The 144,179-nt window shown below is 37.9% G+C and overlaps 1 protein-coding gene across 1 annotated transcript; it reads left to right on the top strand.

The window, feature by feature from the left end:
* The first annotated feature begins 34,478 nt into the window (after positions 1-34,478).
* Positions 34,479-36,152, top strand: LOC133805171 (transcription initiation factor TFIID subunit 5-like). Its single transcript, XM_062243277.1, has 5 exons — positions 34,479-34,719; positions 35,204-35,262; positions 35,365-35,438; positions 35,667-35,731; positions 36,042-36,152. The coding sequence occupies exons 1-4, from the start codon at positions 34,541-34,543 to the stop codon at positions 35,715-35,717; spliced, it is 363 nt and encodes a 120-aa protein (XP_062099261.1). The 5' UTR covers positions 34,479-34,540; the 3' UTR covers positions 35,718-35,731; positions 36,042-36,152.
* Positions 36,153-144,179: the final 108,027 nt, after the last annotated feature.

Genomic DNA, 144,179 nt, shown 5'->3' with positions numbered 1-144,179 from the left:
CAGCACCATAGGAGGGTCTCAACCTAATGACTTGCACTCATCATGCTCGACGCCGCTCCTAGCCCCTTTCCATATTCGACTTTCTGTCATTCTCCGCCTTCACCATTCCTGACCTTCGTCGTTCACTCACAAATATGCATCGCATAGCACAATATCAACAGATATATCAACTGAATATATACATTAGGTCCATGCCCTGCAACACAATCATTAGGGCTACGCCCTACAATACAAACAATAGGGCCATGCCCTGCTTTACGGGTACAACAATTTTCTTACTTGTGTCCCAAGCTATTTGAGCACCGCAATCCCGAGCACACTCCTCTAACCCGAGCCTCGTTGAAAACCTAGTCACAACATATTCATAATAGCCATCCATCAAGTTCTAATCCAATAAATAACTTCGAAATATAATTCTAGCCTCCGAGACCTTGGATTCTACCAAACTTGGTAGTAAAATCCTTCTCGAGCCTTAATAATTGAGTTCCCGAGCTAAAACCCCTCAAACAGCCTATATTTCACATTTGAGTCGTGACCTAGTCCCTTAAGGGACACGGCGCGCTCAAGTCAGAGGCAAAAACACCTCTCTGCTAGGGGACATGGGCCGTGGTGCTCCAAACCTTGAGTTGCGACGCACCTAGCGAATCAGAGGCCTTCCACTCTCTTCCAACACATGGGCCACGACGCCTGAAGAACAGGGCCGTGGCTCGAGCCTCTAAACCCATATTTCCCATGCATTTTTACGAGCTAACCTCCCTGAAACTTACTAATTCCGAGCCTTAATCCTAGAATTCCGCCTAGGATTCATACCCAAACAACATAACTAGTTTTAACATCCAGAAATCCAACAGAAAGCCTCATCATAGCCTAAATTCAATCACCCAAGTTCCAATTCCCAAAACTCTAACAAAACAAAGAAAGTTAAATAGAAACATGCTTTAATCCCTTACCTCTGTGTTAGCTTCGGCCTGAGCTAAATTCCAGTTGCCACAAACTTTAATTCTCCCCAAGCTCAGCAAACCTCTAGCTTCAAATTCCGAGGCTTGATTTCTCCAAAATTTCACAGCTTCCCAAAGTATAAGGGAGGGAGAGAGAGTTGAATGAGAGAGAGAGTCTTCCTTCTATTCCTTCTAACCCCTCCTAGAATCCCAACTGCCTAAACTTAAGCCTATCCCTTAGCCATAAAATCTAAAATACCCCTTAAGTCTATCTTAATCCTCAAGTGCCACTAAGGGAAGTTTCTTCATTTTCCATGTCTCGCTAATTCCTCGAGTGTTCTTGTAAATCCACGTTTAATCCCGACATGTCCAAATAATTACTAAACTACTACCCATTACTCGATAATTCTCGAACACACATTACATTCCCAAAATACCCCTGGGCTCCTCCCGAGTCGGGTATTCGACCCCATTGTGACTTCCTAGCTAAACTGCTCCCTAGGACCGTCTTGGATCGTGCATCACAAGTATATCACCACTCACTCGTGGTATCAATCACAATATACACAAATATTGCATTTATACCCTCAACAGGCTAAAATTACAAATATGTCCCTAATAGCCAAATGGGTCCCACATGCATATTTAATTCACCTAAATATTCATTTCTAATCACATACTCATCAATCTCATATATTAACGTAATTAAATCAATTATTGCCCTTCAGACACGCTACTCAAGGCATTATTAACAAATTTGAGATGTTACATAATTCTACCTAGTTCAGTGTGTCCTTGATTGAATTGTTAATATAACTTATGCTTGATAAAAATACCAATTGGATATTGAGCCATTAAGGTTTCCAAAAAAAAATTCTAGGCTCGGGATTTATCTTTTTGACATTGATATATGTTATTGTGTGACCTATTTTAAGAGACACTATTGCGTATCAAAAGTAATTACACCTCCCCTTTTTACTTTTTGCTCATGAGTATATCCTAGCTAACCAATGATGGGAAGAAGGGTACATTCTTAATGTCCTCCTAATCCATTGAATTGTGTGTCACCCTTTGCAGCCACTTTGAACTCTTTCTTTCTCATTTTCTTCATAAATTTGACCATTGATAAGAAAAAAGGAGGGGCATAGTCAAGTGAAATGACCTTAATCTTTGGGTAAGGGGTAGTGAGTGGTATTGGTTCTAGATGGGAGTCATTTTCATGTATATGCTAGGCAACAATTCATATATTAAAATTTGTTTTTAAGTGCTGTCAACATGACATTTCATCATTAGATTATGTCTATCCTTTTATACTTATCTTCCTAATAAGTTCATTTATCATATCTTTTTTCTTTGTTGTTATTTATTTTTATTTATAGGGTGGGTGTTGTTGTGTTGTTTTTCTTTCTATATTTTCTTTAATGAAGTTTATTTTCTCTTTACTTATCAACGATTTAGTTAAATATATATGTATTTTTTTCTTCATTTTTAATAGATTTTTGTTTTCTGTAGTTTTGTTGGTATGAAGTGTCCCTTTGAATACTGAATTTCGAGAAGTACGTGGGCAAAACTATCTTTGTTGGTAGTGTAATTTTGGACTTCTTGGTAGTGTAATTTGGTACATTATTTCAATTCGAAGCTCAAATCATACACCACAGATTTAATTTTCTCTTTCCACTACTTTAGTAGTAGGATAGAAATATAGGACATATATATACCAAGAGTTGGAGTTTTGTATAACCTCAACCTATAAATTTCTTTAATGAAATTCATATGATGTTTTGATATAATTCCACTAGAGTTGGTTGTCTCACATAAAAAATTATGTTTGATTTTTTTTTACAAATGCTTATTTTATACTTAAAAGTTTATTTTTTTTCTTGCCAAAATTCTATATGGGAAACAAAGGAGATCAATAAAATACTTTAGCTTTCAAGGGGGTAAAATTGATCCTTACAAGGCTTTTAAGGTATTTATGTTTAGTTGCTTTTAAGTGATTATTTTGGGTCTTTAAGATTTTCATGCTAAGTTGCTTTTAAGGTGTTTATGTGTCTTTGTGCGCTGCGACTCATATTAAACAAGCCACGATGTTGTAATGCCCAGATGTTTAAAGAGTCGTGGTTTATATTTTAAATGATTATGACTTATATTTTATATGGTCGTGATTTACATTTCAAGTCTTGTGGTTTAACTTTTAAGCTTTTTGGTTTAAATTTTAAAAAGTCGTGGTTTAAATTTTAAACTGTGTGGATTAGATTTGAAATGATCGTGATTTATATTTTATAGAGTAAATGACGGCTAAAATACTCAATGTTTTCAAAATGTTGCACTTTTATACCCAATCTTTTTTTTTGCGGTAAATATACTCAATGTTTACAAAATGTTGCACTTTTATACCCAATTTTTTTTTGCGGTAAATATATTCAATGTTTTAAAAATATTGCACTTTTATACTTATTTTTTATTACTTTGATAAATAATAAGAAAATGAAGGAAGAATATAGGATTTTAATTATTTTTTAAATTTTAAATTATTTTCTCTTTCTTATTCTTTCTCAAAATAACTATTTAAAATTAAATAATAGTAAATATTTTATTAAAATTAATAAAAATGACTTAAAATAATTAAAAACTTGTATATTTTCATCATTTTAAAATATAAGTTTTTTAAAAAAAATAAAAGAAAAATATAGGTTTTAATTATTTTGATTAATTTTACTAATCTTATTTTTTTATTATTTTAAAAGTGAAGATAATTTAAAATTTTAAAAATAACTAAAATCCTATATTTTCCCTTCAATTTCTTATTATTTCTCAAAATAATTTAAAAATAGGTATAAAAGTGCAACATTTTAAAAACATTAGGTAAATTTACCGCAAAAAAAAAAAGTTTGGGTATAAAACTGTAGCATTTTGAAGACATTGAGTATATATACTGCCAAAAAAAAAGATTGAGCGTAAAAGTGCAATATTTTGAAAATATTGAGTACTTTAGCTGCCATTTACTCTATTTTATATGGTCATGGTTTAGATTTTAGACATAATGTTTAACTTTTAAGCCTTGTGGTTTAAATTTTAAAGAGTTGTAGTTTAAATTTTAAGCTTTGTGGCTTAAATTTTAAAGATTTTTACTTTAAATTCTAAGCCTTGTGGTTTAAATTTTAAAGAAACGTAGTTTAAATTTTAATGAGACATGATTTAAATTTTAAAAGGACATGGTTTAGATTTTAAAGGATCTTGATTTATATTTTATATGGTAGTGATTTAGATTTTAAGTCCAGTAGTTTCACTTTTAAGCCTAGTGATTTAAATTTTAAAGAGTCGTGGTTTAAATTTTAATCCTTATGATTTAAATTTTAAAGAGTCATAGTTTAAATTTTAAGTCTTGCGGTTTAAATTTTAAAGACTAGTGATTTAAATTTTAAAGAGTCGTGGTTTACATTTTAAATGATCATGGTTTATATTTTATATATATGGTCGTGGTTTACATTTTTAAGCTTAATGGTTTAACTTTTAAGTCTTGTGGTTTAAATTTTAAAGAGACGTAGTTTAAATTTTAAAGAAACGTATTTTAAATTTTAAGCTTCGTGGTGTAAATTTTAAGCTTTGTGGTTTAAATATGAAACACTAGTGGTTTAAATTTTAAAGAGTCGTTGTTTAGATTTTAAACCTTATGCTTTATAGTTTAAAGAGTCGTGTTTTAGATATTAAGCCTAGCAGTTTTCATTTTAAGCTTTGTGGTTTACATTTTGAAGAGTTGTGGTTTAGATTTTAAGCCTTGAGGTTGAACTTTTAAGGGTCGTCGTTTAAATTTTATGTCTTGATGTTTATATTTTAAATGATTGTGGTTTACATTTTAAGCTTTGTGGTTCAAAGTTTAGAGTCGTGATTTATATTTTAAGTATTGATTTGTACCTTTTAAAGAATAATTTTTCATAGATTGAATACAATCCTATATATAACAGCATAAACGTTTTAGTTTTGCAAAAGCAACTTTTGTTTCTATGAGTTATTTCAACAAACATTTAGAAGGCATATAAAAAAAAGTACTATTTGAGCTTAGTATGAGTTGTTATGAGCCTAGAATTCTTTTTTTAGACATTTCAACAAACAATTAGAATGCATTTCCAATTTAACTATAATTTGACACATATAATACATACTACAACATAGAACCATGTGCTCAAATACGAGTAGTTTGGGAAGTCTCATGATAATAATGTGTAAAGTTTAACTAAATATATATAGTGTAACACCCCAAAATCTCTAATGTGGTTTAATGGTTGGATTAGTAGGCCGGGAGGGCCATAATTGATTTATTATGCCATTAAATGATTACGTGCATGTTTATGTGAATTATATTATAATATGATGTTAAATGCATGCATGTGGGTCCACATTTAATTATAGGGGCATCTTGGTAATTTGGCCCGTTGAGGGCGCAATTGTATATTTGTATGCATGTTGGTGAACTATTGTTAAGGCCACATTATAGTGTGGACTTGTTCGAGCCATTCGGCATGAGACGATCTTTGAGTGCAAGTTAGCGGTTTGGTCATAACAAGATTAAGTTCGGGGCTCGGGGTGAGTCTCGTGGTAATTTGGTGATTAGAGCGTTGCCGGGAATTAAAGGGTAATGGGATATGAATTATTGGTATTTGAGAATTTTGGGAATAATGGGAATTGGAGGGTGTTAATTATGATTAATGAAATAGGCGGGAAATGACGGTTTTACCCTTGGAAGCCTTTAAGAGACTTTAAATGACCTAGGGGCAAAAATGTCTTTTCACCTTAAGTTATATTTAAGCCATTGGAGGCTGTAGAAGCTTGCCAAAAACAGAGTATCAAAACTTCCTCCCGTACATCATTTTCTTCTCCTTTTTCCTTTGGATTTTTGAGCTTCTTTTGAGGATTCAAGCTAGGGAAGTGGGTCTTGAGGGCTTAGGATTGTGTTCCACCATTGAAGAGGATCCTAATTGAGGTAAGTTTCTAGCCATTAAAACCTTAGCTTTGCTCTGTTTTTGTTTTGGAATTCAGCTTGGATTTTTAGGTTGGTTAAAGGGAATTGATGGGAGTTTTATGCTAGGGTTACTTGGGTTATGATGCCTACGACATGTGTAGATGGTTTTTGGGCTCATTTGGCACATAAAATGAGGTTTGGAAGCTTTTGGTTCAGGTAGGAAATGGTGGTGTCGAAGGGGAGAAGAACCAGGGCAACTATTCTAGACTTTGGACCATTAATAACTACTATACACAAACACTAATCTTAGGGAAACATTCATATGAAATAACCATAACTTTATTAAAAAAAACTGTAAAGCAAAGGTGAAATACATAAAAATTTGGTTAGGATATGAGATCCCATTGTTTGAAAATAAAATAGAACATAACTTAAATCTTAAAATTTGTTACAAAACAAATTGCGGAAAATACATATAAAGCATAATTTTAAAAGACTTAAACGTCTTCATCCTCGAATCGTTCGCGCAGTCCACTGATTTCCATTCTCCTTCAATACACATTCCCAAACTGCCAAGAACCTTCCTGCCGCCATACTATTTTCCTGCACATATAAAACATGAAGGAATCAGCCTAATGCCCAGCAAGGAAAATCTACTACAAGCATGAAAACAAAATCATACACATAAACTATATATCACATATATCTTAATTCTAACCCATGTACATGGTGACTATTGGGGTTTGCTAACTAAGCAACTATAAGTCTCAGACTACAATGAGGTTTGCTAGTTAAACAACTATAAGCCCCAAAAACATAAAAGTGTTGGGGTTTGCTATATAGCAACTATAAGCCCCAAAACATAAAAGTGATAGGGTTTGCTATATAACAACTATAAGCCCTACACCTACATATATCATAACACATAAAGTCATACTATAGCATAATCATAACATTTTTATATAAACATAGCACATATCACATAAGAACTATCCTATTTTCCTTACCAAAATACCGGGATGGTGAGAACAAGGTCGGGATTTTGGAACACTGCTAAAAACCATTAATAGAGAGGTGAGTATTCTAAAAGAAAAGAGATGAAAAGAATGAACTAAACCACTGGGAAGATACTTACCACAAGAACCTCAAGTTCAAAGAACTTAGATGCCTAACCAGAAATAAAGAATACCGAGTTAGGAATTGAGTAGAGAAAAACTATAAGAACTTAATGAAACAATACAGAATGGAACTAAAAATAGGGATACCTTTGAAATTGCTATAACCGAACTACACCACAAAACCGAAATACACTATAAACTTTACTTCCCAAGTGTTTGATAAGCTTATAACGATAAATCTTATAACCCCAACCCAAGTGTTTAACACTCTAAAGTAATCCTAGCAGCTTGTAGACTCTGAACTCAGCTTGATGAATGAAGAAATGGTTGCGTACTAGGTCTTATTTATAGAGTTCAAGAATGAAAAGATCTTCATTTAGCTTGAATAAAATAATGGCTTTTTAATTGAAAAACATTTGAATAATCGTTCAGCAGAGGCTGAAGACTCGGCCAAAAAGATTTTGGACTTATCAAGAGGTTAAGGATTAAAATGAGCTCGGTTTCAAAATTATTCAAAAATCATGCACTACAGCCGATATATCGCCATGCTAGGGGATATATCACCTGGGATGATATTCTTGAGGCTCATCGAAGTTGTCGTGCGAAATTATGTGTTTTTCGTATCCCCGTGTGGCGATATATCGCCCCCTAGAGCTGCGATATATCGACATACGCTGAAATATTATACATGTAATTACACTTTTTCAGCCTAATTTGAATTGAGTAAACAACCTTGACTAAGTCCTTTAACAATTTCAAAGCTGCTGGCAGACTCTATGATTTTCAAATATTACTCTTAATAAACTTATTCCTTAAAAATACTTAATTTCTCATTAAACATACACATGACAAGTGTTAATAACTTATTGGGTCTTTCTAAACCTTATAGTATAATAATTATCATCTTCCTAATCAGTCATATTAATCAAACCTTAGGTTATAATTAATATTCTTAAACTATAGGTTAAACTTATAAAATCTACAAGTGTTGCTACGAGTGTCCAACTAAGTCCCGGCTTGAACCAAAATCCACAGTAATAAACCTACTATAACTACTACTAGCTATTACTATTACTACTACTATCTAACTAGCTAAGTAAAGTTCTTGGACTCTACAATTCTTCCCTACTAAAAAGAATTTCGTCCTCGAAATTTACTTACCAAATAATTCTGGATACCAGCCTTGCATGTCCTCCTCCAACTCCCACGTTGCCTCTCGTTCAGAACTATTACTCCATAGGACTTTGACTATCGGAATATTCTTGGATCGTAACTGCTTCACCCCTCTATCTAGGATGCTAATCGGATGTGAAATGGGTCTGACACATACTTGCGTAACATTGAGATGTGGAACACGTTGTGGCTATCTGCTAGGGTTGGCGGTAGGGCTAGTCTATATGCAACTGCTCCCACTTTGTCCAATATCTCAAAAGGACCTATAAATCGAGGACTAAGCTTGCCTTTCTTCCCAAACCGCTTCACACCTTTTATAGGAGATATCTTCAGGAAGACTTGATCTCCGACTTTGAATTCCACATCGCGTCGCTTGGTATCCGTTTAGCTTTTCTGACGGCTTTGAACAGCAAGCATACGCTGTCTAATTAGCGCTACTGCTTCTTGAGCTTTTTCAACAGCTTCGGGACCAAGAAGCTGCCTTTCTCCTACTTCGTCCCAATGTAACGGTGATCGACACCTTCTTCCATAAAGCAACTCATAAGGTGCCATGCCGATTGTTGACTGGTAGCTATTGTTGTAAGAGAACTCTATCAGTGGCAAGTACTTATTCCATGATCCTCTGAAATCAAGTACACAAGCGTGTAGCATACCCTTTAAAATCTGTATCGTACGCTCGGACTGACCATCTGTCTGAGGATGAAAAGCTGTACTATGACTTAACTTAGTACCCATGGCTTGCTGTAAACTTAGTACACATTAGTGACTTACAACATCAGTCACTCATTTGTTTGGGGCTATATGCTCTGGATGATTATCATGATCATCATTTGATATTATATACATGCAGTAATGAGTTTTCTTGCTGGGCTTTGGCTCATGGGTGTTATGTGGTGCAGTTAAAGGGAAAGAAAAGCTCATCCAACCTTGAGTGGAGAGCTTAGGTGGTGATGTGTACATATGCGGTCTCTTGACTACCACAGCCAATGAGTTTCTCGGAGGAACTAGGGGTTAACCCTATTTTTGGCGCTTAGATTGGCGGGTTGTAAATTTACACTGTAATGACCATTTTGGATTGTAAATAACTTGTAAACGCTTTTATGGGCCCATGAACCATTTTATATTTTAAATAAAATATATCCTTTCCTTTTGATTGGTTTTTCACCTTAACCTAGCAATAACACCTAGATGCACGTTTATAACCAAAGAACTTGATTAGCAAGCTAAGCAAAGTTCAAAGTTCACAGTAACTATCTTGGAGTAACCAGGGCATTACAACTTGGTATTAGAGCGTGCCAAGGTTTAGGGTTCCTGTAGACTGGCTGGGCATGTACACTCACCACTGCAGACAAGCTCGACTCATGGTTTGGTAATTATTTATGTGGTTTTATATTTAACTGCTTAAATATAGCATAAATGTTTTACCTATTTACATGAGATACCTTGATAAGGATGTGCCTTGAATACTGCATCATCAGCAAGAACGCGCTTATTAGTACTGATATTGCTATAACATGCTTATTAGTATTGTTCATTGTGAATTATTATTTGATACATGTTAAATTCTAAATGTTATGATCATGTATCCATCTGTATATTTGTATAACTGTGGAATATGGTAATTATCTTCTTGTTCTTGGACCGTGAGATGGCAAGAGGTTTAGTTATCACTGCCTAACTAGCCGTATTGACTATTGCGACAAGGTTTAACTTGATAAGAATGATTCTAAGACAGACAAATTCATCAGCTGGCTAGGGTGATCAAGGCCAGAATAACAATCAGGGTCAAGAGAATGACCAGAATTAGATTCCACAGCCAGTTCCTGAGAACTGGCAGCAATTATTTAATGATCTGCAGACTACAGTATTGAGGCAGGGAGAAGAACTTCGCCTCCTTATACAACAGCAGGTTCCTGCAATAGCCAGTGTACCAGAGGCACCCCCTGTATTGGTGTTAGCAGTTGAGTAGCTGCCTGAGACTGGAAACAAATGGTAGCCTCTTTATGAAAGGTTCATGAAGCAGCAACCTCTAGTTTTTGAAGGTAGTACAGATCCTGCTAAAGCTGAGCAGTGGATCAGCATGGTTACCACCATCCTTGACTTCATGAGGGTGACTAGTAATGAGAGGGTGGCCTGTGCCACATATATGTTTCGAGAGGATGCTCGAATTTGGTGGGAAGTTATATCCCAGACCAGAAACATCAATGCCCTAAGTTGGGAAGAGTTTCGGACTCTGTTCAACGAGAAGTACTACAATGATGCCATCAGGGCAGTAAAAGCTGAGGAATATATCAGGTGACTTTAGGGAAGTTTGTCAGTGACTGAGTATGCCCTGAAGTTTGATCGCTTGACAAAGTTTGCCATGGAGCTGGTACCCACTGACGGGATCAGAAGGTAGAGGTTTCCCCAGGGGCTACAACCTAGACTAGCCTGAGATGTTCATATTACCACTATGGAAGGGGTTACTACCTATGCACAGGTGGTTGAGAAGGCCCTTACAGCTGAGAGTGCAGAGAATAAGAACTAGCGAGACAATGCAGCTAGAAAAGAGTTCCGGAGAAGTGTGTGATTTACTGCGATGCTTCACATCAAGGTTTGGGTTGTGTTTTGATGCAGTCAGGCAAGGTGATTTCTTATGCCTCACGTCAGCTGAAGGAGTATGAACAGAGATATCTTACTCATGATTTAGAGTTGGCGGCTGTGGTCTTTGCATTAAAGGTATGGAGGCATTACCTTTATGGGGAGAAGTGTGAGATCTCCACAGACCACAGGAGCCTGAAATACTCCTTCACGCAGAAAGACCTGAATATGAGACAAAGGCGTTGGCTAGAATTAGTAAAATATTATGATTGTGAGATCGTGTATCATCCAGGAAAGGCCAACGTGGTAGCTGATGCTTTAAGTCGGAAGGGTCCGGGGCATATTTATGGTGCAAGGCTGATAGCCAGAGAGTTAGTAGAGGATATGACCAGAGCTGGTATAGAGTTGCTGGTGGGCCAGTTGGCCAATATTACGCTACAGTCTACACTGTTGGAGAGAAGCAAGGAGGGTCAGTTGCGTGATCCATAGCTAATTAAGATCAGAAAGGATGTTTTGGCTGGAGTATCTAGAGATTACACAATGTCTGATTTGGGCTTGCTGAGATACAAGGATCAAATATGTGTTCCGTTAGACACTGCTTTGAGGCGAGAGATTCTGGATGAATCTCATACTACACCTTATTCTTTGCATCCAGGCACCACGAAGATGTATCAGGATGTGAGATCGTTATATTGGTGGTCGGGGATGAAGAAGGATGTAGTAGAATATGTGGCTAAGTGCTTAACAGTCAACAGGTCAAGGCTGAGCATCAGAGGCCAGCAGGTTTATTACAGCCTCTGGATATTCCAGAGTGGAAATAGGAGGACATCACAATGGATTTCATGGTGGGGTTACCCAGGACTGTTGGTCAGCATGATTCTATTTGGATTATTATGGATCGTTACACCAAGTTAGCTCACTTCTAGCCAGTGAGGACTACATATACAGTTGACCAGCATGCAAATCTCTATGTGAGAAAGATCGTGCAACTCCATGGAGCACCGCGATCGATCGTGTCAAATTGGGACCCCACTTTTACTTCCAAGTTCTGGGGGAGTTTACAGAAGGCCATGGGAATACAGTTGAAGTTCAGTACTGCTTATCATCCTCAGACAGATGGGCAATCTGAGAGGACGATCCAGATATAAGAAGACATGCTGCGAGATGGTGTGCTGGACTTTGGTGGATCCTGGAGTAAGTATCTACCTTTGATAGAGTTTTCCTACAATAATAGTTATCAGTCTACCATTGGGGTTGCACCTTATGAGATGATGTATGGTAGGAAGTGCAGATCTCCCATTCATTGGGATGAGACAGGTGAAATGAGATATTTGGGTCTTGAAGCAGTTCAGAGGACCAGTGGGGCCATTAAGAAGATTAGAGCTCGGATGCTCGCTTCTCAGAGTAGACAAAAAATTTATGCAGATCCCAAGCGCAGGAACGTGGAGTTCCAAGTGGGAGACTATGTTTTCCTTAGAGTCTTGCCATGGAAAGGGGTGAGAGGATTTGGGAAGAAGGGAAAGCTGAGCCCTAGGTTCGTAGGTCCATTTGAGATCCTGGAGAGGATTGGTCAGGTGGCTTATAGATTGGCCTTACCTTCGACATTGTAAGCCGTGCATAACGTGTTTCATGTTTTAGCTCTTCAGAGGTATGTATCTGATGTGACTCATGTTTTGATCTATGAAGATCTGGAGCTTGAGGCAGATCTCTCCTATAAGGAATAACCAGTCCAGATACTTGACAGAAAGGACAAGGTCCTCAGAAATAAGATGATGCCTTTGGTTAAGGTATTGTAGAGGAACAGCAAGGTCGAGGAAGCAACCTGGGAGCAGGAGTCAGATATGCAAAATCAATATCCCGAGCTGTTCAGGTAAATTTTAAGGACGAAAATTCTATAAGGAGGAGATAGTTGTAATGCCCCCGAATCCCTAATGTAGTTTAATGGTTGGATATAATTTATTTATTATGACATTAAATGATTACGTGCATGTTTATGTGAATTATATTATAATATGATGTTAAATGCTTGCATGTGGGTCCACATTTAATTATAGGGGCATTTTGTGTTGGTTTTTATTGATCAAATCAGAGATTATGCGCAGCGGAACAACAATCAAATTGTCAGATTAATCCCATAAGATTTCTAGATCTATTTCTTCACACTCATATATATATTGAATCAAGGACAAGAATAGAAACATTACCTCAGGTCCTTCCTTGTTGCTATCTTTTCGTATGGCTGAATCCTTGAGATCTCACACCAAGATCTTCCAAAATGTTCTCAGTCACCCAAAGAACGAGTGTGGGCTCGCTATACAAATAATAGGCAATAACTATTTATCAGATATTCTCAACACATGAGATTTGATAAAGTTTGGACCTAGGTTTTGTGAAAAACAATGACCTTTGTTTTTGTCACTGATCTTTTTCTCTGAGAGAATCCTAGATATTTTTCTATCCCTGAAAACTTACGTTCTGTGAAAACTGATATCCAATATTTAATAATATCCAATATATTAAAATATTTGTTATTTTAAACAAATTCAAAATAACTGATCATTTATCAGATTTTTGTTTAAATAATAATATTTAAATCAAATCAAAATATCTCATTATTTATTTAATATTTAAATAACTAAAATTGTGGAATCAAGAGACCAAGTCTATCTCTTATGCGTGTAGCACAGTGCCTGTGCACTGTGCCACACGTGTACCACATGCATGTGCAGGCATGTGATTTTTCCCAATTTTATTATTATTTAAATACAAAAAATCCCAAAAATAAATTAATTCAAAATTAATTATATTTTTGTTTAATCAAATAATTAATTAATTCTTAATTTATTAATTACACATAATTAAACAATAATTATGTTTGATACATAGAAAAATATTTTACTTATCACATAAGTCATTTTTGCCCATTTTTGTATTTGCCTTTGACAGTGATTGTTTGAGCCATTCTGGGGACCATGGACCTATAACATTAAGCTCCAATAAATTGAAACTAAATAATTAAACTCTTTAATTATAATAGTTAATTTATTAATTCTGATATTACTCCACTATAAATTCAGAACTGCACTCTTTATGTTATAGATATACTTTTACAGAAATCTTTTTCTTAAGTCGTCCATTGATATAACCACATTTCAATAGTTCAACCCTCTAATTAATTAGTTCATAAATTAGAATGGAAGAATTACCATTTAACCTTTCTAATTTACTTCTTATTCCTTAAGTACCATTAATTCACTAGTGAATAATTAATCTATAATCTAATTATAGATTTGAGCTCAAAATCATTCAGTTCCAGAATTAACCCTTAAGGGAACTAATATACGATCCGTTAGGAAAGATTAGATTCCGTATTGTTGATACATGTTCCCAGCCATCCATGATATTAAATCTCCAAATCAAAAGTCATTAGCCTCATTGTTTGAAGAGACCTTAACGAGTGAATCAAAAGATTTAATAAATATGAACAGGAGTTCATGAACACTCAGGATTTAGGTTGATCTATAAATGATCATCAGTTATGATATGAATTACAAGTCTTTATTGTTAAATGGTTTTTGGATAAAGACTTTAATTCATATCGGTCCATGTCATATATAATCATATTATATAAAGCACCTTTACCGAGATGTCTTTCCACATCAATAATCTGAATCTAGATTATTTGTATCATTATGATACTCAGTAAACCGTACTTACAACTCCAATTAAAGAATTCCATAACTTTAATTTGTTGTTGTTGACTAATTTTATTCATTCATGTGATCTTAATTCTCTCGTACTAATACAAGATCACACCCTCAATAATGAATATGGAATTTTTATGATATTTACAAAATTATTCAAACAATAATTTAACAATCTAAATATGACAATAATAATAAACCATTGTATTTATTTATTCACAGAAAAAACAAATGTCTTTACATGCTTTTAGGACACACTCCTAACATTTTGGTCATTTGGCCCGTTGAGGGCGCAATTGTATATTTGTATGCATGTTGGTGAACTATTGTTAAGGCCACATTATAGTGTGGACTTGTTCGAGCCATTCGGCATGAGACGATCTTTGAGTGCAAGTTAGCGGTTTGGTCATAACGGGATTAAGTTCGGGGCTCGGGGTGAGTCTCGGGGTAATTTGGTGATTAGAGCGTTGCCGGGAATTAAAGGGTAACGGGATATGAATTATTGGTATTTGAGAATTTTGGGAATAATGGGAATTGGAGGGTGTTAATTATGATTAATGAAATAGGCGAGAAATGACGGTTTTACCCTTGGAAGCCTTTAAGAGACTTTAAATGACCTAGGGGCAAAAAGGTCTTTTCACCTTAAGTTATATTTAAGCCATTGAAGGCTGTAGAAGCTTTCACAAAACAGAGTATCAAAACTTCCTCCCGTACATCGTTTTCTTCTCCTTTTTCCTTTGGATTTTTGAGCTTCTTTTGAGGATTCAAGCTAGGGAAGTGGATCTTGAGGGCTTAGGATTGTGTTCCACCATTGAAGAGGATCCTAAACTAAGCTTGAGGTAAGTTTCTAGCCATTAAAACTCTAGCTTTGCTCTGTTTTTGTTTTGGAATTCAGCTTGGATTTTTAGGTTGGTTAAAGGGAATTGATGGGAGTTTTTGGCTAGGGTTACTTGGGTTATGATGCCTACGACATGTGTAGATGTTTTTTGGGTTCATTTGGCACTTAAAATGAGGTTTGGAAGCTTTTGGTTCAGGTTGGAAATGGTGGTGTCGAAGGGGAGAAGAACCAGGACAATTTTTCCTGGTTATAGCGCTACAGCGCCCATCAGTGGGCGCTACAATGCTAGCCTGAGGGTTTGCCAATCTGCCAAAAGCACTGGGGTGCTAGGGGGTAGCACTACAACGCTACCATGCTTTTCCAGAATCTTGTTTTGGGATTTTTTTAAGGGTTTTTGGCTCGGGGTTTCAATTCCTAAGGCTCGGGATTGAATCTACTCACTGTTTGGGTACAATTTGGGGTCCTAGGGGTTAGGTTTAGGTCAAGACCCTTTTATTGTTGATTTTCATTAGTGGAAGTTATAATTGCTTATGATTAGGTAACCTCTAAGGAATCAAAAGGTTGATCGTTCTCAAGGGTCGTTCTTTTACTATTTCTCGCTCGAACCCGAGGTAAGAAAACTGCACCCCATATGTGACATGCATGATTATTATTGAGGCATGTTGAGTGTTTAAATGTGGACATTGATTGCATATCAAATGCTTAGCAAATCTTGCTTACTTGTGAACGTCACTGACTTATTAGTCATAACAGGCAATAGTGTCAGAACTGACTGTAAAGCTGTGACTTACTAGTCAAGTTCGACAGTAGTACTGAGCACTGGTCATATGTTATTGACCTGTGAGTCAAGAGCGGCATAAGTGTCATGAATGCAGAGCCAAAAAGATTAGATCTAATTGACATTAGCATTGAATGACTCATCATGAGCATTAATGTCGGACCGACCCCAAGTTCGATGAAAACTAAAAGCGCTTGTCTAATTCCATGACTAGTCACTCAGAGCCAGGGCTAGAAGGCCCAGGTAACTGCATCGTCACATGGCTAAGGGTACGGAACCCACACTAGTGACTCCATGGTCACTCATTTGGTTTACATTAGTGACTCACTCATCGATCACTCAATTACCAAGGGTGCGGAATCCACATTAGTGACTTACACCATCAGTCACTCATTTGTTTGGGGCTATAAGCTCTGGATGATTATCATGATTATCATTTGATATTATATACATACAGTAATGAGTTTTCTTGCTGGGCTTTGGCTCATGGGTGCTATGTGGTGCAGGTAAAGGGAAAGAAAAGCTCACCCAACCTTGAGTGGAGAGCTTAGGTGGTGATGTGTACATATGCGGCTGCTTGACCACCACGACCAAGGAGTTTCTTGGAGGAACTAGGGGTTAACCCTATTTTTGCTGCTTAGGTCGGCGGGTTGTAAATTTACACTGTAATGACCGTTTTGGATTGTAAATAACTTGTAAACGCTTTTATGGGCCCATGAATAGTTTTATGTTTTAAATAAAATACATCATTTCCTTTTGATTGGTTTTTCACCTTAACCTATTAATAACACCTAGATGCATGTTTATAACCAAAGAACTCAATTAGTGAGTTAAGCATGGTTCAAAGTTCACAGTAACTGCCTTGGAGTAACCAGGGCGTTACATTTAGTGTCTAATTTTTGTTAACTACTCCTAAAAATGGGTAGTTCTCAACTTTTCCCCATTAAAAAACTAAAGGACGAAATAAGAAATATGTATATTTATGTCTTATGTCACTATTACATATATGTTTAGATAAAAAAAATGTATTAAGCGACAAAATAAATAATTAATAAAAGAAATAAAAAATAAATCTAAACCCATAAATATTTTTTTGTTATAGTTTTTAAAACATAATTGATAGAGTAATTTAAATACTTTAATATGAAGTTTTAAAATATGTGATAAGAATTTATTATAGCTAATTTATTATTTATTATTTATATTTTTAATTTATTTACCTTATTTAGATAACTTTATTATTATTTTATGTTTTTAATCTATTTACCTTATTGGGATGTGAACTTTATCATAAATATTTTCATTAATGATGATGCTAATTGTATTCTGAGTATTATTCTAGAGCCCCTTGAGTCTAAAGATAAATTGATTTGACACTATAACAAAAATGGAGAGTACTTTGTGCGTAGTGGCTACCAAGTTACTATTCGTGAAAGAGAAATGGTAGAAGGTTCAGATATGAGATAAACTAAAAGTTGGTGGAAAAGAGTGTGGAGTTTGAGTGTTCCTCCTAAAACTAAACAGTTTTTATGGAAGCTATGCCACTTGTGTCTTCCCACTAACAATGTTCTCTTTTGAATGATGCTTAGAAGTGACCAAAGTTGCTGGAGGTGTGGGGATTCAATCAAGGTGGAGGATTGGTATCATGCAATTTGGAACTGCCCAAAGAATAAACAGGTTTGGAAGGTGGCGGGGTTCAGCAAGCTCATTAAAAGATGGAATATGGAGGATCCAATTTATTTCCTGTCAAGAATTGCTCTTCAACTTCCCAAAGATATATTTGGCTTCTTAATTGTTTTGGGCTGGCAGTGCTGGAATAATCGTAACAATGCTTTATTCAAGAAATGGAGCTCGGAAGCTACTGCTGTGGTGGAATGGATGTCCAACTTTATTAATGAGTTTGTCTAGGCTCGATCTGCTACTTGCTGCAACAACAATTCTTCTCCTAAGGCGTGGACTCCTCCTATTGAGGGAGAGCTCATGATTAACGTGAATGCTGCAGTGAAGAAGGATCATGGCTGTTGTAGTAGTGGTGTGGTTATGAAAGATAGTTTGGGGAAGGTTATCGCTTCTAGCAGTACTTTCATCAACTGTGCCTATGAACCTCCTGTGGCTGAATTATTGGCCATTAAACAGGGCATTCATCTATTTAAAAGGTTAAAACTAAGTTGTGGTCGTATTGTTTCGGATTGTAGCTTAGCGGTGGGTATGCTTAATAGACCGCTGGAGGAGAGTGGTGATTTGGATTTACTTGTGGCTGGTATTAGGAGGGAAGTTGTGGACCATAGAATTCTTTCTGTTCAGTTTGGTCCCATAACTTCAAATTTTGTTGCTCATTTGATAGCCAAAAATGCTATTCGTTATCAAGCATCTGGCTTTTGGGAAGGAGGTGGTCCTCCTATGATGTCTTTGGCTTTAGTTGAAGATTTGTCTCTTCCTGGTGTTTGAGTTTGGGCTGTTGTTCTTGAATTTCTTCTAAAAAAAATCTATTTAACTTATTTAGATGAATTTAAAACTAATGGTGTTAGAAAACAATAAAAAAAATGTTAAATCTAACCGAAATCAACAATTTTCATTTAACTCATATTTATATATAAATATATAGGGGAATTCTCCTATAGGGGCTTCACTTTATGCCCTACTGGTGGGGCTCTCAGTGTTCTCAAATCGTGAACAATTTTCGGCGCGATTTTTTTTATGACCGTGTATATTGTAGCTATGTAGAGCATCCTGCAAATTTTCAGAAAATTTCGAATAGTTTACAGTACCGAAAACTAGGTTCAAACATGTTGTTGCATGCGTGACTAATTTTTTTTATGTGCGTGAAAAACAACATGTTTGAACCTAGTTTTTGGTATTGTAAACTATTCAGAATTTTCTAAAAATTTGCAGGATGCTCTAAATAGCGACAATATACACGATTATAAAAAAAATCGCACCAAAAATTGTTCACAGGTCAAGAAACACTGAGAGCCCTACCGGTAGGGCTTAAAGTGAAGCCCCTATAGAAGAATTGTCCTAAATATATCGCGCGTGGAAAGCAACATGTTTGAACCTAGTTTTTGGTATTGTAAACTATTCAAAATGTTTTGAAAATTTGCAGGATGCTCTAAATAGCTACAATATATACAGTCATAAAAAAATTGCGCCGAAAATTGTTAAAATTTTATGGCCATGTATATTGTAGCTATTTAGAGCATTCTGCAAATTTTCAGAAAATTCTGAATAGTTTACAGTATTGAAAACTAGGTTCAAATATGTTGCTTCCACGCGCATAAAAAAAATTAGTCACGGGTGCAACAACATGTTTGAACCTAGTTTTTGGTACTGTAAACTATTCGGAATTTTATGAGAATTTGCAGGATGCTCTAAATAGCTACAATATACACGGTCATAAAAAAAATCGCGCCGAAAACTGTTCATGGGTCGAGAACACTGAGAGCCCCACCAGTAGGGCTTAAAGTAAATTCCCTATAGGAAAATTCCCATATATATATAAAATCAATAAAAGAAGCACAAAGTAAGATGTGGAAGAAAGAAAAAATAGGAATCAAGAACATGCAAACCTATATCAAATGACTAATAATGGAGAGAGTCATGTGGATGAAGGAGAGAGCAAGATTCAGAGGAAAATGGTAATGGCAAAATATTAATATAAAAATTAAATGAGTTTTTCCGAACAGTGTAAACAAAATAACCGTACAAAAAGAATGAAACACCATATAAAAGTAGGACTCCGTGTAAATCAATATATTTTTTTTGGTAATGAGGTGGCATGTGTAATTTTTCTTTGATTAATTATCTTTTCATGGCTGCATTTTTAGGTCATATTATATTATCATAATTTAGTATTGAAGATACATGTTGGACATGACTTCATTTTAAGGTTATATAATAGTGTTTTATAATTTTTAGGTTATATTTTGGGCTCAATAGTGGTACATTCCTGACCTATTTTTTGAGGGGGTTATTTTGGTACATGGTAAGCATAGGCTTCTTACAATCGTCAGAGAATATGATTTGAATGAGTTGTTTTTGTGTTGTGTTTGAAAAGTAACTTTGTAGTTGCTTTTTAATTTAGTTAAACAAAAAATTAATTTTAAGAGTCATCAAAATGTATATTTTTTGCAGATGTTTGTGCTAGTCATGGAATACCTCACTAGACTCCTTATTCAAGCATCTCATAAAAAAGATTTCATGTTCCATCCTCATTGTAAAAAGCTGAAGCTGGTTAGTCTTTGTTTTGCAGATGACCTAGTGCTCTTTTGTAAGGGATCTCCCAGATCGGTTCAAATTATCCAAGAGAGTTTCACTTCCTTTAGTCAAGCTTCTGGTCTTTCAGTTAATATGACTAAATCTCATGTTTATTTTGGTGGTATGAAAGAAGAGGATTCGCGGAGCATTTTGGACAGTCTAAAATTTGCTGAAGGAGTGTTTCCCCTAAGATATCTTGGGATCCCTCTCTGCCCTACTAAATGGAAGGCTGGAGACTGTGGTATAATCATTAAAAAGATTAAACTTCGGCTTCACTCGTGGTCCAGCCGTCATCTTTCTTTCACTGGTCGAGCCCATCTTATTCATTCGGTGTTGTTAGGCATTAGATCCTACTGGATGAGCATCTTTCTTCTTCCTCAGAGTGTCACTCGTGAGATAGACCAACTGTACAGAAAGTTTTTATGGGGTTCTAAAGACAACAAAAGCAAAATGCATTTTACTGCTTGGGTCCATGTTTGTTTACCAAAGAGTTTGGGAGGAATTGAGTTTAAGAAAGGGTCCAAATGGAACAAAGTGTTGTTAGCCAAGTATGTTTGGGCTCTTTCCTCCAAGCAAGATCTTCTCTGGGTGAAATGGGTTGATGCTCTCTATCTCAAAGGGCAGAATTATTGGGATTACAATCTCAAGGCTGATGTGAGCTGGTATTGGAGGAAGTTAGTTAATCTGAAATCTTTCTAATCACTTGCTGATCTTAAGGTTGTGGTTACCAACAGGAAGCTCAATCTGAGTTTGTTGTATAATAAGTTGCTGAAACAGGAGAGGGTTAACTTTGCTAATGTTGTTTGGTGTAATCTCTCTATTCCTAAACACATGTTTATTTTATGGCAATCTATCCTCTGTCATTTGCTTACTCGGGAGAAACTTGTTAAATGCCATATTTTTCTTGACTCTACTTTGTGCCCTGTTTGTGAGCTTGAGTTGGAGAGTCATGCCCATTTATTTTTTGACTGTGTCTACTCTCAACAAAGTATGCTCAGGGTCGCTTCTTGGCTAGGAGAAGACATTTGACCTCCCAAATTCAATGACTGGACCTCTTGGATGGATGGGAGACCGAAAGGTCTATTTCAAAAAATTGCAGCAGCAGCTCTTGCGACATTAGTCTATTATATTTGGCTTAATCGTAACTCTTGTATTTTTAGATATTCTACTTTGTCAGTTTCTAGAGTAGATCACTTGATTAAATCTAGCTTGAAGCAATTTGGGAAAAAAGAGAAGGTTGTGTTAGAGATGATATGCCATTTGTAATTTTTTTTGTCGGTTGGTGCTCCTTGTGAGCTTGGTTTGTACTTGTTTTGTTGAGTTTCAATATATTTCCTTTTCATAAAAAAACGTATATTTTTTTTTATAATTCAAAAGTAATTTCTAAGTTTCTTTTTTGCATGGTTAGTAAAAAAAATAATATAATTCACATGTAAATAACATAGGTGATTAAAAAAAGTGTATTATAATTTTTCATTTTAAAGTTATTATAATAAGCTTTATGGTAACTTGTTATACTATATGGTAATTTATTAGTTTCTAAAATAGGGTTGAATGTAATAAAAAATTATTTTACATACCATAATATAACATAAAAAAAGAGTCATGTTTGAAAGGTTACTAATCAGTATATTAAAGTATCCAAAATGTATCTTCAATAATAAGATATCATAATATAACTTAAAAATAAGGATATTTTTGAAAAAGTAACCAATCAGTATTTTAAACAACCAAAATGTAGCTTTTGAAAAACCTTAAAAAAAAAAGGAAGAAAGGGGTCATTTTGTGGGATGTGCACCTAACCTTCATGTTTTTTCCTTCAAAATCAGGTATGGGTCATTTTGACATAAGGTAGTTTCATGTTTTTCCCTTCAAAATCAGGTATGAATAATATGTGAATTTTGTAAATAAAAAAAGTGAAATGATTTTTGTGAATAAAATTTGTTTTATGTATGCTATTGTAAAGATCTTCCAATAAATAAAGATATGGATTAGGGGCCCTTTTAATGTATATTGTAAGTTTGCTTATATTTTCTCTATAAGTTTCTTAATTATATTTATTTAATTATTATTAACTAGAAGAGATTATAATATTTTTGTACCCTATTGTTTGATTCATTACCAACTTACACCTCTCTAGTTTAATTAATAATATAATACTATCATCCGTCTTATAAAATAGTGTAAAAACTTGAACTCAATTTTAATCAAGTTTACTTTCAACATTACTAAAATATTTCTATTTTAATTACATAATATATTAAAAAATTAATAATAATTTTATAAATATTATTTTTCAAATTTTAAAAAATAAAAAATATAAATAATTTATTTAATTAAACACCTGAAATTAAAAAATAAAAATAACTTTCTTTCTTCCTTTCTTTTCATATGAAGCTTTTAATTTATTGAAATAATTATATTTATGCTTCATTGGGTTTCATTTTAAATATTTCATAGTGTAATAAGGAGATTGATTTTAGTATTTTTCATAGAGCTAATGCCTTGATATATGACTTCTAACATATTCCATATATCATAAGCCGATAAGGCTTGTTCTATATTCTTGAATATATTTGTATCTAAACCAAATATTAATACATTCTTAGCCCTATCATTCATAGATAGCATATTCTTGTCCCTATCATCAAAGTCGTCATATAAATGGCATACTTTACAGAAGTTCTTTTAGCGGGCCCTATCTTTGATGTGTACGACCCTCTGAAGCACGCAAGTTACTTGAGGAGATACATGAAGGCCTCTGCAGCAACCATATGGGCAGCCAAAGATAAGCACACAAAGCTCTGACATCAGGGTACTATTGGCCATATATGATGACAGAAACCAACAATTATGCAAAGAAATGTGATAAGTTTCAACGTTTTGCTCTAGTCATTCATCGTCCAGCACAAGAAATTCATTCCATAATTTCCCCATATCCGTTTACAAAATGGGGAATGAACGTCGTAGGTGAACTACCCAAGTAGCTGGCAGGAAACGATATGCAGTGCTAAGCACATACTATTTTACCAAATGGGTGGTTGCAGAAGCTTCTTGTACAGTAAACAAAACTAACACCATGAACTTCATCTGGAAGCACATCATCTGTCAATTCAAAATCTCATGGAAAATAGTAACCGATAATTGCACACCATTCCAAAACACCAAAGTTCAAGAACTATGCGATAAACAGAAAATAAAGATCAGCTTCTCTTATGTTAGCTATCCCCAAATTTCCTAATAAGGCTTAGGGGGCCGGGATGGGAAATTATGGAATTATGTGACTATATGATATTTATGTGTATTATCATGTGATTATGTGAATAATTTTATAATATGACTTGATATGCATGTTTAGGTGTATTAAATATGCACGTGAGCCCATTTCTGTTTAATTGGGCAATTTTCATAATTTGGCCCGTTATGGGTATATTTGACATATATGTGGTATGTGTGTGGTATTACATTATTATATGGTTATGTTTGGGTTACTCGGCACAAGACGATCCTAGGGAGCAAGCTAGTGGGAAAGTCACAACGGGACCAAGATATTGGGGTGAGTCAAGAGGTATATTGGGTATTTAGCACATTACCAAGATATTGGGAAATGGGAATGATTATTTGATGATATATTGGGAGTTAGTGAGATCAGGGGGAAATTCTGGGAATTTTGACTATTTTATCCCGGGGGACGTTTTTGGGTCCTCAAGCATTGGGATTTGCTTGAGGTTACTTAAGTTCGAAGTAACCTATCAGAATTATAAAGGAGCGTTCAGAACATTCTCTTTCTCTTCCGTTCCCTTTTTGACGCCCGTTTGCATTTTCGAAGGAAACTGAAACTTTAGGACTCGGATTCAAGCAAGGATCGAGGCATAACGATTCTAGGGAAGATTAGAAGCTTATTAGCCGGATGATTTAGTTGGGAAACGACTCAATCAGATGTAATCTGAGTTTTCAATTTTAAGTTTTTGAGTTTTAAGCTTTGATTGGATTTTACGTTTTGAGGTTTGAGATTTGGGTTTTGGTGGTTTTGGATAATTGGGATGTTTGGAAACTTTGATTTAAGGATTTGGATATGTTTGGATAGGTTATTGGAGAATTTTAAATGGGAAAAACAGTAGAAAATAGCTGGGCTCGTGGTCAAGTCACGATCTTGTTCTAGGAAGTCGCGACCTGAGTGAACCCAGAACTAGGGAGTCATTCTGGGGGGCGCACCACGACTCAAGGGGGCCCAAGTCGCAGACCACACCCTAAAGCCTAGGCAGAGTCTCTCTATCAGGGAGGCAAGTCGCGTCCCTCAGTGCCAAGTCGCGACCACCCTGTGTAGTTTTTCCCAAATTTGGTTTTTTGTCCTGGGAAATTAACTTTAAAGGCTCGGGATCGATCCTATTCTCTAGTTGGGTTGGATTCGACGTCCCGTAGGCTAGGACTCAGATTGGAAGTATTTATTTACTTGTTTTTTATGGGATTTTATATTATAGTTGTGACTAGGTTGTCACTAGGGGCTTGGAACATGATCGTGCTTGAGCGTCGTTTATTGGTAACCTGTGCTTGGACCAAAGGTAAGAAAACTGCACCCAGTATGTGACGCATGTGATGCATGTGATTATGGCATGGCATGAATGTGAAATATGGAATTGATAAGAGCTTGAGTCTCTGTAAATGTGCAAGATTATGATTACGTTTGGGATCGTTGAGTAAGCATGCTGAATGCCTTATATTTGGATATTTGACATATGATATATGCCTAGTTATGTTGTTTACTTTTGAGTGGCACTGACTCATTATTCAAAAATGACAATGGTGTTTAGTACTGGTCGTGAAGCTCTAAGTTATTAATCATGATCGGCAATAATATTGAGCACTAGTCGTATGGTATTGGTTTATGAGTCAAGAGCAGCATTAGCATGTTTAACGCAGAGCTGAAATGATTAGAACTAATCAACATGAGCATTAAATGCTTGACCGACCCATTGGTCGAAGAAAACTAAAGCACTTGGCTAGTTTAAGGCTAGTTACTCAAAGTTAGGGCTAAAAGGCTCAAGTGATTGGAAAGTCACTTGGCTTAGGGCGCAGGTCCCCAGAGATTGACTCATTAGCTATATATTTAGGGCGCAGGTCCCAAGAGAGACTCATTAGTCATCTATTCAGGGCCTAGGTCCCCCGAGAGACTCATTAGTCATCTATTTAGGGCGCAGGACCCCAGATTGACTTGACATACATCTACACAGGGCGCAGGACCCCATAATCATTTATTTGGACTTGCCTGCATGCATGAATAGGGTTATGACATGTTATTGTCTGCTTATGAGCATATTTGAGTTTTCTTGCTGAGCCTCGACTCACGGGTGCTATTTGGTGCAGGTAATGGTAAAAGGAAGCTGGACCATCCTTGAATTGGATAGCTTAGGTGACGATGTGTACATATGCGGCTGCTCGACTACCACGACCGATGGTTTAAAGAGGAACTAGGGTTAAACCCTATTTTGCCGCTTAGGTCAGTTGGTTGTAAATCTATTATTGTAATTAACCTTTAAAATATATTTTGGGATCCCGATGTATACAGTAAATTTTTTACTGAAACGTTGTATCTTTGACCAAAAAATTTAATCCTAAACCGTCAATCACATTTAGTTACACAATTATGGCCAGATGACTTGGTTAGCAAGTTTAGCACTGTTTAAAATACAGAGCTTAATGGTCCCTGGGTAGTAGGGCGACTTGGTATCAGAGCGAGCCAAGGTTAAGGGTTCCTGTAGACAAGCTGGGCATGTACACTCGCCACTACAGACAAGCTTCACTCAGGGTATGGTAACTATTTATGTGGTTATGTGCTTAATTGCTTAAATAGAATGTAAATGCTTTACCTGGATATCGTATTAGGGATCATGAGATTCTATTAGGGCTTAGCCTTTGACTACTGATATGATTAAATGATTACCTGCTCAGTGAATATATAAATGTGTTATTTGTATGTTGGAGTTGAGAGCATGGTATGTATGTGGGAAGTGCAAGGGTTATGAATGGATGTATAAATGTTGTGGGCGTGTTTTTAGCGCTGCAGTGATTTGTGAATGTGGTGTTGTGTGATTGTTCCCGTGGGGAAGGCTTTTGAATATGCTCATCATGTTTAATGGGTCAAATTATTGATTGCAGATTCAATCAGAGGTTATGTACCCAAGGCAATTAATGAGACCTGGTGGTGGTTATACTGAGGCTGGGAATTACAGCCAGGGCCTAAGTTCTTCACCTGCCCCTCATAATTTACAGTAGGTGTTTACAGATATGCAATTAATATTGTAGAGGCAAGAGGAAAAGAATAGGTGTCAAAAACAACAGCAGGTTCTGTCAGGGAGCACCTCTTCCTTTGCTATGCCAGGAGTGGCACCAGTATTGGCTTAGCCTAGGGTTGAGAAAAGGTGGGAATTTCTTTGTGGAAGATTCCAGGAATATTACGCTCCAGTATTTGAGGGAGGCCTAGATCCATTCAGAGCTGAGAAATGGATGGGCATGATCAGTTCCATCCTCGACAGTATGGGGTTGGTAGGTCACGATAGGGTGATCTGTGCTACATATGTATTGCGGGATGATGCCTGGACAAGGGGGAAAGTAGTGTCCCAGACAAGAGATACAGCTACGATGAACTGGAAAGAATTTAGGCAGCTGTTTGATAAAAGATATTACTGTGATGCAGTCAAGACTGCTAAGATGAAAGAGTTTATGAACCTGGTTAAGAGAAATGCAATAGTAATCGAGTATGTTAACAGATTCGATGGGTTGGCAAGTTTGCTTTTGATATGGTACCCACAAATGTAGCTCGGGAGGAAAGGTTTATCGATTGATTGAATCCCAGGATAGCTCAGGGCATTAAAATCACCCCAGTACATGAAATCTCTACCTATGCCCAGGTGATAGGGAAAGCTCTTCCTGTTGAGAGTACATGAAATGAAATTGAGAAGGAGAGTGTCGGAGAGCCCAGAGCTCAGACAGTGATACCTACGTTTATTGGATCGGGCAAGGAAAAGGATTGGAAAGTTTACCCAGAATGCACTCGGTGTAAGAGGCGTCATGTGGGATAATGCCGAGCAATGGCATGTTTCTTATGTGGGATGGTTAGGCATTTCAAGAGAGATTGCCCAGGGAGAAGGAAGAATTAGCAAAAAGGGGTGGCCGGCTCGACTCCAGCTCGAGTGTTCGCTCCGATGCAGTCAGAGTTAGAGACGAAGACTAAGACTAAAGCTGGTTCCTCAGTAGTGGTAGGTCAACTTCCTAGTTCTGATTTTTGTATTATGCTGACTAGTTTTAGTGCCATGCTGTCTTTGCTTTGTTGCATCTAGAGAGCCATACACTTGATATGTAGGTTACATGGTCATATTGTGATGAGGATGTGATACTTTATTGGTATTTTTAAGAGATGGATTAGGTTATGGTGAGAAGGGACTCATCAGTTAACTTGATAGAGTTGGTTATGACTGACTTCGATATGATCCTGGATATGAATTGGTTAGCCAAGTATGGGGCAACGATAGATTGCAACGAAAGGATGGTGTCTCTTGGGTTTGAGGGTGAGAAACCCTTCTATTTGTTGGCATTGTCCATGGACCCTGTATGCTTTTGAGATTTGTATTTAGAGCTAGGGACCTATTGCAGGAGGATGCATAGTACTCTTAGTTAGTGTGGTGAATACCACTTAGGTCGTGCCAGTGGGACCAGGATAGACTGGACTAGTCTGTGAGCATCTGGAGGTGTTTCCAGGGGATTTTCCAGGGTTACCTTTACACAAAGAGATAAAATTGTGATTAGATTGGTGCCACAGACAGAACCAGATCTAGGACACTATATTGTACGACTTCATCAGAGCTGTAAGAACTTAAGGTTCAGTGTTTGAGTAAGACAATATTCTTCAAGTGGATCTTTGATCTGGTTATTACCAGTTGAAAATCAGGGTCGTGCTTGAGGGTCGTTTATTGGTAACCTGTGCTTGGACCAAAGGTAAGAAAACTGCACCCACTATGTGATGCATGCGATGCTTGTGATTATGGCATGGCATGAATGTGAAATATGGAATTGATCAGAGCTTGAGTCTCTGTAAATGTGCAGGATTATGATTACGTTTGTGATCGTTGAGTAAGCATGACGAATGCCTTATATTTGGATATTTGAGTAAGCCAGGGCTAAAAGGCTCAAGTGACCAGAAAGTCACATGGCTTAGGGAGCAGGTCCCAAGATATAGACTCATTTGTCATCTATTCAAGGTGCAGGTCCACAGAAAGACTCATTACTCATCTATTCAGGGCACAAGTCCCTGGAGAGACTCATTAGTCATCTATTTAGGGCGCAAAACCCCAGATTGACTTGATAGTCGTCTATTTAGGGCGCAGGACCCTAGATTGACTTGACAATCCTCTACACAGGGCGCAGGACCTCATATTCATTTATTTGGACTTGCCTACATGCATGAATATGGTTATTACTGCTAGGCATGCTTATTATGATTTGGTGACATGTTATTGTCTACTTATGAGCATATTTGAGTTTTCTTGCTGAGCCTCAGCTAACGGGTGCTATGTGGTGCAGGTAAAGGTAAAAGAAAGCTGGACCATCCTTGAATTGGAGAGCGTAGGTGACAATGTGTACATATGCGGCTGCTCGACCACCACGGCCAAGGGTTTTAAGAGGAACTAGGGTTAAACCCTATTTTGTCGTTTAGGTCTACTGGTTGTAAATCTTTTATTATAATTAACCTTTAAAATATATTTTGGGATCCCAATGTATATAGTAAACGTTTTAGTGAAATGTTGTATCCTTGACCAAAATTTTTAACCCTAAATTGTCAATCACATTTAGTTACACAATTATGGCCAAATGACTCGGTTAGTGAGTTTAGCACTATTTAAAATGCACAGCATAACGATCCCTGGGTAGTATGGCGTTATAACAAGGTTGTGGAATTTTCTAAACTGAAGTAGAGAGTTATGAGCATTATGGAGTATGTCTGAAAATTTGATCAGTTGTTGAGGTTCGCAAGAGACTTAATCAGCATAGAAGCCAATAAAGTAAGGAGATTTTTGAAGGGACCGTTAGCCAATATTGTGCAGTTCGTTGATACTGGAAAAATAGGCCATGAAACTTACGAAGATGCAGTGGAACGAGCAATTCGCCAAGAATCGTGGGTTGCACAAGAGAAGGAGGAACCCCAAAAAGTTGAGGAGAAAAGCTTAGTTCCATCCAGCCAAGACCAGTTTCAGATAAACCAAAACGGACCTAGGGGAAGGTTTATTCCCCAGTTCAATCAAACCTTCAGATGAGGTAATGGACAAGGAGGTCCAAGAAATAATAATGGAAGCAACAAAAGGAAGCCAAGATCTTCCAATCAAGGGTCAAAATTTAACAAACAACCCCGGTGCCACTACAAGAATTTTGTGTAAATATTACGGTAAGATATTACATATTTTTTAAAGTGCTATTATTGACTTAGCTCTAAAACATACGGAGGCTCTAAAACATACGGAGGGAGGTTTTTGGCGCCATGTGAATTAGTAATGGCGCTTTACTTTTCATTTTTTTTACTCAACACTCTAATTCTCTCTAATCTGAGAAGCCCTAAGCCGCCACCCTCTCCTCCTCTCACTCCTATCCTTTATTCTTCTTTTTCTTCATTTCCTGATTCCCCTCAACCTCTTTTCTTTGGTTCTCTCTCTCTCTTTGCTACCTCAGGGCCTCTCATTTCTACTCACGCCCTCCTGCTTCGAAACCATCCCCACTTCACTCTCTCTTGGAAGAATAGGTGACGGCGCTTGGCGGAGGCGGAGGCAGAGGCGAGGTCACGGGTTCGACGCTGCGTGGGTCTTCTTCTCCTCAGCACACGACGAAGGCGAGATCTGGTATGTTTCCTCTCAACTTATTTTTGTTGCTGTTGGTTGGTTCATGGTAGTCGAAGGCTTAGTATGGGATATTTTAATTTCTTTATTCTCATTCTTACTCTCTCTCTCGACTTTCTTCTCTCAGCGATGTACCTTTTCTCTTCTCAACCCTATCTCCCTCACATCTATCTAACCTCTCAACTCCATCATTTTTCACATTTCTCTCTTGTAGGTGGCTGGCGCGGGAGACTAGACGGAGGTGGTGACGAGGACTCGGAGGTGCAGGAGCTTGAAGATTTCTGTCTCTGATTTCATCATTACAAGTCCGGCAGTGTGCAGGGTCGAGCGTGGGACTGGGCTTGTTGGTGGAGAGTGAGACAGAGGAGGTAGACAATTGGAGTTCAGGTTTCGTCCCTGAAACACCATCAAACACATTTGATAGATTACTAAATGCATAATAATAGGGTACTCTTCCTTGTTGTTACATGTTTCTTAATTACAGTTAGTGAGGAAAACCATTGACATAATTTATGATGAACTATATGTTTAGGCGTTCTCAGTTTTTGTTATTGCCTTTAAGTAACTACTAGTACTAGTCATGGTGTCTTTCCTTTGAACTACACTGATGGTTGAGAAAGAACTTTTTCTTCACATAATAATTATAAAACCATTGTATTGCTAAAAATGAAAGCTTTGGGACTTTATTTATATTTGGGGGAGATTGAAAATTTGAAACTATTTGCTCGGATAGTTATTTCAGAGTGTTTACTACATAATTTGATGTTGGGTATTGGGTTATTAGGATTGGTAACTCTGTTTCTTTCATTGTTAGTTTGGTTGTGATTTAGTTGAGAAGATTATATTTCAAACAATTTGGTCCCGAGTTCTGATGGTGGGAGTTTTGTCTTTTCTTGACTGAATTTGCTTCAGGCATATCTGATATTACTTTAGCCATATCTGTTTCAAGCATTCCTTTTCAAGGTTCTGTTAGGTCTCTCTCTCAGTCCCTTTTCAACGGTATTTCTTTTAGGAGAATAAAAGATTGATTGAATTTCTTAACTTGACATTGCTTTTGGTAGAATGTCATTATCTTCCTTGTGGCTGCTGTATTTGATAATACAGATTGTTGGCTGATGTGAATTTTACTGTATTTAGTAATGTATTCTAATTTATGAAAAAAGAGGGTTGGTTTCATTCACCTGGGTTTTCATGTCTGGTCTGGTTATATCATAAAGGCTATAAATTTGTATGTAATTGTGATATTAACTGTATATCTGGGTCACAGAAAAACGTAATTCATCAATTTTCTGAAAAAATTGATTCTTGTATTGATAATCGCCCTGTTTGTTCTTGTTATGGCTATAGGATGAAGATCTTATCTTTTTCACCCTCGGAACCTCATGAACAGCTGCAAGACAATAATCATGTTGTATATCCAGAGGAGAAGATGAGTTTCTAAATCTTTTGAGATCAAGCATATCTAGAGGAAGCAGCTTTTAGGTATCTTGTTGTATATCATGTACATGCATAGAAAGTTTGGTTTGACTTTAACATAAAAAAGGTTCCATATTGGAAAAGAAAAGGGTTTATTCTGTATAGCAATTAACTTAGAAAAACACACATCCCACGAGCTTGTTAGTGTTTGATTCATTGTTGTGTGCCATTACATATTTGATTGAATGAATTTATCATCATCAAATTGATTTCAATAACTTTGAAGCTAAAATATTTCACTGCTTTATCTTTAGCTTGTCTTTTTCTTAGTGTCTTATCCTTTTAAGAAATCATGTAACTACTTCCTTGTATTTTTTCTTTATATAAATAGTACAAGTGAATACAAGTAGTGTTGTTTCTTTTTAAATCCCTGTTGTTCGTAAATTTTAAGTGCAACTCTCTAATTTTTGGTTCTAGTTTCATGTGATTAGAAATGCCCTCTTATTAGTTTATCTTGTTTTTTAATTTTTGGTTCTAATTCAGTGGTTGAATCGTTTCACACACTTTTATGTTTTCTTTTTCTTGTATAACAGAAATCATATTTGTCTTTTTTTCTTAGGCCCTTTTTCTTGTAGGACCTTTATCGAATTACTTAAGTTTCTCCCTTCACACATCTTACTTAGCCAAAATGTTATAAAATTGGATGAGTTCCTCTGTTTACTGTTCATATATATTCTTTAATAAAGGGGTTGAAAAATGGTTGATGCTGAAATGTAACTAATGGACAACCTTGCTGCAATGTAAAAGGGGTCGTATAAACTTGTTTTATTGTAAGCTTTGTTGCTCTCTCTGATTATAGGGCATTGGCATTTGTGCTTGTGCTGCATCAACTGGTTTTCCAGTTGGTTAAAAACTTTGATTAGAGTCATTAGATTTTTGACATAACCACTGCTGGGACATAAGTTCAATGATGTTATTTTCTATAACCAGGTCAAATAGAACAGGTCCTCTGTTATCCTTGATTGAAAACATGAACATTTTTCAAAAGGTTTTGCTTTTGATATATGTTTGTCTTTGGTTTTGAAAAAAAAGTTCTGTTCATGGGAATAATTTGTTAACAGTTTCCAATATGCTAATTGTGAGATTTTTCTTATGCTAAGGTTAAGGTGGAAACTTTACAGAATCTGTTTCTCACTTGGTAGCTTAACACCTTTCATGTCAGGTGCCCCTTTTGAGATGGAAGAGATTTGCTTTAGTTGCAGCAATGTGCATTCTCGCAGTTCGAGCAGTGATTGTTCAACTAGCTTTTTTTCTTCACATGCAGGTTATGTTATATCTATTCCTCTTGTTGCAAGCCAAGTTGAACTTTGCATGTCTCTTTCTACTCATACTATGCATGATCCAAACATTCTTATTTCTTGTGCCCAAAGCTGATTGTCTTTTAATAAAAATAAGTTTTCATTATGCCATTTATTGTATGGATATAAACTAAAAATAACTAAATCATGCATGACATAGATATTAAGAATGTAAATGAAAAGGAACATGTATCATATAAATAGAAGGGGAAGGAATAATGTTTATTTGGGTATCTGTTTTACCAAATAGTTGCATATTTTAGCCATTTGTTACTATGATCATGTAAATTATAATAGTAATGCGTTTCAGATTTCAATAATTTTTTTTTTTAAATTGAAAAGATTTCAATGATTCCAAGTACTGAAATATGCATTGATTTTCAGACCCATGTCTTTAAAAGGCCAGCTGCCTTCTCAAGGCCTCTCATATTTGCAACTGCATTTATGAGCTTCTTCTCAGTTGTTATAGCATTATTTAAGGTATCAACTTTTGTTTTTTTTCCATGGAACTATGTTGTGTGCTTTCCCTTTCTGCTTGATTAGTACTGTGAATGTTGATTTTTTTATATGTATTTCCTTGATTAGGTATTGGGACACACAATTTTGGCTTCAATACTCTGGACTAATGCCAAGTCGGTTGATTTGAGCAGCAAAGCTGCAATAACATCGTTTTACATGTTCATATGGAAGGTAAATAACTATGGTGCCAAATTTAATTTGTTTGGCGCTCAGTTTAGTTTAACAAAATTGCAAAAATAATATTTTAGATCAGGAACCTATTTTTAGATCAGAAAGTACTTAAAAGGGAAAGAATACCCCATTTTTGTTACTTGAAAACAAAGCAGTTTGATGAATGCATAAAAGAAGGTTCTGAGGTATTGAGTTGTCTTCCTTTTGATTTCTATTATACTATATATCAGTCAACTGTGATTAATAATCAAGACATTTATAATAATAGCACCAAAGCTAGAGGACTGTTTGTTATCTAAAATTGCTTTTGTATTTTCTCATTTTCAATCTATCAGTTCTGATCTTATAATAAAAAAATTGTTTTAGAAAATAATGCTTATAATAAATGTCTTCTGAAGGATGTTTATGCAATTGCCCTGCTAACCATTGGGGGACATTCTTGTTGTTAGGATGCTGTCTCTGATCTTATCAAGGCTCATGAAGTTTCTCCTGATGATGAAACAATTGCAGAGGTCTTGAGGTGTGATTTCTTGTGAATGATCTTCTTGGACTTTGTTATAGCAGATTAACATCAATTGTTCCTTCTTTTTCTTTTTTTAACTAGCATATATTGTTTTAACAGGGATGCTGAGGAAAGATTACTGAAGGAGGGAGGTGCACCAAGAGGTTTGTTAATTTTGTACTTATTTTATTTTCAGTTGATGTTAGTTCATTACTTTGCATGAAGTTCGTATGAAGCTTTATGTTAAACTTTGTAAGTTTTATTTTACTATCCATATCTGTGTAACCTCTGTTTAGACTGTGTTTGTGACTATCTAGTTATAGGATATTTATCTGGCATCCACTCTTGTGATGCTTAATATTAACTCGTGTGTTCAGAAAAGATCAGCAGGAGGAGGAAAGCAGGGCTCATCAGTTAAAAAGCTGAAAAAAGACAAGGTAACGGGAGCAACAGGGAAAGCCACTAGTCCTAAGACAAACATTGTAACTATGGCACCAAGAGTCAAACCAGAGCTTCCTTTGCCTACAATGTATTCTCTCGCTTTCTCCCTCTCTCTCTTATGTAATTTATACATCTTTCTATCTATGTATTTTTGACCTAGGATGTGCCTATTATTAGAAATTCCACATATTTAATTGGGGGTAATGTAGCATAGAATCCATGCAGGGCTTCAAATTATTTTGATGAGTAAATGTTTGGAGAAACTGAGATAAATTAAACATGTGATGTTGACATAATGATGTGGACACTAAAATTACTTTTTGTTACGAAATGATTCTGAAGTTTGAGTGAATGTGACTATTCTCAATAGTTTAAATAGATCTTTTTATGATGGAATATGTTGTTTCCAGTTTTAATTCTCTCTGCCAATCGAAGTCTTTCAGAGGGATTTAGTCTTAGTGTTTGCATACCTATGATGTTTATTCTAGCAGAAAAAGGGAAATCTACCACTGTTTTGTAATGTTAACTTTTGATATAGGTTATTTGATTAATCTTTTATTTTGTTGCTTCAGTTCAGTCGAGGTTGAGCAGTCTATACTTGATCACAGTAGATTTTGTAACAAGAAAACAGGTTGATGATATTTAAACTTCATCATCAAGTTCTGAGGTTTGTGTTTTTCTCCAATTAATTATTCTTTTAGATTGAACATGTCTATACTCGTCACATGCTCAGACATATCTTTCCATGAAAAGAATCTGGACTTGAGGCTGGATCTGTGCACCAAAAGAACTGTAACTACTTTTACTGTAAGTTTTCTTTGTTTAATTACAGATGCCCTATATCTATAGAATTTATAACATTTAAATTCTTTTCTTTCTTTGTTTAAGATATATTTATTGTTAAATCTTATTTGTGTATATCCTAAAACTAAAAAGTAAACAAACGAACAAAATAGATCTAAACTTGTCTAGAAATATTTGGTTTATCACTTCATAATGATGCTGATTTCGGCTAAATTCTTCATGCTATTACAGGATGATGACTTGGAAAGCCTCAAATTTTTGATAAATTCTGCTAGATGTTAGGCACCCAATAAAAGGTAAAAAAAAAAAAAGAATAAATGAAGTTGTGGGTAGTGTAAAAGATTTTCTTGAAGGTGAGTTATATTTTGTGGTTAAAGAGTCTCAGTGGTCTCTTGAATACACCATTAATTTGTTTGTGGGTCTTTGTATTGCTGATGCACACTAGTATGTTGAATAACTAGAATGAATCTTTATTGATACCAAAACCATATTACAAGGGGTTCCAAGACTTATTTTCCTTGGATTATATTTCTTATGAGAATAGTTTCATTTTTGTTAGCATGCAGTTTTATATTTGCTGCTTATCTTTATCTATTTATTTTTCAGAGTGTTTGAACAAGTTCCCTCGAAGGACTAGTACACCATCTAGGGTTCACAGTCAAGCACAACAAGCTGAAGAATAGCTACAACATCAGCAACAGCAGCAGCAACAATAGCATCATCCAAACTATAGTTTGAAGTAAAAAATGTTCAAGATTATAAAACTTTATTATGTTAAGTTTTCAAATTTAAGTTAGAACTAAGATCTCATGAAGTAGACACATTCATGGTTCGAATTAGTTATTGTTTAATGTAATACTTATGGTTTATCAATCTATTGAGAATTACATTTTATGATTAATTTTGATTTTGTTTATCAAAATACAATAATGAAAATCTTTTAATTAAAAAAAACCATACAAGTATACTTATCAAAAAATAATTTAAAATATATTATCCACACTAAAGTAACAATTTTATTACTATATGTTATGATTTAAAAATATATTATAAGCGTAAAAAATCGTTATGGTTTATATAATATAACAAACTAAAAATGTTATCAAAATAATCAAATGTAACAGTTGAAAAATGTTATGAAAAAATACAAGATTAAACTTCAAATTTATAACCAAAAACTCTATCTAAATGTTATTATTTGAATATTATAGCACCTAAATATGTGTTATTGAATAGTTTAAGATAACACCGAACATAACATTCAAAAACTGTTATAGAAAAGACTGGACTTTTAATAACAGGGGCTATGTTAGCATTTTCAGAAGTGCTATCAATAGTCTCGGATAGCAGTTTTTAAGTGTTATGAATACTGTTTTTTCTTGTAGTGTGCAAATTTGAAAATTGGCCTGTTTGCACTAGGTACAACTTATGCTATTTGGGCGAATGCAATGCCAAAGCCTGCTATACTTGTGGTGGCTATGGAAATTATGCCAAAGATCAACTGCAAAGGGTGGAAATGACTAGGAAAAATTAATAACATTTGTGCCTCAAATCTTTATTCTCACCAAAGATGAAAAAGAAGTGGGATCGTCTGAAATGGTGGCATGTAAGATTCATATTGCCCAAACTTCAGTATATGCATTGATGGACACTGGTGCATCACATTCATTTATATCTGCTTATTTTGCGAAAAAGATAGATAAAAGGCCTGAGCCTATGATTGATAAATGTGAAGCGCCCTTACCTTCGGGAGATGATATGCTAGCATATCAATTCGAGCAGAAGGACGCGAATTAACAGTTGACCTGTTAATATTGGATTTTCATGAATACAATGTCATATTCGATATTGATTGGTTAACTAAGTTTGGAGCTATTGTTAACTGCAAGCGTAAGAAGGTGGTATTCACCCCAGCAGGCGAGCAGCCATTCGAGTTTAAAAGCACATCCCTAGAATAGAAGTGGCCAATGCTCTCGACACTAAAGGCGAGAAGGATGCTTGATGATGGATGCATTGGATATCTAAAAAATATCGTGACAAAGAAATGGAGACCAAGCTGCAACCAACTGACGTACCAGTAGTATGCAAATTCCCGGAAGTATTACCTTTATATCTTACAGGGATACCCCCGGATCGAAAAGTGGTGTTTGAAATAGAATAATTCCAGAATGACACCAATCTCAAAAGCACCGTAACAGATGGAACTTGCGGAGCTCAAGGAGTTATAGACACAGTTACAGGAGCTGTTGGATAAGAAGTGCATTAGACGAAGCCGTTCTCCTTGGGGAGCTCCAGTCCTATTTGTGAAAAAGAAGGACGGTTCCATGAGAATGTGCATAGATTACAGGGAGCTGAATAAGGTGATGATCAAGAACTGATATCCTTTACCCCGAATTAATGATTTATTCGATCAATTAGAGGGCGCATCAGTCTTTTTAAAAACTGACTTATGATCTGGTTATCATCAGTTAAATGTGAAAGAGTCAGACATTCCAAAAACAGCTTTTCGCACACGTTACAACCATTACAAGTTCATAATGATGTCTTTTGGACTCACTAATGCACCTACAACATTTATGAACTTAATGAATAGGGTGCTCTATGAATACTTAGATAAGTTTGTTATCGTATTCATAGACGACATCCTTATATATTCAAAGAATAAGGAGGAGAGTGTGTCACACTTAGGAATTGGTTTTACAGTGATTAAAGGAGAAAAAGTTGTATGTCAATTTCTCGAAATGTGAATTTTGGTTGGAGAAATTAAGTTTTCTCAGACACGTGGTGTTAGGAGAGGGAATTTCAATTAACTCGACCAAAATTGAACCCTTAAATGAGTGGAAACCTCCCAAGAACACACATGAAGTTCGAAGTTTCCTAGGGATAGTAGGATATGATAGGCGATTTGTGAAGAATTTTTCCAAAATAGCCATGCCGATGACTGCTCTTACCCACAAGAATGTTAAATTAGAATGGAATGATAAGTGCGAACAAAGCTTTCAAGATCTTAAAAAAGGTTAACAAATGCTCTGGTTTTGACTATCCCTAATGGTATAAAACGATATGCCATTTACATCGATATGTCAGGGCAATGGTTGGGAGCAATATTGATGCAGAATGGCAAGGTCATAGCATATGCTTCCCAACAATTGAAGAATTACACAACACACAATCTGAAGTTACTAGTAGTGGTATTTGCATTGAAGATCTGGAGGCACTACTTGTACGAAATCTAATGCGATATTTATATTGATCATAAGAGCCTTAAGTATTTCTTCACTCAGAAGGAATTAAACATGAGGCAGTGTTGATGGCTGAAATTATTCAATGATTACGAATGTGAAAACCTATACCACCCTGGAAAAAGCAAACAAGGTGGCAGATGCTCTGAGTTGACAACTAATGTTTAACTTATTACTAGTACAAGAAATACCATGAAAGATAATACTCGACATCTCTACTCTAGATTCAGTTATAGTAATTGTCCAGTTAGCAACCCTCTCAGCACAACCAACTATTATGGAGGCTATTTAGGGAGGACAACTTGTTGATCCGTGGTTGCATAGGCTATTTCACGAGGTGAAGAAAGATATGAGGCCTGGATTTCATATTTCGGATGATGGGGCGCTGTGATTTAAGGGTAGAATTTGTGTTCCCGAGGACAGAGAAATCAAGAAACATATTTTCTAAGAGGCTCATAATGCCCCTTATGCTATGCATCCACGTACTACTTAAATGTACCAACACTTAAAGAAGTGTTTTTGGTGGCCGGGAATGAAGAAAGAAATGGTGGGGCTATGTGGTTCACTGCTTAACTTTCCAGCAAACGAGGTCAGAACATCAACAACTGGCTGGGTTACTACAACCCTTGGAGATTCTAGAATGAAAATGGGAGATGATCATTATGGACTTTGTTTCAGGTCTACCAACGACTGCTAAGGGAGAGGATACCATATGGGTTATTGTAGACAAATTGACTAAGTCAATTCATTTCCTGCCTGTCAAGATAACTTATACTGAACATAAGTTAGCGGATATTTATATACTAAAGGTGGTAAGATTCCATGGAGTACCCATCTCTATTATATTCGACAGAGATAGGCGATTTATTTTAGCGTTCTGGGAGAAAATTCAAACCATCCTTATTACTACGTTGAAGTTTAGCACCGCCTTCTATCCCCAAACTGACGGCCAAATCGAACAAACCATTCGAACCCTAGAGGATATGTTGAGAGCTTGTGTGCTCGATTTTCGAAGGTCATGGTATGAAAAGTTGTCGTTAATATAGTTTGCTTATAATAATAGCTCTCACGATTCTATCAAGATGGCTCCATATGAAGCTCTATATGGGAGGAGATGTCGATCACCAATTCATTGGCATGAGGCCGTTCAAAGGAAATTCATTGGGTTAGATGAGGTCGATCAAGCTATTGAGGATATTCAGATGATTTAGCATCGATTACAAACCTTAGTAGATCGACAACATAAATACGTTGATCTATGAAGGAGGCCTTTGGTGTTCGAGGTTGGTGACATGGTACTATTGAAGATAGCACCACTGAAGGGAGTTATGCGATTTGGAAAGAAGGGGAAATTGAGTCCAAGGATTATTGGATCGTTCAAAATCCTAGAAAGAATAGGCGAAATAGGCGAAGTGGCTTACAGGTTAGGTCTTCCACCTACGTTGTCCTAGGTTCACAATGTGTTTCATGTGTCTATGTTAAGAAAAATACGTGAATGAACCCACACACATGCTCAGTTATGAGCAGATAGATGTTGACCCTCAACTACACTATGAGGTAAAGTCGGTGGAAATTCTAGACCAGAAATATTATAAAGTGTTGAGGAATAAATCAGTGTTGTTAGTGAAAGTTCGGTGGAGTAATCACGACATTGAAGACCCACATGGGAGACATAGGCCAAAATGAAATAATTTTATCCCCATCTAGTTTAAGTTTCAGGACGAAACTTCTATAAATTGTAGGTATTGTAACGCCCCACCTTTCGGGCACCTACTAGCAATTAAAAACGGGGTGGTGAGATATATGTGGGTAATATTTCAAATAATAATATATGCTTGAAAAGCAAATATAATGTTGAAAATGTTAGCATAAGTGTGAAATGTGCGGTTTGGTGAAAAACCGATCATTTCGGTCCTGGACTGAAATTAAAAACCCTAAGCAGGTAAATTCTCGAATAATTGTTATTTAGAAGCATAATTATGGAAAAATAATATTATGCATTTAATTATTGGATTAAATTATATTAAGGTCAAAAGAGAAAAATCTTTAAAAATGCATTTTTGTAAAAAATGCACATTTTAGCCAAAAGTGGGATTTTGGCTAATTAAATTATTTTGAGTAGCAAATATTAGAGTGTGACCACTTAAATTAAATATCAAGGTCTATTTAATTTAATTACCCTAGGTTTAAATTTTAATTAGGAAAAGTAAGAAAAAATTACCACAATAGTAACTTTTTAGGATTATGATTAACTTAAGCTAGATTAAATAGGGAATTAATCAAGGGATAATTAGGCTTGTGATGGGCGGAAGAAAGGAGGGGTAAAATAGTAATTTGCTTTCCGTTTCTACCTCCTATAAATAGGTAAAAAGTCAAAAAGTCTTCATTTGTGACAAACACTTTCTCTTTAAAAAATTTCTTCTCTCTAAAATCTATCTTCATTCTCTCTAGTTGGCTGAGTATATCATGTGATTCTCTCTGAGTTTCTTTCATCAATTCCCATACAAACACTCATATCTCATCTCTTTCTTATATACACATAGCCTTAGGTCACTTGAGTTGAGCTTGGTGCTAGAGAAAAAGCTAGAAAAGCTAGGCAATCAAAGGTAAAATTCTTAACTCTACTTTGTCAAAGTTTGAGTTTTTCTTCTTAGTTGAGTTTGCATGTTAGTGTAAACTGATTTTTGGTATTATGGGAAGTACATAAATGTAGAGAAAAGGCTAAGCAAGGGTTTGAAGAGCTACAAGTCACCTAGAACACAACCAAGGTCATCAAGAGGTATATGGTCACCTCCCATGAGTATTATTTAAAATTCTGTAAAATTTGTCGCGTTTAATTTATTTTATGTGATTAAATTATATTTTGGGACTGTAATAATTCTTATTCAGTGGCTGATCATGCATGCAAGAGTGTTTGGATATTTGTTAGGGTTGGAATCCAACATTCCATAGACAAAACTATGATTTTGCAAGAAAAATGTTTAAGCCTTGATTTCTATGGGGTCGAATGAATTGTATATTATTAATATTTCATATTTTCTTGTTTTTTTGATTAAGTTTGAGATGTGTAGATATTGATAATGTTTAAAAACATACAAAAATTATTTAAAATGACCAGGTTATGATTTTTACAAAATTTGTGTGTGAGGAAATTGCTTTTCAAAAAATGGGTAAACATTCGACTTTGAGTTATATTTTTCATAAGAAAATGATTGATTTTTTAGCTGATTTTTGGAATTAACCTTATTTGTTATTAGTAAATCAACATGTTAAATTTCAAAGAAAAATAATTAATAGGCTGATTGTTATGGGTTTTCAAAGTTAGACAAAATTTCTGTAAAGCTCTAAATAGCACATGGACAACCAAATTTGAAAATTCATTTAATTAAGTAAAATTGATTCAAATAACCTAGTTTTTATTATGCATAACTTTTACATATGCTAGTATAGGCCTAATAAATTTTAGACCTAAATAAAAAATTAAAAGAATTTTATGAACTTCCAAAGTTCACTAAAAAGATTGATTTTTCTCTAGGCAGATCTATAATAAGGTTTTTGAAAATAGTTTTCACCAAGTAAAAATGTTTAATTTTTAATGAAATTTGGCAAGAATTTTTTTGGAATAGAAAGTTTTAATTCTGCAAAGTTTGAAGATCATTGGAGTTAGGGGTGTTCGTGGTGCGGTTTTTCTCTATTTTTTTGGACCGCACCGCAAAAATGCGGTGTGGTGTGGTGTGGTGTGTGCAGTTTATATCTATCGCCAAATAATTTAACAATTTAATATTATAATTAAGAAAGATTCATAATAAATCTCATAACCATAGAGTGTTTAACAAAATAATTAAATGTACAACAAGCTAATAAACTTTAAGTAAAACAATAAAAATATAACAAACTAAAACCAAAGAAAAAATGTAATATAAAAGTAAATATTATTTTAATTAAGGAGGAATATATTTAGATTGAAGTAGAATATGTGTTAGCATCCTATGAAACATTATATTTTTTTCTAGATAATGTGTATATTATATTATACTATATAAATATTTATGCATTAACTTTAAATGTAGTAAAATTGAAAAAAAAAAATATATATAATGATGCGGTGAGGTGTGGTTTGAACCACATTTATAAAATTTAAAATCGCAAACCGCACCGCACCGCCCGGTTTGGCAAATATACAAACTGCAACCGCACTGTGAAGGGTTCTAAACCGCAAATTGCGATGCGGTGTGCAGTTTGTGCGGTGTGGGCGGTTTTATGAACACCCCTAGTTGGAGTTATATTTTTTAAAATATAAATTTTAAAAATAGGTTACCTATAACTTAGATTTATAAAGTTTATATTTAGAAAAATAATGGAAAATAATTCTAAGTATTTGACTAAATGAAACATTTTTATTTATAGGAATTATTAGTATAGGTTTAATCCATTAAATAAATATTAATATTAGGAAATTAATATTTTGTTAAGATTTTTATTGGTTCTAAGAGAATTTAAAAAGGGGTCCAATACCCAATTTTTTCCAAGACTTAATTTAAAATAAAATCAACTTTTATTCTAATTTATTTTGTTTAATCTGAAAACTAATCAAAATTTATAAAAATAATTTCCTATTTAATTAATTCAAATTTATTCATCAAAGTTGTTAAATAAAGTGATTTTTTTAAAGAAATATGTGACTTTTGGTAAAAATCAAAGACAGGGTAAAATCGGTTAAGCTAGAAAGCTTCTGAAACTAAGCTTATCCGACTTGGTTATGATATTCCATTTTTTTTATTACCAACTTAATTATTCAAATTAAATAATTAATTGCTGAACTGTTACAGAAATGTTTAAACGGACACAGTGACTGTTTGAACATAACCCAGATATGTTTAAAAAGTTTATCACCAGAAGATAAAAACGAACATATGGTAAAGAACACACGAAATTATTCTTGGTATCAACAATCTTTGCAGATTGCTACTAGTCCACGAGGCCACGCCCAGAGAATGAAATTTATTAGAAGAATATCTAAACGATTACAAAACCAAATTGACTTATACAAATAAAGACTCCCTCTTGAATTTGTCGCAACTGTTGTAATCTAAACTCCTAATCAAATTTCTGAAGTGCTAAGATCTTTAACTCCCTTCAAATCATAACACTTGCACTCTTCCTCCCGAAAAGTGACTCACGAACAAGACTTCTCTCGAAGCTTGATGAACAATGTCCAAGTGTGTTCAACCTGCACAATTAACACAAAGAAAATAATACAGAAGTACACTGTAATAAACCACTAAGAACTTGTTGGACTCAAGTTCTTCACATAATAAACGTCTCTCTAAAACTTGAAAGATATTTGGAAAATAATACACCAAGAGAGATGATAAAAAAAACCAACGACCTAAGAATGATTATATACCCTTTAGAATCCCTTTAGGTCGTGGAAAACAAATCAGAAACGAATCAGCCAATAAATGAAAAATCTTCCCAAACAGGAAAGTCAGAATCTGTTCAAACAGACTGGCAATCTGTTCAAACAGATTCATTGCACCTGGACATTTTTTAAACCCAGTTTCCCTAAATAAATAAGGAAGCAATATATACATTATCTCTGCAAGCTGTACACGATTTCTGGACAAATAAATCGGATCAAAAAATAAAAATAAATACCAATAATTTCCATTTCAAGAAAAGATTTTCTTTTATAGGAAATTATATATTTATTTTATTAACATATATATAATAATCTGATTATAGAAACATATCACAAACAAAACAGGAAACTACCCATTTCGAAAAATCTTCTTTAATAAATTTTGTCAATATTGCAAATATGTCAATAAAGGATTTTACAATCTCCCCCTTTGGCAATTTGATAGACAAAATTAATTCAAAAGACCTGCAACACAAATGTTAGTTACAAGTAAAGAGAAACAACTCCCCCTGCAAATATGCATTAACTTATAACAAACATATAAAGAAACTAGACTTAACTCCCCCTCAAAATAAGAAGGTCCAGAGTTAAACACAACAACAAACAAACAGGTTTTTGGAAGTATCTACTCTCCCCCTTTGTGTCTGTCAAAGAAGCCAAAGAACCATAAAACAAAAACAGAAGAGAGTTTCAATGTTCTTAGGACAATAGACTTAAAAATAAGAAAAACTAAACGGCTGGATCCTTGGACAGAGTTTGAACAGCATCCAACACAGAACGTTGCAGTCCTTCAATCGACATCACTCGAGCAGCCAAAGAATCAATAGAGGCTCGAAAAGTAGCTATTTCTATAGTGACAAGTCCTGAATCTATGGGAACAGAGGAGGATGCATGAGGAATGTCATCTGAGGAAAACTTCAGAGATTAGGGCTTGACTTTCTTGGTTGATGGAGCATCAGTGGCTTCAGTAGGAGGAGCAGAGGCCTTGTAGGAAGCAGCAGTAGTGGGAGCCACCAAGTCTTCTTGATCACGTTGGAGATCTTTTTTTTGCATACTCAACACTTTATAAATAACTTGAGGAAAAGGAAGATTCAAGTTTTTCCTATTACCTTTTCAAAATCCAATGATTTGATCATGGATGACCATAGCCAAGTTTATACCAATATCGGTCCCCACCTTGTACAAAACGAGGCCATGTCAAATGAGATAATTGCGGTGTGAGAAGTTGGTTTCCAATTTGTTGTGGCAAACTTATGGAGGACAGCATAAGTGTAGGTGAGATTAGAGACCGAGCTGACTGTATTAGATGGCCATACCATTTTTTGCCCTACTAATTCAGTGATAACCGTATCCTTGTCAAGAGTGGCAAGATCATCATCATCCTCGACATCAAGAGGAAGATGCAAAGCATGGGCAATGTCTTGAGGAGAAAAAGAGAACCAATGACCCCTAATAAAAACTTTATAATACAGAGGAGATTTAGGTTCAATAATTTCATTAGTAAGATTGGCATAGAATTCCTTGACTATTCTATCCACAAAACCAGTAAATTTAACCAAATAACCTGTCCATTTTCAATCTTGAAGCATTGTTAGCACACCATAAGGCCGATGATCACTCAAGACATAATTTCTCTCAATGATAAATTTCCTTTGAGCATAGAGAACCATATCACGAGCATTATCATTATAACAAAAAGTTGAAGAATAAGGTTTAAAATTTACACCTGAATGTTTTGGAGATGGTGTAGGATCAGAAATAGGTCCCTTCCCTTTAGCCTTGGATGACAAAGGAGATGCAACTGGCTTTGAGTTAGATTCAGCTTCTTGTTCAGAGGGGACAATGTCTTCTTGTTCTAGCTCATCAGACTCAGCCTCTGATTCTGCATTGTCAGGAACAGTTTCATCAGATAAGGTGGTATCATGGGTTGCTTCAGATTCAGACTTTCCTTCCTCAGGGTTAGATTTGGAGGAAGACAGAGAAGGGGGATGAGCCTTCAATCTTTTCTTGGCAGCAGTCAAGGGGGAAGAAGACGTGTCCAACCCCAATTTCCTTTTGGGAGCCACATAATTTTTCTTGGACTGGCTCGGCTTCAAAGGCAGTTTAAGTAACCCAGCAGCAGTAGCTTTGGAAGAAGATGAAATAGACTTTGATTTTGCCCTAGCCGTCAGAGATGAATCAATCAGAAGAGGAGATGGGTTCTTGGCTCAAGAGGGCACCACCACTTCAGATGGTGGTGCAACATCAACAATATCAGCTGTGATATCAGGAAACACCATGGGGTGTTCATTAGAGAGGGAGAACACCTTCTTGCGTGCCTTGGATTTGCAAGTCTTCCCAACAGATGAGGCAGGTGCTGGAACAGGTGGAGGCGCCGTTGACACAGATGGAGGAGGCGATGGAGAGGGCACCTTTCTGGATTGAGAAGCAGGGGTCTTCTTAGAGGAAGCTCCACGAGTTCTCACCATTGTTCCTTCTCTGAAAAACAGCAAACACTTATAAAAAAAATGAGAGAAAAAAAATTAGAAGAAGAAGAGGTGACTTAGAGAGATCGTGGGTGAGAAGAAAAAGGGTAATGACAAGCTTTTTAAGGAAAAAACTTACCCAATTTGGACACCCACGGCAATAAGAGGTTTCCCCTTTTTTTTTTTAAAAAAATTATTTTAATTAAAAAATAAAAGGAAACAACCTTTAAAATACACGATCTACATAAAAACTTACCTCTTTTTTTTATTATTTTATAAAAGGAAATAGAATAGATATACAATGCCAATACAAAAAGGTAACCAGAAAAATAACCCCACACGATCTTCCTATTGACCTTTTCCCCTTTTTTTTTTTTAAAAAAAAAATTCTAAACAAGGTACAAGACAATAAAGATACAAATCATGGTATTCCAAATTGCGAAAGAAGACAAAATAAAATCCTTGGAAATAAAGAATATATTAAATCACACAAAATAAATGCATAATTTCACATAATTACCACAAAGATTCGGTCCACCATGAATTTCCTTGTCAAACAAATTTTTATTTTATTTTTTTATTTTATATATATATAAATGCACAAAAATAAAACTCAACCAAAAATTTCTGCTTTGATCAATGTGAGTCATCTTGATAAGAATAAAATCAAGCAACTGAAAATAAGTGTTAGTGTATACCATGGATAAGAACACTTGTGAAAATAAAAAATTAGAAAGAATATTCGAGAGAAATAAACCACAATTCAGTCACAAGCACGTATTCTTAAGTGAATCAATCAACATGTATGAGTCTTACACTCATTTTTTTTATTTTTTATAAACTGTGTACAATTTTTCTTGCATAGTTTTAAGCATAAGTGTGTGACAGTGTATGCAAGGGAACATTGCCCAAAGACAAATAAGTCTTTTTTGAAATTATAAATAATTGTAACCCATGAAGACGCTGTCACACTACACCAGTGGTAGCCCTTTTCTATGGTAGCGTATCCTCTTCATAACTCTGAATTACAAAGTTCCAACTTACGCAAAAGACGGCTTTCACACACTGATGTAGGTAGCTCTATTCTTTCACAGGAGCTTGAAACAATGCTACACAAAAGGAAGCTCAAACATTAAACATTGATTGATTTACTCGAATGTGCCTACGAGGAATTGATTAAATTTTTCTCAAGAATATACAACCAAAGGCTCATAAACACAAGTCAGATTATCCAGCTTGACACACAACAAAAATTTCAAGTTAATTGACAATTTTCTTAACCTTAAATAACACACATTTGATCAAGAGGACAACACAATAACAAGGAAATTTAAAGAGAACAAACCCCCAAAGATTTTCGGAGGAAATCAAAGTGAACCAAATCAAGAGCTTTAGTGAAAATATCATCAATCTGTTTATGTGTTTCAATATATTCCAAGACAAGAACTTTATTTTCAACTAATTCTCTTATGAAATGATGACGAATATCAATATGTTTAGTACGGGAATGTTGCACAGGGTTTTTTGAAATATTAATTGCACTTGTATTATCACAAAAAATAGTTAAAATGTCAAGATCAAACCCATAATCCATCATCATTTGCTTCATCCACAAAAGTTGTGCACAACAACTTCCTGCTGCAATGTATTCGGCCTCAGCTATTGAGAGAGAAATAGAATTTTGTTTCTTGCTGTGCCAAGAGACTAGGTTATTTCCCAAGAAGAAACATCATCCACTAGTGCTTTTCCTATCATCAGTGTTACCTGCCCAATCAGCATCACTAAAACACACTAGATTAGGGTTAGTTTCTTTTGAATACCAAATACCATAATCAGCAGTCCCATGAACATATCAAATGATTCTTTTGACAGCTCTAACATGAGACTCCATGGGATTTCCTTGGTACCTGGCACACACACCAACACTATAACTCAAATCAAGTCGACTAGTAGTAAGATAAAGAAGACTACCAATCATGCTCCTATTCAGTGTAGGATCAACTTTGACACCATTTTCATCTTTGGATAGCTTCACAGTCGTTCCCATTGGTGTTTTGGGAATCTTTGAACTTTCAAGTCCAAACTTTTTGACCAAGTTCTTAGCATATTTGCTTTGAGAAACAAATGTGAATTCATCTAACTGCTTGACTTGCAAACCTAAGAAATAGTTCAATTCTCCCACCATGCTCATTTCAAATTCCTCTTTCATTTGTTCCACAAATACCTGCACCTCATTGTCAGAAGTAGAACCAAACACAATATCATCAACATAAATCTGAGCAATAATTATGTTAGATTTAATATTTTTGATAAATAAAGTTTTATCTACTCCACCCCTTTTGTATCCATGAGAAACAAGAAATTGAGTGAGTCTCTCATACCAAGCCCTAGGGGCTTGCTTCAAACCAAAAAGAGCTTTCTCCAATTTGTAAACATGATCAGGTGCATGGGGATCTTCAAACCCTTTGGGTTGTTCAACATATACTTCTTCATTCAAGATCCCATTGAGAAATGCGTATTTGACATCCATTTGGAACAACCTGAAACCAATCAAGCAAGCAATAGACAATAATAATCTAATTGATTCAAGTCTTGCAACAGGTGCAAATGTTTCATCAAAGTCTATTCCTTCCACTTGTGTGTACCCTTGTGCCACTAATCTTGCTTTATTTCGCACAATTGTACCAAATTCATCAGATTTATTCTTGAAAATCCATTTTGTGCCAATAATATTGGTATGCAATGGTCTTGGCACAAGGATCCACACTTTGTTTCTAAAAAATTGTTCCAATTCCTCCTGCATAGCCTTAATCCAATTTTCATCAGTTAAAGCTTCTTTCACATTTTTAGGCTCAATTAGAGATAAGAAACAAACAAATTGAACAACATTACTAAACCTTCTTCGTGTTACCATACTGTCTTTTGGATTTCCAAGTATCAAATCTGCTGGATGATTAAATTTAACTCTGGTTGATGGCTCCTTTTGGACTTCATCCAAAATAATATCTAGAAATTTCTTTACTGTCTGTCCAGAATCAGTTTCATCAGATTCGCGATCTGTTGGAACAGATGGATCAGACGTTGCAATAGTAGTATCACTGACACAAGCTTCTTCGTGTTTTTCAGTAGGTTCATCAATAAACCTTTCAATTTCTTCCTCAGTAGAAAACTCAGAAAAATCCCTGGCATCATCAATAACAATGTTAGCCGACTCCATTACAGTTTGGGATCTCATGTTATACACACGATAAGCCCTACTGTTAGTGGAGTATCCAATAAAAACACCTTCATCACTCTTAGCATCAAATTTACCAAGATATTCTCTATCTCTCAAAATGTAACAAACACATCCAAAAACATGAAAGTAAGCAACACTTGGTTTCTTACCTTTCCAAATTTCATAAGATCTTTTAGATGTACCTGGACGGAGAAAAACACGATTTATGATATAGCAAGCAGTGCTAATTGCTTCTGCCCATAACCGTTTGGTCAATTTTTTGCTATTTAGCATCACTCTAGCCATTTCTTGAAGAGTGCGGTTTTTCCTTTCTACAACTCCATTATGTTGAGAAGTTTTGGGAGCTAAAAACTCATGAGAGATACCTGCAGACTTACAAAAATAATCATAGATAGAATTCTCAAATTCTTTACCATGATCACTTCTTATACGAACAATTTTTCCAATGTTGTAATCTTTTTCAACTTTTAATTTCACGCAAAGAGTTTTAAAGGCATTAAAAGTGTCAGATTTTTCTTTCAAGAAATCCACCCAAGTATATCTAGAAAAATCATCCACACAAACAAGAATATACCTTTTCCCATTTAAACTCTCAATTTGAATTGGACCCATAAGATCCATGTGAAGTAATTCTAAAACTTTCGAAGTGTTTATGTCAGAAACACTTTTATGTGTAATTTTTAATTGCTTACCAAGTTGACAACTCTTGCACTTACCATCAGATTCTTTACCTAGCTTAGGTAAACCACGAACACTCCTTGTATGTGACAATTTTTTCAAAGTTTTGAAATTTATGTGACCAAGTTTAGCATGCCACACATCAGTGTTATTACTCACAACAGATTGACTAATAATAGATGGCAGAAGAGTGTAGCAATTGTCATTAGATCTAAAACCTTCAAGAACATTCGCACCATTCTTGTTTAAAACAAAATAATTCTCTTTATCAAAGTTAACAGTATAACCTTGATCACAAATTTGACTTATGCTTAGAAGATTAGCTTTAAGTCCTTCCACAAGTAACACTCTTTTGATTCTAGGCAACCCTTCAAAGTTAAGAGTACCCATTCCAAGAACATTACCCTCAATTCCATTGCCAAAAGTAACAGATCCACAATGCATAGGTTTTATGTCTGTAAGAATAGACTTGTCACCTGTCATATGTCTTGAACAACCACTGTCAAAATACCAAAAATATGAAGAAGCAGATCTATCATATTCACTAGTAAAACCAGCAAAACAATTATTCTTTTTGATCCATATTTTCTTTGATTGAACATTTTCATTTTTTACTCTTTTGAAATTATCAAAATAATTGAATTTTTCAAAATATTCATTTTTGGCAAAATTCATAAGAGTAAAACACTTAGGACGAATATGACCCTTCCTACCACAAAAATGACAGATTGGAAAGAATTTTTCTAATTTTCCATTGGATTTTCCTGCTGACTGTGTCCATTCTGTTGGAACAATCTGAGAACTAGATGCAACAGATTTCAGTGAAGATGACACAGGAACACCAGACGATAGTATCCCAGCTGAGATAAAGACAGTTTTCTTTGATTTTTGAGAACTTGAAGCACCAAGTCCCATATGATTTCTTTGACCTGCATTATGCATTTTCTCAAAAACAGTAGAGCCGGGGTTAAGCATTCTAACATTTTTCTCAAGAGTATCCAAATCTTTGGACAACTTATTAATTTCAACATTTTTTGAAATCATTTCTTTTTCAAAATTTTCATTTAAGTCAGTAAGTTGTTTAATTTCAAAAGATAATTCTTTATTTTTGCTTACCAATGACCGATTCTCATAACACACTTTCACCCATGAACCATACATCTTTTTGTAAGATTCACTCAAAGACTCATCATTTAATTCAGATTCATCACTATCAGTATTTTCTTCATCTTTTGAAACATTATTCAGGCAAACAATTTTCTCATTTTCAGATTTAGAAACAGGCAAAATAGAAGTGAGAGCGACATTACCTTCCTCATCTTCACTACTTTCAGAGTCATTATCACTCCAAGTAGCAATCATACCTTTTTTGTTCCTTTTCAAGGTGTTTGCACATTCAGACTGGATGTGACCAAATCCCTCACATTCCCTGCACTGAATACCTTTTTTATTAGTTTGAAAAGGTTTAAGAGAAGAAGGATTACCTTTTGACATCTTGCCATTGAATTTCTTATTTCCTAACTTATTCATATATTTTAGAAAATTCTTTGCAAGCATTGCCATTTCATTATCACCATCTTCATCATCTGACACTTCTTTTTCAGTGCTCTTGAAAGATATGGTTTTCTCTTTCTCTTTGGAAGTACTTGGCTTGTCTTTTTGACAAATCTTTTGATTTAACTCAAAGGTACGAAGTGACCCCATCAATTCTTCTACTTTCATAGTACTGAAGCTTTTTGCCTCTTCCATAGCAGTGAGCTTAACATTGAACCTGTCAGGAAGAACTCGAACGATTTTTCTAACAAGAACAAAATCATCAATTTTCTCACCAAGTGCAAAATACTCATTAGAAATATCATATAATCTCTCATAAAATTCAGATAGTGTTTCAGAATTAGACATCCTAAGGTCATCAAACCTAGTTTGTAACATAATAAATCTAGACCTTTTAACATCTACAGTTCCTTCAAACTGAGTTTGAAGAATTGTCCAAGCATCTTTAGCCGAGACACATATGGAAACCAGTTTTATAAAACTTTCTCCAACACCATTAAATATGGCTTGAAAAGCTTTATTATTATAACTGGATAATTTTTCTTCTTCTGTATCCCAAATAAGTTCAAATTTTACAATTGTGTTTCCATCTTCACCTTTTTCAGTATGAGGTGACCATCCAGACAAAATTGCTCTCCATGCTTTCTCATCTTGAGCTTTTATGAAAGCTCTCATCCTAACTTTCCAATATGGATAGTTTGAGTCATTAAGCAATGGAGGTCGAGACACCGAACTACCTTCTGCAAAGAAAGACATTTCACACAAAACAAATCAAATGGAAAATAACCACAAGATCTCACTAAGAGTTTAGTAAACCGCTCTGATACCAATTGATATTCCGTTTTTTTTATTACCAACTTAATTATTCAAATTAAATAATTAATTGCTGCACTGTTACAGAAATGTTTAAACGGACACAGTGACTGTTTGAACAGAACCCAGATATGTTTAAACAGTTTATCACCAGAAGATAAAAACGAACATAAGGTAAAGAACACACAAAATTATACGTGGTATCAGCAATCTTTGCAGATTGCTACTAGTCCACGGGGCCACGCCCAGAGAATGAAATTTATTAGAAGAATATCTAAATGATTACAAAACCAAATTGACTTATACAAATAAAGACTCCCTCTTGAATTTGTCGCAACTGTTGTAATCTAAACTCCTAATCAAATTTCTGAAGTGCTAAGATCTTTAAATCCCTTCAAATCATAACACTTGCACTTTTCCTCCCGAAAAGTGACTCACGAACAAGACTTCTCCCGAAGCTTGATGAACAATGTCCAAGTGTGTTCAACCTGCAAAATTAACACAAAGAAAATAAAACAGAAGTACACTGTAATAAACCACTAAGAACTTGCTGGACTCAAGTTCTTCACATAATAAACGTCTCTCTAAAACTTGAAAGATATTTGGAAAATAATACACCAAGAGAGATGATCAAAAAACCAAAGACCTAAGAATGATTATATACCCTTTAGAATCCCTTTAGGTCGTGGAAAACAAATCAGAAACGAATCAGCCAATAAATGAAAAATCTTCCCAAACAGGAAAGTCAGAATCTGCTCAAACAGACTGGCAATCCGTTCAAACAGATTCATTGAACCTGGGCATTTTTTAAATCCAGTTTCCCTAAATAAATAAGGAAACAATATATACATTATCTCTACAAGCTGTACACAATTTCTGGACAAATAAATCAGATAAAAAAATGAAAATAAATACCAATAATTTCCATTTCAAGAAAAGATATTCTTTTATAGGAAATTATATATTTATTTTATTAACATATATATAATAATCTGATTATAGAAAACATATCACAAACAAAACAGGAAACTACCCATTTCGAAAAATCTTCTTTAATTAATTTTGTCAATATTGCAAATATGCCAATAAAGGATTTTACAGGTTCGATATTGAGAACGGAGTGTGAAATGTTGTAAAAAGTCGACTTCTTTGTTTGAAATTAGTATAAATGCCCTAGGTAACTGATGGTTACCTTCGAGAGGGATTTCTAAACTAGACATAAGTGTAGAGACTTGAGTCTCCACTGAATTGAGAGCTAAGATGCTAGGGGATACTTAGGCAGCTCTTGAATTGGCTTCTAGGGTCAATTACAAATATTGGATATTATTTTTACCATTCTGCTTCTTGTTTGGTGTGGATATTTTCTGCAAGATTCTTATACTCCGCTCTGTTTGCTTAAGGTATTGTTATACTGCTAGGACGCCTAGTGTTATTGAGATTGTTTGATTAGGGTTTGGATTTATCTGAAACTCTAAGTGTGGTAAGCTTTGTATTGTGAGAATAATGACCATTGGGTCATCAGTTCCTATTGCTTCTCTCCATATGTTGTTAAATTGACTTACTAAGCGTTTTCAATTACCTAGTTGCTCATGTTGTAGGTAAGGGCAACGAAAAGCTCAACCAGTGAGATGTTGGAGCCTACCTGCGAACGTGTACATGTGGCCCGACCTATGGGTGTCTACACTTTCAAAAGAGACTCTTTTGGTTATGTTTTAAACTATGTTGGGTTATCACCATGCATTTCAATGCTTTTAAAGTATATTGTAAATATTTTTAGAGTGTGCACACATTACATTATAAGTTTTTTTTAATCCTGATTTTTGAGATATTTTAAATGTCATAAATGATTTTAATTCTGCAAATTTAGTGTTAGAATTTTCGGGTCATTACAAGCACCACCCAGATGCCATGCTTAGCGAGCATCTAGAACTATTGTTCCTACTATTTCTCTATACCTTGGAGGGTCACCGTCAAGTTTGTTTTTGTAAACTTGATCGTGGCTCCACTTCTACAGAGATGCTCCTGACCCCATGCCAAGCTTCTATACAGATGCTCTTCTGCAAGGCGCCATCTGAGCATTTGGGGATCGATCGTAGACTTCACCACTCTTGCGACAACTCAACGAATGGGCAAAGAAGCTAGCACTAAGTCATATAACTAGCAAAAATTTTGTATTACATACATCTCATGATCATGTAAAGCTCAAACACTATATTTATTTGCAAAATAATATAGTTCTATTTCATGCAAGATTCATACAAAGATATTGCAAATACGATGTTCAGGAGTACTGTTAGTTTGATTTTAGGTAATTTTTAGAGAGTAATTTCAGATTTTATTGGAGTGTTTTTACTTTACTTTGTGCAGATTTACACTTATTTTCTTCTTGTTTCAAGTTATAATGGTCTAGTACATAATATAGAGTGAAATGAGAATAAATAAGTTAAATACGATGAATATGATGCATTTAGTGTTGAGTGTGGAGTTTGAAGATATTATGGGTAGAAAATACCAAGTTGAAGATGCTCAACACGCGTCGTTTATGCTTGATAACGCAAGTTGAAACTTCAAGCTGAATTTGCACCATTTTTTCTTCATTTTTTGGAAAAACACTTAGAAATATAAGTTGTAGATATTTTTCTTATCTTTCCAGAATATTTTGAATCGTCGAATTAAAAATTATAGTGAGAAAGGTATGGTCAAAATACTATCACTAGTCGATGTAGAGTTTTTACGAGCTAAAGTTCTCGACCACCTACCCCGTGCCCAATCAGTAGTGCAATTGCGCCTGACATCGACAAAGGAAAAAACTGTATTTTTGTAAGGTATTTTTGGTATTTCATCACCTAAAGATTGGAGCACTATAAAGAAATCTTATTAGAACGTTTTGTGAGACTTTTGAGAAGTTTTCAGAGCTCTAATCTCATAGAAACATATGGAGGCATTGTGGAGAGCTTCATCGGAACTACATCTAGTTTTTCTTTATTTATGCACTTTTAATTAATTTCATGGATGTTATCACTATGAATATGAATTAAATCTTTTGTGTAGGATTTTTAATGTAGTCACTTGAATTTCTATTATTTTCTATGAGGATTTTATAATTTTTTTTTCTTCATCTCTATTATGAATTACTTAATTTTTGTTTATTAATGCTTGTGAGTGACTGATCACCCTTTACACGATTTATGATTTTGATTCAAGATTTGAGAAGTGAAAATTAAATATCCTACAACTAAAGCAATTATAATTTTTATTCTTAATGCCTTTTATATGTTAGAATGATCACAAAGATGTAGAAAGGTCGAATATAAATTGAGATCTTATATCTTGAGAAAGAACATGAATCGTTTTAGTAAACCCGTTATCAATTTAGAAAGAAGGGTTATAAAATATGAATAGTGAAATAATAGATTAGAAATTTGCTGAAATTAAATGCCTTAGTTTTCATCAATTGAATTAAATCATTACTTATTTCCTTGTTTGTTATGCTTTGTTTCTTTACTGTTTTTCTTAATTTTTCTAAAGTTAAAAATCCATCCACCAAATGGAATTAAAATTGAATTTTTTTGGTAATTTATAATCAATCCATGTTGGTTCGATACTCTACTTATTTACTTTATCACTTATTACAATTGCATATACTATTTTTTTTAAAGGTAAAAGAAATATCCATTAGTAGGTCAATCAAACATAGTCCATTACAAGAAGATAACACTCATAGAGCAAAATCAACCAACATAAGCATACCAAGTCGTTTACAAGAATCAATAGAAAGAAAACACTAACAGAAACTTCAACTAAAAGTCTAATTAGCCACAAGCAATCAAGCTTCCAACGAGTACGAAGTAAACTAGGTTTTCTTTCGAAATGGACATATGATAGATCCACCCCACCAATGGCTATCAACCAATAATCTTCCAATAGAATGTAGAAGATAACAACTCCATTATTCAAACTTGAAATAAGGAAAATAAAACAAAGACCAACCATGTTCATAAGCCCTGACACAAGATATCAAAATGCCACGTAACACAAGGCCAATATAGATCAAGTAATCCCCCAAATCTGACAACCAAGGAGAGAAAAAATAAGACTCTTAAAGAAGATATTTGTGTAGATTGAAAAACCACCAACCACTCAATAGGAATCAAAACCATCTTCCCCCATTGTTATAACTACTAATCCCACTAATCTTGCAGGGATGTTGTTGAATTCCACCATTATTTTGAAATTTAAACAAAACAAATCCAACAAAACTAGGTATAAAAACAACAAAACTAAAATAAAAATCAACCACCAAACAAGTGTAGTTTCATATCTACTACCTCTAGTCCACCTCCACGGAATTATCCTAACCCTAACACAAGAAGTAGAAGATCCAAAGCAGCCACCTTCCATGCTCAACTCCCACCAACCCAATATGTAGAGATATCCTCTCGGCCAGGCATGACCAAACATATGAGCGACTTCGGCACCCCTAGCCGAGAATAGAAGATGAAGAAAAAAGAAACTCAGGAAACCCTAGCAGCCAAAAAAGGAAATCCCCCAAGCTGCTTTTAAAATTGCGTATACTTGCTTACTGAAATTCTCCTACAAATACATTTTTAAAATTAAAAGTCATCTATTCTATTTATGTACACGTCCATTGTAGGAGACAGCTTTGGATGCTCGATCCCATATCATTCGCAATATATTTAGAACAAGATCCCATCATCGACAAGTCTGTGCAACGCCATTGAGGAATCAAACTAGCTTTGACAATCAAAATTCCTTTTTAGAAATGGGATTTTAAAACAAACAATATGACTCTCACCTAAGACATAAGTGAGAGTTAATAGTTGAAATACATCAATAAAAAAGTTACACACATCATTATAGACATAAGAAATTTAACTGGTCAAAAATTATATTTACAAATCAACGTGGGCAACAAAAGTTCCCAATCAAGCATTCGAGCCAGCTTCAAGTAACCTTATATTGTTTCTACAAATGTAGTAAAACTGTACACACAAAAAAAAAAAGATGAGGAAATAATAATTGCTAACAAATCCTATAGCTTAAATTCTACTTCCCTCCACTTTCTGCATCATCACAAGTAACGACACCAGATGATGAACTCTCGCCGATGGAATTAATAGAAAACGAGGACTTTGTAGCTTTATTCCCATCAGGACCAACATGTATCACTTCTACCACCCTTTTCCCTTTTTAATCTGGTGTATCAACCTCCTTAATCACAAACATAATCTCCTTCAGTGGATCACCATCTGAGTGGTATAGAAATCCTTGCTTGTTATCATTCCTTCGAAGCTGCTCAATGTGCTCCTCTGGCTATGAAAATGATAAATCCCCTAAATCCTTCAAATATGACTCCAAATCATACTTTCCCATTTCAATATCGAATGAGTTGTTGGGGGAGAGTGAATTTACGCCACCTATCTAGATAAATTCAGGATTAAAATTACAATATGGAAATCCCAAAAATTCAGAAAGATAGCAAGTTCAAACCGTTGATCGAAATCCAATCTATGACGACAATAAGAAAACCACTTGTAGATTCAACATTTGGGGAGACATACCATAAGTCTCATACACGAGGAGTATCACTGTCCAAATTCTCTATTTCTTCGCCCACCATAGATTCTTGAGGCTTTTTCTACGAGGAAAGGGAATTGGGATTGAACAAGCCTTTGAAATTCTCAAGTCAAGCACTTTCTTGATGAATTTCTTGCAGAAAACTTATAATCTTTGAGAGCTAGAGAGAGAGAGAGAGAGAGGTTAGAAAGCGAGTTGAAAAGTGTGATAAAATATTCTCAACTCTAAAAGACCCCTTTTATAGTGTAGGCACCATCATTAAGTCTAACCAATGGGATTAGAGCTTTTGAACACATCATTTGGAGCTTAAAACACATAACTGTATGGACTAGTCAGGTGATGCAAATGATGTGTTGCCTACTAGCAGGCAATGCATCACCCATTTCGCATAAGTTTTAAGCGTTAGACAATGCATCACCTACAAGGAGGCGATACAATGCCATATAGGAAGGTCTAACTGATCCATCCAAGATGCAATACCACTTAAGCTTTATATTTTAACCAATCCTAACATTCCCCCACTTGTATAAATACAAAATTCTATCTCCAGCTCAGATACTATATTAGTGCCAAAAATAAAGCGTATTTCGCTTGAACTTTATCTTTGTAAAAGTACCCCAAAGCCTTATCGAAATCATTGGTTTCTTAAAAGCTTGAACCAAGTGTTCTTATGATAAAACCAATGATACTTCACACGCTTCTACTTGATCATTCATTTTCCCACTTTTCTCACTTAGCACTAATATTGCAATGTGCTCATCCTTTCATGAACTTTATGGAGGGAAAACTCCAATTTCTATGAGAGGAGACACCACTTCTAAGTTCACATAGGTGAAGTTCTTACATCATCTTTGCTACCTTTAGAGATGGTTATTTCACTCAACTGAACTTCATTACAAGCCCTAGGCTTAACCCTTATTCGATAGCTACAAACACTAACCATCTTGGATGGATCTCACAATTGTTTAGTGTTGAAACTCTCCACTTATCAATGACTCTTTCTAAATGTTAACAAGGTTGTACTTGGGTTGCCATCATTGGTGAATATCTTATTCTAGGATTTTCAGTCCCATCCATCTAGATGTAGAACTTGCTAACCTTCTCACAAGAAGTTTTGTAAATGGATTCGCTAAGTTCTCACTAGTCTTAACATACTAGATAGATATGATTCCATCTTGAATCAATTATATTACATACTCATGTCTTAGACTTATGTGTCTAGACTTCCCGTTATATATGCTATTACATGCTCTAGCAAGAGCAGCTTGACTATCACAATGTATCGAGATCGTTAGTACTTTATCCGCGGTAAAGGGGATGTCGATCATAAGATCCCTAAGCCACTCACCCTCTTTGTCGATTGTCATTTGAGCTATAAACTCAGTTTCCATGGTTCAGTGTGAGATACACGTTTGTTTCTTGGAGCCTCGAGAAATGGCACCTCCTCCAAGTGTAAACAACTAACCAATGGTGGAGAGATTGTCTCCCACTCTCGATATCCAACTAGCGTCGGAATATTCTTCAAGTATTCAAGGAAAATATGAATAGTGGAGGATATATTCTTTGGTATTCTTAAGATATCCTAGAAACCTCTCCATAGCCTTCCAATGCTTGATACTTGGATTTCTAGTAAACCTACTAAGTTTACTAACTGCATATGCAATGTCTGCTCTAGTACAATGAGGAAAGTACATTAGAATCCCTATTGGACTTGAATATTCAAGTTGAGCCATTGCTCTTTTCATTCTTTTCAAGCTTCATGTTTAAATCAAATGGTGTATTTGACTCTTTGATTATGAGATGACTAAATTTGTCAAGAACTTTGTCGACATAATAGGCTTGGATTAAAACATAACCCTCAATATTTCTTCTAAGTTTGATACCTAAAATGGTGTAGAATTCTCCAAGATCTTTCATCTTGAAGTTGGAAGAAAGAACCTCATTGTTTCTATTATCCCTCTCATGTCATTACTCAAAATCAACATATCATCTACATTAAGACACACTAGTATGACATATTCATCACAAGTCTTAGCGTATAAGCACTTGTCAACATTGTTGTGTCTAAGCCCATCAGAAACACTGACTTTATCAAATTTCTCATGGAAATGTTTTGGAGCTTATACAATTATTTGACAAGTCTACACTTCGAAATCTCTAATTGTTCCATATATACATCTTCTTCGAGATATCAATTTAGTAATGCATTTTAACATCCATTTGGTGAATATAAAATGTTATATAAAGATGATAAGGCAAACAACAATCTAATGGAAGTTGTCCTTGCTAGTATTTCATATGTGTTAAAGTAATATATTCCCTACTTTTGTTTGAATCATTTGGCTACTAATCTAGCCTTAAAGGTTTGTGTGGTGCCATCAGTATGGTATTTTCTTCTAAATACCCATTTGCATCCAATTGGGTTGGTCCATCTTGGTAGGTCAACCAATTCCCAAGTATAATAGACATAATTGAATCCATTTCATCATTTATTACCTCCTTCCAAAACGTGGAGTCTCTTGAAGACATAGCTTCTTTGAAAGTTTTGGGATCATCTTCTATTTGAAGTACTATTCGAAATTTCCATGTAACCACTCTATGATTTTGTTCATCTAGATATAGTGTCTCCATGTGAGAGCACTTTTCATTTGATTCCAAATCCTTAAGCCTTTGGCTTCTTCTAGGCAATAAAATTTGCTCATCAACCATTTTAGAAGTCTCATCTTGAGGTTCTCTAATATGAACAGGTTCTTTTGATTTTTTGTCATCACATGACATGTTCTCAAAGAACACAACCTCTCTTGATTTAATTATCAGATTAGATTCCAAGTCAAACAATCTATAATCTTCCCAGCCAAAAAAAAAAAAATCTATAATTGTTGTTATTTTGGGCATAGCCTACAAATGCACATCTTATAGCCCTTGGACCCAACTTGGTCCTTTTAGGGTCCGTGCTCTTTCAATAAGCCAGATACCCCCACACTTTAAGATAACAAATGTTTGGTTTTGTTTTCCTTTCCATAACTCATATGGAGATATATTGTTTTTCTTCATGGGAATACAATTCAAGATATGACATGCAGATAACAAGCCTTCACACCACAAATTAAAACTTAATTTTGAATGTAATAGCATCGCATTAATAATTTTAGGAAATGTTCTATTTTTTCTTTCCACTATACCATTTTATTGTGGAGTATATGGGGTGGTACATTCATGTATTATTCATGCTCTTCACAAGACAAGTTGAAATCATTTTTAAAATATTCTCTACCTCAATCACTTCTAAGCACTTTTATTTTCCTTTCTAATTGATTTTCAATTTCTAATTTATATTTTTTAAACACATTAAATGCTTCATGTTTATTCGTAAGCAAATAAACATATATGAAAGTAATAAATATCTACTTCCTCCTCTAGTCAACATTTCATTAAGTTAACATAAATCACTATGTATCAAATTTAACAAGTTAGAATTTATATCAACACTAGGAAAAGGTTTCTTAACCATTTTATATTTTACATATAGCTCACATTTATCATGCTCAAAATTATCATAGTTAATCAATCCGCATTTAATTGTTCTTTTTAATTTTACTAAAACATATATGTACAAGACTAACATGCCAAAAAGTAATATAATTTGAGTCAAGCATATAATAAGAATAAGTAGAAGTTTTATTGGTGTTCACAAAATCAATAAAAGTACCAAATTTATACATTCCATCACAAGCATAGCCTTTCCCCAAAAAAATTCCTCCCTTAGACAAAATGAGCTTCCCAGATTCAAGTACCGCCTTGATGTCCGGTTTGCTCAGCAAGTCTCCACTCAAAAGGTTTTTATTCAGTCTGGTACATAGAGAACATTAGTAAGTAGAACCTCCTTACCGAAAGTGAAAAAGAGTTCAATTGTGCCCTTGCTTTCAACCTTTGAGTTCTTTTCATTTCCCATTTGAATTTCATGCCCATAACTAGTGCTTTTAAAGGTCTTTAAGATAGACCTATCATAAATAACATGAAAAGTTGCACAAGTGTCATACCACTACCTTTGTACTTTTCCATTGATGGCATTGACCTCACTTACTGTAGCCACCAAGTATTCTTCGGTTGAATTCACTTTTGGCTCATTTTTATGGCTTTCTTTGAATCTAAAATCCCTTGAAAAATGACCACTCTTGGCACACACATAATAAAGCCCTTTGGAACACTTGAATTGTCCTTTATTCTTTCTAGGACCCAAAGATTTGTAACTTTTTCCATGGGGCTTCTTGCCAAAAGTGAAAAAGAGTTCAATTGTGTCATTGACTTCAACCTTGGACCTCTTTTCATTGCCCATCACTAGTGTTTTCAAAGGTCTTAAAGAGAGACCCATCATAAGTGACGTTAATAGTTGTACAAGTGTCATACCACCACCCTTGTACTTTTCCATAGATGACTTTGACCTCACCTAGTGTAGCCACTAAGTCTTCTTCGATTGAATTAAATTTTGGCTCATTGTTATGGCTCTTTTTGAATCTACAATTCTTTGGAAAGTGGCCACTCTTGCCACACACAAAATAAGGCCCTTTAGAACTCTTGAATTATCCTTCATTCCTTCTAGGACCCAAGTGTTTTTCACTTTTGCCATGGGGCTTCTTTTGCCCTTTGCCTTTGTTGTTAGGAGGTTTGGCCACTATATTGGCTTTGGAGGTCTCACCAATGGACTTATCCACATGTTTATCCCTAGAACGAGATTCCTCCTCAATTCTTAGGTGCTTGAAAATCTCTTCCAAAGAGATCTCCTCATTATTGTGAAGCATTTTCTTCCTATAGCCTCTCCAAGAAGCAGGTAACATGGCTATTATACCACCGACAAGGAATTTCTTTGGCAACATAGTCTTAAAGGTGGGGAGTTTATTCACAATAATTTGCAACTCATGGATTTGGGAGAGAAGGGGTTTATCATCAATAAGCTTAAATTTCATGTATTGAGTAATAAAGAATTTCTGTGTACCTTCCTCCTCGGATTTGTATTTTCTTTCCAAGGCCTCCCATATCTATTTTACGGTCTTGGTGTTGGTGTAGAGGTCATCAAGAAAATCCGAGAGAACATTTAGGATGTGACCCCGACATATGAGCTCTTCTTCTTCCTGTTTCTTCCTTTGTTTGATAACATCTTGAGTGTCATCTTCCTTTTGTGGATCTAGGGCTTTCAAATCCTTCTCCAAAACATAATATACCATGAGAGTGGTAAGAAGAAACCTAATTTTATCTTGCTAATGCACAAAATTAGTTCCATGAAATCTATCCATTCTAACAAAATCCTGAGTCATATATTTGAAGGCTGAAATTGATGAAGATTCATCCATGGTGTTGTAGAAAACAAGAAACGAAAAGAAATAACGAATTTGATTGTCCGGGGAGAGTGAACTTACACCACCTATCTAGATAGATTCAAGATGAAACTTACAATATAGAAATCCATTAAATTTAGAAAGAAAGCAAGTGCAAGCAATTGATCGAAATCCAATCTATTACAAGAAGAAGAAAACCACTGGTAGATTCAACCTTTTGAGGGAAACACCATAAGAATCATACACGAGGAATATTGTTGTCCAAATTCTCTATTTCCTAGCCCACCATAGATGCTCGAGGCTTTTTCTAAGAGGAAAGGGGATTGGGATTGAACAAGCCTTTGAAATTCTCAAGACAAGCACTTTCTTGATGGATTTCTTGGAGAAAATTTATGATCTTTGAGAGCTAGAGAGGGAGAGTTTAAAAGTGTGATAATATATTCTCAACTCTTAAAGACCCTTTTTATAGTTTGGGCGTCGTCATTAAGTCTAACCAATGGGATTGGAGCTTTTGAACACATCATTTAGAGGTTATAACATGTAACTATACAAACTAGCCAGGCGATGCATCACGTAACTATAGGCAATACACCACCTTCCTGGTAATGCATCGCCTACTGACAGGCGATGTATCACCTGCTGCATCTTGCATAAATTTCAAGCTTTAGGTGATGCATCACCTACAAGGAGGCAATGCAATGTTATATAGCCAGGTCTAACTTCTCAAAAGTGGCCTTAAACACCTCCAAATGCTACCAAAAGTTTTGGACACCCTTATATACCTCAATGTATCACTTTGGACCAAAAATTACAATTTTTAAATGCCTACAACAAAAAGTCAAATTTCATACCTACATTATGTGAAACCATTAGGGATTTACACATAGCTTGTGTAATACCACTTGAGCTTTATATTACTGCATGAGCATATCCCATTTTTGAAACAGCAACTACTTGTCTTCACTAAGAACCTTATACAGATACTTTGCCAATTCAAACATGATTTTTTTTCAACAATCTCCCGATCTCAGATACGTTCTAGGGTTTTTTCAAAGAGTATTCGTTCAAAGTGGATAGTAAGGACGCGTGTAATTTACAAATTACATGCAGTAGGTTTTTAAGTTGCTCCTCTGCTGACTTCAACTTTTCAAGAAACTCTCCCAACATTATTTTTACAGCATCTCTCTTGGTAATAGTAGAACCCAAAGCTTGTTGGCCTCCACTGAGTTATTTCACACTTCAGGCAAAATAGTCTCCAGGGACTCCGCCTTTTTTTTTCTTCAAAGTATCCTTCTCCTTGTTAGCTTTGTTCTTTTAAACATAAGAAAATGTTGCATCTTGAATCTGTTGTTCGACCTCCAATTCCAATTCCAACTCCTCTATCCTCCTATCTTTATTTTGACTATCCTTTTACATGCGCTTTAGCTCCCCAGAAATCTCACACAACATTGCTTCTAATTCCACCACCTTCTTTTCAGCTTCAATTTTCTCTGTTGATGTTCTCTTATGCTCTTCTAATAAGGAAGGATACTTCTCTAACACCCCCCCTCACGGTGACAGTCGATAATCTTGGAATAGAAGTAACCCTACAAACACAATTAACATCAAACAGTTAACATATTTCAGTCATTAAACATAACACAAAATTGGTATGCAAAGCTCACCAACACTAAATGGTCACGCATCAACTCTTCCACATGAGCTAGGCCACTTGCCTTATCTAGAAATTGGTTTGGGAATTGAGGCAGTAATGCTCATAAAACATAATATTCCCTAAATGCAAAATCCCCAACATCAGCATCTTTTGGACATTCAATGCATCCGCCCTTTCTAAAGGAGGAAATGCAATGAGGGAAGGTGGCACTACCAACGCCATATTTGAAGCACTTAGAGTCTTGGATCTCGCTTCAGACAAAGCTAGTGGAGGAACAATTTCCTCTAAAGTAGTAGCTTTAGCAACCTCGAAAGTTGCAGTTTCAACAACTTCTAGCCTCGTAGCCTTTGCAACCTCCGTCACCGTATCATCAATAGTTTGAAGCCTCACCTCCAAACAATGAAAGATAGGAACCATAAGATGTTCCCTTGTTGACTCAGCATTGCCTTCGTCATCACAACCCAAATCTCTCGGAAAGAAGTTGGGTGTCTCCATAACAGTAAAACCAAGTTGATTCAAGAAAGAAGTGGGAGAATCAAAGCTTGATGGCAATGGAAATTAAGGCTAAACATGTTTGGAAACAATGTTCCTTATCAGGGACGAGCCCTAATCACGCAGAATACTCTTAATCGTATATCTCAGCCAATTAAACACAAACACAGTAATGATCATGTTCCTTAACAGATTCGTGCCCTAATCACGCATATAATCACATTTAACACGTACTGGGTGCAGTTTTCTTACCTCAGGTCTGAGTACAACGTATAATAAGAACGACCCTTGAGTACAATCCCGGTTCTGAGCTCCTAGCAGTAACCAAGTCACAACCATAATATAGAATCCTGTCAATAACAATCGAATAAAGGCTTCTGGACAGAGTCCTAGCCTCTAAGATGACAAATTCTTTTTAACCGGGTAGTAGAATCGATCCCGAGCCCTTAGGTTTAAGTTCCTGTCACTCAAAACCTGTTCTGGCCAATCTCTTCTATGTGCATCACGACGCCCTCTTACGAGTCGTGATGTTCCTCAAGTCAGAGAGCCCCTTCTACCAAAACCAAGGGACACGAGCCGTGACTCAGCCCTGAAGAATCGGATGCGCCTAGGCAAAATAGAAAACCCCAGGCCCTGGGTTCATGTGGGTCGCGGTGCCCCACGAAGAAGGATGCTGCACGACCCTACAAACCCAGATTTCCAGCTCTTTCCTCAAGCCAATTCTTACCCAAAAATCATCCCACACAATTCCCAAAACCATAATTCTATCACCCAAACAGCCTCAGCACTTTAACACCAACAAAACCCAGCCCTGAACTCACTCAAAATCCTACTAAGACTCACAATCAACACCTTGAGCCTCAAAGCTCAAGAACACTAGAAAATCCAAAACATAATTAAATTAAAACAGAGATTGATGCTTACCTCAGCTGTGATTAATGGCCTCCTAGCTGCAGCCAAGCAAACTCTAGACCTAAGCCTTCAATTCCAAGCTTGAATTCCACTAATTTTCCCCAAAATCAAGCCAAAACTTAGAGAGAGGGAGAGAGAACAGGTGAGAGAGAAGGAGAGAGCTGCTTTGTTTTCGCTTGATTCTACTGAGTTCTAAGGTTGCTGAGTACTAGTGACTAAGTCACTACTTTGGCACAAAAAGACCCAAATGCCCCTTAGCCCATTAGCTATTTTCTAATGATCACAAGGGCAAATCTGTCATTTACTATTTTTTTCCCGTTAATCATAATTAACGTCTCACAATTCTCGTCATTTCTAATATCCTTATAATATCATTATTCAATTTCTCATTACTCAATAATTCCCAGTAATATATTAAATACGCAAAATACTCGTTGACTCACCCCGAGTCGGGTACTGGTCCATGTTGACGGTGAGAACTCACCAACGATGTTAAGTTAGAAATATCAAAGTATATAGCTTATAAATAAAGGACTTCAAGAACCTAATAAGAAACTTAGAAAATAGTTGCAGAAGGAAATGTAAACAAGAACTTGTATTTCTCTTGATACAAAGCTACAATGTTTTTTCTACCCCCTTCAATGATGAAGTGAGGTTCCCTTTATAGTGGGCTCTAATGGCCCCTTATACATTGTGGTCCTAGGGGACCAGATTGTTCACAAGTACATTGTCAGGGAAGTGGCATCAGACGTAGTGGCATAGGTGGTGGTGGTGTCGATCTTGATACATGGTCAGAGACGTGCAGGTAGTGCCTCCACCATTGGTACTAACTTGTACTATCACTACCTGTCTAATACGGACGTCAGAGTCACACCTCTGTGCTCCTCATGGTCGTACAACCTGTTCCCGTATGTGTACCTCATACCTAAAGGTTTCTCTTGTATATTCCAAGAATCACCCTTGCTCCAAGCCACTTTTTATTTTGCTAAGTATAAGACAACTTGTAGCCTTGAGTGAGATATGTACATTTGAGTCGCACCCCGCTGGTGGCACCTTCCTTAGAAAATAGAGAAGGGCTTCATCAGCGGGGCATATGCTTATATCATGGAGAGGTGCACGCGAGACCCACGTGAGATGGCCTATGTGAGGTGCTGGAGAGATTAAACAATTTAATCACATTAAAACATTTAAATAAATAAATACTAGCTAAATAAATAAATAAATGTGGGCCGGGTGTCTTGGGTATTTCTAGAAAAAATTACAACACTTGCAAAAATATACACAAAAATGTAAGAAACTAAATAAGACCTAAATAGATCTCTATCTATTACTCAGGGCCTTCACACGTAGTTTTGATCCATTAGGCCACTTATCCATTTAATTTTGAATTAAAATAACTTTTAATTATCTTAAACAAATTTTAAGAATAATTAACTTGGGTTTGATGCCCAATAAGTTATTAGGCCCAGATTTGAATTTGGGCTCATACAATTAATTCAAAATAAAACAATTTTTAATTATGGGTTAACTTAATTAAGCCCATAATTTAAATGGACAATTTTTGGATGCAAGCCCTAGGGTTTAGAAAACCCTGGGGGCGGCTACATGAGGTGGCTTGGCATGGGGTGCATGCGGCTGGGGTGCAGCAGCATCAGGCGCACAGGCTGGGCTGGGCGAGGCTGCTGGGCAGGTGCGCAGGGGCGCCTGGGCAGGGGCGCACGGCAGGGGCGTCTGGGCAGGGACGCACGGCCTGGGCAGGGGCGCACGGCTGCTGGACGCCTGGGCTGGCAACATGCAGCAGCGACTGGGCACGCTGCTGGGGCTGGGCATGCAGCAAGGCAGCTGGGTAAGGCTCGGGCTTCGGGGCTCGGAACCCGGGGCTCGGGCCTTACAGAATTTTTCAAATAATTTTAACACAGAAAATTAAAATTACAAAAATTCCTATGCCCCAAAATGGCTTACATTTTTCATCTAGAATTTTAAGAACATTTCCTAAACCCAAAACACCATATAATTAACGACCCTTAAGAATCAACTATCATCATACATACATCCATCCATTCACACATATTACAATAACATAAGAATGCATATTATGCCCACACAGTAATTAATGTATGCAGAGATTAATGACCGCTCTGGTACCAATTGTTAGGAACGAGTTTCCTAATACGCAGCGGAAAGGTGGTGTGGTTGGCCCAGTGTACAACAAAATTTTTGTAACATATTTAAACTACCTTTAAATATGCGGATCCATTAATATACATACATTAATCATAAGCAAGATAGTGATAGAAATCATACCTCTTGAAGCCTATCAAGTGTCCTTGCTATCTTCTCGTATTTAGAACGATCTTCCTATCCAAGCCGCTCCCACGTACTCACACCAAGATCTTCCAAAGCGTTCTCTACACCTCAAGAAATGTGTGGGCACTTAGAGAATGAAGGATAGTTTATTTGTGATTCTTCTTGATGTACTCAACTCATGAGATCAAGAGAATAGGCCTGAGAATTGGTTCTTTATTTTCAGGGAGAGAGAAAACTATCGTTCTATTTTTCACAGAGCGAATAATCTGAGTTGTCTCACACTCACTTCTCTTCTTTTTGAATAATAATATGATCAGTCTTACTTAACAGAAAATATTCAAAATTTAAAAAATAAATATGTAATCATCTTACAATTTACTTTTTAATTAATTAATTCTTCCCTTAATGAAAAAAATCCAAAAACCAATTTTTGAATTATCCATTAATTAATTAATTAAACAAATAAAATTAAAAATCCCATCCCTGAAAATGCCAGCCCTTACACGCCACACACAGTCCTGGACTGTGTGTGAACGTGTAGCTTCCTAATTTCTAGGGATATTGGTTTTCAAATTTTATTTAATTATTTATTCAAATTTCTTTGTCAGATAAGATCTAACAACCTGATAGCTAATTCAAATTTGAATTCAAATTAACTATCTTTTTAATTAATTATCAAATATAATTAATTATTTGAATAAATATCAATCTTTTAAATTCAAATCCAATTTGAACTTATCAGATTATTTTCTCCCACTCAAATAAAGATATTTAATTAATTCTACTAATTAATTAAACCCAAAATTTTCGAAAATATATTTTTAGTTAATCATAATTTCGAAAATTACAATTAATTAATTATTTAATTAAATTTCGAAATTTAATTTAATTATTTAATATAATATCGAAAATTATATAATAATTAAATATTAATTAATTTTGTTAACTACAACTAATTTGTAATTAATTAATTAATCACCATTATCATATAATTGCATATTTGGCCTGAAGAACAAATTTCTTCCTAAATATGTCTTTAAACTATTTTGCCTTTATATCAACTCTTACCTTGAACAGTGTTGATAGAGCCGCTATGGGGACCTATGGACCTATAATTCCAAGCTCCAATAAATTTGAGATTATCAATTAAACTCTTTAATTAAATAATCTTAATTTATTAATCTCATGATTATTCCACTATAAATATGAGACTGCACTCTTGTAATTATAGACATTTCATTTACTGAGTACTTTATAATCATAAAGCGTCCATTGATATAATCATTGCATACAACTTGACCCTCTAATAATGGTTCATAATTAATCGGGAATAAAATTACCGTTTTACCTTTTTAATTATGTCTTGTTTCCTTAAGTACCATTGACTCTACTAGTGAAGGTTAATTCATAACTAAATTATGAATTTGAGCTCAATAACCTTTCAGTCCCAAAAGTCAACCCTTAAGAGAACCATCATTCAATCTCTTGCGAGAAGGTATAGATTCCATATCTGTATACTATGTCCCCAACCATCTATATTAATGAGTTCCCAAAACAAAAGTTTTTAGCCTGATCATTCTGACAGACCCTAACAAGTGAATCAAAGAACTCATATAACATAAACAGGAGTTCATAGTAACCTCAGGATTAAGATCTATTTGTATACAATCATCAGTTGATATATTTAATTAATACATCGAAACGGTATTTAACTAAGTATTAATAAACATATCTGGTCCAGTTCTATATATTCTCTAATATATAAAGCACCTCCACTAACGTGTCCTACCACACTAGTGATCTGGATCTAGATCACATGTATTCATAATACTAGTGGACCGTACTTGCAGTAATTAATCTAAAGATTCCATAACTTTATTTTACTGCGAACTATTCAAGTTCATTTATCTCAAACACAATCCTCTCGTACTAATACTTGTTTGAGATTACATTCATGAACTTAGGAATTTTCCTGATATTTACATAATATTATCATAGAATAATATAGTCCATAAAATATATGCATAACAAATTCAATTTATTTATTTATTTCATAAAAGCAATGTCCACTACATATGCTTTCAGGGCACATTTCCAACAAGGTTTCCCTCATAGAGGGTTCTGTATCAAACCCGAGGTCCTGGAAGCAGAACTTTTTCTTCGTAAAAGGCCCCTTTTTTGTACGTGAATGCTTTTGCTCGTCCCCAAGTAAGTACTTCAAGCTTGTCTTCCTTTTGCATTGAATTGGTTATTCTGGAACTTATGCTTATATTTGCAATTGTGTTGATTGTGAGAGGAGTTCGGTGACCTTAACATTCCCCGGTCGGAGGCAACGCCAGAGGACAAACTCCTCAATGCCGACCCCGCCCAGAAAATGGTCGGCCGCCTCTTCACTGTGGCAAACCTAAAGCGCCACAACTTATCCGCAGTGTTGGATCCTGATGTGTTGTGGCATATTTTCGAGAGATGGAAGAAGGTGCCTTTAGTTGAGCATCACTCTGACGGGGGCGACGCAGAGTGGGTGCCTGAGGAGGTTTCCCCAAAACCCAGATGACCTCGTCGATCATCTTCGTCTCCTAGGGGGTGCCCTCCTTTGGCCCCTATGGACCATGACATGGCCTCTCACTCCCATGGTCCGCAGGCCATGCCAGGGGGCTTCGTCTGTCACTTTTCTGAGGACTACGATACTCTTCCTCATGCTCCCCTCAATCCTAGTCTGTCGGGGGCTCATTTTCCTGCGCCCCCTCCTCCTTCGGTGAGCGGTTAATCTGTCCCTACCTAGCTAGGCGCCCCTGACTCGGAGGGGGATCCCTGGGTTGGTCTTATGGCGACCTCTTATGGGCAACAATATACCTGGGTTGCCGAGGTACTTCCTGAGACTGATTGGACAAGTCTCGGGAATTTTTCCATAATAGAGCTTAGGGAGACTCTTGTGCGCTCCATAACTTGGGTGAGTTCTTGCGCCTTACATTGGCCTTACTCTTTTTTTTTGGATTCTTTGTTTGCTCATCATCATTATTATTATTTTTCATATATATGGGTTTTTTTCTTTTGTGCAGGCTTCTCTGGTGGCCCAATGCTTCACCGACTCGGCGCAGGACCTCTCCTTGTCGAATGCCGAAAGGGACCGTCTAACGATCAAGGTTCAGGGTCTTGAGAGGGAACTCACTGATACCAAGCTTAAGCTTGAGAAGGCTCTAGCAAAAGCCTCTTCATCATCGAAAAAGAAGAAGAGGGGCGAATACCAAGGCCGTGATGCCGCAGGAGAAGGTTGCTCACCTAGAGGCCGATCTTGGTGGAGCAAAAGCTAAGGTTGCAATGTTGCAGGAGAGGGTCACTCTCCTAGAAGCGAATTTGGCTGAAATCGAGTACAAATCCATAGAGGGCGCCCTCTATGGAATGTGGAGGCAAAATCCTAACTTTGATTTCTCCTCCTTTGGGGAGCACGTCGTTGCCAGGGTGGCTGAGTGGAATGCTCGCGGCAGGAGGCCCTGAGATTCTGCTTCTGCGATCTTATCATTTAATTCGATTTGGCTGTATGCTCACTTGAGCTTATCATTCAATTTTTTTTATTTTGTTGGAACTTTTATAAGTCCTGTTACATTATCGCGACTCCTTTTTCTGTATATATATATCTGATAATTTGCTTTTGTCCTCTATGTTTGAGGCCTTTTTGAGCCCGTAAAAAGGGGTTCGATAGGTTTTTTTATATATATACTTTTTTATTTATCATGCCTGAGGTCCTTTGGAGCCCATACGAAGGGGTTCGATAGGTCTCTCTTTGGTGCACCTTGATTGTATCTATAAGGATATATTGACCCTTTGGGTTTTAGTTATCCTTTTATATACTTTTGCACGCGCTTATTATTTCTTGTGAGAAGCGTCCTTCTCATCATTATTCATAGTACTATTTTTGCAAGGGTCTCTTTTAGGAACCTTTTTGGCTAGATGGCTTGGTGGCCGCTCTAGGCTTATTGGTGGGGGGTCTTCCTGAGGCATTTCCTCTCGTGGAAGCATTTGCCTTTATTAGGAGGCTTTTCTTGTAGGACCTTTTGACCTCCTTGATGTTCATAAGGGTAGCTAATCCTCGTGAACTCAAGTGATGCCTTGCAAGGTTCTTTATTTATAAGGGGTCTTTTTTATATATAAAGGTCTCGTTTAGGACCCTTTTTTTTTGCTATATACTCTGCCCCCCAAGTGGTTGGCGAGATTTATATCGACAAGCACTTTGATCATTTCATGCACACATTTTGATAATCATTATAAATGAGATTTAGATAGTGCGATCATTTTTCTCTAACAAGAGTTCTTACTACATATTCATTTAATGCCACAACATATTCATTGGAAATGAGTGAAGTACATGGTAACCTATGGTGACTTCATTCTTACTACATATCAATGACTCCAAGTTAGCCTTCTACCTCATAGCTATTACATTAGACTTGCACGTTTAGAAAGAACAATAACATTCTTGCCTCAGACATGGAGGTCTTACTGATAATATTTTTTTAGATGTTCTGCGTTCCATGCTCTAGGTGTCCTGGTATCATCCAAACGTGCCAGCTTGTAGGTGTTGGGGGGCACCACCTGGGCAACTTGGTCGGACCCTTCCCAGTATGCCCCTAATACACCCGCGCTTGGGTCCTGAGTGTTGGGCAGGACTTTCCTTAAAATGAGGTCTCAGACCCTGAACGCCCTCTCTCGCACCCTTGAATTATAGTATCTTGTGGCTCGTTGCTGGTACGTTGCCAACTTCAGTTGTGCCCTTTCTCTCCTTGCTTCCAACAGGTCCAAATTTTTGGCTAATGCTGCGATGTTAGCCTGGTCATCATACGCTTGTATGCGGATGGAGTTGATCTTCATTTCTATCGGAAGGACTGCCTCGCAGCCATAGGCTAAGGCAAAATGCGTCTCTCCAGTGGTGGAATGAGGTGTAGTCCTGTAGGCCCAAAGCACATTGGGCAGTTCTTCGACCTAGGCCCCTTTCAACTTTTCCAACTTTGTTATCAGGTTCCTTTTTAGGATCTTATTGATGGCCTCCACTTGTCCATTGGCTTGTGGGTGTACTACAGCAGAGAAACTCCTCTTGATTCCCTTTTCCCTGCAATATTCTTCGAATACTCCTCCCTCAAATTGCGTCCCATTTTCGGAGATTATCTTGTAGGGTACTCCAAACCTGCAGACGATAAATTTGTTGATGAAGGGGGTGATTTGCTTAGCCGTTATGTTGACTAGAAGCTCTGCTTCCACCCATTTAGTAAAGTAATCGGCTACTACAACCGCATATTTTTCTCCTTCTCTTCCTGCTGGCAACGCTCCAATCAAGTCAATCCCCCAGACAGCAAAGGGCCATGGACTGGTCATGCTTACCAGCTCACTTGGTGACTGTCTGGGGTAATTTGCATGTCTTTGGCACTTGTCACACCTTCTCACGAAATCACTCTCATCCTTCTCCATGGTAGGCCAATAACACCCCTATCGTATGGCCTTTTTTACCGGGGACTGCCCCCCAGCATGATTTCCACATTCCCCTTCGTGTATCTCTTGCAGATTTTTTAAACCCTCCCCCTTGTTTATACACCATAGGAGTGGGGTGGAGAAGCCTCTCTTATATAAAACTCCATCTACCAGGGTGTATTGGGTGGCTTTGTAAGTCAGCTTACGGGAGTCTTTTTTGTCCAAAGGCAATGTTCCGTCATTTAAGTACCTCAAGACGGGTGCAAACCATGACTCCCCAGGGTTATCGACCATGTGGATTTCCTCTTCTGCTATGCTTGGCTTGGAGAGGTATTTGACAGGGATGGACTCAAGCGTGTCTTCGTCTTGGGTAGAGGCGAGTTTTGCGAGAGCATCGGCATTTGTGTTTTGCTCCCTTGGGATCTGTTCTATGGCGTATTTTTCGAATTGACCCAAATACCGTTTCACTTTGGTGAGATATGCAGCCATTTTGGGCCTCTAGCTTGGTATTCACCCTTCACTTGAAACACTACCAGCTGTGAGTCACTAAAGACATGCAAATGGGTTACCTTCAACTCCTTAGCTAGCCGCAGGCCAGCCAACAGTGCCTCGTATTCTGCTTCATTGTTGGAACCTTCGAATCCGAATCTTAAGGCACAATACATCTTTTGCCCCTAAGGTCTCGTCATTACTATGCCAGTGCCGGCTCCTCCCTCGTTAGATGCCCCGTCTATGTGGAGGCTCCATTCTTGAGGCTGCTTTTCCCCTTCACCCACCGGTTCATTCTCTTCTACTTCTCCCTCCTCATGGGGTCGGTGTGCAAATTCAACTATAAAATCTGCAAGTACCTACCCGTTGACTGAGGTCCTTGGGGTGTAAGCGATGTCAAACTGACTTAATTCAATAGACTACTTTATCAACCTTCCCGAAGTTTCCGGTTTGTGCAAGACTTGATGCAAAGGGGTGTTGGTGAGCACTTCAATAGCATGAGCATGAAAATAAGGCCTCAGCTTTCGTGAAGCCATTATAAAGGCATATGCTAACTTTTCTATTTCTAGGTACCAGGTTTTTGCGTCTATCAACCACTTGCTCACATAGTACACGGGATATTGATGCTTCTTTTCTCCTTTGACCAAGGCGGCACTTATAGCATGCTCTGATACGGCTAAATACAAGTACAATTTTCCTGCTTTTTCTGGCTTAGCCAAAAGGGGTGGTTTTCCTAGGTGTTCCTTTAGCTTAGCGAAAGCTTCCTGACAATCTTCATCCCAATCGAACTTTTTTCTCCCTTTTCGGACGTTGAAGAAAGGAAGGCATTTGTCAGTGGATCTGGAGATGAACCTATTAAGGGATGCTACTCTCCCGGTTAAGCAATGCCTTGATTTTTTCAGGATTGGCCTCGATACCTCGGGAGTTCACCATAAAACCCAGGAACTTCCCTGACGAAACTCTGAAGGTGTACTTGAGCGGGTTTAGCTTCATTCTGAATTTTCGGAGGGTGTCGAACATCTCACTGGCGTCGTTTGTGAGCTCTTCTGCCTTCTTTGTCTTTATCAGCATATCATCTACGTATACTTCCATATTCCTCCCTATCTAATTCACAAACATTCTAATCACCGGCCTTTGATAAGTAGCACCTACGTTATTTAAACCAAAATGCATCACTTTGTAGCAATAAAGGCCCTTGTCTGTTATAAACGAAGTGTGCTCTTCATCAGTTTGGTTGTACCTGGAATATGCATCCATGAAGCTAAGTAGCTCGTGCCCCACTGTGGCGTCTACTAACTGGTTTATCCTAGGAAGCGGAAAGTTGTCCTTTGGGCAGACTTTATTGAGGTTAGTAAAATCCACACAAGTCGTTCACTTTCCATTGGGCTTTGGGACTAAAACTGGGTTTGATACCCATATTGGGTAGAATTCTTCTCAGATAAACCCATTTGCCTTCAATTTGTCAACCTCTTCCTTTAAGGCCGCGTATCTTTCTGGGTCTAGCGCTCTCATTTTCTGCCTCGCAAGCCTTGCTTTTGGGTCGATGTGTAAGTGATGACACATGATTGATGGGTCTATTCCTACCATGTCCTCATGACTCCAAGCGAATACGTCGAGGTTGGCTTTCAAAAATTCTACCAGCTTGTCCTTCATTATACCTGGAAGGTTTCTTCCTACCTTCAACTTCCTCAACGGCTCATTCATGGTCGTGACTTCTTCCAACTCCTCTACTGGCTCGGTTCTGGGTTCTTCTGCGACTCGCAGATCCAACTCGTGCGGGTTTTCACTTCCATCCACCACCATTGCCATAGGCAATGATGGCCTTATGGACGTACATAGGGATGTGTTATAACATTCCCTCGCTTCCTTCTGCTCCCCTTTCATGTTTGCTATTCCCCCGGGAGTTAGGAATTTCATGGCTAAGTGGTACATTGAAGTTATCGCCTTTAATTCTCTTAAGTAAGGTCGCCCTAATACTGCATTGAAGGCTGAGACACAATCTACCACAACAAAGTTTTCCATTATGGTGGTTTGTCTGGGTTGTTCTTCCATGGTGAGGGCTAACTCAATTTCCCCTAGAGGCTGTATTGAATCTCCTGTAAATCCATACAGGGAGGTATTGCAGGGCTTTAGGTGCCGGATGTTTATTAGTCCCATCTTCTCCAAAGCTGGGCGGTATAGTATGTCTACAGAGCTTCCATTATCCACCAAGACCCAATGCACCCTCATGTTTTCAAGTTGTACAGTCAACACCAAGGGGTCATTATGAGGGAAATACACACCCCGCGCGTCTTCTTCAGTGAAGGTTATCGAGTCGTTCTCCCCCTTAAAACTCTTCGGGGGGCATTGCTCCAAACTTAAGACACATGGTGGTGGACTTCGCTTGGCTTCCCTGGCGTATTTTTCTTGCCCCTTCCTTGATTCACCTCCAAATCCTGGCCCTCCGAAGATGGTGCTAACTTCTCCTTGCACCTCTAGGGCTACCTCCCCTGCCTGTGGCGAGGATACTCCTTCTTCTGGCCTTTGGTTTTCTTTGTGGACATATCTGCCCAAATGTCCCTTGCGTATAAGCTCTTCGATTTCTATTTTCAAATGGGTGCATTCTGAAGTGGTGTGGTCGATATCTTTATGATACTGACAATATTTACTGGGATCTCTTTTTGATCGGTCTTTTTTCATTGGCGGGGGCCTCCTGAAAGGGACCTAATTTTCATTCGTGACGAAGATATGTTCCCTAGCGTGTGTGAGGTCAGTATAAGAGGTGTAGGGGCTTGTTTGCACTCATCAATGCATTGGGGCTTCTGAGGCCGATCATCTCTTGACCCTTCACAGACCATTTTCTTCTTTGTGCTGTTTTGGCCTTCCAAGATTGAGGGTTTTTGTGGGGATCGGTCTTTACCTACCTTAAGGCTCTCGTGACCATCCTCGACACAAATATGTTTCTGTGCGCATTCATAGAAATCATCCAAGTCTGTGACCTCTCTCTTTAGCATGTTATCCCATAACTTACTGCCCGGGCGTACTCCGGTCGTGATGGCCATTTTTAACTCCCCGTGGGTCAAGCTCCCTACTTTGGCTGTCTCCATATTGAACCTGTGGATATAGCTCTTTAGACTCTCATTTCCTCCTTGTTTGACGTTAGCAAGGCTGGTGCCCGGCATTGTGTAATCACGCACGGTGTGATGTTGCTAGAGAAATTCATCAGAAAATTGTTGCCAAGACCTAATGGACCCTGGCCGGAGACTTTTGAACCATTTGTATGCAGGTCCCTCCAACGTGAAAGCAAAGTAATGGCATCTGGCCCTGCTACTAATTCCCCTTAATTTCATCAGGTCGTTAAATGTGTCCAGATGGTATTTGGGATCCGTGTTTCCATCATATGGGGTCATATGAGGCTCCTTGAAGTTGGCTGGGAGCCGGACGGCTTGGATTTCCTTAGTGAAGGGTGATTCATAGTCGAACTCGTCATCGAAGGCTTGCCCTCCATATGCGGTGATTATCTTGCTCCGGAGGCTCCTCATTTCTGTGTCTAGGTCTTGTCTCCTCTTGTTCAAGGAGTCTCTCAACGTGGACGGGTCAGCCTTTCCCTTTCCTTTGTCTTCCCGAGGTGCCATAGGAGGTGTAGCCCTTTTATCCGCCCTTTTTTTGTTGAGCTCTTCCTGTAAGTCTAAGGGTATTTTCATTGATGTGACTTCGACTTCATTACGAGGGTCAGCATTGTTCTTCTGCTCTGGCCTCTGGGTCTGCTTCGGTGGTCTGAGATGTTCACACTGCTTTGTTCGGGGGGTATTATTGGTGGAGAGTCGATTCCTCCCATCATCCACTGGGACCGTGGTTTCTACCCCCTTTTGACCTTTCTCTTTTCGCCTAAGAAGAGATATGTTTGATTTTCCTTGTAGCAGGCCATTCAACACCTCTTGCATGTTCTCTAAGGTGGTTTCTAGCCTTTGGTTCTTCCGGTGCAGTTCACATTTCTCCTCCTCGTAAAATCAGGACCTAGAACTAGAGCTCACAGAATGGACTCGAGGATTCTTGTTGGGCCTGCGCGTCGATGGGCCCGGATCTTGTTGGTCGGAGTTCGGCACTTGTGGTGGCTTTGAGGGTGGGAACTTGTCAGCACTTCTCATAGGGGCAGTTGCTAACCTTAGACGATGCTCATCAGGTGGGACGGCCGGAGACAAGGCCTCCCTTTCATCTTTGGGAACCCCTAGCTTGTTTGATGCCTGCACAGTTTTGGGTGGCGGAGGATTCTTCATGGAGGCCTTCAGCTGATCTCCATCGAGGTGTACCTCAACCTCCCGTGGTTCTCTCAACTGCTTAGAGCGTCTCAGCGTCTTTGCTACCAGAATTGATGGAAGCATAGTGGCTTGGCACTTATCCTTCCCACAGACGGCGCCAAACTGTTCACGGTGAGAACTCGTCAACAATGTTAAGTTAGAAAAATCAAAGTATATAGCTTATAAATGAAGAACTTCAAGAACCTAATAAGAAACTTAGAAAATAGTCGCAAAAGGAAATGGAAACAAGAACTTGTATTTCTCTTGATACAAAGCAACAGTGTTTTTTCAACCCCTTTCAATGATGAAGTGAGGTTCCCTTTATAGTGGGCTCTAATGGCCCCTAATACATTGTGGTCCCAGGGAACCAGATTGTTCACAAGTACATTGTCAGGGAAGTGGCATCAGACGCAGTGGCACAGGTGATGGTGGTGTCGGCCCTGATACATGTTCATAGACGTGCAGATAGTGCCTCCACCATTGGTACTAACTTGTACTATCACTACCTATCTAATACGGATGTCAGAGTCACGCCTCTGTGCTCCTCATGGTCGTACATCCTATTCTCGTACGTGTACCTCGTACCTAAAGGTTGCTCTCGTATATTCCAAGACACACCCTTGCTCCATGCCTCTTTTTATTTTGCTAAGTATAAGACGGCTTGTAGCTTTGAGTGAGATATGTACATGGGAGTCGCACCCCGCTGGTGGCACCTTCCTTAGAAAATAGAGAAGGGCCTCATAAACAGGGCATATGCTTATATTATGGAGAGGCACGTGCGAGACCCACGCGAGGCGGCCTATGTGAGGAGCTAGAGAGGAGGCGCGCGCGAGGCCTATGCGAGGCGCTGGAGAGGTGGCGTGTGTGAGGAACTGGAGAGGTGGCGTGCGCGAGGCTTATGCAAGGTGCTGGAGAGGCGGCGCACGCGAGGCCTATGCGAGGCGCTCGAGAGGCAGCGCGTGTAAGGCCCAAGTGAGGCTCTTGGAGAGGTTGCGTGTGCGAGGCCTATGCAAAGCGCTGGAGAGGTGGCGCGCACGAGGCCTATGTGAGGCAGTGGAGAGGTGGCGCGCGAGGCCCACGTGAGGCACTGAGAGGAGACATGTGCGAGGTCCACGCGAGGCGCTTGGAGAGGAGACACGTGCAAGGTCCACGCGAGGCGCCGGAGAGGAGGCGCACGGCACCTAGGCACAAGTCCGTAGGACCTTCAGTGAGGTAAGAAAGTTAAAGTGAGCTTTGGCCTCGCATGGGGTGAGACAGGTCAATCTCTCGAAGGCCTTTCATGAGACCTGGGTCTTTCAGTTTCATGTCCAATTTGCGGTGTTCACAGTCCCATTGTGACTCTCTCGCTAACTTGTTCCCTAGGATCGCCTCGAGTCGAGTAACCCAAATATATCCACATAATAATATGGTCTAACACATATATCACATATATGCACATGTATTCCAAATATACCCGTAACGGGCCAAATTACGATAATTGCCCTTCTAATAAGAAACGGGCCCACATGCATATTTAATACACCTAAACATGCATATCTAATCATATTATAATATAACTCAAGTAATCATATAATGATACACATAAACACATATTCCATAATCAAATCACATATATTCAATTAATTCTCCATAGTTTTCCATCCTCGCCCCCTAATCAAGGCCCTAAGCTTTATTAGGTAATTTGGGGCGTTACAAAAGGTATGAACTTTCTTTAGTGTTCTTCATTGTTCTTGAGTAGGATTTGGGGATTTTTGGATTAATTTCATAATTGATGATTCTAGGGTGTTTTGATGGGTGTAGTGGAAGTAGAACTTGGATATGAACTATTTTTGGAGCTTGATTTTAGATTGAATCCCATGAATTTGTATCGATTTTTGGATTTGGGGAAAATGGGTTTAGAACCCTAAAATGCTAATTTCTTCTTACAATTGGGAATTTGATGTTTAATTGGTGCCTATATTGTGTATATGGAATATTGAACTGATGCTAAAAAGTTTGGTCAAAAGAACCGTTGACTTTTCATTTAAAAGTTTAATACATACATGGGATCCATAAATGTTACAAACAAATGTTTAAAAGGGTATATACAAATCAAAAGTTACAAACAGCCAACCTAACAAGAAAAATAAGGGATACAACCCTAGTTCCTCTGAGATATCCTCAGCCACGGTGGACGAGCAGCCGCATATGTACACGCCACCACCGAAGCTCTCCAGCTCATGGCTGCTCTAGCTTTCCTTTTCCCTTACCTACACCACATAGAGAAAACTTAAACACATGCATGAATAGTAAATACATATTCCATATACATATCATTCTGGGGCCCGCTGCCCTGAACAGATGACCATAGAGTCAACTCAGGGCCCTATGCCCTAGCTAAGTGACCATAGAGACACCCGAGGCCCTTTTCCCCAACTATGAGTAACTGGCCATAGAGCTAGCCAAGCGCTTCGTTTTTCCAAACAACCATAAGGTCGACCAATGTAATAGTACGTCCATGATTGGTCCTAAGCCTCTTGACCAGCACGCAATGCGCTATTGCTGCCCCTGACTAATAAGTCAAGGCTTTAATTAGACATTCAGATAAACAGACAAACAGATACAAATATAGATAAGCATACATATAAACCATGACATTATAACAAATTAAACAAAAAACACAATAATAACCATGTTCCTTAACGGGGTCGAGCCCTACCTATGCAAACAAGACAAGCATTCATTAAATAATTATCCAGACACAGAACATTCAAGCATAACATAAGTCACATTCATTCTCAGGGGCCGAGCCCTATTAATAGTTATCATCAACAACCGAGCTAAGCCCTAATCACATATATCGCGTATTGGGTGTAGTTTTCTTCCTCTGGTCCTAGTGCAACGTGTATTAAGAATGATCCTCTAGCATGATACTGGTTTTGAGCCCCTAGCGATAACATAGTCACAACCAATAGAGAATCTCATCAAAACAAGCGAATAAAGGCTTCTAGACTGAGTCCTAACCTCCGAGACGTCGAATTCTACTAAACCGGGTAGTAGGATCGATCTCGAGCCCTTAGGTTTAAGTTCCCGCACTCAAAACCCTCCCGGGGCTCAAAAATCTTTCAAGCGTCACGGCTCAAAACAAAGGACCCATGGCCCGCCCCAAGTCAGAGAACCCAAGGCCCTCCTCTGTTTCAACATGTGTTGCGCCCCTAGTGGCGGCGCAACTCAAATGGAGGTTCGACACCTCTTTCTCCCTCCTATTCATAAGAGTCGCGACTCTCCATGAAAACTCATAAATTTCCCTGTTTTCTTCAAGCAAAAACCCACCAAAAACCTATCCAAACATATCTATATTTCAAAAGTAATGTTCCCAATCGATTCAGAAGCCCAAAACCATCAAAACCCAAGCAAAATCTTGGCCAAAATCCCATCGTATTCCCAAAATCAGAGCTAAGTTTCTAAACTCCAAAAAACTAGCTAAAAACCAGAGAAACACAGAGATTTAGGGCTAGAAATCATTACCTTTGTTGCCCCAATTGATGGTAAGTCTTTCCCAAGCAATCCCGAGCCTAAGCTAGCCTCGATTCTCCTTAAACTGCGGGAATTCCCAAATAATTTGAGAGAGTGTGTGTGTAACCGAGAGAGGGAAAAAGAGAACGTGTTTTACTCTGTTTTGGTGTTTTTTGAGGTTTACTTAGACTCTAAGTAACCTTAAGCAAATCCCAAGGTTTGGGTTACCAAAAACGTCCCTGAGGGTAAAATGGTCAAAACTCCAAAAATTCCCTCATAATCTCATTAATACCGAATATGTCCTCGAATATTGATTCATGTTACCCGATAACCCGGTAATGTACTAGGTACCCAAAATATTCCTTGACTCACCCTGAGTCGGGTATTAGGTCCCGTTGTCACTTTCCCGCTAACTTGTTCCCTAGGATCGTCTCGTGCCAAGTAACCCAAATATATCCACATAATAATGTGGTATCACACATATATCACATATATTCCAAATATACCATAACAGGCCAAATTACGAAAATTTCCATTCTAATAAGAAATGGGGCCACATGCATATTTAATACACCTAAACATGCATATCTAGTCATATTATCATATAACTCATGTAATCATATACGATACACATATATATCACATAAACACATAAATCATAATTAAATCACATATATGCAAATAATTTCCATAATTTCCATCCTGGCCCTCTAATCAAGGCCCTAAGCCTTATTAGGTAAATTGGGACGTTACATAAGGCAAATAACATTCTAATAGAATTAGTCCTTGCTACCGGTCCATATGTGTCAAAGTAATATATTCCCTCCTTTTGTTTGAATCCATTGGCTACTAATCTATCCTTAAAGGTGTGTATGGTGCCATAGGTATGGTAATTTCTTCTCAATACTTATTTGCACCCAATCGGTTTAGACCCTTGTTAAAGGTCAACCAATTCCCAAGTGTGGCTAGACATGATTGAATCCATTTCATCATTTATTGCCTCCTTCCAAAAAGCGGAATCTTTTTGGGACATAGCTTCATGTAACTTCTTCATTATTTCCTTCTACTAGATATAGTGTCTCTACTGGAGAACATTTATCACTTGATCCCAAGTGTTTAAGCCTTTGGCTTCTTCTAGGCAATAAAGGTTGCTCATCAACCATTATAGAAGTCTCCTCTTGAGGCTCTCTAATTTGAATAGGTTCTTCTGATTTGTTGTCATCACATGACATGTTCTCAAAGAACACAACCTCTCTTGATTTAATTATCACATTAGGCTCCAAGTTAAATAATTTATAATCTTCCCAGCAAAATAAAAAAAAAAAAAACCTATAATCTATGTTATTTTGGGCATAGTCTACAAATGCACATCTTATAGCTCTTGGACCCAACTTGGTCCTTTTAGGGTCTGTGCTCTTTCTATAAGCAAGGCACCCCCAAACTTTAAGATAACCAATGTTTGGTTTTGTTTTCCTTTCCATAACTCATATGGAGATATATTGTTTTTTCTTCATGGGAATATAATTCAAGATAGGACATGCAGATAAAAAGGCTTCACCCCACAAATTAAAACTTAATTTTGAATGTAATAGTATGGCATTAATCATTTTTGGAGATGATCTATTTTTTCTTTCCACTATACCATTTTGTTGCCACTAATTCTACTTCGGTTGAATTCACCTTTGGCTCATTATTGTGGCTCCTCTGAAATCTACAATCCCTTGCAAAGTGGCCATTCTTGCCACACACAAAGCAAGATCCTTTGGAACTTTTAAATTGACATTCATTCCTCTTAGGTCCCACAGGTTTGTAACCCTTGCCTTTAGGGTTCCCACTTCCCACATTGGCTTTAAAAGTCTCTCCATTAGACTCTTTCACATTCTTATCTCTATAGCAGGATTCCTCCTCAATCCTCAAGTGTTTGATAATTTCCTCTGAGGAATTATCCTCATTCTTGTGGAGAATTTCGTTTCTATAACCCTCCAAGAAAGAGGCAACTTGGCTATGATAGCACAACCAAAGAATTATTCTGACAATACAATATTAAGGGTAGATAGTTTATTTACAATAATTTGTAATTCATGTATTTGGGGTAAAAGGGGTTTCACATCATAAAACTTAAATTCCATATATTAAATAATAAGGAATTTCTTTGTACCTTCTTCTTCCACTTTATATTGTTCTTCAATGCCTCACAAATCTCCTTAGCGATCTTTGTGTTGGTGTAGAGATCATACAACTAATATGAGAGAGGATTGAGAATGTGCCCTGTACATATTAGTTAATCTTCTTCACGTTTCTTCCTTTCTTTTATGACGTCTTAAGTGTCATCTTCTTTCATAGATTCTATGGCCTTTAGATCCTTGTCTAGGATGTAGTACACCTTGAGAGTAGTTAGCAAAAACCTAATTTTGTCTTGCCAATGCACAAAGTTAGTTCCATCAAATCTAACAAAGTTTTGTGTCATGAATTTCAAAGCTGAAATCGAAAATGATTCTTCCATGATGATGTATCTAGAAGAATAGAGAATTGATTTTTGGAAGAGAGAGTGAGATTACACTACCACAATAACAAGAATCTACACACAATAACATTTTACAGAGTCCAAGAAAAGATTGAGATAGAGATATGCAAACCCTAGTTGTAGAACAAAACTCCTTGTTCTTCTGGCAAGCTTTAAACCAATGTTAGAACACCACTTGAGATCTTTTGTAACGTCCTACTAATGCAGGGCCGTTACACCGTGTGTTTAAAATTGTGCTTAACTCGTTAAGCAAGTTGTTTAGACTCAAAAGTTTAATTTAAATAACATAATGGTCTAGGCAGTTAATTTGGACTAACTTTTCATTAAGTTTGTAAAAGAGTTTACATGGGATCCCAAAAAATTCTTTAAAAACATAATTACAATTGTAGTTTTACAAATAGTTGAGCTAAGCGACAAAATTCAGACTTTTACATCGAGTCCCTCAATAAATTTTGACCATGGCGGCTAAGCAGGCCAAACATGTATGCACCGCTCCCATGCCCACCTACTCATGGCTGATCATCATTCACCTTGGCCTTACTTGCACCACAGAGCACCCGTGAGCCGAGGCCCAGCAAGAAAACCCTACATGGAATAACAAATATCCAAATAATCATAAGTAATAAACAATATGCTTTCCAGATAATAAATGCATTCATTCCAAACACACAATTCATAAACAACTTCACATTAATTTTCCAACTAGTATAATGACTCATGTTGAGCAGATGCATGTTGCATTCTTATAATGGCCCCGCCAATACGGCGCTCATCGCACCCCTGTAATGGCCTTCCCACTACGGCCTACATTATGCATGTAGTGCTGATAACGAACTCAAGGTGGATAACGACCTCCCAACTGATCAATAACAAGTAGCAACCAATCATTACAACAGTTATAACAATATAGGTTCATGCAAAGAAGACATTAACTTAAAAAGATTCTTGACATGGTCATCCCCATGTCCTACAATTGGGGCGCATTCCCTACACTCGATGCAAGTGTCAGTTTTCTTACCTAGAGTCCTCAGCGATAAGGTAAAGCGACAACGAGAACGATCTTTTCCTCTCAAGCCTTATGGTACCCCTAGTCACAACATATTAACGGATATCCATCAAGAACTAAACCAATTATGAGCTTCAAGATCGAGTCCTATCCCCCGTGACCCCAAATTCCACTAAACCGAGTAGTGGAATCTTTCCCGAGTCCTTAGGTTTGGGTCCCTATAACCCAAAACCTGTTTTGGCCATTTTCCCAAATTAGAGTCATGGCGCGCCTCTAGGCAGAGAGCCACGAATGACAAGGGCACAGGACATGTGTCGCGGCGCCAAGGCAGCTTAGAGGAACCCTAAGTGCCTCTGAGTTCATCCGAGTTGCAGCGGTCCAAGAACTGTGTCGCAGCGCAACCTCGCAAACCCAGAATTCTGCGATTTCAGAAATCATAAATCGACCCAAAACCTTACCAAAATTTTATTCCAATCAATTTTCAACCACCAAACTACACTAGCAACTCAGATACACAACATACAACCACCAAATACCACCAACACACACCCAAACCCAAAATCTAATGATTTCTCAAAAACACAAAAAGAAAAACTCAAAAGCTTAAATAATTGAATTACCTCTTAGATTTTGAGCTCCCCAACTTGATTTCCCTAGCTTAGAAATTCCTAAACCTCAGCAACAAGCCTCTAAATCCACCAAAAACCACTTCTAGACTTAGAATCCAAGAGTTCCCCTTCAAAGCCTAGAATAGAACTTCCAAGGGAGAGAGAGAGATGGAGAGAGAGTTGTTTAATGTATATATAATTTCCTTCTGAAGGCTTCTAATTGACTATGCTATTCCAAGGCTATGGAAAAGACTAAAATACCCCTTGCCCAAATCTTTGCTCTTTAATGCCCTCAAGGGCAAAATGGTCATTTGCTACCATTTCCCACTAATCCTCAAATTTCACCCATAATACCTAAGTAACTATACTAATCCCAAAATACCAATATTTCCCCCCAATTATAACTCATATCCCAATGAGTTCTGATAACTCTCCAAATTACCAAACACCCCTAGGCTCACCCTAAGCCGGGTATTAATCCCCTTTGTAACTTTTCTGCCAAATTGCTCACTAGGACCGCCTCATATCGAATTTCCAAAATATATCCACATAATAATGTGGTCCCACTCATAAGCATATATAATTACATATATACCCTCAGCAAGTCAAAATTGTGAAAATACCCTTTTTAACTGAAACGGACCTATAAGCACATTAAATAAACTACAACATGAATAAATAGTCATATCATGATATAACTCATATAATCCAAATATTTCTTTAATTAATTACCACATAATTACTCCGTGTACCTTCCTGACATGCTAACCAAGGCACTAAGCCTTATTAGGAATTTTGGGACGTTACACCTTTGATGGAGAGAATCAAGCACAAGGCTTATACATGAGATGTATCACTACCTAAATTCTCTATCTCCTAGACCTTAGTGGATGCTTGAGGATTTCTCTAGCAGGAAAGAGAATTGGGATTGAACAAGCCTTGAAATTCAAAAAGACAAGCACTTTCTTTATCAATTTCTTGGACAAAACTTATAATCTTGAGAGCTTGAGAGAGAAAGGTTAAAGAGAAATTTGAAAGAGTGATCAAGTCTATCAAAATTCTAAGAGAACCCTTTTATAGTGTAGGCACCATCATTAAGTTCAACCAATAGGATTTGAGCTTTTGAACACGTCAATTGGATCTTAAAACACGTGTTTGTACGAACACGTCAGGCAACGTGTCGCCTGTCTATAGGCGATGCGCCGCCACCAAGGAGGCGACACAATGCCACATAAGCAGATCCAACTTCTCAAAAGTGACCTTAAACACCTCCAAATGCTTGCAAACTTTTTACACATCCTTAGGTACCTCGATGTATCACTTTGGACCCAAAAACTCAATTTGTAAGTGCCTAGAACAAAAAGGCAAATTTCACATGTTCACTATGTGAAACCATTTAGTCTTTCACACCTAGCTTGTGTAAGACCACTTACACTTTTTATTTTAACCAATCCTAACATCTTTAGCACCACATTTCTCTCTAATATAGATAAAATAGGTTGTGTTCTCCATGTCTACTGATAAAAGCCTAGGCTCTAAATGTGTTCTTTAGAGGGAACATTGTAGACCCCATCGTTTCTAAAGTTGGGTTGGATTTTCTAGATTAAAAGGTATATTTGGGATTAATAAACACAACACTTGTCACTTTTATTCCTAAAGTAAAGGAACCGGTGTGTGTCGGCGAATTCAGGCCAATTATTCTGTGTAATGTTCCCTACAAAGTTATCTCAAAGATTTTAATAATAGACTAAAACTTTTTTCATCATCAATTATAAATAGCACTCAAAGTGTTTTTTTCCATGTAGACTTATAACAGACAATGCATTGATAGAATATGAGTGCCTAAAAAGCTTAAGATGTTAGAAAAGTGGACAAATATGTTATGCAACAATGAAATTGGACATGAGTAAAGCTTATGATAGGGTTGAACGGATCTTCATTGAAAGAATGCTATTAAAGTTGGGTTTCAAGTAATAATGGGTCTATAAGATAATGAAATGTCTATCTTCAGTATGTTATTCGTTCAAATTTAATGGTCAAGTTTATGGTGAAATGACTCCTTCAAGAGGTTTATGACAAGGAGACTCACTCTCACCATATATATTCCTAAAATGTGCATAAGGCTTTTCATCAACTTCTACGTCAAGCAAAATACTGAAGATATATTTTAGGCTTAAAAATGGCTAAAAATGTCCCTCCCATAAGTCATCTTTTCTTCGTTGATGATAGTTTGGTTATTGTACAGGCTTTTGCAAGATCTTTGACAATATTCCAAAGAATTTTTTCCCTTAATTCATAATGATAGGGAAGGTATGATACAATTTGTACAGCAGTAATTTTATTAAGCTCTTACTTGCTTGAGGATTGATATGAAATGACTAATAATCTCCTTTGTTTCTGGTGCCAGATGATCAACTTCAATAAGTAGTATCTTCTATTTTTTCTCCTAATACCCTGGATGAAGTTTGAACAGTCTATGTTTCATCCCTTAACATACAAACGACTGATAACAAAGAAACATACCTGGGCTTACCTATGTTGGGGGTGGAAATAAGAAAGTTTTGTTTAGAAAAATTAAATACAAGATATGGTTATAGTTACATTCTTGGCAAACAAAACTATTCTCTCAAGTGAGAAAGGAAATCCTTCTAAAAGAAGCCATTCAAGCAATGCCAACGTATCTAATGTCATGTTTTAGAATTTTTAAAAGACTATGCAATGAGATTGAGGGATTATTAGCACAATATTGGTGGGGGTCCTTTCAATCCAAAAGGAAAATTCATTGGTGGGCTTGACATATAATTTGTTTACCAAAATGTGTGGGAGGATTCAGTTTGAGAAAGTTTTTCTAGTACAATCAGGTTTTTTAGCTAAACATGCTTGGTGAATACTGATGAATCCATCATCTCTCATTGTGCAAGTGCTAAAAGATAGATACTTCCAAAGTTTAAGTTTCTTGAAATCTAGGGAAGGTAATTACCCGTCTCTGATATGGCGTAGTATTCTTTGGGGAAGAGACCTACTGTTGACCCTGATTTTGGGCAACTAACACGGAGTCAAAATACGCTTGACGTGGATGAATGCGTTGAAAAGAACGTAATGACAAAAATAATAAGAACACAATATTTTATAGTGGTTCGGCCCCAGGGTCTGGTAATAACCTACGTCCACTTAGATTGTTATTGATGTAAGATCCAAAGGAGTGATCAAAGAACTAGGGTTCAATGAGTTTCACCAACCTCTGAAGAACAATACAATATGACTAATTTGATAACTCTAATCTCAAGTGATCTAGAAGTCAGAAAAGAAAAAGCTCCTCTTCCCTGAGCACTCTTCTTCTATTTATAAGCTCAGGGAAGATTTACATTGATTTGTTACAGATATTATTTCCTAAATAATCGGATACTCAGGAAATCATGGGAGATAATCTCGGATTCTATCATAACTGCCTAAGATTTCCTCCGTGTATTATGTGCATATGACCAGGCTGGTCGTATAAAGAAACCGATCGCATGATACTGAATATCTTCCTGGTCGATAGTCGAGCACAGATTATGCCAGATGTCAGCCACGTGTAATTAATGCCTGCCAAGTCATCCATTTCTTGATTTTTGAGATAACATTTGCCCCCCAAGTTTGTTTAGTGCGACCAGCAATAAAGAAACTTAAGGGAACAACCGTTCATATTCGCATGATGTCTGTCAGAATCCCAGTGCATTTTTGAAAACCGTGATATAATTATGTCTAATCAAGCCTTTTCGGTTTCCAAAAAGGAAATTTGACGGCTTATACACTTCCCCACGTTTTGAAAGTGGGAAGTGATGACTACTGCCTTTTGGTTGTCCCTTCGATCCCTATAAATAGGCTTTTCTTCTCTTTTAAGAAATTTTTACCCATCACCTTTGCCAATATTTTCAAGAACTTGCACCAGAGTTCAGAACTTCGAAAACCAATCCGACATCTTTCCGCAGGTCTTCCGATTCAAGTTTCCATCTTTCTCCGAATCTCCATTTTCGCCCAGGTAAGAACTTCGTTCTTTAAGCTTTCTATTACGCCATGCATGCTATTTCTGTACTCTGTGACCTCTGGTTCTTGAATAGGATTTTAAGAGTTTCTTGGTATAAGCCATCTATTGCTAGGTAAAAGTGCGTTTTTTAGCCTTGTATAGGTTAGGTCGATACCTTGATATATAGAATCTCTGATTTAGGACGTTAGGTTGACGAAAGATTCAACCTTTATCCCAGGTGAAAAAAACTGAAATTTTTTCTCGCCCTTCAGGAGTCAAAAAAGTTCTTTTCAGAAAACATTTTTCTTTCCTTTTTGCTTCTATCCGTCTTTTAAACTACCCACGTTGAAGTTAGTGTAGGATATAGGATGCTGCTGGTTATTTAGGCACGAGCAACGTTATCCCAACTCCTCCCACTACTTCGCGGATTGTGTCTTATCTCCTCCATTGTCTGTTTGCAGTTTATATGCAAGACCCTTGGGGGGGGGGGGGGGAGAAAGACCTATCGAAGACGAACTCTTGGCCCAACTGCTCGAGGGCACAGAGAATCCATCCACGCTGATTCCAGAAATTCCATTTTCACGTTCTAACTCAAATCCTCTACCAGCTCCTACTCAGAAAATGGCCAGAACAAAAACCAAGGCTAGAAAAAGACGCAACCCTTACTCTCCAATTCAGCCTCGTGCTGATGCTCCCTCGACCAGTGGTCGAGGTGAATTCCCTCCTGAAACTGAAGTTCAGAGGCATGCCCGTCCTCGCCATGCCGACCAGCCGGCTGTCGAGTGGCATGTGGTATCCCCAAGTACGGTGACAATTCGCATGATCAGCAACTATTTAAATAAGTACAATCTGACGGGGATAACCCTAGTCAGACCTTCCATCGACCAGTGAGCCAACCTGCTAGGGGGGGCTTATAGCGCCTGGTCGAGATACCATATCGAGGTGGGTGCCACCCTGCCTCTTCATTCATTTTTCCAAGGGGTGGCAAACTACTTTGGGGTGGCCCCTTTTCAAATTACCCCGAACGGGTATAGGATGCTGGGCGCGCTCTATATTCTTTATAAACTCAAGAAATGGCCAGCCCCTTCTCCTCAGGAGGTCAATTATCTGTTTGATCTCAAGTCCAACCCCAACCAAGATTGTACGGGGTTTTTCCACCTTTGCCACCAGGAGACCTGACATACCTTTCTGTCCGAGACCACTCATATCACCAACGTGGGGAAGTATCATATGGAGTACTTCCTTACACCCAACATCGCCGCGGACAATCTGGCCTTCACCCGAGGAGGTAAGGAAAATAATGATCCTTAAAACAGTAGTTCCTGCGCTTTAAATCTTTCTTGTCGTAATACTTCACTGTTCCATTGTGTTCCAGGTCCATGGTTACGCCCAACCCCCACTCCAGGAATGGAGTCGAGGGCAGCACTCTTAGCCAGTATGTCAAATGCTGCTAAGAGTGTAAAAAACTTGATCAATGAGGCTAACCTTAGGTTGGCGGGCCTTAAGGGCTCCCCACCTGCGACCAGTGAATCCGCGGCGGGTGGTGTTCACGCTGATGTGGGACCTGAGCAGGGACCCGAGCAGCAACCTTGATCATCCACACTCGTGGCTTGGGCACTATAACAATCATGGTAACTATTCGGTTAAAAGTGAATATAATCTAGGTATGACTATTGTGTTAGGGTTGGTGCCCTAAAAGCATGTAATATGATATTTTTATTGGAATTAAATAAAATTACATTTTCTTTATAATTGAATGTTTGAATTATTATTGAATAATTATAAATATTAGAAATTTCATATTCATTAATGAGAGTATGATCTTGTATATGAGTACGAGAGGATTAAGGTCATAAAAATGAATAAAATTGCCATCAGCATATTAAAGTATGAAATATTTAATTAATGGTTGATAGTACAATTTACTAATCATTATTTTGATAATGCATGTGATCTAGATCTTGTTATGATTAATGCCCTAAAAGCATGTAAAGACACTTTATTGAATTAAATAAAAAGGACAATTTTATTATATTTGAATATTATAATTATTATTTGAATTAATTATATGATAATATCAAGAAAATTTCTTATTCATTCATGAGAATATGATCTTGTCTTAGTACGAGACAATTAAGATCATATATAATGAATAAAATAGCCGGTAACATATTAAAGTAAGGAATCGTTAATGAATGGTTACTAGTGCGGTTTACAAAGCATACGAGATGCAAGTGATCTAGATTCGGATTACTGATGTATATAATAGAGATTATTTATGACAGGACAGATGAGAATTAATTATCTTTATAAACTTATCGTTTCACATAAAGATTTAATTCTTGTCATAATATATGATCATTTGTAGATTAGTCTAAATCATGAGTATTCATGAACTCCTGTTTATGTTTATTGGATCTTTTGATTCACTCGTTAAGGCTTCTTAGAATAATGAGGCTAATGACTTTTGTTTTGGAGATTCAATATCATGGATGGCTGGGAACATGAATTACAATATTGGAATCCATGCTTTCCTAACGGATCGAATATTGGTTCCCTTAAGGGTTGATTCTGTAATTGAATAGTTATTAAGCTCAAATCTATAATTTGCTTATAGATTAATTACTTGCTAGTGAATTAATGGTACTTAAGGATCAAGAGGTAATTACAAGAGTAAAACAGTAATCTTGACCATGTCTAATTAACAAACCAATAAATGGAGGACAAAACTACATTTATTGATTATATCAATGGACTACAAGAGAAAACTCTCTAAATATAATTCTATAAATACTTAGAGTGAAATTCCATATTTATAGTGGAGTAATCATGGAATTAATAAATAATATTATTAGATTAAAGAGTTTAATTAATAATCTGGTTTATTGGAGCTTCGTATTATAGGTCCATGGTCCGCAGATCACCTCTGTCCTACACTGTCAAGGGTAAGGATGTCAAAAGAAAGATTTGTAAAGAGAATGACTTAATTGCAAATGAATTAATTTTCCAGGGCAATGAAATAATTATGTGATAGTTATGGACAATTGATTAATTATGAATTAATTATTTATTTAACTATATAGTTTTTATTTTGAAAAACTATAGGTTAAAAAAAATTAATCTTGTTTGAATTAATATATAGAGAGAGATTAATAACTATCTTATTTAGAATAAAATATTTATTTATTTAAAAGTGATATTTTATGGTAAAGTTGATTTTGAATTAACTCATATTTACTTTGGGATAAATATATTGTCTAAATTATTAATTAAATAAACAAATGAGAAAATTAGGGAAACCCCTAATGGGGCGCCACACATGGATATTTCCTATCCCTTGGATTTGAATTTTGAATTTCAAATAATTTGTTTATTTAATTATATATATTTAATTATTCTTTTTAAATATGATTTAAATTAAATAATTAAATAAGGTTATAACTGATCAGTTTTATTTTAATAAAAAAAGATTAATTAAATTAGTTAATTGTCTTTATAAACTTAAAAAGAAGGTTATTATTAATAACTCAGACTCTCTCTCAGAAACAAAAGCGATAGTTTTTCCTAAACCTGAAAATTATTCAATTCCTCTTCTCTCTATCAAACATCTCTAGATCTCATGTGTTGAGTACATCTAGAGAGTCATTTATCAACCTTTTGAATCTTACGTGCCCACACACGTCCTTGTGTGTTTGAGGATTGGTCTAGAAGATCAAGGTGTGAGTCTTTAGAACTTGGATAGGAAGATCGTTGATTTTATACAAAAAATTCGAGGATACTTGATAGGCTACAAGAGGTAATCTCTAATCTAATTGTATGTGATTTAATATATGTGTGTGTGTGTTATCTTGGCTGTTATTAATAATTATTAAAAAGGGCTCATTCCCCGCTACGTATCTTTGATTTGCTCTTTTAATATCACCAAGTTTTGCTACAGCGACAACATGTGGCTCGCAGTAGGAAATCCCTTTTTTTGGTTGAAATGGGATATTGCGATGACATGTTGTCATTGGGATATTGCGATGACATGTCGTCGCTGTAGGTGCTTGCAAAATTTACAAATTTGAATTTCAAAAACTCCTACAACAACGACATGTGGTCACAATAAGGTCATGAAATCTCATAATTTCATGTTCTGCGTGCACCCTACTACGATGACATGTCGTTGCTGTAGGTGTTTAAAAAATTTAAAAAATATTTTTAATATTAATTAAATCCTAATTATAAATAAAACCAATTTATTTAATGAAAATATAATTTAATATTAATAAAATTATATTTAATATAAATTATATTAATATGACATCAAGATAATAATAAGTAGTATAATCTCCAAAATGTAAAAAAAAAACACAATATATTAAAAGCATAACATAACCGAACTAAATGTCATCTAAATTAATCTCAAAGTCGTCATCATCGTCGGGCTGTTATGGTGGAAATTTGCCTGGGCCTGGAAAGTTCGCCATTATGGACTGTATCATATTCATGTCCAAATTCACAAGTTGAAATTGTGGAACTTAGATGTTTGGATTGGAAGATTGCATAAATTGTTGCATTTGGAGGAAGTTGTTGTTCTGGGTCATAATGGCTTGACTGAAGTGTTGAACCATTCACTGGAAAGGCTCAGCTGGTACCATTGGAGGGCCGACTGTGGTCGACATAAATGGTGATGCCTCTGATTGTGAAGAGGATCTGGTGGCGCCGGAGGCAAATGAACTAGTGCCCTTCAACTTGCGTCCAATACCTCTGTTGTGGCCATGGCGTTGACTAAGTACCTTCAAGATGACTTGTTTCTCATCAACAGAGGCACTTCCTGCTGTAGATTCAGATTGGGATTGGGATTGCATTTGTGTCTGGAGTTCTTGCTGCAAGGCATCCTGCAGTTTAGAAACAAGACAACTAATACATAATATAATTAAATAATAAACATATATACACTTAGAAAGTTACTTACATATGCATGCTTAGCATTCGTGTTCACCCATCCACATGTGAGATGATTGTGCATGTCATGGAATGTATCAATAATGCTGGGCAGTTCCTTAGTCTGAAGATTCATCTTTAAAAAAACAAAATATTGGTTAAATATTTAAATTATTATTGAGATATTTGAAAATATTTAAAACTATCTACATATCTTTATTTACCTTCTTAAATCAAGTAGAAGGATAAGAGGTCAATCCATGGAGACTTTGATACTTTTGTTTTGCTCTGTTGGTAGCATTTGCCTTTGAGCATGCCATGAACTGTGGAGAGATAAAAATGTCAACCAACTTCTGCCAACTCTCGTTGTCAATGTCCTCTGGTGGATTATTTCTATCCGTCTCGATATCATCATACCCTCCATGTTCCTCGAAGTGTTTTTTCTTGCAACCTTTTATATCCTTGTAGTGATCCTGAATCTCTCGCTCAATGCCAATCTCTATCAGCTGCCGCATGGGGAGAGCTTAGGGAAGAATGAAAAATTCCTTCAAAAAAATAAATTAAAACTTGTTAAAATTTTGAAATTATAAAAAACATTACATGTGAATAAGTTGATAAATTTACCTCAATCTTTTGCATCAATCCTATCTTGTGCTCATCCGGAACACTCTGCCACGAGTCATAATATACCAGCACATGGTGACCAATAAGTATCGTGAACAATGTCCCAAAATCACCAATTGCTTTGTAGGTTCCCTCCTTCATATCAAATTGTAGAGTCAACGGGCCTTTGTTTTCTTGGACGAGATGCTCCAAATTTTTGGATCAAGACCGACCTCTTCTTTTCACAGGAGCCGCTGCATATTTTAATTAAACAATAAAATTAAATTGAATAAAAGAATAACAATTTTTCATTTATTGATAAAACGTAGACTAATTATATTATATTACCTGTTTCCAAGCACCCCTCATCAACAGGATGGTCCATCACACCATCTTCTTTTGTTCGTCCTTGAACCATAAAGACGCTTCAGCCTACGAGTCAAAGAGAAGTACTGCAACACTTTCTCGGCGAATTTTTTCCCATTTGTGTCTTTGCCAACCCATATGCTCTAACCACATACAGGACAACTCTGTTTTTGGGAATTCTCCTTCCTGAACAAACAACAGTCGTATTTACAAGCATTAATTAATTGATAACCTAACCCTAACTTCCTCATTTTTTTCTTAGGCCTATAGTATGAAATCATAATCTTATTCTCCTTTGGGAATGCAAATTTCATAAACTTCAAAAGTTCATCAAAGGAATTATTTATCCATTTATTCATAACCTTCAAGTGCAACATCTTCGCCAAGAAGTTCAAGGAAGACAACCAAGTACAACCAGGGTATAACTCAGCTTGAACCTCTTGAAACAGGTCAAAAAATTGATTCTCCGCACTATTGCCACCACCATCTGAAATTCCTTCATTTACGCCTTCTTAGTTTGTGTCTTGTTCACAAATAACATCATTGATGATGTCAATCATCTCATCAGTCACTAGATCCTCGTCGTACACTACTAGAAGAATATCAACTTCACCATGGTCCACTTCACATATCATTGCAGAAACCCATATCTGTGTATTTAAGCCTCCACCACATCCAATTTCTTGACTCAACATATTCACACACTGATTGCATGGGCACCTGACTTCTCCCGAAGCATTCACATGATTCTTGGCTATTTGTATAAATGCTTGAAGAACATTTTAGAACTCATCAGAGTTACACCGTCTATTGGTTATCCAACTCTTGTCAATCATCATAATTGCTTCAAGTTTAAAATAAATTATCACAATGTGATATCATACAAAAACTACCTTTATTTGGTAATAATTTTTTATATCACCAAATCACTAATTTTTTTTTAAGTAAATTATGAAATCATATGAGTAAATTATTATATTTTATGAATATATATTATCAAATTTTATGAATATAAATTATTGTTAGTTATGAATCTATTATAAAGTTTCATTTTATAAACAAATATTTAATTATAATTATTATTAAGTTATTTAATAATTATCAATCTCTTATTATAATTTTCACTTTTTTTTTTAAATAACAATAAAGTTTTATTATTTTAATTTTAACTTAATTTTAAGAGTAAAGATAACTTAATTTCCTATTTTATCTTCATATATTATAAAATTTTATGAATACATTATAAAATTAATTAAATAAACAAATTGTTACACCCAAATTTTGAGAATAGATAAACAATCTCGAAATGTAGGTTCGTAAAGTGTAACCTTGGGATTAACAAGTGATTGCATTATACTTGTACAAATTGTCACGAAGTTCCAGAGCTACGTCATCAACACTCGAGCATGAGTTGCAGGCTCGAAGGCATCAGTCTCCTCCAAGAGATGAGTTCAATAGATCGATCAAGCAAGGAGGTGGCAACAATTGGAATGGTGAGCTCAAGGCTATGAGTGATCTCGAAAGCGCGTTGAAGAAGTGTTTAAGCCCGATGACGCATTAAACATACACACGGAAAAGTTGTTAGGAAATTCCTATTTCTTTGGGATTAGTTAAGACCTTGTGTTGAATCCTTATTTTTGTGTGATCTTTATTTAAATAATTCATTTAAGTTCTATTATTATTATTATTCAAATGTTCATTTGAATTTAAATTTGAATATGTGTTGTAACATCACTAAATTTGTGGGGATATATTATTGTAACCATGCCTATAAATAGTCTGGATTTGGTCATTTGTACTCACACACAACTTTGTACTGAGAAACACTCTGTGAAATTGCTCATTCTTAAAGCTTTAACGCAGACAAGTTAATAAGAGTGACTCGTGGACGTAGGCAGATTTTAACTGATGAACCACGTAAAAAAATCTCTTTCTTTTCTTTTCTTCCTAATTAATTGGTTATTGCTCTACATAATTAAGTTGACGAAAAACGGCGTCAACAGTTTGGTTCTTTCATTGAGAGCATTAAGCAATTCTTCCTACTACTTAGCGTAAAACCTCATGCGTAGCGACGATGGCCGCCCTGAACATTCCTGGAACCAGTGGGCGACCTCTACCCAGCATACTCCACGAACTGAGGACCATCCTCAAAGGCTTGGTAAACAACCAATTGTGACTAGAGCCCCGATGAGGAGAGTGCCTCATTCTCTCCTAGAGGACGGCCTAGTTAGAGTTCTATACCTAATAGATATGTACCAGCTGTTGAGCTCAAAAATCGTAGGTTGCGTGAACAGCTAGCCAGAGCTACACGATTAAATGAGGATATGGCAAGGTGTGGTGTTGAAGTCAAGGCACCACCACGGAGGACCAGAGGGCGACCTCAAGGAAGTACGACTGCCAGGATGGCTGAACAAAGGGCACAGTAGGCTCAACTGAGGCATGGGGCAAATACTGGGAAAAATTGACATGGGGGTCATCTCGGAACCCTGTTAGGAACAACCCAACTGGGAATGTTCCTGTAGAACCTTAGAATAATCGAGCACCCTCGATAGCTCAAAGTGATAACCCAAAGCCTACCAGGAATAACCCAGAGCCTGCCAAAAATAACTCTGAGCCTGCCAGGATGAACAATGAGAGGCTACAACCCTCGCCAATTAGGCACACTCCTTCACTCATTAGACATCTCTCTCCAGTACGGGGTATACCTCCACAAGCTCCCAGCGAAAACTGAGCTGAAGATAGGGAACCCCAGAGGCCTTCACGAAGTTTTAGAAGTGGAAGTTGAGACAGCAGCCATCAGGCTCGACTCGAGCACAGGGGTGAACGCGAGGCCCCACGGGGGGTACATCAGGAACATAGACAAGCCCAGCCATCAGGGAGTTATATGTCAAGGTCACGATCAACTGGGATGAGAGTACATATGGATAACCCACCTCGTAATCAATCCCCACAACTGTAGCAGCTAGAGAGAAATGTCAGCTTCTTTGATGGAAGTCAAGATTACATAAGGTCGGTGAGTGAGTATAACATTGGGCCTAGAAATTACGAGAACTATCAGAATGAGTATCCTGATCTTCGAGAACACCTGAATCAGAACCGGGGGCAATCTAATTAGCCAATCCCGGACCTGCAAGCAAACTTAAATGCCCGGAGGGAGCCCCTACAACCATTATATGGAAATCAGTATATCCTTATGATGTACAGGGAGCTAGAGTTCCTACGAACAACAACCAGCTTCCAGTAGCATGAGCTCCCCTAGGTGGATTTGGTTCAAGAGAGAATCAACCAACTTGGGGAGGTTTTTAGGCTCCTTCAAGAAGGGAAAAATAAAGAAAAGGTTTACAATTCTAACGAGGAGCTCGAGCCTTTTGCCCCTCATATCTCGAGTACACCATTTCAAAATGGTTTCAAAATACCCCACGCGGCACCCTACGATGGGACCACCAACCCAGTCAGCCACATGATTACATTTAATACTGTAATGCGAGCTAGTAATGTCAGATATGAGCTCATGTGTATGCTCTTTCTGACCACACTCACTAGACCATCAAAGAATTGGTTCAATAAATTTGAAAGACATTCGATCTTATCTTGGGAACAATTGTCCAAAGAATTCAAGAAACATTTCCAAGCTGTGAACATCATCAAACTTATAGCTTCCACCTTGACCAATTTTATGCAGCAACCTAGCGAGTCACTGAAGGGCTACCTGGCGAGGTTTCATATAGAAGCGGCACGAGCTCACAATGTTGATGATAGTGGACATCTCATGGAAGTACGAGCTGGAGCACTTCCAGGAAGCCCTCTCTGGGGTGACATGCAGAGGAAGCATGTGAGGACAATAGCTGAATTCAATACTCGGGCCCAGGTTATGTCAATGTATAAGAGGCGATGTTGGCACTTAAACTACTACGACAAATGTCAACTTAGCCACGACTTTGGCTACACCATCCACAACATGACCTTTAAGTGATAACCCTTTTAAAAGAAAGAAGAATGAAGAGAGTAACTCGGACGCTGATGGGGGTAAGAAAAACAAAGGAGATAAATACTTCTCCATTTATACTGCTTATACCGAGCTCACGGATACTCGGGAGAATATATTTTTCGCAAATGAAAATTAGGTCCCTTTTTAGGCGAACATAAGCAATACGACACCAGAAATCCAAGAGGGATTCATACAAATTATGCAGATCGAGAGGCTACCTCAGGCAGTATGTTCGAAACTGAAACCCAACCCAGACTTCGCTTGGTCAAAAGGCAGATCCGGCTCAGCCTGTCCAGTATTTTGCGGCCCCCCATGCAAGGGAGGAGAATCAGCCTCCCCCAATTGATGGAGAAGATGTAATAACCATTGTGGGAGGACCGCACATTGCAGGGTCTTGCAGGAACACCCAATAGAGGTATTCCCAAGAGATCAAAATAGGGGGATGGATCTCCCTATGAGCCTGAACCATGAGCTCTGAAACAACAGAGGGTTGAATCACAACCAATCACCTTCACCAAAGAGGATTCTTTGAACGTCTATCGAGCTCTATTCATAACCTTCCAACTCGCAAATAAGAGGGTGCGTCAAGTCCTGATTGATAATGGGAGCTCGATCAACATTCACTATAGGGAAACCTTGGAAAAAATGGGTCTATCTGTTCGAGAACTTAAAGCATGTGTGCAAACGTTATACAGATTCTCGTGAGAGGGAATCACCAATACAGGGTCTATCGAGCTCCTAGTGACCTTGGGAGACTATCCGATCTCGATAACCAAAATACTGGAGTTCATCGTAGTAGACACCTTGTCCGCCTACAATGTACTACTCGGGAGACCAGCGCTGATTGGGCAAAGGGCTGTCACATCTATTAGGCACTTGGCCATAAAATTCCCAACACCCAGTGACATTGGGACCTTGAAGGGAGTTCAATTAGCAGCACGAGAATGTTATAGCATCTCGATGAGGGGGAAAGGCCAAGGTAGTGCACAAGCACTAGTAATTGTTGAGGAAACGAGTAAGGTGGTATTTGAGGTCGAAGAAGAGATCGACCCAAGGGCAGAAGAGGACAGGGCCGATCTTGGATCAATTGAAGAGCTCGAAGATATTCAGCTTGATGAGAAGAACACCACTAAGGTGGTGAAGATTGGGAAGAACCTCCCAAAGGATGCGAGATAGAATCTAATTCACTTCCAAAGGGAAAATCATGATGTATTCACATGGTAACACTCGTATATGATTGGGATCGGTCCCAATAATATAAGCCATGGGTTAAACATCGACAAAAACTTCCCTCCAAAGCAACAGAAGAGAAGACTCCTTGACAACGAGAGGAAGAACACTTTGAAAAAGGAGGTCAAAAGACTAAAAGAAAATCGATTTATCTGAGATGCTTTCTACCCAAAATGGATAGCCAACCCAGTTTTGGTCTCGAAGCCCAATGGCAAGTGGCGAACTTGCATTGACTATTCGAAACTCAACAAGGCATGTCCAAAAGGCTGTTTTCCCTTGCATTGAATTGATGAGCTCGAGGATTCAACCTCATATCACAGCATCATGTCATTCATGGAGGCACATTTTGGATATAACCAAATAGCCATGAATGCACCTGACCACGAGCACACGAGCTTCATGAACGATAAAGGGTTGTATTTTTACAATGTGATGTCCTTTGGAATCAAGAATGTCGGGGCTACATATCAGAGATTGGTAAATAGAATGTTTGTCGAGCAGATAGGAAACAACATGGAAGTGTACATGGAGGATATCTTGGTCAAGTCCAAGCACAATTATAACCATGTTGATGATCTTGTCGAGTGTTTCGCTATACTTTGAAAGTACAACATGAGACTCAACCCACAAAAATTTTCATTTGGAGTATCTTCGGGAAAGTTTCTCAGATTTATATGAAACACTCAGGGCATAGAGGCAAATCTGGATAAGATAAAGGCCTTAATTGACATGCCTTCACCTTGAAAGCATAAAGATGGCCAGAATCTAACTGGACGAATGGCGGCTTTAAGTAGATTCATCTCGAAATCTACGGACAAAGGCCTACCATTCTTTAATCTTCTGAGAGGGGGCAAAAAGTTTGAATGGTCAAACAATTGCAAGCTCGCTTTTCAGGCTCTCAAAAAACATCTCGCTGAGCCACCTATGTTATCCAAACCAGTCACAGGGGAAATATTATACTTATTCCTCCCTACGACCGAGCATGCAATTAGTTCAGTACTTGTTCGGGAGGATAAGAAAGTATAAAAAATTGTCTATTATGTCAACAAAAGGTTACTGGGGATAGAATCGAGGTATCCAGTGGTGGAAAAATTCGCATTGTGTTTAATACATGCATCCCGAAAACTCCGACCTTACTTCCAAGCACACCCCATACACGTGTTGACTGATCGGCCGTTGAGATAAGTATTGTTGAAACCTAAAGCATCCGGAAGACTATATGGGCGGTCGAACTTGGGAAATTCGAGATAACTTATCACCTAAGAGCAAAAATAAAGGGACAGTCCTTAGCAGATTTCATAGTCAAATGTACAGGAATAACCAATGAAGAAGTCGTAACCCCAGCCCACAAGCTGTGGAGCCTATATGTTGATGGGTCTTCTAACGAGAACAGATTGGGGCAGGCATTATCCTAATAACCCCATCAGGAAACATGTTTCATTCAGCTTTAAGATTTGGTTTCGAGGCCTCCAATAATGAGACTGAATATGAGTCACTATTAGCAAGCCTACAAATAGCTTTAGGCTAAAGGAAAAGGCCATTCACTGATATAGTGACTCTTAGTTGGTTGTCAACCAAGTCTTAGAAGAGTACCAGGCTAGGGGCACTAAGATGGAATCATACTTACAAAAAGTTAAAGTGGCACTGGGACAATTCGAGTTCTACACGATTCAATAAGTTTCGTGGGAGCAGAACTTGAATGCAAACGCTTTAGCTAGACTTGTAATAACAAAAGAAGCTGATACGCTTAATGTGGTACCAGTAGAATTTTTACCGAAGCCGAGTATAACCGAGCCTGAAGAAGTCGAGGTAGATATGATAGATTCACAACCTCCCAGCAGAGCGAAACGAGGCTAAAAAATTAATGTACAAAATACCCAGGTACACTATCTTGGAATGGAGATTATACATAAGAGGATATTCCATGCCATTACTAAGATGTGTAACTCCACCCGAGGCTAAAAATATTCTAGAAGAAATCCATGAAGGATTATGTGGAGATCACACCAGAGGGCATAGTCCCTCAAAGAAAGTAATTAGGCAATGATATTTCTGGCCTACAGTAAAAGCATATTCGTTCGAGTATGTTAAACACTTTGAAAAATGTCAATGATTCAGCTCAATCCCGCAAGCTCCACCAACCAAGCTCACCCTGATGAGCTCCCCATGGCCATTCGCAACATGGGGAATCGACCTCATAGGATCCTTACCCATGGGAAAAGGGGGAGTCAAATGCGGGTAGTTATTGTCGATTACTTCACCAAATGGGCCGAGCCAAACCTCTGGACATGATCACCTTGAAAAAAGTCTTGGATTTTGTGGTAAAGAATAATTTGCAGTTATGTGATACCAAGGAGGATTGTATCAAAAAATGGAACCCAATTCGACAGCGAGTTGTTCACACAATTCTGCGAGAAAAATGGGATAATTAAGAGTTTCTCCTCAGTAGCCCATCCACAAGCAAATGGCCAGGTCGAAGCAGTAAAAAAGACTCTAAAGAGTTCCATTAAGAAAAGACTTGAAGAGGCTAAAGGCATGTGGCTAGAGGAATTATCACAAGTCATGTGAACTTATAGAACAACAACTTGAACCTCAAATGGACATACACCCTTCTCCCTAACCTACGGTTGCGAAGCGATGTTGCCCATTGAGGTTGAGGTTCATACCATCAGACGTGAATCATAAAAGCAGGACTCAAACCATTCTAAGCTTGAAGAATCCCTAGATTTAATTGAAGAAAAGTGAGAAGAAGCACAACTTAATAACGTTGCATACAGGCAAAGGGCTACAAGATACTTTAATAAAAGGGTTTGAGACAGACACTTTGGATTGGGGGACCTGGCACCTAGGCGCGTGTTTTTGGCTACACGATAGCCCTATGCAGGTGTGCTTGGGCCTAATGGGGAGGGACCATATCAAATTGAATCCATCATTCGACCTGGAGTGTAAAAATTAGCGAGGTTGAATGGATAGTTGGTTCCACGAGCTTGGAACGGTGAACATCTACGACCTTATTATCAGTAATGTAGGGATGATGTTTATTTACTTGTAACCAAGCTTGTATTTGCCTTTTGCTTTTATCATTAATAAAACACTTTTTTTGTTCAAATTTTATTTATTATTGTTATATTTTTGTAAGCTCTCCAAAATTCAATAACCTAAGATTTCACAATCATAGGAAACTAAGGGGGCATAAGTGGTTTACAATCATACCATAGGCTCAAAAATATATAGCATCAATCAAATTCATTACAGTGCATGGGTCACTACTAACAAAGCACAAATGTAAAACCCTGGACGAAAACCAGGTAGGAACATAACTTAGCAAGTCTAGAATGAACCAGTAAAAAACAAATCGACACGAATAAAAGTTGGAATTCTAGATAAACCAACAATATCCCTAAAATCGATACAAAGCTAGAATTTTTTGCAAAAAAGTTTCAATCTTGCAACCTTGAGACCATACTTGAGGATGAGGAAAAGTTACTATCTTTAAGAAAGAAATACCTAGACTAATGAGACTACACGCCAATAAATATTTTTAAACGCAAAAATACATGGTATAGTAGTGTTCGAACTTCAAAATAATGACGCCGAAATTGTGAAATTGAACGAACTATGTATGAATATATAAAAGTTTGACCCAAAGCACGAGAGTGAATTTGTGTAAATAAACAAATTTGAAAGCAAGTACTATAACGCCCTACTACCTTAGAGCCAATACTAAGTGAGTTTAAAATGTGCACTTAACAAGCTAATCAAGCATTTAACTCAAAAGTGTAACTAAACTGCATTAAAATCACATAATTTGAAAATGTAAACATTCATTGAAAAGTATAAGTGTTTCACATTAGAGATCCCGAAAATATTTTTTATAAATATTTACAACTCAAAATATGTAATAAGTCGACTAAACGACAAAATAGGATTCAGTACAAAGCATCTCCAAAAATACCTCTGGTCGTGGCAGCCAAGCAAAACAGACATGTATGCATCACCTCATGCTCTCCATACTCATGGTTGGACGGCTTTCTCATTGCCCTTACCTGCACCACAGAGCACCCATGAGCCGAAGCCCAGCAAGAAAACTCCACACAAATAGATAACATATGCATATCAATTACTCAGCATATAACAAATCCACCAACAGGCTAAACACGTACGACCATGTCGTCCCAGGCGCTTTACCAGGCCCTAGGTCCACGGTCTACACCGTAAGGATATCCCAGGTATCCTTTAGGGTCTTACCCTGGCAACTCGCACTCTGTGTGCTAAACGCTGCTCCCAGCCCTCTTGCCGTTCTCTGCCTTCTCCGTTCCCGACCCTTGCCATTCTCGACCTTCTCCGTTCCCAGCTCTTGCCAATCATTTACATATTTGCATACATAGCATAATTAATCAAACACTTAAACATGTATTAACATAATCAATGGGCTATGCCCTGCATATAATCATATAGGGTTGTGCCCTGCAACACTACTATGGGGCCTCGCCCTGCTCTATGGGTATATCGGTTTTCTTACCTGATACGGAGCTTCTTGAGCACGGAAATCTCGAGTAAGGTCCTCTAACCCGAGCCTCGCTGAAAACCTAGTCACAACACATACATAGCACTCTCATTACTAACCAATTTATAATCATCTCCTGAAACCACTCCCGTGCTCTCGGGACCTCCTGTTTCCCCCCCCCCCCCCCCCCCCACAAGGTAGCAGAAGCATCCCTCGAGCCCTTTGAGCCAAAACCCCAAAAACACATTTTTGCCCTGCCTAGAATTTGGCATACCGCAGCAGCACCACCCTATAGGGGCCGCAGCGCCCAGAATGCTGCCCTTCCCTTGATGCATCCTAGCGCCGCAACACGGAAGAACAGGGCCGCGGCTCACATACGCAAACCCAGAAAACTAGGTTTTTCCCAACATTTTCCCAAGCCAAAACACTTCCAAATCAATATCAAGACATACCTAAATCCCAAATTCATTCCAAAACCCCAAATAGACCATATGGAAACTTGAAAACATCAATAACAAGCCTAAACCCATGATTCACAAATTGGTTTAACACTTCATAAAACTTAAACCAGACCTTACAAAACTTAAACCACACCAGCAATCAACTTCAAAGATGCACGAAATTCTTACCTCAAACTGAAATTCGGCTCTGAGCTTCTTCCAAATCCAACTCCAAGCTTAATTCCTTTGATTCTCAAGTTGAATTTCACAATTACTAAGCCAAAACCCAACTTTCAGCATTCAACCCAAACTCTAAAAAAAAACTTGCAAGAAAACCAAAATTCAGAGATGAAGCTTTACCTCTAGATTAATCTTTGCCCTAGCTTGACTCTAGTTGCCCCAATCTTAGCCATGAACTCCACCCTTGGTCCTAAGAAACTAGCCCTTCTTCCCCTTCCCTTTTGCTTCTTTGTTCTCTCTATATTCCAAGCAGAAAATTCCTGAATAGCCTAAGTGTAAGTAACGTGACTTACTCCTCTCAGCCAAGTTAATCCCCTCCTAAGGCCAAATTACCACTTTACCCTTTCCCCTTAATAAAGTTCTTATCCTAACCTCAAGGGCAATTCCGCCATTTCACCCAATTCCCGCTAAGTCCTCGAGTATACGTAAAGATCCTCGTTTAATCCCGACACACTTAAACCATTACGAATTTACTAACCACTACTCAGTAATTCCCGAACACTTTATAATATTCCCAAAATACCCCTAAGCTCCTCCCGGGCCGGGTATTTGACCCCGTTGTGACTTTTAGCAAAACAGCTCCCTAGGACCGTCTCGGAACGTGCATCACAGTTATATCACCACCCACACGTGGTATCAATCACAACATATACATATATTACATTTATGCCCTCAGTGGGATAAAATTACAAATATGCCCCTTACAACCAAATCGGGCCCACATGCATATTTAATTCAGCTAAACATGCATTTCTAATCACATATTCATTAAATTCACATATTAATACAATATAACAATTATTGCCCTCCAGGAACGCTAATCAAGGCCCCAAGCCTTACTAGCAAATTTGGGTCGCAACAACTATCCCCTCCTTACAAAAATTTCGTCCTCGAAATTACCTGAACAATTCACGATACCACTCCCGCATATCTGATTCAAGTTCCGATATCGCCTCCTCAACTTTGCTATTTCTCTTTGTCGTTCTGGTCGAGAATCTGAATTGGCTTCTCTTCATATGACAAATCCTGATCTAGCTCCAATTCTCATAACTCAACACGTGCGTAGAATCTGATACATACTTCCAGAGCATGGACACATGAAATACATCATGAACCCCTGATAAGGATGGAGGCATTGCCAATCTGTAAGCTACCTTGCTAGCTTGCATCAGCACGCACCCCAAACCCTGTCTGGACGCATCGCAGTAAACCACAAACTTCTCATTCTCTGTTGGCAAACTAAGTACTGGAGCAGTGACCAACCGTCGCTTCAACTCCTTAAAACTGTTCTCACATCTGTCCGTCCAGACATACCTTGTCTTCTTCTTTGTCAGTTCTATCAATGGCGTAGCTATTCTGGAGAACCCCTCAACAAACCGCCGATAATACCCTGCCAATCCCAGAAAGCTTCTCACTTCAGAAACATTGCTCGGCCTAGGCCAATCTCTGACCGCCTCAATCTTACTTGGGTCAACCAGAATCCCCTCCTTACTGAAAACATGGCCCAGAAATGTAACTTGCGGCAACCAGAACTCACACTTACTGAACTTAGCATATAACTTATGCTTCCTCAACCGTTGTAGAACCAACCGCAGATGCTGCTTGTGCTCTGCCTCTGACTGGGAGTACACTAAAATGTCGTCGATGAATACTATCACAAACTTGTCCAGATAATCCTTGAAAACCCTATTCATCATGTCCATGAATGCTGCTGGGGCATTGGTTAATCCAAAGGACATAACCAGGAATTCATAATGTCCATACCTCGTTCGGAAAGCAGTCTTTGGTATGTCCTCCTCTTTAATGCTTAACTGATGGTAACCTGATCGAAGATCTATCTTGGAAAACACTGTTCTTCCCTGTAGCTGATCAAATAAATCGTCGATCCTAGGCAGTGGATGCTTGTTCTTAATGGTTAACTTGTTTAGCTCCCTGTAATCAATACACATCCTAAGGGACCCATCCTTCTTCTTAACAAACAACACAGGAGCACCCCATGGCGAGAAACTCGGTCTGATGAACCCCAAATCAAATATCTCCTACAACTGAATCTTCAACTCCTCAGCTCTGCAGGAGCCATTCTATAAGGTGTCCTAGATACTGGCTCCGCTCCTAGTACTAACTCTATAATGAAGTCAATCTCCCGCTGCGGCGGCAACCTCGGCAGATCCGCTGGAAACAAATCCGGAAACTCACACACCAATCTAGTCTCACCCAGTCCAACCGACACCACCTTAGAGGTATCCACAACGCTCGCCAGGAATCCTATGCAACCTTCCTGCATCAGGTCCCTAGCCCTTAAGGCTGAAATCATTGGTACAAGCGGTCCATTAACTGACCCCATAAATACAAAGGGTACCTCCTCTTCTGGTTCAAAAGTCACCATTCTGCGCCTGCAGTCAATCGTTGCCCCATACTTGGATAGCCAATCCATTCCCAAAATCATGTCAAAATTATCCATCTCTAACTCAATCAGATCAACAGACAGCTCCCTACCATCTACCTCTACAGGCAATGCTCTAATCCAATTCCTAGAGACTACCAATTCTCCTGTTGGCAACAAAGTCTAAAATCCCCTAGCGTACACACCACTAGGTCTACAAAGCTGATCTATCACTCTAGCAGATACAAATGAGTGGGTAGCCCCTGAATCAAACAATGCAGTATACAAAGAACCAGCACTAGAGATCTTACCTGTCACAACTGAGGAGCTAGCCTCCGCCTCAGTCTGTGTCAAAGTAAATACCCTGGCAAGAGCAAGACTGTCACTCTGCTTCTGCTCCTCCTTCTTAACTTGAGGAAAATCCCTCCTCAGATGGCTGGCGCTCCCACAAACAAAGCAGGCCCTAATCTTACACTCACCCTGGTGTCGACGCCTGCACCGCGGACACATAGGAAAACTCCTCCAGTTATCACTGCCACCCTGACGGCCAGTAAAAGCACCCCGTGCCCTCCTATCTAAGCTGGGAGGAACAAAGGAATATGGGGCCTTCCTCTTCTTCTCACTAGAACCACCACCATGACTGAACCCAACGAAAGGAGGCACTGTCCTCCTAGCATCGCGCCTAACAGCGCTGTCCTTCCAAATCTGATCTTCGGCCCTCTCAACTGTATGGGCCTTGTCCACAGCTTTGCCATAAGAAGTAGTCTCTGGATCCAAGGTAATATTCACATCATGGGCGATCATGACATTCAACCCCCGCACGAATCTATCCCTCCTTGTCGCATCAGTCGGCACTAGATCTGGCGCAAACTTCGCCAATATATCAAACTTAATAGCATACTCTGTCACTGTAGATCGATTCTGAGTCAGGTTGATAAACTCATCAACCTTCGCAGCTCGCACTGCCACACTATAGTACTTCTCATTAAACAAGTTTATGAATTCCTCCCAAGTCATAACTGATACATCCCTTCTCTAAACCACCACGTCCCACCAGATGCGGGCATCCTCTCTGAACATGTAGCTAGCACAGGCTACCCTCTCATTCCCCTGAACCCTCATAAAATCCAGAATTGAGGCAATCATATTCATCCACTGCTCTGCCCGCAGTGGGTCTGATCCACCCTCAAAGGTGGGAGGATGCTTCTTTCTGAACCTCTAATACAAAGGTTCCCACTTATTCTCCTCAGTAGAATGCACTGGCACTGGCGCTGCAACTTGCTGCATTGGCAACCTAGTAACCTGAGGTGGGGCCTGCTGCCTCGACTGTCGCAACTCTTCCTTTATTCGCTGTAGTCTTACTTCCATCTCAGCAAACATCTCTTGCTAATTCTGTGGGGCAGGTGGAGGGTCCTGACCCTGGTTGTCATCCTCGGCCCTACTACCGCGAAGTCTAGCTGATTGTCGAGGCATCTCAACAAATATGCCTTCAACCAACGACGTTGCTCATCAGGCATGATAACAACATCCAAAAACCACCTCCCAAACACATCAGTCATCCACAAATAATAACTCATATAACATATAACACACAACGGGCCTTGCCCTAGCATCATGCATATGTTAACTCATTCATCATGCTCTATATAAAATAAGCAGGCATACAGGGCATTCAAACACATATTCAAACATGTTAGCCAATCTTACCAACCAACCCTGAGTTAAGCCTGTCTCTGACAGCGTGTGTACATGTTCGGTCAATCTCCAGAACCAATAACCTTGGCTCGCTCTGATACCAAGTTGTAACGCCCTACTTCCCTAGAGCCGTTACTAAGTGAGTTTAAAAACGTGCTTTCAACTTGCTAATCGAGGTTTTAGATCAAACAGTGTGATTAAGCTATAAACAAAAGAAAAACTTTAGAAAATAATAATTTCCATAGAAAATCATAAAAGCTTTACACTTGGGATCCCAAAATACAGTTTAGAAATATTTACAACATATAAACTGAACCAAGTCGACTAAACGACAAAATCTAGGTTTATTTACAAGTATCTCCCAAAACTCTCCGGCCGTGGCAGCCAAGCTGGCCAAACATGTACACGCCGCCTCACGCCTGCTGTACTCATGGTTGGCTGACCTTCTCTTTACCCTTACCTGCACCACAGAGCATCTGTGAGCCGAAGCCCAACAAGAAAACCCACAAACAGACAACATATGCAACACATATAACATACATATAAACAGGCCACCAATGGGCTAAACACATACGGCCTAGCCGTCTCAGGCGTTTACCAAGCCCTGGGTTCGCGGACCATGCCGTGAGGATATCCCAGGTATCCTTTTAGGGACTCGCCCTGGCAACTCGCACCCCACGTGCTCAACGCTGCTCCCGGCCCCTTGCCGTTCTCGGCCTTGCACTCAATGTGCCTAACGCTATTCCCGACCCTTTGCTGTTCTCGGTCTACACCGTTCCCAGCTCTTGTCGATCACTCACATCATAACATACACAACATAACAAACAAGTACATAATTCTAGCATACTCAGCTAAAGGGCTACACCCCGCAGTTCTAACATATTGGGCTCAGCCCTGCATACCAATTCTACTCAAACACATTGGGCTCAGCCCTGCACACAAGCTCTATGGGAACAAGGGTTTTCTTACCTGATTTTTGAGCTTTCTGAGCACCGATGTCCCGACCACAGTCCTCTAACTTGAGCCTCTCCGAACCCCTAGTCACAACATATTAACAATATCCATCCATTAAATTCTAATCCCATAAAAAACTCTGAGCTATAACTCTAACCTCCGGGATCTTGAATTCTATCAATCCCGGTGATAAAATTCATCCCGAGCCTTACCCATTGAATTCCCAAGCCTAAATACCCTTAAAATCTCAAAATGGCACTAAGGGCCGCGGCCCCAGCCCCAAGAGCCGCGGCTAGCCTCATAACAGAGGCTAGCATACCCCTGCAATAGACACGGGTCACGGCGCGCGCACCAAGCACCGCGGCACGCATGAGCTTCTCGGCCACCCCCGGCCGCGCACGCACACGGGCCGCGGCGCGCCCATCCTAGGGCCGCGACCCTCATCACCGAACCCAGATTTTCTCACCATTTTTCCACACCTTTCCTCAAGCCAATTCACCCAAAACTCATCTACCAAACCCAGACAATTAACATATATATTCTAGCTCAATAATAACTCAGTAACAACATCAAAACCCATTAAAATCTACCCCAAAACTCAACTAGATCACACAAGAACCATTCAAACTTGCTAACATGCATACTCTAACAACCAGCTACAACTCTAAACATAACCTCCATAATTAAAGCTTACCTCTTGCTGAATTAAACCTTAGAACTAGCCCCCTTATGCTCCAAGCTCCAAGCTCCCTAAATCCCAGCTGAACTCCTTAGACCTTTAAGTTGATTCCCAAAGTTTCCCTTTGAATTTGCCTTAGAGAGTGAATGAGAGAGAAAGAAAAAAAATTATCCTCAGCTGAAAGAAAAGAGTAAGTGTCGATTCTTAACCTTCTAAGTAATTCTTTCCTTTTGTTTTATTTATTCACTTAAGTCTATGTGGCTACCTCTAGGCTCGGGGTACCCAAAACGTCCCCGAGGGCAAAATGGTAAATTTCCCCAATATTCCCGCCTAGACATTCTATCCTCGAATATAACTCCAAATATTTATTTTCATGTCCCGACAATCCCATAACACACCTAGTACCCAAATTACCCCTCGACTCGCCCCGAGTCGGAATCTCAACCCCGTTGTGACTTTCTAGCTAACCGCTCCCCAGGACTGTCTCGGATCGTGCTGCACAGACATATCACATATATAACATTTAACACATTTATCACACTTATGCCCCTAATATCCAGACGGGGCCCACATGCACATTTAACTCAGTTGAACATGCATCATTATCATATATTCACATAAATCCACATATTAGCATATTAAATCACTTATTTCCCTCCAGGCACAATAATCAAGGCCCTAAGCCTGATTAGCAAATTCAGGTCGTTACACTGGGGCATTGGTTAATCCAAAGGACATGACCAGGAATTCATAGTGTCCATACCTCGTGCGGAAAGTGGCCTTTGGTATGTCCTCTTCTTTTATCCATAACTGATGGTATCTTGACCGGAGATCAATCTTACAAAACAATGTACTTCCCTGTAACTGGTCAAATAAATCGTCGATCCTAGGCAATGGATACTTGTTCTTGATAGTCAACTTGTTCAGCTCCCTGTAGTCAATACACATCCTAAGGGATCCATCCTTCTTCTTGACAAACAACACTGGAGCACCCCGTGGCGAGAAACTCGGTCTGATGAACCCCAAGTCCAGTAACTCCTGTAACTGAATCTTCAACTCTTTCAACTCTGTCAGAGCCATTCTATATGGTGCTCTAGATACTGGCTCTGCTCCTGGCACCAACTCAATGACAAACTCAATCTCTCGCTATGGTGGCACCCCTGGCAGATCTGCTGAAAATAAATCTAGAAACTCACATACCAATCTGGTCTCCCCTGGTCCAACCGTCACGACCCTAGAGGTGTCCACAACGTTCGCTAGGAATCCTATGCAACCTTCCTGCATCAAGTCTCTAGCCTTCAGCACTGAAATCATAGGTACCCGCGGTCCACTGACTATTCCCACAAACACAAAGGGTACCTCCCCTTCTGGTTCAAAAGTCACCATCCTGCGCTTACAATCAATCGTTGCCCCATACTTCGATAACTAATCCATCCCTAGGATCATATCATAGTCATCCACCGCTTCCTCAATCAGATCAATAGACAATTCCCTACCACCTACCTCTACTGGTAAAGCTCTAATCCATCTCCTAGACACTACCAGTTCCTCAGTTGGCAACAAAGTCTGAAAACCCCTAGCATTCAAAGCACTAGGTCTACACAACTGATCTATCACTCTAGCAGACACAAATGAATGGGTAGCTCCTGAATCAATCAATGCAGTATACAAAGAACTAGCACTAGAAATCTGACTTGTCACAAGTGAGGGGCTAGCCTCCGCCTTAGTCTGAGTCAAAGTAAACAATCTGGCAGGAGCGAGACTGTCACCCTGCTTCAGCTCCTCCTTCCTGGCTTGTGGGCAGTCCTTCTTCAAATGATTGGCACTCCCATAGAAAAATAGGCCCTAATCCTGCACTCACCCTGGTGTCGTCATCTGCACCGAGGGCACACTGGAAAGCTCCTCCAGTTGTCACCTCCGCCCTGACGGCCACTAAAAGCACCACGTGCCCTCCTATCCGAACTGGGAGGAACAAAGGAATCTGGGGCTTTCCTCTTCTGCTCACTAGGGCCACTACCCCAACTAGATCCAATAAAAGGATGCACTGTCCTCCAGGCATCACGCCTAACAGCGCTCTCTCTCCAAATCTGGTCCTTGGCCCCCTCAGTTGTAAGGGCCTTGTCTACAACCTGAGCATAGGTAGTAGTCTCTGGATCCAAAGTGATCTTCACGTCACGGGAAATCACAACGTTCAATCCCCGAACAAACCTGTCTCTTCTTGCCGCATCTATTGGCACTAAATCTGGCGCAAACTTCGCCAATCGATCAAATTTCAGGGCATACTCTGTTGCGGTCAATCAGTTCTGAGTTAAGTTGATGAACTCGTCAACTTTCGCAGCTCGTACTACAACACTGTAATACTTCTCATTGAAGATGTTCCTGAATTCTTCCCAATTCATAACGACCACATTCCTTCTCTGAACCACTACATCCCACTAGATGCGGGCATTTCTTTAAACATGTAACTGGCACAGGCTACCCTCTCGTTCCCCTCAACCCTCATGAAATCCAGGATAGAGGAAACCATATTCATCCACGCTCTGCCCGCAATGGGTCTAGTCCACCCTCGAAGGTGGGAGGATGCTGCTTCCTGAACCTTTCATACAAAGTTTCCCACCTGTTCTCCATCACAGGCTGAATTGCCACTGGCGCCACAACCTGCTGAACTGGCAACCCAGTGACCTGTGGAGGGGCCTGTTTCCTCAACTGTCAGAGTTCTTCTTCTGTTCGTTGCAATCTTGCTTCCATTTCGGCAAACATCTGTTGTCAATTCTGTGGGGGAGGTGGAGGGTTCTGACCCTGGTTGTCATCCTCGGCCCTACTGCCGCGGAGTCTCGATGATTGTCGAGGCATCTCAACAAATATGCCTGCAATCAATGACGCCGCTCATCAAGCATGATAACAACATCCAAAACCACCTCCCAATAACATCAGTCACCCACAAACAACAATCCACATAGCATAACAATAGCATACAACACTTAGCGGGCCATGCCCTGGCATCATGCATATGTTAACTCATTCAACATGCTCTATATGAGATAAGCATGCAAACATGAAAATAAACACATATTCAACATATAAGTCAATCATTACCATCCAACCTTGAGTCGAGCTTGTCACTGACAGCGAGCGTACACGTTCGGTTAATCTCCAGGAACCATAAACCTTGGCTCGCTCTGATACCAAGCGGTAACGCCCTACTACCTTAGAGTCATTACTAAATGAGTTTAAAATGTGCACTTAACTAGCTAATCAAGCATTTAACTCAAAAGTGTACCTAAATTGTATTAAAATCACATAATTTGAAAATGTATACATTCATTGAAAAGTATAAGTGTTTCACTGTAGGGATCCCGAAAATACTGTTTATAAATATTTACAACTCAAAATATGTAATAAGTCGACTAAACGACAAAATAGGATTCAGTATAACGCATCTCCCAAAAATACCCCTAGTCGTGGTAGCCAGGCAGAACAGACATGTACGCATCACCTCATGCTCTCCATACTCATGGTTGGACGGCTTTCTCCTTACCCTTACCAGCACCACAGAGCACCCATGAGTCGAATCCCAGCAAGAAAACTCCACACAAATAGACAACATATGCATATCAATTACTCAGCATATAACAAATCCGCCAACATGCTAAACACGTACGACCATGTCGTCCTAGGTGCTTTACCAGGCCCTGGGTTCACGGTCTACACCGTAAGGATATCCCAGGTATCCTTTATGGTTTTACCCTGGCAACTCGCACTCCGCGTGCTAAACGCTGCTCCCGGCCCTCTTGCCATTCTCGGCCTTCGCCGTTCCCGACCCTTGTCGTTCTCGGCCTTCACCATTCCTGGCTCTTGCCGATCATTTACATATTTGCATACATAGCATAATTAATCAAACACTTAAACATGTATTAACATAATCAATGGGCTATGCCCTGCATATAATCATATAGGGTCATGCCCTACAACACTACTATGGGGCCTCGCTCTGCTTTATGGGTACAGCGGTATTCTTACCTGTATACGGAACTTCTTGAGCACCGAAATCTCGAGCACGGCCCTCTAACCCGAGCCTCACTGAAAACCTAGTCACAACACATACATAGCACTCTCATTACTAACCAATTTATAATCATCTCCCGGAACCAATCTCATGCTCTCGGGACCTCCCGTTTCCCCCCAAAAGGTAGCGGAAGCATCCCCCAAGCCCCCTAAGCCAAAACCCCAAAAACACATTTTTACCCTGCCTAGAATTTGGCCTAGCGCCTCGGCACCACCCTATAGGGGCCGCGGTGCCCAGAATGGTGCTCTTCCCCTGATGCATCCTAGCGCTGCGGCACGGAAAAACAGGGCCACGACGCCCATACGCAAACTCAGAAAACTGGGTTTTCCCCAACATTTTCTCGAGCCAAAACACTTCCAAATCAATACCAAGACATACCTAAATCCCAAATTCATTCCAAAACCCCAAATAGACCATATGGCAACTTGGAAACATCAATAACAATCCCAAACACACATTCAAACCCATGATTCACAAATTGGTTTAAAACTTCATAAAACTTAAACCAGACCTTACAAAACTTAAACCACACCAGCAATCAACTTCAAAGATGCACAAAATTCTTACCTCAAACTGAAATTCGGCTCTGAGCTTCTTCCAAATCCAACTCCAAGCTTAATTCCTTTGATTCTCAAGCTGAATTTCACAATTTCTATGCCAAAACCCAACTTTCAGCATTTAACCCAAACTTTAAAAAAAACTTGCAAGAAAACTAAAATTCAGAGAAGAAGTTTTACCTCTGGATTAATCTTGGCCCTAGCTTGACTCTAGTTACCCCAATCTCAGCCCTGAACTCCTCCCTTGGTCCCAAGAAAATAGCCCTTCTTCCCCTTCCCTTTTGCTTCTTGGTTCTCTCTATATTTCCAGCAGAAAATTCCTGAATAGCCTAAGTGTAAGTAACGTGACTAACTCCTCTCAGCGAAGTTAATCCCCTCCTAATGCCAAATTACCACTTTACCCTTTCCCCTTAATAAAGTTCTTATCCTAACCTCAAGGGAAATTCCGCCATTTCACCCAATTCCCGCTAAGTCCTCGAGTATACCTAAAGATCCTCGTTTAATCACGACACGCTTAAACCATTACTGAATTTACTAACCACTACTCAGTAATTCCCGAACACTTTATAATATTCCCAAAATACCCCTAAGCTCCTCCCGGGCCGGGTATTTGACCCCGTTGTGACTTTTAGCAAAATAGCTCCCTAGGACCGTCTCGGAACGTGCATCACAGTTATATCACCACCCACACGTGGTATCAATCACAACATATACATATATTACATTTATGCCCTCAGCGGGCTAAAATTACAAATATGCCCTAACAACCAAATGGGGCCCACATGCATATTTAATTCACCTAAACAGGCATTTCTAATCACATATTCATTAAATTCACATATTAATACAATATAACAATTATTGCCCTCCAGGCATGCTAATCAAGGCCCCAAGCCTTACTCTAGCTTGGGGCCTTGATTAAATTTGGGTCGCTACACCCTCTGTTTAAGTCACTGTCTTCGGCTCGCTTAGGGCGAACCCAGTGTTCAACCCACTAACTCTGGCTTGCTTAGACCAAGCTCAGTGATTATTTAATTAACCTCAGCTACCAGTGGTCGAGCCGTGTTCTTTGTGCAAATATAGATTCCGACACTCTTAGGCTGTTTATCTCATGTCCCCACAGCATAATACCATCATATGACATCACATAAAAGTATAGGGAACGCTTAGTCCCAACATAACCACATAATCGGGTGCAGTTCTCTTACCTTTGATTCCGAGCGCTTTGGCTAACTAAAGTTACACTTGAGCACGATCCCGATCCGAGCCCTAGCGAATACCTAGTCACAACCGTAAAATAGAACCATCATTAACTCAATTCCGTAACCCAACTTTGGGACCAATCCCAAGCCCTCGGGAATCCCAATTCCACCAAACGGGGTGGTGGAATTGACCTCCGAGCCCTCAAGCGAAATCCCTAAGAAAAACACCCAAAACCCACTTCTGGAGGCAGGGTAGCGCTACAATGCTACAAGCAGAGACCTACACCCCCCTGGATACCAGGCATAGCACTGTAGCGCTACAACCAGCAGCATGCAACTTCTGGGTTTTTCCTTCAAACTTTTCCGAGCCAAAGCTTTACCAAATCCCTCCAAATCTTATCCAACCTCAAAATTGACCTTATAACTCAACCTAATCAACCCATCAACATCTAAAAACTAATTAAAGGCATCATCAAATTCATAAACCCTACTTGAGATCAAAAGCTCAAGAACATCATCAGAAACCCGAAACTTCAAAGTTAGAATTGGTTACCTTAGCTGAGAGAATTCTACCTTAGGTTGTCTTTATGCTCTTCCAAAATTTTGCTCCTCTAATTCCCAAGCTTATGCCCTTGAATTCCCATCCAAAACTGAAGTTCAGAGATCAACCTCAACACAACCCAGAAATCTAAAATCAATATTTAAACCTTACCTTAACTTGAGCTAAATCCAGTTGAACTTCAAACCACTCCAAGGATTAAAGTCCCAAGACCTTGCCTAGACTTTCCCTGAGTTTCCAGCTCCAAAATCCACTAGAAAAGGAGAGAGAAGCAACAATTCATGAGAGAGAGAGAGAGGTAGGTTTGATGCTCTATTTTTCCTTCTTTCTTTCTTTCCTTCAGTTTCTCATTCTTTCTACAACCTCCACTAAGTCCAAAAGGGCAGAATAAGACTTATCCCCTCTTAACACCAAAAGACCTTTTTCCCTCCCAAATATAACCAAGTCTTTAATCACTCTAAGAGCATTTTGGTCATTGTTCGCAATTCCCGCTAATTCCTCGAGTGTCCCTAATATTTACCACTTAATTCCCGTCATCTACTTAATCACAAATTATTTTCCCCAATGCCTAATAATCTCCAATATATTTCCCAAGTTCCCATAAATACCCCCAGGCTCCCCCGAGCAGGGTATAAATCCCCACTATGACTATTTCGCTAAACCGCTCACTAGAATCGCCTCATGCCACGAGCTGCAAATATATCCACATAATAATGTGGTCTCAACAATTTATTACATATAATTATATTTATGCCCTCAATGGGCCAAAATTACAAACATGCCCTTATGAACAAAATAGGGCCCACATGCATATTTAATACTCATAAACATGCATCTAATCATATCCATATACTCATATAATCATGCATGCCACATAATCAGGCATTTAATCATTTATTCACATAAATACCAATTATGCCCTCCCGACACACTAATCAAGGCCCTTAAGTCTTATTAGCAATTTTGGGTCGTTACAACTATCCCCTCCTTACAACAATTTCGTCCTCGAAATTTATTCGAACACACACCAGGTGACAAATCTCATACCTCTGACCATAACTCCAAAGTCCAATTCCTTACCTTTAATCCCGCAATAACACTCTTACTAGAGTGACAATCTTGTTCCATAAGATCTTATCTTATAACTGTAATATCATTAACAGTCATTTTCTGTCTGGCCACTGGCACCACTAACACTCATAAACCACCACCCACACCAGGGTAAGGCTAACTTGTAGGCCCCGCCTAAGCCTTGGTACAATCTCGGAATCCTTCTCAAATTAGAAATCTGAAAATCAGTCTTTCTTTCACAAGGTATCACACCCTTCCTTGTCTGCAATGTTGGAGAAATACACATTTCATGTCCTGAAACTTCGTATTCCGATACTCAAAATTTGCGAACTCTTACATCCTTTCAGATAGACAGATACTTCTGCCCTAATAATTTTAACAACTTCATCGGTTTTCCCTCGAACCAACACTGAACCATAATACTCATTCCCTTTTATTTCCTTACCATATCCTATGTCGTGTCATCTTAGCTGTAAACCGGCATTCATCACTGTGACTGATTCGTCAAGCGACTATACCTTTCTCAATATCCCCAACACTTGCACATTCAATACATAGTTTGTTAAAATAACCATCAATCCTTCAGATTGCCATTCTATCTGTAGACAACCAATAATTCTAGGTTTCAACCTTATTTCCTTCATTCTCTATTTCCTTTCCAGAACTTGGAAATTTATGGGTCTCAACCCGACACTATCACTTATCATGCTACGTCACCGGTTCACACGAACCAAAGTATGTTAACTCAATTTGCTAAGTTACAACCTTTCATGTCCAATTATCTTACTTATAGTCTAACGTGGTCCACTCCAGTGATCCACTCCTATACCATATTACCTTTCAATATAAGAATATCAAATCTTATTATCCGTTTAAACTTCTTGATTACAATATGCTTAAGGAGGTAGTTCAATGTTCCTTTAGGATCTCCACCTCAACATCGGGTTCCATCGGATCACTCTTCCAATCATCATTTCTTAATTCATATTACGATGGTAGAATTCTTAACCACTCTCACAAGATCCTCTTCCTGAATTTCATTTCCCATCGAGACATATATCTATCCATAACCCATCACTGGCGCCATATCAATCCCAATTGTTATCTTATCTGACCTTGTTGTAATCCATTGTTGGGGTTTTATGCCCTAATTAAAACTCAAATTCTTTGTAATCTCATTTTATTATCAATAAAAGAATATAAATCATTTTTTGACTTGGTCAATCACTTTGCTCACATGTTTTATTTTCATGATTATTTATTTAATATAAACTTCTATTAAATCCCGAGCATATAGCTAATCTTATTTATAGTGACGTAATCACAGTGGAATATAAATATGATTATATGTTCAAAATAAGTTAGTCCTAAGATTAGTCAGTGCACCGGATTTACACTGACTTGCCAATCTACGATATGATCTACTTACACATTACAGTGTTATGTTCTTTCCAGAACATTAGCAAAGTAGATAATATCGGATGTATTTGTTACATCGGACAGGACCGATATTGACAGTTGATAAGATAAGTAAACATACCGTTATTATCTATTCTAGTCATATCATATAGTTGACCATAGGTCAATTCAATCTCAATTCTGAGTGGTTAGTATTCAAACTGATTGTATTATTTGAGTTCTTTGACTTGTTCGTTACCAGCTTACCCTACGGACTAGCCCATACTTACATCTTGGGAACTCGGTAGTATAATTGAGTGGGAGTGTTAATCATAGATATGAACATCTATAGCTTCTGATGAAGAAGTGAAACGATGGTTTCCTTTTAGTTTGGTTCAAGGTGTTAAATGATAGAGATCTCATTTCAGTAATTAAATTAGTTTACTGAAATATCATTTACAAGGAACTAAGTGTTTTAAGGATAAAATACAATGAGGGGTAAAACGGTATTTTAGTCCTATCTCATTGTAGACCGTCTATAGAGGATTGAGTGACAATTATGGTTGTAACAATGGATAATTAATAGCGTATCTATATTTGTTATAGAGCGTTCTATGAATTCAAGAGTGCAATTCCAAGTCTATAGTGGAGTCACGAGGAATTAATAAGTTAGTAAATTTATTTGTTAGATTTATGATAACTTATTGGAGCTTGATTTCATAGGCCCATGGTCCCCATTGTACCTTGGATAAAATCATCTAGATAGTCTCAATTAATTGATTTAATCATCAATTAGAATTATCAAAGTTGACCAGGTCAATTTTGGATAGTTTCACAGAGTTGTGTAATTTTGAGAAGGAAAGAGAAATTATGGCAGATTTATTAATTAAGATAAATTGGTATCTAAATTAATAAATAAATTTAAATCAAGGTTCAAATTATAAATAATTAATTTGATAAAGGATTTAAATAATTATTTAATTAATTAAATCAATAGAAAATAATACAGGCCTTGATTTTAAGTCCAATGGGCTTATAATCAAATGGGAAATTTCACGGGCCTATAGCCCATGATAATTTCGACCTAGGGCTTCAAAATGGCTGTTATTTTATTGATTTTTTAATTAAATTAAATGGCCTAATTGAGTGTATAAAATGAGTGCTTATAGAGAAGTAAAAAAAAAGGGGTTTTTGATAAGTCAGATTTTCTGATAGTTTTATATTCTCTCTAAACACAAGTCTTTTTCTAAGCCTCTTTGTATTTTCTCTTCTTCTCTCTATATCTATCTCATGTGTTGAGAATTGCCCACACTAGTCTAGGTGGTTCTAAGGATACATTGGAAAATCGTGAAGAAAATAGAAGATCGGTTCAGTTTCTTGATAATACTCTGCGACAGAGAGGATACAAGAGTTAGAGAAACTGAAGGAAGGACTCTTAATTCCGCTGCGTATACTGTAAGTATTATATTGTTTGTTTCTCTTTGAATTCAATTTAGAAACATGTTTTAGGCTATCTCGTATTAATTTGTTTAATATCAGATATACATGAAAATAAATAAAGATCCTGTATAAGTTTTTCCAACAACTGGCCTCAGAGCCTTTGGTAATCTTTATTTTCATGCATGAACATGTTTAAAATTGGATTATATGATATGTTTGAATAATTGGATGGTTTTTCATGTTTTTATGAACATATTGATTTTATGTGATTTTTAGCAATTTTTAGGTTATTTTTGTTGTATTTTCTATGCTATTAATTTTTATATATGCTTTATTTTGTGTAAAACATGTTAAAAATTAATTAGAAAATGATTTTGGTTGAAAAAATTGCACAAAAAAATTTTTCGAAATTTTTTGTTCTGGCTGCCATGTGCGCGCACGTGCACGCGCGCACACCACGCTCTTCCGCGCGCGCGCGCCCAGCACACCCCGCGCCCAGCGCGCAGCACGCGCGCGCCCCGCCCACGCACCGCGCGCGCCCCGCACGCACGCCCCTGCAGCCGCGCACACCAGCGCGCACGCACGCGCGCGCCACCAGCAGCCACAGCACTCGGGTGAACAGTACCCGATACGGGTACTGTTCATCCAGATTTTTTTTTTTTTTTTTTTTTTTTTAAAGAAATAAAATTAAAATTGTAGAAATTTATTATGTGTAATCAAAACCTAAATATATCTTTTTTGTTTTATCATTTAAATTTTTTAAAATAAAGATATTTTTTGTTAGTTGATTTTAATAATTAGATATTTTCTACAAAGATACAAATTCAAATTTAAAATTAGACTAACAACTTAATTTTAAATATTTTAATATATTAAAATATTAGAATTATGATATCAGATATTTAAGATATTTTCATTTAAATTCTTGAAATTTTTATTAAATCTTTATTTGAAAATATAAATATTTTTTTATTCTATAGTTTTTAATATTTAAATTATTTGAAATTTGAACATTGTTAGTTAGATATTTTTATGGTTATTTGAATTTGTTTAACTATTTAAGATATTTTAGGCTTGTTATAACTATTTGTATTTTATTATTTTTAAATGGTTAAAATATTGATAATAGTTATAACAACACAAGATATTTTTGGAAAATAGTTTAGATATTGATTTTAAAATTTAAAATTGGTTAAATTTTGAAAAATATCATGTTTTTCAGCCAATTAATAAAATATTTTTTTTAATAAATGGGATTTAAATTAACTTTGGTTAATTGTTGATAAATCCTATTTAAATTAAATTAATATATTTTTTTTCAAATTAACCTAAAACCAAGTTGATTGTTGATAAATGAAATTTAAATTAACTATTGTTAATTGTTGATAAATTTCATTTAAATTGACTTATATTTTGTAAAAATTTAATTAATTTGAATTTTTTTTGATAAATTCTAGATAATTAATTGTGGTATTTTTGCAAATGAAATAAATTGTGGTATTTTTGCATAAATTCATAGAATTGCTCATATAGTAACATGATTAGGCCCATCCAATTATAACATGTCTGTTTGCACTATATGTGGTATTTTTACAATTGGGCTTAGATGCATATAGTGGCCCATATGTTTGTTAGATATATGGTATTTTGCCAAATAAAATGTTCATAAAATGATAGGTTTTATTTGGGCCCATTAGAAAATGTAAAGTTTAAATTCCTCTCTTGTGGGTGATTCCACTTGTGAAGGCCCATTTGCTTTGCATGACTATAGTGGGCCTAATCAATTAATAACAATTAATAAAACGAAGGTTTAAATTCCTGTCTTTTGGACCTTGTATGGAAGATAGGGGGCCTTTGTATTGGGAACGATATACTGGACCCAGCCCTCCTCCATACAAGCCCAATTGTTAAGGCCCATTTACCTGAGTTAGACTTAATTGTATAGGTTCATTATATTAGTTAAACCTAAATATTGATTAGCAACAAATTAATTCTAAATTAATTGAATTTGTTTCAATGTGACACTTTAGAATTAATAAGAAATTATAGGACTTTGGTTTTAAAAATTTTAATCTGTTTAATTTTTTTTGGAAAACCATAGTCATTAATTTTCTAAAAATAAATAATAAAAATACTATTTTTAATTTTATAATGAGCTTTTTTTAAGAATTTTATTCGATCTCCACCGTTGGTTTAACATAGTCAATAGCTTAATGGGGCCTCGAGGCGCTTTGATTCGTCCCCCTACGGAAGGTGTTCATTAGTTATTTTGACAAGGTTAGATTTCGAAAGATAGATAATTATAGGTCAAATTCTACTAGACTCACCCCTACGGTGACTACTAGGACTAAATCTATGATTATTGAAACCGTGGGTCTAGCTCATAAAATAAGAAATTTTGTTTTCTTATTTTGATCGAATAGTAGGTTGTTAATAATGGTGTCCATTATTAAATGAGTTTACAACTCTATTTAACTAGTGGTATTTTTTACTCTCGCCAACCGGGACAAGGATATCATAGATTAGTTAAAAACCTAAAGAAATAGAGATATGATTGTTTTTGGTATTTTTTCTCATATCTTCATATTTTTGGTATATGTTGTGCTATTTCTTGAAATTTGTGTGATTAGAAGTTTTATTGAGAAAATGTGATTGATTTCTACTTTATTGATAATTTGTAGTTTTAAGTTAAGTAGTGTCTACTCCCATCCTTTCTCAACTTTCGATGGAGAAACTCACCGGAGAAAACTTCCATAATTGGAAGCAAAACATCAACATTGTGTTGATAGGTGACAACTCCAAGTTCGTCATGACTGAGGAATCCCCGGAAGTTCCAGCTGAAGGAGCTACCAAGTCTGTGAGGGACAAGTATGAGCGTTGGCAGGCGGCTAACAACAAGGCGCGGTACTACATGTTGACTAGTATGGTCGACACTCTCAAGACAAAGATGGAGAATGTCGAGACAGCCTACGAAATCATGGATCAGCTCCAAGACATGTTTGGTGCCAAGTCAGCGCAGACTCGTTTTGAGGCCACCAAGAAATATGACAATGCTCGAATGGCACCTTCTCAACATGTTCGTGATCACCTGATCAAGATGACAAACTACTTTCAGGAAGCTGAACTGCACGGAGCCATAATAGATGAGGAAACTCAAGTTGGCTTAATCCTCAACAGTCTTTCTCCAGCTTTCCTTCCATTCACCACCAACTATGTGTTGAATAAACTCAACTATGGTCTGACGCAGCTCATGAATGAGCTTCAAAATTTTGAGTCTATTATGGGTGGACCTAGTAAGGGAGGAGAAAAGAAGACAACTACTACTACTGCTGCTGATCCAGCTAAGGCTGAAGCTAACCAAGCTTCATCTTCAAAAGCTGGAAACAAGAGGAAAGGTGGGAAAAACAATAACCCCAAGCCTGCAAAAGCTGCAAAGGCGAGTGCACAACCAAGTGCACAGACGCCTAAGGGGAAAAATAAGAAAACCAAGAAAGGTAAAGGTAAATGTTTTCACTGCAAAGAAAAGGGGCATTGGAAACAAGATTGCCCCAAGTTTCTAGCAGATAAAAACAAAGGTAATGATTATAGTTCATTTATCTTAGAAACATGTGTTTTAGAAAATGATAACTCCGTTTGGATTATTGATTCTGGATCTACTAACCATGTTTGTAACTCTTTACAGCTTCTTGAATCGTGGGAGGAAGTGAACGAAGGCGACTTAAAGCTTAGAGTTGGGAACGGAGCGTTCATTGCGGTCCAAGCTAGAGGAAGAGCTCGTCTGAAGTTCGGAAATAAATTTTTAATTTTAAAAGATGTATTTTTTATTCCGGATTTTAGTAGAAATTTAATTTCAGTTTCCATGTTACAATTAGAACGATTTGTTATGACTTTCACAAGTTTTAATATATCTATTTCTTTCAATGGATCACAATTGTGTATTGCATGTTTGGAAAACGGGCTTTATATTCTGCGACCTAATGAACCCCTCGCTCTTAATAATGATTTATTCAAAGTAGCTAAACCTAGGACCAATAAACGTCAAAAGACCGATAACAATAATATGACGTATTTATGGCACTTGAGACTAGGTCACATTGGCTATGATAGGATTCAAAGACTTACAAAGGATGGACCTTTGAGGGAACTCACCTTAGGTGAATTACCTGTCTGTGAATCTTGTCTAGAAGGCAAACTGACCAAGTGTCCATTCTCTGCAAAGGGTGATAGGGCCAAAGAACCACTTGGTCTTGTGCATTCAGATGTTTGTGGACCTTTGAATATACAAGCCAGGGGTGGTTTTGAGTATTTCGTCACTTTCATTGATGATTACTCTAGATACTCATGTCTTTACCTAATGCATAGGAAATCAGAAACATTTTCAAAGTTTCAGGAATTCCTAGCAATGGCTCAGAACCAATTAGGTAAAAGGTTAAAGATCTTGCGATCTGATAGGGGTGGAGAATATTTGGATATGCAGTTCCAAGATCATTTAACTGAACTTGGGATTTTATCACAACTTACTGCCCCAGGTACTCCGCAACAAAATGGTGTAGCGGAACGCCGAAACAGAACTTTATTGGAAATGGTTAGATGCATGCTTAGTTACTCAACTCTACCAACTTCGTTCTGGGGACATGCAATTGAAACCGCAAATGACATTCTCAATGTCGTGCCGTCAAAATCAATCCCCAAAACACCTTTAGAACGCTGGAATGGTCGTGAACCTAGTTTACGCCATTATAGAATCTGGGGGTGTCCCGCTCACGTCCTGAGGAAAAAGGAGGGAAAGCTAGAACCGCGAACTGAAGTTTGCATGTTTGTTGGCTATCCTAAAGGTACTCGGGGTGGACTTTTCTACAGTCATTCAGAAAAGAAAGTGTTTACTTCTACAAATGCTACTTTTCTAGAAAATGACTATGTCCAGAACTTTAAACCTCGCAGCAAAGTAGTATTAGAGGAGATGGTTAAAGAATTGACTCCAACCAATGTTCCATCGTCATCAACGCGTGTTGATGATGAAATTCCCACTCTTCATGTACAACCGACGCAAGTCGATTTAAATGAAGAAAGTACCACTGTTCCTGAGCAAATAGTCACAGAGCCTCGTCGTAGTGGGAGGGTTTCTAGAAACCCAGTTCGCTATGGTTTGGATGGTGAAACCAATATGGTTGTTGGTGACACTAGTGATGATGATCCATTGTCTTTCAAACAGGCAATGGCTAGCCCTGAAAAGGAACTATGGCTTGAAGCCATGAAACAGGAAATGGAGTCTATGTACTCAAATTCCGTCTGGGATCTTGTGGAAGCACCTAGTGACTTTAGGGCCATTGGGTGCAAGTGGATTTACAAGTAGAAACGAGGTGTTGATGGAAATATCGAGACTTATAAAGCTCGATTAGTGGCAAAGGGTTATACCCAAAGAGAAGGCGTGGACTATGAGGAAACTTTTAGTCCGGTAGCCATGCTCAAATCCATTCGCATCCTCCTATCCATAGCAGCCGCTCTCGACTATGAGATTTGGCAAATGGACGTCAAGACAGCTTTTCTTAATGGAAAGCTTGACGAGGTCATTTATATGGATCAGCCAGAAGGATTTAAAGTATCTGGACAAGAAGGAAAAGTTTGTAAGTTAAATAGGTCCATCTATGGACTTAAGCAAGCTTCTCGTTCCTGGAATCTTAGGTTTGATGAAATAATCAAAACCTATGGCTTTGAACAAAATATTGATGAGCCCTGTGTTTACCAACTAAAGGCAAATCAAATAGTGGTATTCCTGGTTCTTTATGTAGATGATATCTTACTCATTGGAAACAATGTTAAGAAATTATCAGATGTGAAGAATTGGCTGAGCACTCAATTCCAGATGAAGGATTTGGGTGAAGCAAGTTATGTTCTAGGTATCCAGATCATCAGGGATAGAAAGAACAAACTTTTAGCTCTATCTCAAGCAGCTTACATTGATAAAGTGCTTGAACGTTTCTCAATGAAAAATTCCAAGAAAGGGCGTCTACCGTCCCGCCATGGAATTCATCTTTCAAAGAAGCAGTCTCCCCAGACTCCTGAAGAGGAAGATGCAATGAAAAAAGTTCCTTACGCATCTGCAGTTGGAAGTCTGATGTATGCCATGTTGTGTACTAGACCAGATATCTGCTATGCAGTGGGAGTAGTGAGCAGGTATCAGTCAAACCCAGGACCAGAACATTGGATAGCAGTTAAGCATATCCTGAAGTATTTGAGACGGACTAGGGATTATATGTTAGTCTACAAGGGTGGTGTTCTAAACCCTGTAGGCTACACCGATTCAGATTTTCAGACTGATGTCGATGACAGAAAGTCTACTTCTGGAATGGTGTTTACTCTTGGGGGTGGAGCTGTGATTTGGAGAAGCGTAAAGCAGTCTGCAATCTCAGATTCCACCATGGAGGCTGAGTACATAGCCGCGACAGAAGCAGCTAAGGAAATAGTCTGGCTAAAGAAGTTCTATTCGGATCTTGGTGTTATTCCAGAAATGGATAAACCGCTTGTGTTGTTTTGTGACAATACAGGAGCGATAGCCAACTCAAAAGAACCTCGAAGTCACAAGAGGAGTAAGCATATAGAAAGGAAGTATCACATTATTCGAGAATATGTGGCCAGGGGAGATGTGAAGGTTATGAAGATTGCAACTGAAGACAATCTTGCGGATCCGTTTACAAAGACACTACCAGAAGCTACATTTGAGAAGCATATCAAGGAGATGGGATTAGTAGAATTAAGACATTAGTTTCAATTAGTGCAAGTGGGAGTTTGTTGGGGTTTTATGCCCTAATTAAAACCCAAATTCTTTGTAATCTCATTTTATTATCAATAAAAGAATATAAATCATTTTTTGACTTGGTCAATCACTTTGCTCACATGTTTTATTTTCATGATTATTTATTTAATATAAACTTCTATTAAATCCCGAGCATATAGCTAATCTTATTTATAGTGACGTAATCACAGTGGAATATAAATATGATTATATGTTCAAAATAAGTTAGTCCTAAGATTAGTCAGTGCACCGGATTTACACTGACTTGCCAATCTACGACATGATCTACTTACACATTACAGTGTTATGTTCTTTCCAGAACATTAGCAAAGTAGATAAGATCGGATGTATTTGTTACATCGGACAGGACCGATATTGACAGTTGATAAGATAAGTAAACATACCGTTATTATCTATTCTAGTCATATCATATAGTTGACCATAGGTCAATTCAATCTCAATTCTGAGTGGTTAGTATTCAAACTGATTGTATTATTTGAGTTCTTTGACTTGTTCGTTACCAGCTTACCCTACGGACTAGCCCATACTTACATCTTGGGAACTCGGTAGTATAATTGAGTGGGAGTGTTAATCATAGATATGAACATCTATAGCTTCTGATGAAGAAGTGAAACGATGGTTTCCTTTTAGTTTGGTTCAAGGTGTTAAATGATAGAGATCTCATTTCAGTAATTAAATTAGTTTACTGAAATATCATTTACAAGGAACTAAGTGTTTTAAGGATAAAATACAATGAGGGGTAAAACGGTATTTTAGTCCTATCTCATTGTAGACCGTCTATAGAGGATTGAGTGACAATTATGGTTGTAACAATGGATAATTAATAGCGTATCTATATTTGTTATAGAGCGTTCTATGAATTCAAGAGTGCAATTCTAAGTCTATAGTGGAGTCACGAGGAATTAATAAGTTAGTAAATTTATTTGTTAGATTTATGATAACTTATTGGAGCTTGATTTCATAGGCCCATGGTCCCCATTGTACCTTGGATAAAATCATCTAGATAGTCTCAATTAATTGATTTAATCATCAATTAGAATTATCAAAGTTGACCAGGTCAATTTTGGATAGTTTCACAGAGTTGTGTAATTTTGAGAAGAAAAGAGAAATTATGGCAGATTTATTAATTAAGATAAATTGGTATCTAAATTAATAAATAAATTTAAATCAAGGTTCAAATTATAAATAATTAATTTGATAAAGGATTTAAATAATTATTTAATTAATTAAATCAATAGAAAATAATACAGGCCTTGATTTTAAGTCCAATGGGCTTATAATCAAATGGGAAATTTCACGGGCCTATAGCCCATGATAATTTCGACCTAGGGCTTCAAAATGGCTGTTATTTTATTGATTTTTTAATTAAATTAAATGGCCTAATTGAGTCTATAAAAGGAGTGCTTATAGAGAAGTAAAAAAAAAAGGGTTTTTGATAAGTCAGATTTTCTGATAGTTTTATATTCTCTCTAAACACAAGTCCTTTTCTAAGCCTCTTTGTATTTTCTCTTCTTCTCTCTATATCTATCTCATGTGTTGAGAATTGCCCACACTAGTCTAGGTGGTTCTAAGGATACATTGGAAGATCGTGAAGAAAATAGAAGATCGGTTCAGTTTCTTGATAATACTCTGCGACAGAGAGGATACAAGAGTTAGAGAAACTGAAGGAAGGACTCTTAATTCCGCTGCGTATACTGTAAGTATTATATTGTTTGTTTCTCTTTGAATTCAATTTAGAAACATGTTTTAGGCTATCTCGTATTAATTTGTTTAATATCAGATATACATGAAAATAAATAAAGATCCTGTATAAGTTTTTCCAACATCCATGGCATCCTATCCAACCAACATAGACCATCCTAGGTAAGAGATCAATTCCCAAATTAATTTTCTTCTTGTACAGTTAGGGATTTCTAATATGAATTACCCAGTAAGTCTCACTGGATTCTGGTCTCAGGGTTATTCCTCTACAAATGACCAAGCACTCAAATCTCTTATGATATACCTTCACCGTCAACTTAATATTCTCTGTATACCAACCATGTTCCCATTCTTTCACCTACCGCGAGACTCAAACCATCATCCCTTCAGTCTATATCTGGGAGCGTCTGAGACTTGATGCACCGCTTACAGTTTCATGTTCTTAAAACAAAGTCAAGGTCCTTCACACCACCCTTTTGTAACCATCCATTACACACAAACTTTTATATCATGAGTTGTTAACAAATCCTTATTCCGTCTTCCAAAAATCTGATACAAACTTGTCCATTCAGTTTACCCTTAGGTTCTTTTGTCGTTCTAATCTCTGATATGGCCATCCTCCAAAGATACTTATGTAGTAGATGACATGTTCACCAGTCTCGTTGTGCTTTCTATACTTCAGACGTTCTTCAGTAATCTCTCTGTGGCTTCAGACTGAATCTCTTCATACCTGATCCATTCTTTTCCTGTAGCATGACCTTGAATACACTTGGCGAGATTGAAACTGACACCTTCTGGAGCCTTACCTGTAATCTTGCTTCTTCGGTCTTAACATCATCAATGTAGTAGTCGTTCGCATTCCGCTTCTATCTGGGGAGTAGCCCAACATATATTGACGACCCTGAATGTGACTTGTTCTTATCATTCCTGTACTTTCTTCTTGTTAGACTTACCTGTGTTATTGAAGCTTAAGTCAGTTGAGAACCTTTACTAATAATCCATCATACCCCACTGAGTACAAGTAACAATTCCTGAAATGTCTCTTTCCTCGATCCTCAACTGGTAATAACCAGATCGAAGATCAATTCCTGAAAACATTGTCCTGTCTTATAACCGTGCATTTAAACTCTTCATCCTTAACATATGATGTCAACGAACTCCACGATACGACGCTCTGTCTAATCCATCCCTAAGCCAGATACTTCTTCAACTGAACCAGTAATTCTTTTTGCCAAACTAATACCATTCTTCATACTATCCCCGATATCGAGTCTGTCCATAGCCAACTCCTGAAGCGTACTCAACAACTCTTTACACACTCATCTGAATCCATACTGACCACTTAAGTTTCCATTCACTCCAACTTATGTACTTCAGGTGATGTCCCTCGCAATCCATGGTTGTCTCTTAACAAATTAACTCTCACCTAGGTTCATAACAAGGCTCTCATATGGCAGGCTCAATCACTTTACCTATGAACCCCTTTACTACCTGCATTATAATTCTTCTTTAAAGAGTTTCTGATTCATCCCCGACAAGCATTAATATCTCAAGCCCTCGTATAACAACCTTGAGGCATATACTTAATATAGGAATCTTTCTCGGGAGATACACAACATCGAACTCTTTCAGCCCATTATGTAACCAAGAATGAGGATTATCACATCAACCGTTAACCTCTAAGGAACTAGCCTCGGGCTACGAATGTAACAAGACATTCTAGTCTTCCATTCTCTAATCCTGGGCAATTCCTAATCGACCCCAACGTATTGAACCATTCCATGTAGATAACGCGTCCTTATCTAGCATCTTTTCAGATAGCGTCTCCTGCTTTGGGTGCATACTGAATAACTTCACTAAGCCTCATCGCTATCCTGACGGCTATCCTGTAAACTATACCCTTTCCTGTTAAAACCAGGAGACAAAGAACTGTCAGGGGCTCTTCTATTCCGATTACTGAGTATCTGCCCTGACCAAGTTCCACCAATGGAAATACCGTCATCCGCATTTCTTGCCCTTCGACATTCATGCTCCACACCTCATTCCTTATATCTCAAATACCATGGCCCTCCCTACTGCCAAAGCACAGATGAAAATCCCATGCACTGGAGCGGCCCTGGTGCTCTGGGCCTTCCCAGAGTTTAATCCTTAAATGATTCATCATCTCCGGCTACATCCACTTATATCAGTCTCCCAAGCAAATCGACCAACCCACCAGCTCATTGACATACATTGTCGTTGCCTCACCATTCTTAACCAAGTTCATAAACTTATTAGTCTCCGTAGCTTAGACTTCGTCTTTATAACCTCTTTATTGAACCACTGCCTGAATTCCTCTCAACCCTTTATGACAACATCTTAGGTCAAAGTACTACTTTCGGGCATCCCTCCTCCACAACCACTTAGCACAACCACTCTGTCACGACCTATCACCTTCATGTAATCAAGGATGGGATTAGCTATGCTCATCCTCTAATCAATTCCTAGGCAGATCCAAACCTTCCCTCAAAATCAGGGGATATTTCCTCTAAAGCCTTCCATGTAGTATTCCTATCTATTTATACCTTTAAATCAACCAACACTGGTGCCCCTGCTGCTACATTATACCAAGCAACTCTTTCCCCAGAAAAACCTGCTATTTCACCCATCTAGTCTCCTCTATCAGACCTCATAGCTTACTTACATACCAGTGAATGTCTGTTGTGACCTTCAGGGGCAGATGGAGGGTTCCAACCCCCATCTATCATCTGCAACCCCTACCACATCATTACCAAGTCCATTTAACCATTCCAAGCACAAACAGTCTGAATTCATACGCCATTACTGACTAAACCCCTCAACCCTGATGTTCATATCAAGAACCATCCCACGGGCAAGCCCAAACATTCACAATAACCATACACACATAAAGCATAACAAACACCAATCCACATTACTATGCATTAGTTAACAAATTCATTGCCACTAAAAGTAATCATATTCATCATGTTTTCCATATACCAATAAGCAGATAAAGCATATAAGTTTAGTTTAAACAATTAACCACATGTAATCAATATACAAACCATTATCCAAATATTCATCCACATGCAATAGCAATGCTAATCAGCACGCCTCGATATCATCACACAGTAGTCAAGGGCCAGGCCCTATCAGAATCTTATGCTCCCTATTAATCATATAAATTAATGCATTCATATTCTATTCAAGCACTTAAGCATATAATCTCATATATTCAGTTACGAAACCCTGGGTCGAGCTTGTCTTTAGCAGCAAGTGTACATGTCCAACTAGTCTTTAGGAACCCTTAAACCTAGAACGCTCTGATACCAAGTTATAACGCCTGGATAACCAAGACCGTTACACTGTGTGTTTAAAATAGTGCAAGACTTGCTAATCAAGTCTTTCAAACGAAAACGTGACCCTATAGTCATAAATAGGTTAAGTTTAAACGATTTTGGTCATAAACAGATAACTTTCATTAAAATAATTGTTTAGTACATGGGATCCCAAAACAGGGTTTAAAGGACATATTTACAAAAAGTTCCAAAAGTTATAAATGAACAAGGCCACTCTAATGGCAAAATATACATTTTAGGTCTCCGTCCCTGTACAAACCCTCGACCGTGGCGGCCGAGCAGCTGATAATGTACACCTCGCCCCCAGAGCTCTCTAACTCATGGTTAAACCACCAAACCCTTGCCTTTACCTGCACCACGTAGCACCCATGAGCCGAGGCCCAGCAAGAAAACTATATAACAAAGCATAGACAATTTAGACAGTCAAATGATTCATAAGATATCAACGAGACATTAACAGGCCACAACATTCACATAATCAACGATAGTAATTGACAAATCAATAGTCTCTTAACCAAGTATTTAACATGCCATAATCATTAGATTCACACAGTAAACATATCATTCAACAACTAAGGTCAACGCCCTTAGGCCGCACCCTCTGTTTAAGTCACTGTCTTTGGCTCACTTAGGCCGAACCCAGTGTTCAACCCACTGACTCTAGCTCGTTTAGGCCAAGCTCAATGATTATTTAATTAACCTCAGCTACCGGTGGCCGAGCTGCGTCCTGTGCGCAAATATATACTTCGGCACTCTTAGGTTGTTTATCTCATGTCCCCATGGCATAATACCATCATATGACATCACATACAAGTATAGGGAACTCTTAGTCCCAACATAACCACATAATTGGGTGCAGTTCTTTTATCTTTGATTTCACGTGCTTTTTGGCTAACTGAAGTTACACTTGAGCACGATCCCGATTCGAGCCCTAACGAATACCTAGTCACAACCGTAAAATAGAACCATCATTAATTCAATTTCATAACCCAACTTCGGGACCAATCCCAAGCCTTAGCCACTCCAAGGATCAAACTCCCAAGACCTTGCCTAAACTTTCCCTGAGTTTCCAGCTCCAAAATCCACAAGAAAAGGAGAGAGAAGCAGCAATTCGTGAGAGAGAGAGGTAGGTTTGATGCTCTATTTTTCCTTCTTTCTTTCTTTCCTTCAGTTTCTCATTCTTTCTACAACTTCCACTAAGTCCAAAAGGGCAGAATAAGACTTATCCCCTCTTAACATTAAAAGACCCTTTTGCCCTCCCAAATATAACAAAGTCTTTAATCACTCTAAGGGCATTTTGGTCATTGTTCTCAATTCCCGCTAATTCCTCGAGTGTCCCTAATATTTACCACTTAATTCCCATCATCTACTTAATCACCAATTATTTTCCCCAATGCCTAATAATCTCCAATATATTTCCCAAGTTCCCAGAAATACCCTCAGGCTCCCCCGAGTTCGGTATAAAACCCCACCGTGACTATTTCGCTAAACTGCTCACTAGGATCGCCTGGTCGAGCAAAGATATGGTGGGAATTAGTCCGAATGTAATAATGCATACTTTGAATTTTGACAGGAATGTACTTGCAAAGGTACAAAAATGAAGGTTTTTAGGGAAAGAGGGATCAGAAGTAGCTCGCCTACTTAAGTGTGGATTCATTAGGGAAGCAAAATATCTGACATGGGTTGCTAACCCTACTTTGGTCCCAAAACCCAATGGAAAGTGTAGAACTTGCATTGACTTCTCCAACCTCAATAAGGCCTGTCCAAGGGATTTTTTTCCACTAGCTGGAATTGATAAGTTGGTAGACGCAATAGACGGTCATGAGCTCATGTCTTTCATGGATGCATATACTGAATATAACCAGACCGCGATGAACCTTGCAGACCAAGAGCACACTAGCCTTATGACTGAGCATAATGTATACTGCTACATGCTATGCCATTCGGGCTGAAGAATGCATCTTTGGGGTTTCGTCAGGAAAATTTATGGGATCATAGTCAAGACAAGGGGGATAGAGGGGAACCCAGAGAAGATCAAGTCGTTATTAGAAATGCCCTCGCCCAGGTCGCATAAAGAAGTGTAGAGCCTAACTAGGAAAGTAGCGGCCCTAAACCACTTCGTTTCAAAGTCAACTGACAAGTGCCTCCTGTTTTACAACTTGCTCAGAGGAAACAGAAAGTTTGAGTGGACCGAAGAAAGCAGACAGGCATTTCAAGAACTAAAATCTCACCTGGCTGAACCCCCCATACTATCAAAACTGGTTGCAGGAGAATGTTTGCTCTTATACCTAGCTGTGACAGAAAATATGGTCAGTGACGTATTAGTTCGAGTGGAAAATCGGGCGTAGAAACTGGTGTACTATGTGAGTAAAAGACTTATGGGAGCTGAGTCCCGATATCCTTTAATAGAAAAATTCGCGTTCTGCTTGATCTTGGCCTTGAGGAAATTCTGGCCGTACTTCCAATCCCACACTATCCACGTCTTAATCAATCAACCTTTAAGGCAGGTCTTGCAGAAGCCTGAAACATCAGGACGTTTGCTTAAGTGGGCCATCGAACTCAGCTAGTTCTAGATATCGTATATGCCACGCACAGAAATCAAGAGTCAAGCGCTTGCTGACTTTGTGGCTGAATGTACATGTTTTCAAGATGAGCCAATGAGAGAACCAGTGTAAGATTTGTGGAAGCTCTTAATTGATGGATCATCTAACGAGAACGGATCTGGAGCTGGGATAATTCTAATCTCACCTAAGGGACAACGATTCCATACAGCCCTAAGGTTCGAGTTCGAAGTATCCAACAGAGAAGCAGAGTACGAAGCTCTATTGGCAAGAATACGGGTGGCAAAAGAACTGAAAGTGTAACGCCCTACTATCTAGGGACCGTTACGCTGTGTATTTTAAACAACGCTAACCGAGTCATTTGGTTATAATCGTGTAACTAAATGTGATTGACGGTTTAGGGTTAGATATTTTGGTCAAAGATACAACGTTTCACTAAAACGTAAACTATATACATTGAGATACCGAAATATATTTTAAAAGTAATTACAATAAAATATTTACAACCAGCCGACCTAAGCAGAAAAATAGGGTTTAACCCTAGTTCCTCTTTAAACCCTCGGTCGTGGTGGTCGAGTAGTCGCATATGTACACATCGTTACCTAAGCTCTCCAATTGAAGGATGATCCAACTTTCTTTTACCTTTACTTGCACCACATAGCACCCGTGAGCTGAGGCTCAGCAAGAAAACTCAAATATGCTCATAAGCAGACAATAACATGTCATTAAATCATAATAAGCATGCCTAGCAGTAATAACCCTATTCATGCATGCAGGCAGGTCCAAATAATCGATTATGGGGTGCTGCGCCCTGTGTAGATGACTATCAAGTCAACCTGGGGTCCTGCACTCTAAATAAATGACTAATGAGTCTCTCTGGGGACCTGCGCCCTGTGTAGATGACTGTCAAGTCAACCTGGGGTCCTGCGCCCTAAATAGATGACTAATGACTCTCTCTGGGGACCTGCGCCCTGAATAGATGGCTAGATCTGCGCCCTGAATAGATGACTAATGAGTCTATCTATGGGGACCTACGCCCTAAACCATGTGACTTTTCAGTCACTTGAGCCTTTTAGCCTTGACTCTGAGTAACTAGCCAAGTGCTTTAGTTTTCTTCGACCAATGGGTCGGTCAATCATTTAATGCTCATGTTGATTATATCTAATCATTTCGGCTCTGCGTTAAACACGCTAATGTCACTCTTGACTCATAAGCTATTACCATACAACCAGTGCTCAGTACTATTGGCGATCATGACTGATAAGTCAGAGCTTCACGGCCAGTACTAAACACCATTGTCGTTTCTGACTAGTGAGTTAGTGCCACTCAAAAGTAAGCAATGCAACCAAGCATATATCATATGTCAAATATCAAAATATAAGGCATTCAACATGCTTACTCAACGATCACAAACGTAATCATAATCTTGTACATTTACAGAGACTCAAGCTTTGATCAATTCCATATTTCACATTCATGCCATGACATAATCACATGTATCGCATACATCACATGCATTACATACTGGGTGCAGTTTTCTAACCTTTGGTCCAAGCAAAGGTTACCAATAAACGACCCTCAAGCATGATCCTGTTCCAAGACCCTAGCAACAACCTAGTCACGACCATAATATATAATCCCATAAAAAATGAGTAAAAAAATGCTTCTAGACCGAGTCCTAGCCTCCGGGACATCGAATCCTACCCAACTAAGGAGTAGGATCGATCCTGAGCCTTTAGAGTTCCCACAACTAAAAACCAAATCTGGGCAACACTACACAGGCGGGTCGCGACTTGCCTCCCTAACAGAGAGCTCTGCCTGGGCTTCAGGGTGCGAGCTGCGACTTGGCCCCCCTTGACTCGCGGCACGCCCCCCAGACAGACTCCCTTTGTTCTAAGTTCACTAAGGTCGCGACTTGACCACGAACCCAGCCATTTTCTACGGTTTTTCCCATTTAAAATCCTCCAAAAACGTATCCGAACATATCCAAATCTCAAAATCAAAGTTCCCAAACATCCCAATTATCCTAAACTCAAATCTTAAACCATCCAAAAACTCATCAAAACGTAAAATCCAAACAAAGCTTAAAAACTCGAAAACTCAAAACTTAAAAATCGGATCACCTCTGATTGAGTCATTTCCTAACTAAATCCTCCGGCTAATAGGCTTCTAATCTTCTTTAGAATCGCTATGCCTCGATCCTTGCTTGAATCCAAGTCCTAAATCTTGAGTTTCCTTCGAAAATGCGAACGGGTGTTGAAAAGGGAACGGAAGAGAGAGAGAAAGTTCTGAACGCTCTTTTATAATTCTGACAGGTTACTTCGAACTTAAGTAACCTCAAGCAAATCCTAATGCTCAAGGTCCCAAAAATGCCCCTGGGTAAAATAGTCAAAATTCCCACAATTTCCCCCTGATCTCACTTACTCCCAATATATCATCAGATAATCATTCCCATTACCCAATATCCAGGTAATGTGCTAAATACCCAATATACCTCTTGACTCACCCTGAGTCAAACCTGGGTCCCGTTGTGACTTTCCCACTAGCTTGCTCCCTAGGATCGTCTTGTGTCGAGTAACCCAAACATAACCATATAATAATGTAGTACCTCACACATACCACATATATGCCAAATATACCCATAACGGGCCAAATTATGAAATTTTCCCAATTAAACAGAAATGGGCCCACATGCATATTTAATACACATAAACATGCATATCAAGTCATATTATAATATTATAAACATAATCACATGATAATACACATAAAAATAATATAGTCGCATAATTACATAATTTTCCATCCTGACCCCCGAATCAAGGCCCTAAGCCTTATTAGGAAATTTGAGACATTACAACTATCCCCTTCTTACAGAAATTTTGTCCTCAAAATTTTATCTAAACAACCCGAAATATTAATCCCACTTATCTGATTCCAGTTTCTAGGTCGCTCCCTCGACCTTACTGTTTTGTATAATACCTTAACCAAAGGTACAACTTTGTTTCTCAGAACCTTGTTCTTTCTGTCTCATATCTGAGCTGGCTATTCCTCACAGGATAACTTAGGCTCTAACTCCAGATCCTCATGACTCAACACATGTGTCTCATCTAACACATGTTTCCTCAACATGGAAATATGAAATACACTATATATGACCGACAGTGCCAAAGCTAAGGTCAGTCCATAGGTAACCCGACCAATCCTATCCAGGATTTACAACGGTCCTACTAATCTAGGGCTCAACTTGCCCTTACATCCTCACCCATTTCCATGGTGAGATTCTAAGGGAGATAAAGTCTTCCACTTGGAACTCCATGTTCCTGCACTTCAACTTAACACAACTTTTCCATTCACTATGAGAAGCGCGCATCCGAGCTTTAACCTTTTGAATAGCCTCAATGGTCCTCTAAACTACCTCAGGAGCCAAATATAACATCTCACCATCTCATCTCAGTGAACGAGCGATATACATTTCCTACTGTACAACATCTCATAACGTGCCCTTCCAATAACTGGATAACTCAATCTTATTCACCATCAATTTGAGGATAATAAATTGTACAAAATTCCAACTGTATACTCATCACCTTCCGCAACTTTCCCCAAACCTTGTAAGTAAAAGCAAGGTCCTCATCTAATAAGATAGACCTCGAATTTCATGAAGGCATACTATCTCTCTCACATTGAGGTCTTCATACTGATCAACTGTATTACTCGTCCTTACTGATAGAAGCGAGCTGACTTTGTATACTGGTCCATAAGGACTCGAACTGAATCATGCTGGTCCACTATTTTAGGCAGCCCCACCGTGGAATCCATCATGATGTTTCCTTACTTCCACTATGGAATACACAAAGGCTGCAATGGCCTTACTGGTTATCGATATCGACCTTGACCTGCTAACAGGTTAGGAACTTTGCCACATATTCAGTCATATCCCTCTCCATCCCAAGCCACAACTATAAACCTTTCATATCCTAGTACATCTTCATGATGCCTAGATGAAGAGAATAAGGGGTGATATGAGATTCATCCAAAATCCCCCATTTAATCCCAGTGTCCATCGAATCCCATATCCAATCCCTATACCTCAATAAACTCATACCTTGCACTACAAAATCCTTAGCTAATCCAGCTAAGACATTCCCCTCAATTCTTCCCATTTGTGGTTCTTTCAACTCTTTTCCTTTAATCCTCTCTGAAATAGTAAACTCAAATGTAATGTTGGCCACCTAGCCCACCAATAACTCTGCTCTGGTTCTGGTCATACCCTTCAAATAACATAATGCATAGACAATCACCTTTTCCTATCAATGAGGACTCATAATAATCTATAACATGGTTCTGATCTGTAGAAAGACTCATAACTCTTCCACAAAGCACATGTAATATCTTGCCTGTCCAAGGAAACTTCTGCCCTCTGAGGCGTTCCTGGACCTTGGCCAATCTCCAACTGAGTATACCACAATACTGTTGATCAAGACGTTCACAAATCCAATTAAGATAATCTTTGAATACTCTGTTCATCTAATCCATCAAAACAACTCGGCATTAATCAAATCCACAAAACATAACTCAGCACTCCTAGTGCCCTTATCTGATATAAAAGGCAGTCTTCTGCATATCCCTCTCCTTGATCTTCTGCTGGTAATAACCAGATCAAAGATCTATCTTGAAGAATATCGTCTTACTCAAACACTGAACCTTAAGTTCTTACAGCTCTATTGAAGTCGTACAATACAGTGTCCTAGACCTGGTTCTGTCTTTGGCACTAATCTAATCACCATTCTATCTCTTTGTGTAAAGGTAACCCTGGAAAATCCCTTGGAAACATATCCAGAAACTCACAGACTAGTCCAGTCTGTCCTGGTCCCACTGGCACGACCTAAGTGGTATTCACCACACTAGCTAAGGGTCCTATGCATCCTCCTGCAATAGGTCCCTAGCTCTAAGTACAAATTTCATAAGCATACAAGGTCCATGCACAGTGCCAACAAATACAAGGGTTTCTCACCCTCAAACCCAAGAGTTACCATCCTTTCCTTGCAATCTATCATTGTCCCATACTTGGCTAACCAATCCATATCCAGGATCTTATTGAAGTCAGTCATAACCAACTCTATCAAGTCAACTGATGAGTCCTTTCTCACCATAACCTAATCCATCTCTTAAAATTACCAATAGAGTATCACATCCTCATCACAACATGACCATGTAACCTGCATATCAAGTCTATGCCTCTCTATATGAAACAAAGCAAAGACAACATGGCACTAAAACTAGTCAACATAATACAGAAATCAGAACTAGGAAGCTGACCTGCCACTACTGAGGAACCAGCCTCAGTCTCAGTCTCCGTCTCTGACTCTGATTGCATCGAAGCGAACACTCGAGCTAGAGTCAAGTCGGCTGCCCCCTTTCACTCATTCTTCCTTCTCCCTGGGCAATCTTTCCTGAAGTGCCTAACCATCCCACATAAGAAACATGCCTTTGCTCGGCATTCTCCCAGATGACGCCTCTTACACCGAGTGCATTCTGGGTAAACTTTTCAATCCTTGTCCTTGCCCGATCCAATAAACAGAGGTATCACTGTCTAAGCTCCACGCTCTCCGGCACTCTCCTTCTCAATTTCATTTCCTATGCTCTCAACAGCGAGAGCTTTCCCTATAACCTGGGCGTAGGTAGAGATTTCATGTACTGGGGTGATTCTAATGCCCTGAGCTATCCTGGTATTCAATCCCTGGATAAACATTTCCTTCCGAGCTACATCCATGGGTACCATATCAAAAGAAAACTTGGCCAACCCATTGAATCTGTTAAAATACTCGATTACTATCTCATTTCCCTGAACCAGGTTCATAAACTCATTCAGTCTTGACTGCATCACAATAATATCTTTCATTAAACAATTGCCTAAATTCTTTCCAATTCATCGCAGCTGTATCTCATGTATGGGATACTACTTCCCACCACGTCCGGACATCGTCCCACAATACATATGTAGCACAAATCACCCTATCGTGCCCTACCACCCCCATACTGTCGAGGATGGAAATGATCGTGCCCATCCATTGCTCAGCTCTGAATGGATCTAGGCCTCCCTCAAAAACTAGAGGGTAATATTCATGGAATCTTCCACACAAAAATTCCCACCTATTCTCAACCCTAGGCTGAGCCAATACTGGTGCGACTCCTGACATAGCAAAGGAAGAGGCGTTCCTTGATAGAACATGTTGTTGTTTTGGACACCTAATCTCTTCTTCTTCCCTATGCAATCTTAGTTGCATATCTATAAACACCTGCTGCAAATTCTGAGGGGCTGGTGAAGAACTTAGGCCCTGGCTGTAATTCTCAGCCTCGGTATAACCACCACCAGGTCTCATTAACTGCCTTGGGTACATAATCTTTGATTGAATATGCAGTCAATAA

Source organism: Humulus lupulus, chromosome X (assembly GCF_963169125.1).
Source record: "Humulus lupulus chromosome X, drHumLupu1.1, whole genome shotgun sequence".
In the NCBI taxonomy this organism is placed as follows: Eukaryota; Viridiplantae; Streptophyta; class Magnoliopsida; order Rosales; family Cannabaceae; genus Humulus; species Humulus lupulus.
Note: the sequence above shows the minus strand (reverse complement) of the source record. Positions and strands in the feature narration are given on the sequence as shown.

What these genes read in the sequence shown, in the direction of transcription:
- LOC133805171 (XM_062243277.1), top strand. Translation starts at nt 34,541, where the DNA reads ATGCTTAATATTAACTCGTGTGTTCAGAAAAGATCAGCAGGAGGAGGA. An exon ending in ATTTTGTAACAAGAAAACAG is followed by an intron (nt 35,263 to 35,364) that starts GTTGATGATATT and finishes TCACATGCTCAG; the next exon opens with ACATATCTTTCCATGAAAAG. An exon ending in GAACTGTAACTACTTTTACT is followed by an intron (nt 35,439 to 35,666) that starts GTAAGTTTTCTT and finishes ATGCTATTACAG; the next exon opens with GATGATGACTTGGAAAGCCT.